This window comes from Mesoplodon mirus (assembly GCF_964341445.2).
Source record: "Mesoplodon mirus genome assembly, chromosome: 14".
NCBI lineage: Eukaryota > Metazoa > Chordata > Mammalia > Artiodactyla > Ziphiidae > Mesoplodon > Mesoplodon mirus.
In genome coordinates, this window is record NC_138990.1 from 31,435,696 (window position 1) to 31,563,808 (window position 128,113).

Below are 128,113 nucleotides of genomic sequence, written 5' to 3' on the forward strand. Positions count from 1 at the left end.
GTTCAATTACAGGTTAAGTAATAGTGGACCTTTTGTTTCAATCAAAATGCAATACTTATCCCATCTAACTCTAGAGGGTCCAATGAAGTGGAAATAATGTATTCGTAATGATTATATCAAAATCATCCATCTTTGAAGAACACTGTCTTAGGAAACACAATTTTATTAAGCTCCAATAAGAGCAGGTGCGGTATCAATTAAATAACAGCAACTAAACTAAAAACTATTGATCAAAATTGCTTTTAGGAGAGAAAACGGGTAAAGGTCTCTAGGCCCGCAGGGCTGCTGCTGTGAATGTGGCATCACCCCCGCAAGTGAGCCGGGTCCCTCAGTCCTGGAGGCTCAGCGGCCTCCTGCCCTGGGGACCTGCTGACCCACGGCCCCGGGCCTCTGCCTCCGCGACTGGTATCCGCGTCCCCCCCCCCCCCGCTTCTCACTAGCTGGGCTTCCCCTCAGTGGGAAGAGCTGGCGCCCACTCTTCTCCAGCTTCCTTCTCAGAAGAGGTGAGACGTTTCTGCTGGAGGGAAGGAGCTTGTTCTTTTCTGTCCCCTCTCCCGTCTCCTCCTGCAGGAGGTCACTCCAGTGACCATGAGGCTGATGTTTCCACGCACGCTGGGAGCTTCTTCTCTACCTCCGCGCGGTAAATCCCCCCCTCCGCGACCTTTCTGCGAAGTTCCAGCACTTGCTCTTGGTGCGGTGCAGGCAGGATGTGAGGTCTCAGTGGCAGCTCCGGCACCTCACCGCCCAGCTGTGGGATTTCAGGCTGCAGACGTGCTCACTCACGTTGGAGGCTTCTCATCTGAACTGTAAGTGCTTTGTTCATCTGCTTTTCTTCACAGAACGTCTCCTATGTTCCTTGTTTTCCTCCTTCAAGCCTTTGGAAGCAGGGGAGCGTCGTGGGCCCTCTGTGTGGAGGACAAAGTCATCACATCTCCTGACTTAAAGCCTCCTTCTGCAGCTGGATGCCCTCCTGCCCACCAGCGACACAGGGTCCTCCTCTCTCCTCCCTCCCTCCCTCCGTCCCCGAAGGGCCCTCCTTGTTCACGCTGCGCCTCCTGCCGCTGGGCAGAGGCAGAGGACCGCAAGGCCTCAGCCAAGGGGTTCACTCGTGACCCGCTTTTCACTCAGAAGAAATGCATCCAGACGGGCAGTGTGCCAACATCTCACGGACGGAGCCAACGTGTCCCATCCAGTCCAAGCGTGACTGACGGGGCTCCTGGGGGCTGGCCCATGGCCAGGCCCCTTCCCCCATGGGCCTGTGTCTTGAGCTCACAGCCCCACGGTTGCCCAGTCATCTCAGAACTGTGCCTCTGTGGGCGGCTCTGCCAGGCAGCGGGTCCTTCCTGGCACTGAATGGGCCACCCTTAGTGCTTTAGACAGCATCCCACTGTCCTGGTTCCTATCTGGCAGGCTCAGGCCCAGCATCCCCTCGTCCATCACCCAGACCTGCCATAAGCCACTGTCCACAGAGCCTTGACCTGTGGCTGGAGGTCCCGGTGGGCACTGCAGGCCATGATTCCCCGAGTGGACGGGGTGTTCACGGGTCAGACCAGGCCTGGAGGGCGAGGACGAGGGGGCCAACTGCCTGATGGAGAGCAGGGGCGGTGGCGGGGACGACGACCAGGGCTGCCTCTGTCCCTCGTGCCCTGCATGTTGCCCCCTCCCTGCTCCTGCAGGGGCGGTGCAGGCCCAGCCCTTCATGGGCCGCAGTACGTGGACAGTTTTATATCAGGCTTCTGCTGAGAATTTCATGTGAATGAATGTTGCCTCAGCTATAAAAATCAGTCACCTCTGAACGGTACACTTACACATGGTTAAAATGGTAAATCACGATTATATTTGACTACAATAAAAATAATTTTCTGATCAAGGGCTTGATCAGATCATCTCTGAGGCCCTTTTGGGCACCAGATTCTGTCCACTGTCATCTGAGATGTGACCAACGTGCTACAGTGAGAAGACGGACTCCACGCAGGGGTGGTCGGTGTGGCTCAGGGAGACGCGCTCACCAGGGAAAAGCACAGAGAAGGTCTGAGGTTTTTGCATGAGGAACAGGAGCCCCGAGGCTCTTGGGAACCGGGCACACCTGGGCAGGACCATGTGCCTCCACCGGCCTTAGAACTGGGAGAGCCCAGAGGAGGTGACCCGTGCATCCAGGGGCCAGGAGGCCCACCTGGCATCTGGCTCACCCCTAGGAAAAGGTGGGGTCACGTGCCCTTGGCTTCAGGAGGAGGGCAAAGCTTATGCTGCCTCCCCAGCCCCGCCCGACACTTGAACCTTGGCTCTGATACGCAAGCTGAGGAAGGGAGGGTCTGTCCCAAGAGGGGAAATCCTGCCCCACCCTGACACCCCCTGGATGGCTCTGTTGTCTCCAGAGGGGAGAAGAGGGGACCAGTGGGAAATAGGGGGTTTTCCCAGGCGCTTCTGTGCTGGGTCCTGCTTCTTCCTCAAAAATAAGCCACCAGATCAACACAGCTGCAGCCAGGCCCCTAATGACCTCCAGGCCGGGGCTGGCAGAGCCTCCCTGTCAACAGTAGCTGTTAGCGGCTGCGTCAAGACAGGGTACTCCCAGTTCACCCCTGCAACAGCCCTGAGGGGCAACCATTTATCATCATTTTACAAAAGAAGTGGCATAGGCACAGAGAGGGTTATCTAGCAGCCCAAGGTTACACAGCTGGGAATTGGCCGAGCCAGGACTCAAACTCTGAAAGTCTGGTCAAATCTGCTGCCCCAGATGTTGCCTTTTCCTCCCTCAGAGCCAGGAAGGCAGTGAGCGCTTGATAGTTTTACTTGGGCAAGTCACCTCTCAGCCTCATTCTCCTCACCTGAAAAGTCAGGTAAGAGGCCCAAGAGAGGGAGGGGGGAGCTGCCAATCCTTGTGAGTCTAGACCCCGAGCTGGTGCAGCGTCCCTTCTGCTGTACCCTGCTGGTCAGAGCAGTCACAGGCCAGTCCAGGCTCAAGATGAGGAGAAACAGATCCCGTCTCTCAAGGTAGGTATAACTGTCTCCATTTTACAGATTAATCGATTGAGGGTCAGAGAGGTCAAGCACCCAGGGTCACAGAACCTGTGACATGGAACCAAGATCCACACCCGGGACTATAGCCTGGTCTGTCTGATCTAAAGTCTGGACTCTTCTGCTGGCCTCAGTGTGTGCTGGGGCAGAGCTGATGGGTCAGGGCTGACGGCCAACTTCACCACCTGACCCGGCGGTTCCCCGCCCGAGCTGCAGCCTCACCTGGGTGACTTTAAGATCACGGATTCCCTGGCCCTGCTCCCAGGCTTCGGCTTTAATTGGTCTGAGGTGGAGCCTGGATGCTGGGAACTTTTTAAGCGCCCAGGTGGTTTTCATGGAAGCCAAGGGCTGGGGACACTGTTTCAACCAAACAGGTTCCCTCCCTGCCTGTAGCCTGTGTGTGAGACCTTCCCCTGGACCCTCCTTCCCTGACCCTGAGCATCTCATGCCAGTCCTGCCCCCGGCCCTCCCTCCAACGCCCCCTCCAAGTCAGAGGGACTGTCACCAGGTCAGCAGGTTTCCCGGATAGAGGAGAGATGTCCCGTCCCTATGCAGTTAGGGGCTGGAACGAGTCTAGGCCCAGCTCTGCTGGCGGGCCGGGGATTTAAATCCCAGCTCGGTCACTTACTAGTTGAGGCATCTTTGATGTACAGAATGTGATCTCTACTTCACAGAGGGTTTTCAAGGCTCTGAAGAGGGAATAACTGTAAAAAGGCTTTGTAAAGAAGTGCAAGGCTTTTACACAGAAAACTACAAAACGCCATTTGAAGAAATTAAAGCCCTAAATAAATGGAAAGATGTCCCTTGTTTGTGGATTAGAAGATTTAACATCATTAAGGTTTAAAACTGTCAATATTGCTAATACTATGTAAATTGACCTATAGATTCAGTGCAACATTAGGCTTAAAAACACTCTCACAGCCAGGGAATCAGAAGGCTGCTGGACATCCAATATAAGATGCACATTTTTTTTGTTGGTGGTGGTGGGAATGTAAGTTGATGCGGCCATTATGGAAAATAGTATGGACGTTCCTCAAGAAAACTAAAAATAGAGTTGCCATATGGTCCAGCAATCCCACTCCTGGGCATGTATCCGGAGAAAACTATAATTCAGAAAGATATGTGCGGGGCTTCCCTGGTGGCGCAGTGGTTAAGGATCTGCCTGCCAATGCAGGGGACATGGGTGTGATCCCTGGTCCAGGAAGATCCCACATGCCGCGGAGCAACTAAGCCCGTGAGCCACAACTACTGAGCCTGCGCTCTAGAGCCCAAGAGCCACAACTACTGAAGCCCTCATGCCACAAGTACTGAAGCCCGCACACCTACAGCCTGTGCTCCGCAGCAAGAGAAGCCACCGCAATGAGAAGCCCTCGCACCACAACAAAGAGTAGCCCCCACTCGCCGCAACTAGAGAAAGCCCACGCACATTAACAAAGACCCAACGCAGCCAATAAATAAATAAATAAGTAAAATCTATTTTTAAAAAAAAGATACATGCACCCAATGTTCATAGCAGCACTATTTACAATAGCCAAGACATGGAAGCCACCTAAATGTCCATCAACAGATGAATGGGTAAAGAAGATGTGGCACATATATACAATGGAACATTACTCAGGCATAAAAAAGAATGAAATAATGCCATTTGCAGCAATATGGATGGATTTAGAGATTATCATACTAAGTGAAGTATGTCAGAAAAAGACAAATACCATACGATATCACTTATATGTGAAATTTTAAATATGACACAAATGAATGTAGTTACGAAACAGAAACAGACTTACATAGAAAACAAACTTACGGTTACCAGAGAGGAAAGGGAGTGGGGGAGGGATAAATTAGGAGTTTGGGATTAGCAAATACAAACTGCTATATATAAAATAGATAAACAACATGGTCCTACTGTATAGCACAGGGAACTATATTCAGTATCCTGTAATAAACCATAATGGAAAAGAATATGAAAAAATATATATATATCAGTTATATACATATAACTGAATCACTTTGCTGTACACCAGAAACTCACACAACACTGTAAATCAATTATTCTTCAATAAAAAATTTTTTTAAATGCACATTTTATTGACATTTTAACATCCCTGAAATTAGAGTGTATCTTATAGAGGGTATCATAGTTTCATTGTCACAGAGCCTCTCCAGCTGGGGTGCCCCCGATTGGGTCAAGGAGACGCCCTACCAGAGTCACCCTCCTCCAATTCCAGGAACTCCGAGGGCTTGCTCCCGGGGTCTGTCCTCCTGGAGGCCACCGGAGGCAGCTGTTTGTGGGGGCAGCGGTGTGAGGATGGGCAGGCTGGGCCGATTGCATGCGTGTGCCTGCATGCATGTATCCTCGTGGTACAGTGCGGGGGGAGCAGAAGGGGGCAGGCAAAACTGGCTCCCCCACACCATCACGTTTTGGTGTCTAACTCCAAGGAGGCCCAAAATTCTAAATTTGAACCTGGCCTTGCAGGCCCTCGTGAAGGCATATTTGTCAAGGTAAGAGGCTGGAACATACTTTATTTAATAGTTTATGAGCTTGATTTATAGCTTTAAAATATTTAGCCATAGAGGATGTGGGCCTCCGATTGCCCCGGGGCTTGACGGTGTTAGGATGAGGTCTGCGAGGTCCTCTCCTCTGAAAACGCCAGCCCGGGAATCGGTACGGGTTGTCCCCTTTCCTGGAACGCCCGTCTGCCTGGCCAACTCCACTCTTCCCCTCAAGTCTCAGCTCGGATTCCTGACTCCCCCTGGGCAGACTTGGGCTCACAGGGGCCTGTGTGCCTCTGTCCCTCTCAGCACTCGCTGGCCAGCGCTGCCTGGGCTGTGTGGAGGCCAGTAGGCTCTGAACTTGGCCAACATCCCTGGAATTTCTGGGCCCTGGCAGGGGTGCTGCCCAGGGAAGGCTCAGTGGGCACCCTGCAATTCGTTTGCCCCCTTAGCCCCGTTGCTTAAGACACTCTTGCTCCTCAAGGTGTAATGTGCATGTGAGTCACCTGGGCTCTGGCTAAAATGCAGATTCTGTAGGTAGACCTACAGAAAACTCTGTAGACCTACAGAAAATTCTGATTCTGTAGGTCAGGAGCGGGGCCTGAGAGTCTGCACTTCCAACCACTCCCACGTGACGCCAATGCTGCTGGTTAGCATCAAACCACACTTTGAGTGGTGAGGCTTGAGAGCTTGCCCCCAGATAGACAAGTTCAATACATGTGTGGCTTGTAGCCAATGCTTTCATGCAAACTGGACGATGAAGCTCAGAAATAAGCCTGCAGCTGCCCACAGGGCCCGTGGGAGAATGCAGAGCAGCCCTCCCAGAGGAGAGCAGTTCCGGGCCTCGGGGAATCACACGAGGGCACTTGGAATCAGGGCACAGTCTCTGCAGCACCCAGGCCTGTACCCGGCTCTTGGTTCCAGGCTCAGCAGAGCCAGTGTCCTCGGGCAGGACACCTCTTTTGGGGTCTCTGCCCCATGGGCACTGTCTGGCATCAGAGCGAGAGAGGGGACACTTTTATTAGTTATTTTTAAAACTTCTGGCCACACCGCGCAGCATGTGGGATCTTAGTTCCCTGATCAGGGATCGAACCCGCACCCCCTGCATTGGAAGGTGGGGTCTTAACCACTGGACTGCCAGGGAAGTCCCGAGAGGGGACACTTTTAAAAGAAAGAAGGACTGGTGTAAACAGCACTTACCACGTGCCACATACCGTTCCATGTGCTTTTCCTGTGCCAGTGTCTTTAACCCCCATGGCCACCCTCGGAGGGGGGCACTTGCCTTATTACCATCTTACGGATGGGGAAACTGAAGTTCGGAGAGAGGGATTACCCAAGGTCACATGGTGCCGTGAGGCCCCAGACAGTCTGGCTCCGAAGCCCAGGTACTTAACTAACTGGCCCCGAGGCCTCTCTAGTGTGAGGCTGGGCTCAGACAGAGAGAAGGACTGGGATCCTCTCCACCCCTCACGCCACAGCCCCAAGGCTCCTCTGCAGACACGGTCACAAACCTCTTCCAGGCGTCCCTTCTGGCTCTGGGGCTCTGGCCGCAGACAGACCAGTACTGGAGAGTGCCCCTGGGGCCCTCCCACCCCTCCTGGGCAGCCTAGGGCCTCCGGAGTGGAGGCTGGCAAAATCTTCCCGGACCTGGTGGTGCCTCCTGCTGGGAAAGGCTGCTACTCCCAGATTTGAGGCTGTCCTGTTTAAAACCAGCCCTATTTTGTAACGCCCCAAACTTCGCCAGTGTAAGTCCCTTCCGCGTTGTATTATCATGGCCTGTTTTCTCCCCTGTCTTCCACCTTAATCCACGCGCTCTCAGAACTGGGGCCACTTCCCTTTTTCTCTACCAGCTCTGCACCTGGTTCACAGTAGGTGCTGAACGGATTTGCATCCTACGGAGGTGATGCACTTGCAGATCTTGCCACCAGAGGGCAGGCGCACACAGCAGCGGGAACACAGGCCTAGCCACCAGGAGAAGGTGGGGCTGTGTGGGTCCCTGAGCGCCCAGCGACTGGACCTCTGGACAGGAGAAGACCAGGCGAGCTGGCTTAGGGCTTAGGACATCTCTGCACTTCCCCTGCTAATTCCAGCCTCAGCTCCAGAGCCCCCCTTTTCTCTTCCTTCCCTTCCTCTTTCCCCTCCTTCTTTCCTCTCCTCCCTCCCCTTCCAGGTTCCTGGGTCAACCTTGACTCTGAGTGACTCTGGGCCAGGCACTTTTTTCCCTCTAAGCCTTGGTTTCCTCATCCCAGCTTTTGCACGTTTCTCCTACCTAGGGACTTGGGATCCTCGGTGTAAGGCTACACTTCCCTTAGCCTGGCCCTTCCCTGCTCTCGGGGCAGAGGTCCAGGCTGTGCTGAGGCAGAATCGTGTCCCCATTGCTGTAAGCTGTGTCCTCATCAGGCCTCCTGCTCCATCCCTGGTGGACGATATCTCAAGGTCTGAGTCTGTGGTGCTGCCTGGGGCTGGCTGAAGTGGCTGGACTGTCAGGACCACTGCTTTTCTAGCCGAGGAGCTGCCGCAGCCACATCTGTGCTAGGATGCTCGCCGGACATCAGCTGGGCCAGACGAGCAGGCGGGGATGGATGGATGGATGGATGGATGAGAGAAATTCAGAGCATTTGTAGCAAAGGGATTTTCATACCCACTGCCAGCAGAACCCTAAAGCCTTCTTAAGCCTCTTGGAGCCTGGCTCCAAATGAAGTCAGTTGAGAGCCTGTCCCCCTTTTAAAGCTCCCTGTCCTTTTGGGATTTCCCACTGGTGGTGGCCCTAGGGGACCAATGGCCCTGGTCTAGGCTGTCCTGGGGCTGGGGCCGGGTAGGGGGTAAGGATTCTACTAACTGTGAGGGTTTACTCCTTCGTCCTGGGCTGGCTGAAGCACCACTCAGCCAGCTTCAAAGGAAGTCACTGGCCAGAGGGTCAGCCAGGGGGACCCCGAGATGCTCCAGTCCAAATCCCAGGGAACTGAGGGCTCTGTGACAACCCACAGCCAGACTTCCAAGCTCCGGCCCTTCCCTTACACCACGCTTCCTCCAGAGAAAGGGTTTCTGGGCGGGCCCGGAAACGAGATGTGTCATCACAGTGGGATCTCGGTCCCCAGCTGAGCTCACGCTTTCTTAAGTCTCTCCTGGCACTGGGGCCACTTGTCGGGACTTGCCTGTTGCTGACCCAGATTTCCAGGCCACTCTGTCAACACCTCCAGGGCAGGGCAAAGCGCAGCTTCTCAGAGGCCCAAACAGAATCCATGACCAATATCGCAGAAGCTTGACCAGCCGTGGGAGGACACCTGCCTATCCACCCGTGGGCTTCCTGGTGCCCCTCCCCGCAAGGCTGTCCTCAGGGCAGGGCGTGAAGAACCGTGTTAGGTAGGGGGTAAGGGGTAGGAGGCACGCAATAGATGTGCCTGGAAGGAGGGGCTCTGCGTGTGTCCGGGGCCGGTTTCTTCTTTCTGACTCTTGCACAGTCCCTGCTGCCCTGGGGATCGCTCAGAGCCTCCCAACCTCTGCTGCAAGCCCCGCCCCCAACCTTGGCCCACCCAGTTCTCTCAGGATGGCTGATGTTGTTGCCACACAGCCTAGAAAATTCTGCCCCTGGCTTGGCTCCAGTTACTGAGCCAAGATGAGGCATGAGTCACAGGGTTGTGTCAGAGGAGCTGCACGCCCTGGAGCTGCCGGAGGCTGGCGGGAACCGCAGACCTCAGACCTGCAGAGCCGCAGGCCTGGCTCCTCTTTGGGGCTGCCTGCCTTTCCCTCCCTGCTGCCCGCCCTCCCCAGCCGGGGGCCATGACATCATCCAGCTTCTCTGGGTCCTTCTCTCACCAGCCTGCAGTAGTTCAAAGAGCCCCACATGATCTGGGCCCCAGACAGCGCATGGCTGTCCCCACTTATTAGAGGTTTGTCAGGATGAGCCAGAATATGCAAATCGTATTCCTTTTAGATTTTTCTTAGGTTACAAACACCCGATTAAACGTCTTCTTTGTAAAGAATTCCTAGGCTCCCAAGCAGACCCAGGGGACCCCAGTTTGAGGAACTCTCGGAGAGCAGAAGTGTGAAGGTCAGGAACCAGCCCAGTGTCTGGTTTGTCCAGTTGTCCAAGTACCACCTTTCTCGGAGCCTTATTTCCTAGCTGAAGGCTCCTGTAGCTTGGATATCCTTCTCTCCGTGATTCCTCAAAGACATCCCAGTCCCTGTGGCTGTTCAGACAACAGGCTTCAAGCTTGTGGCTGCACCCAGAGGTGGCAAGCTGGCCGTCAGCCGAGGCCCCTCCAGGCAGAGGCGGGAACGCACCCAGGGCCAGGGGGCGGCAGTCTCTACCCCACCTCCGCTTCAAGGTCATCTCTCACTCCCCAAGGCCATCTGCATGTTGGTAGCTCGCCGTTCAGAAGAGTTTGGCCCAGGCCTCCCATCAGTGACCGCATGGGGGTCCGGGCCGCACGGGATGCTGACCTTGCCGGGAGGCCTGGCCTGGGCCGGCGGGTGGAAGGTCCGTGTACTCAGGAGGGATGCCCACGGGTTCCTCTCGGGCCCTGCAGGGAAGTCCCAACAGATAATGATCCTGAGCAGGGCCCTGTGGGGCTCCTGGGCATGAAGTCTGTGTCCCCCATTTCTTTGATTACAGGAAACAGGCTTCATTCAGCCTCCAAAACCTTCCCTGAGTTCCAAGGGGCAGATTCAAGCAGTTGTTAATTAGGGGAGGGAGGGAATGCAAGACAAGGGAGAAACAAAGTCAAGAGAAACAATAGTGCAGCCTTGGGGCAAAGTGCTGGAGCCCCATCAATGGGTGCACACAACGGTATCTCTGAGCTGTTTTGCAGATGCTGAAACCCCCTCCAGGTGGGAGAAGTTAACGATTAATGAAGGTATGCTGCCCACAAGCATGCGGACCCCAGACCAGTTGGAACCAGAAGGTTGATGACGCCGACTCCCACTTACCTCCCCACCAACCAATCAGAAAATGTCCGTGAGCTGATCACGCCCTCTTTGAACTATTGCTATAAAACTCCTCACTACCCTCTGGAAGGGTTGGGGGCACAGTCTTCTGAGGCGCTTAGGCTGCAGTGTTCCCTCTTTGCCTGGCAGAGTAGAGTTACACTTTCTCTTTCCTCCTAAATTCTGTCTTCGTATTTCTATTCGGCACAAGTGTACAGAAGCCGAGATTTCGGCAAAAATAGCTTGGCGCGTTCCCCCGGCCAGCCCTCCTAGAACTATGGCCCCAGCTCCCTCCCCGATGCTGGGAGGCTGTTGCCTCAGTTTCGTAGGAGGAGGTGAGGACGAGGGGACGCAGGGGCTGTAGAAACTGCTCCACACACGCTACCCGTGCAGACATTCGGGCTGTAAGGTGTTTACAGCTCACCTGGCCCAAATGCTCCCCATGAAAGAGGGCTGGCCCAGGGCTCCCCGGTGGAGTCAGGGGCACCTGGGCCTCCAGGCTCCCGGCCAGACCTCTGAGCTTCAGAGTCCACATCTGTGAACCTTCTCTGAGAATTAGGCCGGGACATCAATGCACACAGATCACAGCAGAGGTGTGAAAGCCACTTAAAAGAGGCAGGGCTGGAAGGCCTGCTCTCTGCCCCCTTCCCTCTTCCCTGCCGCCCCCCCCCCCCGCCCCGTGCACACTGGAGTGACTCCTCCACGTGGGACACGGTCTGGAGGGCCCACCTCGGAGAGCCCTGTCCTCGGCTCCCCACCGTCTCCTGCCGCCCCCTCGCGGGCTGAGGGGTCAGGCTCTTGGCTCAACTAGACCAGCCAGCTGCTCCCTGCTGCGATTCGAATTCTGACGAGAGAGACACAGCACCTGGGCATGGTGAGCCAGTCCTCTCAAGAGGCTAAGGGGCAGCTGCTTGGCCCAACTGTGTGGGCTCTAAATCAGTTCTTTTAATTCCTGCTCTGAAGCCTCTAGAACTGCCATGGCTGTTGGCCATGCCCAGACCTGGTTTTCCACCCCCCTTTGAATTCAGTCTCTGTTATGGTTTGAATTGTGTTTCCTTAAAATTCATATGTTGGCGTCCTAATCCCCAGGACCTCGGAAAACAACCTTAGTTAGAAATGGGGTCCTGGCAGATGTAATTAGTTAAGATGAGGTCATATTGGAACAGGGTGAGCTCCTAATCCAATACAGTTGGTGTTCTTATAAAAAGGGTAAATTTGGATACAGGCCTGCATATAGTGAGAACACCATGTGAGCAAGAAGGTGGCATCTACCAGCCAAGGAGAAAGGCCTGGAACATGTCCTTCCTCACACCTCTCACAGGGAACCAACCCTCCTGACACCTTGATCTCAGACTTCTGGCCTCCAGAACTTAAAATGCAAGAAGAAGGAATTCTCCTCAAGACTTCAACAAGCGACTTCCCTGGTGGTGCAGTGGTTAAGAATCCGCCTGCCAATGCAGGGGACACGGGTTCGAGCCCTGGTCTAGAAAGATCCCACATGCCACAGAGCAAGCCCGTGCACCACAACTACTGAGCCTGTGCTCTAGAGCCCAAGAGCCACAACTACTGAAGCCCGCGTGCCTAGAGCCCGTGCTCCACAACAAGAGAAGCCACCGCAATGAGAAGCCCACGCACAACAACAAAGAGTAGCCTCCCTTCGCCGCAACTAGAGAAAAGCCCGCGTGCAGCAACGAAGACCCAACACAGCCAAAAAAAAAAAAAAAGCTGGTCCGTATGACATTCATTATTGATAAATCGACGTTTTATCCATCAGTCACGTGAGCTCGGTCAATGTGAGCCCTTCCCCCAGAGATGGATCCATCTTGCCGAGTTGGCAGATCCGGTTCCAAGCCTGCAAGGCTGACATCCAGAGGCCTGGTGGGTAAATATGTCCCTTAGGGTTCGGAGGCCTGGGCTCTGCAGCAACATTTCTGGGAGGGCGGGGCCTGCTGGGCACTGCCCCGCCCTGACCCGCCTGCGATGGCGTTGGCTGAACGCTCCTTCACCACAGGCTGCCTCTCCCCGCGTGGCGCCCTCAGAGATGAGGATTAAGGCCCTCTGACTCAGTCAGCCCTCCTCTGAGAGCCTCCCCCGAGTCCCCCTGTATCTGGGCTCCTCCAGGAATGTGTTTTTTATCCACTTGCCACTGGGCGGCTTCCTCCAGAGTGACACTCTCACCAGCCCTTGGAGAGTCTATCTCGTTTTCTCTCCATTCTGTGACTCTGGGCCCACTGGCCTCTCCACCCTAACCCAGGGCCCTTGCCTAGCCTCCCCCCCAGGCCACAGTGCTGCGGCCCATCCTGACTGGGGGCCATGGACAGACAGCTTCTCGTCCAAAGTGGGGCCCATCCTCAGCCCGGACCACAGGGGGAGGCGCCACTTGCCCGGCCCTGGTGTCTGGACACTGCCTGCCATGCCCACCAGCCTCACCAGCCCATCTCTCCGGTCTTCTCTGATGCCCTGCCTTCCGCTCCGGGACCCTTGGAGCTCTGCTGCTTACCATCTACCTCCGGGCCTCCTCACCTACGGTGACTCCTGACCCTACAGCCTGAGGCCTGGCCTCTGAGGCCAGCCCTGCCTGGTCACCCTGCTGTAGTCAAAGCCCCAGCTTACGTGTGCCCTGCCCTGGCCAGCCTGCACAGCCACTTTGCAAGCGGGCCTGGCAGTCCCCTGGAGCCTCCGCCCTCCACCCTGACTTCTTACTCAAGCCCTGTCTCTGCTTGAGTCAGAACCTTGGATCCAAGCCCCAACGCCAGTCTTGCCTCTGACCCCGGGGCTGGCATCTGTCCCAGGCAAGCTGATGGGTGAATAGTTAGAGCCTGGTTCCCGGTGCAACCGCAGATTGGCCCGTGTGTTTATCACAAGCCCCATAGAGTGAGGGGGGCTCAAAGACAAAGGGGCAACAGCAGTGAGAGTTCACAGACTGCCTGGAAGCGCACGGAGCCAAGGTAACGGAGGTAGCAGCGCTGAAGTTACACGTAAGGGCCTGCAGAGCGGGTCAGCGGCGGTCAGGGTCAAGTTTGCCTTGCAGAATCGCAGACCCTTGAAGCTCTTGAAGTCGACGGAACCACAGGAGGCCTGGCATTGGTAAGAGGGGAGTGATGGAAAGTCTTTACTCAGAGACCTGGACGCACAGTGGGTATCGCTCTCCATGCAGCCAGGAGACCATCCTCTCCCATCCCCGGGGGCCGCAGACAGAGTGACTGGAGGATCTGAGCCTGAGACGCCCAGCACTGGAGACGGGCTGGGAGGGAAAGAGGATGAAGGCGGAGTGGAAGCAAGTCGATGGACGCCCGCGGAGCAGTCCGCGCGGCCCTTGGGCCTCCCTCGCCTCCGCTCCCTGTGCTGGACACTGGCTCCACCCAGACACCCGGGTCCCTGGGACTCCTTCTGGGCACCCCTCTTGGGCGTCAGCTGCCGGTGCTCCCTGTGGCTTCGCCTGCAGCTCTCCTGGGAGCACCGACCTCGGGCTCTTGAAGCCACTTGGCCAGCACTTGCTCAGTCCCCTGGGGTGGCCCTCGGCCAGTGACTGATTGGTGGCTGTTCCAACAGAGTCTCCTATCTAGAACCTTCCCTTCGAGCCCTCCGAGCTGGACGTAGCACGGCCCTGTCACTGTGGCTTGGATCTCGAGGGGCTGGAGTGGCCGCCTGCTCCCTCCTGGCTCAGGAGCTGTGGCCGCCGAGGCCATTGTCCCTGACTCCGCGTCCTTATCTCTATACACACGTCACCTTCTCTTCTCAGAGGTTCGCGCTCTCTTTAAAACTTGGGTTGCTTCTGACGGCAGCTAGGAGCCCAGCAACAGGATGATGGGCACCAGCCCTGCTCCAGCGCTGCGGCCCTTCCCCACCCCTTTTGGTGCTGCAGCTCTTCTTTCTATGGCTTCTCTTCTCCACGAGACCGTCTCTTTGCTCTCCCCCCCGTGCGTGCAGCTTGGTGCCGCCTCCTGTAAAGCCCCAGTGGACGCCCTGCTCCATGCCCTTCACCCCAGCCCGGCTCCCCCGCGAGAGGCTCACAGAGCCCGGGGGCCACCGTGCTTGCGCACGCAGCTGTTCTAGGAGGAGCTGCTGAGCGGATGGGTCCACAGACGTTTGAAAACACATTTGGGGTCTCAGTTTCCCTGCTCCTCTGGGAGCCTTTGACCCCAGTGCCCCCCAGGCTCCGGGCATTGCCCAGACTGGCCCGAGGTACACTCACCTTACCCAGAGGGCACGCCTCCTCACCACCACCCTCCACCCCAGAGGCCTGCTGCCCGCGAGACTCTGTCGACCCCTCTCCCTCCTCATTCACAAAGGCTGGCGCAGCCCCCATCGGGGTTTTTGGTGGAAGGACAGGCCTGCTGAGCGGCAAGCCTGAGGGACAGGTAGGACCGTATCGGGGGGGCGGGAGGACCCACATCCGTCCCCGGCTGGGCGCCTGACGGCTGCCCCCTGCCGCACCCCATGTGCACCTGGTGTGGACAAAACCTCTTCCCTTGGTTCAGCCCAGAGTCTGGTATAAGAGCAGATACAAATAATCATGTTTGCAAAGGATGTTCCTAATCATGCAGCGAAAACGAGTGGGTGCAACTGAAAAGCTTTGGGGTCAGGACCAGATCCTCCCCACACCAATGGGTGGTCTCGGTCAGATCAATAACTTCTCTGCCGCCATCACATCCTCAACTGGGAAATGAGAAGGGCTGTCTGCAGGGTTGTTTGAAGATCGAACACAATCTCTATGTGCTAAGCGCTTGGGATCACCACTGTGCCGGGAGGGCCCTTGAAGGCGGCAGTGCGTAGTATTACTGCCGTATTCCTCTCGCCATAAAGAGTTGCTACCAGCCTGCAGGGGGCATCTTACTAGAATCTGTTCCCAGCAGATCAGCCTTGGCGCTGGTGTGCCAGGAGCGTCTCAATTTCAGACACTTACAAATGCCCTCGTCATCACCGCACGTTAAAGACTTGAACGTCAATCCTTTACTTGTGGGGGGACCTTGGGCATCTCTTGGAGCCCCTCTGGGCCTCAGTTTCCTCCCCTGGAACCTCAGACTCACAACAGAGATGAGGACTCAGAGAGATCCTGGACCAGGGATGCCGTTCCCACCCAGGACCAGCCTGGACATCTACGGCAGGTTCTGTTTGCACCGGTGCTGGTGGCGGCGTGGGTTGCTTCTCCAAGGATGCTGACAAGGTAACTCCACACAGAGGAAAGGTGCTCAAGTGGAGAAGTGTCAGACACCCAGACAAGGCAGCTGGGAGATGTGGGCACTGTGGCCGGTCCAGTTTCTCTCACTGACATGCAGCACTGGCTGGTTCCGTGAGAAACGTCTGCACTGTGTCCCGAGATCCTCTCCCGGGCCAGGACCAAGGGGCCGGAACCGCCGAGACGCCACAGCGTATGGCAGGCAGTCCTGCTCCACCGCTTCCTGGCTGGGAGACACCGGGCAAGTCACTTAACCTCTCTGGGGAGGGAAACAAGCAATCCCTGTAGAGAGGATTACAACAGTGTCTGCGGTGAAGCAGAGCGGCCCTCTGCGCCATGATACTCAGAGGTAGGAGCTGGTGTTCCCTCAGCCAACGGGGTGGCACAACTAAGAACCGAAAGCCTCCCAAGCAGACCTCAGACTCACCCTGCATGGGTGTCGCCTTAATTACCTCCTTCCTCTAGCAGATCCTCCTGAGAACCCTTGGGATCTGTGGGTGAAAACAAGGAGATGCTCACACAGCCCCAGACCAGGGCCACGGCCTCTGGGAGCAAACAGGGGAAGGGGGGCCCAGGACCAGGCTGCCCAATGCCTGGGCAGGGCAGGGGTGTCAGGGGTCCCAGCCTGGCGTCCGGGGCTGGCTTGGGCAGGTGCTCACGTCTGCAACGGGTGTCCTGGCTTCACCCACCCCTGGAGGTGAGGAGGTGGATTCAGGGCGGGGCCATGGATGCCAGGTGAGACCGAGCCGATGGGCAGCTCTGGGGCTGCCACCTGCCCACTTGCACGCACGTGCACACGCACATGCACACTCGGCCCGCCTGGCACACGGACGGGGCTGTTCTCCCAGCCCCCGAGGCTCCCCCTTGCTCCTTCCCGGGTACGAGGATGTCTCGTGTCGGGGGCCCCTGTGCTCCAGTGCACGAGCTCCTTGCAGGCAGAGGCGTGTGTCATCCAGTGATGCCCAGCAGAGGTCTGCTACGTGGAGGGAGGGTGGGTGAACGGGCGGGGCTGGGTGAAGCCGGGTGGGCACGCACTTAGCACGAGTACTTTCACTTAGAGCCGCTCACAGAAGCTGCTGGAAACAACTCTCTCCGTGCCAAGAGTCCACTAACTACCTTCTAAATAACCACTGAATAACCAGCAGAGCTGATGAAGAACACTGCCCCTTCTCACAGCAAACACTGAAGGGTGTTTCTAACACAAGTATTTGCGAGTGTAACATTTGAATGCGGTGGGGGTGGATTTTCTTTTCTATCTTAATGAAAAATTTATGGTTTTATGTAGCAAACTATGTTTATGTGCCAGAATTCATGGAACTGAACTTCACAACAGGTACAAAAATCCCTCCCTGCACATGTGGGCGTGTGGGGAAGGGCACACGCCTCTGCCTCCGCACCCTCCCCCCGCCACCCCCTCGTCACACGCTTACAGCAGAAGAGCCGATCTAGGAGCCAGAAGAACCGAAGTCCATTATGGTGTGATTTTAGCAGATCATGAACCTCTGGGAGCCTCAGTTTCCTCTTTGGTTAAATATATCTGCCTCTCTGGGTTTTTAAGGGAATTAAATGAATTTCTGCTGGTTGATACTTTTCCAGCTGGGATATAAATTCCCTTGAGGAAATTTAGAAATGTCCTGAAGGCTCGTGAAGCCATAGGATATATATGTTCCTCCTCACCAAAGTGTCAGAACTTTGAAAAAATAATATTTCCTATGAAAAGAAACATGAATTTAAAATAGAGAATAATGTATGAAATGCAAGAATTTTTAAGATGAAACTTGAGACTCTAAAGAAATTTCAAACCTGGAACTCAGGGCTTCAGGCTCTGCCCCTGATCTCAGTTTCTTTTCGATTGTGGGTTGAGTTGTCCCCCTTTCCCCCAAAGATATATTCTTGTCCAAAACCCCTCGTACCTGCAAATGTAACCTTATTTGGAAGAGGGCCTTTGCAGGTGAGGCCATGGGGGTGGGCCCTAATCCAGTATGGCTGATGTCCTTCTAGGAAGAGGAGATGCCACGTGAAGATGGAGACACAGAGGGAGAGGTGACGGAGGCAGAGACTGAGGTGACACAGGGCAAGCCAAGGAGCACCAAGCGTCAGCCACACCAGAAGCTGGAAAAGTCTCAGAGGAAGCACAGCCCTGGTACTCTCAATCTCGGACTTGCGGCCCCCAGAGCTCGGAGGGAATAAATTTCTGTTTTATTTCTGTTTCAAGCCCTCTATTACAGCAGCTCTAGGAAACTGACACCCTCCCTGACTTAGAAAAGTGTGGGAAGCCCTGAGGCTGGCCAGAGGGAGCATGCAGACCTGGGAGCACACCAGGCCCTGCCCCATCAGCTGGGCAGCCACGGGCAAGTCACTGCACCACTCGGAGCCTCAGTCTCCATCTCAGGTGGGTCCAGCCCGTTCCTGGCAGATGTCGCCTGTGTCATGATTAATGCCCGCTGCTACTGTCCTGCTGTTACGTGTGGGTGACTGTACCAGCACTCTCCACATCCTGGCCACCGTCTGAGGGGAGCTGGGCCTCCAGGTGGCAGGCCCGATTAGGCCCAGGAGGAGGGACGCAGCTCAGGCCATGCCGAGCGGCACCAGCCAGGGAGGCCACAGGGATCGCGCAGCCTGAGAGCTCAGAGAAGGTGCTGACCAGACTCACAGCTCCCTCCGCCCGCCTCGGACACAAAGACTGAAGCCAGTGAGGGGCGAGAGACCAGACCTCAGGGAAGTCTCTTGTGCCCCCCGGCCCTGGGAGGCGGCCATGAGATTCTACCCCAGCCGGACGTGCCTTCCAGCACTCAAAGCGACCGACCTCGCACGGGTGCACGGGCAGGTTTCCTGGAGGAAGTGGGCTCAGACCAAGCCAGGATGGGGCTGCGCTGCAGGACCTGCCCACCCGTCTGCACCCTGTCATCACGGGAGCCCTCGGGGCAGCACAGGGCCCAGCGCAGAGCGGGTGATGGTCAGTGTTTGTTGAGGTGAATCAAGCAGGAGGAAGGAAGGAAAGGCGATTTCCTTCCTGGCTAACCAGGGCCTCCCCTTTGCTCTGTGGAAAGTTCTGGGAACGGTCCAGCACATTTGGGGTTCAGGACAGGGGTATCTGAACTGCCTGCTAGAGCTCTGCCCTCATCTCCTCCTGGGACCAGGCGGCTGGCCGGAGAGGGCTGTATGGCTGGGCAGCATCCACAGGGAGGCCAGCCAAGTGTGGCTCTCCAGCTGCCCCGAGAATGCGTCCGGAGCCCCAGCCCTGCAGCCTGCCCGGCCCCGGGAACGTCTGGGCACCGTGGCCAAGGCACCATGCAGAAGGTGGGGCTGCGTGGTGCCCGCTGGGTGCTCCTCCTCGGAGGCCCGGCCGGCTCAGCCCGCCCAGCTCCCCCCGAGGTCAACCCGCCCGGGGACTTGACGCCCGAGAGCCCTGCAGCCCAGCCAGTGTCCGCCCTCCACCCCACGGTCTCTCCTCTTCCCTGTGGACTCAGAAGGCTCTGCACAGGAAGGGAGTGCAGTCCCCTTTTCCAGAAAGCTCTGGAAACAGCCCCGGCTCAAGGCTCCTCTCTCCTGGAGCCAGCGCAGACCCACGCGCTCGTCCCGCCAGGCCTCAGCTCACGCAGCCCGTGGGCACGCAGGGGCAGCTCCAGCTTCTCTAGCTCCCTTCCTGCGATGGAGTGGGTGCCCCGCTGCTCTAACTGGATGGGGCAGAGCTCTGGTCTCTTGGCTGGCACCTTGACCCTCAAGTCCTCCTGAGAGAAACTCAGGGAGTGCTTTCCCCCCAACTTCATTCACTGACCGTCTCTTAGAAGACTTGAGGGCAACCTTCTCGTCCATTTTACGCTGGTCTCACAGCCCCCATGTCAGGAGTCACATCTGACCCACGTGTCCATCTGAGCATGTACCAGGTGCCTGGCACTGTGGCAGCCGATCTTGCACCTGCCTGCCATGCACCATCTCCCAGCTGGTGGGCGTGCCAGCAAGTAACTGATGCCCAACAGGGGCTTGAGGGTAGCAATGAGGGCACCCAGGACCATTGAGGGGAGACGTCCCCCAGACAGGGCAGGGAGTGCGCTCCTGGAGAAGGTGCCTGGCCACCACTTAAGTTCACAAGCTGCCATTTTTAGCACCTATTAAGTGCCAAGAGTCTATGTCCATATCTCCAACTCTCAGGAACGTCCGTGGTGTAAATCATTACCCTCTTTACAAAGAGGAAATCTGAGGCCCCAAGAGATCAAGTGGTGTGCCTGTGACGGCAGGCTGCTCAACCCGGGCCTCTCTGCACGCCAAGCTCATCCGCAGCTCCTACACCGCACGGCACCCCAACAAGGCAGCATCCTGCTGCAGCCCCACTTGGCAGCCTCAGAGTTGGTGAGACCTGGGGGGCGGGGATGGAGGAACATAAGGACCCGTAGGAATGAGACCAGTGGGACCTTCCCCTTCCAAGCGCTAAAAGCAACTTCCCTGTCAGGAGGCCCGGGGAACCCCGGTGACCCGTCTTAGCGGGGCTGGGGTGTCAGAACAGGCAGGCTGGGAGCATGCCGTCTTCCCACCCACGGTCTTGGGCCCTCAAGCTCTGGGATCCACAGCAATTCTCCCATCCAGGGTCAGCTTTCAGTGCCATAAACGCTTGGGGCCACAAGGTGGCGCCTGCACCCCTCCCTCAGGGCCAAGTGCTCAGACAGCTTGAATTCAGCAAGGCAGCTGGGGCACTTGCTGCGGGCTAGGGCCGGGGGACCAGAGACAGCTTCTGCCAGAGGGGCATCCTGGAGCCTTTCAGAATGCGGGGCCTCGGTGATGCCAGGGATGGGGAAAGGACCCCCAAGACGGAGGGAGGACCTGGAGGTTTGAAAGTGTGTTTGAGACAGTTCCCACCTTGGCTGCGCCTGAACCCAGATGTACGAGCAAGGTCCTGGTTTTACATCACAGTCCCCAGTTGTCATGAATACTCTGTCCTTGTCACTTTGCACATTCCAATGTTTTTGTTCAGAGAAGACTCATAGGGTCTGTGGGCAAAGTTGGAGGGGCCTGGAGAGATGGGCCTTCAATGCCGGGGAAAGGGGTTTGTTTAGGACTCAGAAGGTGACAGGGAGCCTCTGGAAGGCTCTAGATCACTCTGGCTGCATGTGGGGGGAGTAGGCAGGGTCACTAGGGAATAAGCCACATCCTGCACTGGGGACCTGGGCAAGGAAGTGGAGCAGAGATGGACCGTTCCCAGAGATGGTACCCTTTGTCCTGACACTTCTGCCCCGTGTCTGCGCCCTCAGCTCCACATCCTTCTCTAGATGCTCACACGAGGGCACGTCCTCCCACCTCAATGCCCTCTGCCACCGTTGGTCCCAGGCTCAGTCTTCCTATCAAAGCATGACCTTCCTATGTCCCATTCTTTCCAAGCTCTGCTAAGAGGGAGCTGATAAGCTCACGACCACCCTGTGCCTCTGGACCAGCAGGTATGTATATGCACATAATCCTTCTGTTTCAATGTCTCAGCCCAAAGAGGGGACCCGTAGTGAAATTTCAGGCAGAATGGCAGGCCCGTATTTGGAGATGACCAAATATGGAAGGTAGGAGCCTTCGGAAGTGCCTCAAATCATATGAGAGAAATAGGTCCCCGTCATGACCAGTAAAATCAGCTCCCTTGGACCCTAGGACTCCTCTGATTCCCAAGGCCGTCTCCTGCTTAATTCACAGTGACAATACGTCAACCAGCTGGTCCACCGTTAGCGTCTGGCTCTGCCCCAGGCCCCCCTTACTGTAGCTAGAAGGTGGTTACAGTTTGAACTCAGAGCAAGGGACAATTTGTGGCCCAGCAAGATGAAGTAAGAGGAAGTCTTGGGACTTCCCTGGTGGTCCAGTGATTACGACTCCACTCTCCCAATGCAGGGGGCCCGGGGTTCAATCCCTGGTCAGGGAACTAGTCCCACATGCATGCCGCAACTAAAAGATTCCACACGCCACAACAAAGACCCCGCGGGCCGCAACTAAGACCCGGCGCAGCCAAATAAATAAGTTAAAAAAAATAAGAGGAAGTCTTATTTTAATTATTTGCCATAATAGTTTCAGAAAGAGGGGTAGATTAGCTCAGTCCAGTATGATTGGCATTTGGCAAAAATCTAGTAAAGCAAGTGTTCTGATTGCTTAGGATCTAACAGGGATGCTATTACTGTTTAGCCATTAACACTTCAAATATGATCCAGGGCTTTCCTGGTGGCTCAGGGGTTGAAAGTCTGCCTGCCGATGCAGGGGACATGGGTTCATGCCCCGGTCCGGGAAGATCCCACATGCCGCAGAGTAGCTGGGCCCGTGAGCCATGGCTGCTGAGCCTGTGCGTCCGGAGCCTGTACTCCGCAACAGGAGAGGCCACAACAGTGAGAGGCCCGCATGCCGCAAAAAAAAAAAAAAAAAAAAAATCCAGATGCAGTTTTAAAAGTGGACAGACAAATCCACCAGAAACTAACACAACATTGTAAATCAACTATACTTCAATTAAAAAATGGATAAATCTAAGTTTAATAAATGGATAAATCCAAGGAAAGTTTTTAAAAAAAAGAAAGAAAAGAAACTTTTACATGGCAAAAAGCACTATAAGCAAAGTCAAAATGACATACTGAAGGAAAGTATTTGTAATATATATATCAAAGATAAAACACTAATATGATTAATATTTAAAGAGCTCTTTAAAATGTGAGGGAAAAGACCAAAGTTCTAACAGAAAACTGGGCAAAAAACATGAATATACAATTCACAAAAAATGAAATAAACGGCCCTTAAACATAGTAAAAAAATGTTCAACTTCACTCATCATAAGAGAGATACAAATTGTAACTATACTGAAATACCATTTTCACCCATCAGGTTGGCAAAAATTCAAAAGCTTGACAACACATCACATGGAGAGGCTGTGGAGAAATTGGCGTTCTCAGGTATTGCTGGTGGAAATCAAAGGGGTAAAGCCCTACGGGGATGATTCGACAATACCGAATAAAAGTAGACATGGATTTAACCCTTGCCCCAGCAATCCCATTTCCAGGAATTTATCCTGAAGATTTATTTCCAACTTTATGAAAATACATATGTGCATGATTATTCATTGCAACATTATATGTAATAGCAAAATAGTGGAAACTGCCTCAGTACCCATAATCAGAGATTGCATGAATTAAATGTGGTACACCCACAAAACGGAGCACTAGGCAGCTGTAAAAAAAGAATGAGAAAGAGTTCTAAAAGTTCTTATGGAATGATTCCCAGAACATACCATTAAGTAGAAAAACAGAGTGATACATTGTATGTTATCTTTTGTGTAAAAAGAGAAATAAGAAAATACATACAAATCTGCTTATTTTTGCAAAATCACAAGAAGGGTAAACTAGAAACGAATGAAACCACATTTAATTACCCACAGGGGTGGGTAGGAATGGAGTGAAAGGGAAAGGAAAGAGAATGATATTTCTCTGAATATACTTTTTCTGCATAGTGTTGACAAACTTTTGGAACTTTGTTAATGCATCACATGTTGAGTAAATAAAATTCCATCAGTATGAATGGGGAGGTCACCACCCCTAAAACTGAATAAAACCGAAACAAATAAACTGAACTATATATCAAATCGATAACATAACCACATAAGAAAAAGGAGGGAAAAAAAGAACTAATCCAAGTAGCTTTGAATGCATACTTTGACTTTATACCCTTTGTATAAACACAAAAAGAACTGCAAAGAATCTTTAACTTTACTTACTAATTTTGTGGTTGGTAGAGATATGAGTGTAACAATTCTGAGACAATTGTTGTGTATCATAAGACTGAGAAAATGAGATATTGTTAGGAGCCAGAGTTTTCATTGACGGAGAAAGGAGGCATAAGTAAGGAACAGAGAAAGGTGAGTGTATTAGTTTCCTAAGGCTGCTGTAAAAAGTACCACAAACTGGGTGGCTTAAAACAACAGAACTGTTTTGTTTCCCAGTTCTGGAGGCTGGAAGTCCCAGATCCAAGGTGTCAGCAGGGTTGGTGCCCTCTGAGGCTGTGAGGGAGATGACTTCTCCCCCAGCTTTTGGTGGTTTGCTAGCAATTCTGGCATTCCTTGGCTTATAGAAGCATTGCCCTCATTTCTGTCTTTGTCTTCATGTGCTGTTCTCCTTGCATGTGTCTCAGTTCCCCCTTTTTAAAAGTGGATAAATCCAGGCTTCCCTGGTGGGGCAGTGGTTGAGAGTCCGCCTGCCGATGCAGGGGACACGGGTTCATGCCCCGGTCCGGGAAGATCCCACGTGCCGCAGAGCGGCTTGGCCTGTGAGCCATGGCCGCTGAGCCTGCGCGTCCGGAGCCTGTGCTCCACAACGGGAGAGGCCACTACAGTGAGAGGCCCGCGTACCGCAAAAAAAGAAAAAAAAAAGTGGATAAATCCACTTTTAAAGTACTTACTGCCGTAAGTATGCCAGTCACACTGGATGAGGGCCCACCCTAATGACTTCATCTTAACTTGATCATCTGCCAAGACCCTTTTCCCAAATAATGTCACATTCACAGGTACTGTGGTGTGGGGGGGTGGTTTAGGACTTCAACATCTTTTGTGGACACACAGTTCAATCCATAACAGTAATGAAAAACCCTGTAGTGTTGGATTGGGATGAGAGATTTCAGAATGAACTCATGCTTTCAAAAATCAATTTCCAAGTTCAGCCCCTATGTCACCTCAGCAGCAACAAGCACACTGATGTCCAGATCTTGGTTTCTAAATGCTATTCTCCACCAAAACGGACAGGACTCCTTGGATAAATGGGTGACTCTAGGGCTGGGAAGGGAAAAGCACAAGATGAGCCTGGAACTTTTTGTTATGCCTGAAAGTCAGGAAGGGCGTGATATAGGAATGGTGGGGACATGTCAAAAAGACGTTGAGCAAGTCCACTTGAAGAGGATGCCCCTGGCCAAATCTGGGACCATTTGAGCAGCAAAAAGAATGATGACAATAATGGATTATAACATATTGAATCAAAAAGAATGCATGAGTCCACAGTGATCCTAAAAATGAAACCAACATACAAATAAACTGGGGGAGATGGGAAAGCTCTTCTTCATAGTGGAAAGATGACAAATGTGGAAGGGATGAGTTAGAAAACAAACCTTCTGCAACCATCACTGAGTAATTGATTCAAACAAGAATATTCAAACCATTGAGTAAAAGATCGTTGGGTAAACAGATATTTACAGTCTCAAAGTATCTCCCCAGAGATGATTTAGTAATTACAAAGAGAAAAGATAGATATCTTTATGGTAGAGAAATACAGTGGAGAAGGTAGAGCGCACTGCCTCTGCCTTTACCAGTGGTTAAGTAAACATCAACAGTGATGACACACTCTGCCATCAGGCACCTCCTGGTGTAACCCGCTGAGAAGAACACAGTGGCACTTACGCGCCGGTCCTGCCAAAACTGAGACATCCACATCAAATCTTGAGGAAACAATCCAACAAATGCAAATTGAGGGAGGTTCTCAAAACAGTGGGTTTGTATTCTTGAAATGTATCAGTCATGAAAAAAGAAAGGCGGAGAAATTTCCAGATTAAAAGAATGGGATTTTTTTTTTTTACAGGAGCTTAGACATTTACCCTAAAATTTACATAGAAGTAAAAGAGATCCTTGACTAGGTATGTCATCTTTAAAAAAGGAAAGCAAAGAGGGAGGATTTACCCTACCAGAAGTTAAGACCTACGACAAAGCCATTGTAATAAAAATAGCCCTAAAAGAGACCAACGGACCAATGCAATACAGCAGTGCACTTAGACAGGCTCATGCACGTTTGCAAATTTAAGATAACTTGGCATCACTAATCAATAAGGGAAAGAGAGATCTTGTTTTAAAGGTAAATGGTATTGGGAAAACTGGCTCACTATAAGAAGAAAAATAAAACCGTTCCTTACCTAACACAACATAACCTAGCCCAAAGATCCGCTGGCATTTTACAAAAGAGATCTCTGAAAGGCAAGCAAGCATATGCTGTTAAACTCATCAATAATCACAGAAAAGGAAACCAGAATAACAGAAGGTTGGTTTCCCACAGCAAAGGGCTGAATGAGCCAAGAGCCAGGGAGGGGAGAGGCAGGAAGCAGGTAGAGGTCCCTCGAAGTGTGCAGTGGGAGTGGGAACTCGTCCAGCCGTTCCTCTGGATTGAGTTGGAAATTCTTACTTTGGTTCCTTAACCGGATTCTTAAATTAGGTTAATCTAATTTAATCTAATCTAATACATGACTCAGCAATTCCACCCCTGGACACCCACAGGGACTTTCTTTGTGGCCTTGTTTGTGGAGGCATCTCTGGGGAACACCATGATTGATTGATTCCAGGTCTAAATAGGTCAGACCAGACGCTCAAGGAACCAGATGAGGACACTAAAGTCATGTTAAAAGAACTCAGTGTCCAACCTGAAGACGCTCCCACTGGCCAAAGATGGATGCTTCGAGCATCAATAATGATAATAACCACAGTGGAAACCAATTGAACGTGTTTATATTCATGAGTTCATAATGATGCCAAAAAACAAGCAGACACAAAAGGATTGACTGCTTTTAGACAATACAAGGAAACTGCTTCATTATGTTGAAAGCAGATAAATAAAGGGAAAGAATCAAGTAATTATCGTGCTTTTCTGAAATGAACTGTACTTCAGAGTTAAACCAAATAGGTGATGAAGGAACATTTCTCTTTATATATATATTCCAACAAATACACAAAGAAAGAATGATAGAAATTAAAATATCACTGTTATGGACTGAATTTTGTCCTCCTGAAATTCATACATTGAAGCCCTAACTTCCAGTGTGACAGTATTTGGAGACGGGGCCTTTAAGGAGGTAATTAAGGTTAAATGAGGTCATAAGGGTGGGGCCCTAATTCAACAGACTGGTGTCCTTATATGAAGAGGAAGGGAAGCCAGAGATCTCTTTTTCGTCAGGCTCACAGAGGAAAGGCCATGTGAGGACACGGCAAAAAGACAGCCATGTGCAACCATGTAGAAAGGTCTCACCAGAAACCAACCCTGCTGGCACCTAGATCTTGGACTTCCAGACTCCAGGACTGTGAGGAAATAACTTTCTGTTGTATAAGGCCCCCAGTCTGTGGTGTTAATCTTTTACGGCAGCCCAGGCAGACTAATACAAGCACCAGTTTGCAACCCCTAATGACTTATGGATCTGGGCAATGATCTCCAATGGCTGACACCACCAAAGAGAGAGAACCAGACAAACACACCTCCTGATGGTACCACCTAGGAAGTTGTCCAGACAAAACAAACAAAAAAACCCCACAAAACAACTGGAGTCTGTTAGATCTAACTAGTAATTTACAGGAAAGACCAGGGATGGAGGAACATGTAAACCAACACCAGAAGGATGTAATCAGCAAAACCCACAGTGTAGGAAACTTGACAAGATTTTTTTCCTTGCAAAAAATTGCAAGGAAAATAAAATAGAGGACACCCCTCTAGATTAGAAGAGATTGAAGAATCATAGCAAACAATCACAATGTATGGACCTCACTGATCTCAATTCAAACAAACAAATTTTAACCCACCCCCAAAATTTTAAGACAAAAACTATGAATACTGACTAGGTTTTTAATAGTATTACAGAGTTGGGCTTCCCTGGTGGCGCAGTGGTTGAGAGTCCGCCTGCCGATGCAGGGGACACGGGTTCGTGCCCCGGTCTGAGAAGATCCCACATGCCGTGGAGCGGCTGGACCCGTGAGCCATGGCCGCTGAGCCTGCGTGTCCGGAGCCTGTGCTCCGCAACGGGAGAGGCCACAACAGTGAGAAGCCCACGTACCGCAAAAAAAAAAAAAAAAAATTACAGAGTTATTTTAAATTCTGTTCATGTGCGATAATAGTTTTATTTTTTCTAAAGAGCGTTTATCTTTTAAATATATAGACTAAAATATTTGCAGGTGAAATAGTATGTGCGGGATTTGATTTGAAATAATCCAAAGAGTTAAGAAATGGGAGGAGGTACAGATAAATAAGGCTGGCCACGCACTGGCAATAGCTGAAGCTGGGTGATGGATATACAAGGTGCTATATTATTCTCTCGACTGTTAAAAGCTGGAAATTTTCTGGAATAAAAAATTGTTTTCTTAGTATTGAGTTTTTTTTTTTTTTTTTTTTTTTTTTTGCGGTACTCGGGCCTCTCACTGTTGTGGCCTCTCCCGTTGCGGAGCACAGGCTCCAGACGCGCAGGCTCAGTGGCCATGGCTCACGGGCCCAGCCGCTCCGCGGCATGTGGGATCTTCCTGGACCGGGGCACGAACCCATGTCCCCTGCATCAGCAGGCGGACTCTCAACCACTGCGCCACCAGGGAAGCCCAGTATTGAGTATTTTTAAAAGTGATAAACAAAATGAGATTTTTCTCTTAGGTAAATTAAATATATAATACACAAAACAAAATACATTTTACAAGAGTACTAACAAAGCAATACACATCTAACACGTAGAGGAGTTGTTGTCTGGAGGGGAGGGAGGAGCGGGAGTAGGGTCTGGGGATAAAGGCAATTGGTTCATCATTTAAATAAACCTGGAGGGCTTTTCCGGTGGTGCAGTGGTTAGGAGTCTGACTGCCAGTGCAGGGGACATGGGTTCGAGCCCTGGCCTGGGAAGATCCCACATACCGCGGAGCAACTAAGCCCATGCGCCACAACTACCGAGCCCATGTGCCAAAACTACTGAGCCCTGCGAGCCACAATTACTGAGCCCACGTGCCACATCTACTGAGCCTGTGCTCTAGAGCCCGTGAGCCACAACGGCTGAGCCTGCGAGCCACAACTACTGAGCCCACGTGCCACAACTACTGAAGTCTGCGTGCCTAGAGCCTGTGCTCTAGGGCCTCTGTGCCACAACTACTGAGCCCAAGTGCTGCAACTACTGAAGCCCGCGTGCCTAGAGCCCATGCTCTGCAACAAGAGAAGCCACCACAATGAGAAGCCCGAGCACCGCAATGAAGAGTAGCCCCCCTTCGCCTGTGTGCAGCAACAAAGACCCAACGCAGCCAAAAATAAATAAAATTTTTTAAAAATTATAAATAAATAAATAAAGCTAGAGAGGGACTGAGGAGTACGTTTAGTGCCATCCTCTGCACCTGAGGTCCAAGGACAGAGAAAAATTGGAAGATGGAAAAGCACAAGGATACACAAAAAATGATTGTAGCCCTACTACCAGAAAGAAGCATTGCTCACATTTCCGTGTTTCCTTCTAGTGTTTTTTCTATACCTATAGAAAACTACCCTCTCCTTTCCACTCATTCTCAGGCTTTGGAGACACATAGAAATGGGTTAAAATTCTGGATTAACCATTTTATGAATGGTGTTATCTTGGACAAGTCGTTTTCTCGTCCAACTTTCGTTTTCTCATTCTGAAAAGTCGGAACCATCACAAGCACCTAAGGTTAGGTGATGATGGGACGAAAAAGCATCTAGAGGTTCCCTGGGGTGGGCCCACTGGTATTTTGCACAGCTCTGTGCAGAGGCAGTGAAAAATATTTGTCAAACTGAACGGGATGAAATTACGAGACAGCTGGTGTGTGTGTTTTCATGTGTGTGTTTTCATGTGTGTGTTTTCACGTGTGTGTTTTCATCTCAAAGCCTTGTGTTGAGGCACATCATGTTTTTTCCTGTGATTCACTCTCAGTTCCATGTGCAGGGAAAAGAAACTCCCCCTTTGGGGTCCCTCTTTGGGGTCACCCAGTTTACATGGTGAGAGACCCCAGAAATGTCTTCTCATCATTTGCAGTGTCTCCCAGGGAAGAGTGCAAAGATGTTGAAGTTGACAGAAATATTGCAAGAAGTATTGCAAGAGGCTTCCTGGCTGCTAGCAGTGAGGATGTCCAGTCTCTGGGGCCCAAAGGTTCCCAGGTGGTTTCTGGCCTTCAGAGTCTGGCTTACGTGAGCCACCCTGGAAGCCACCACACGTGGTAACATGTCCTTTTTCTGAAACATCACTGGGTGGCTGGGCACAGAGCTGGGGGTCTCCCAGGGGCTCCTGTGCAGCAGCATTGTGCTCACTAAAGGTCCAAGGGGTCCCGGGAATGTTGTCAGTTCTAGTGTTCAGCATTTGTTGTTAGGAGAAATCGTGCGCTCTACTGGCATTTGTGAATCTGGGACTTTTAGAAGTTTCTAGAATGCAGGCCTCCTGGGTCTCAAGGGCCTACTTGACTCCTAGCCCGTCTGGGTCCTTGTTCTTCCTTAATCCTTCCAATGATACTTCAGAAGCAGAGCAGGGATTTGGGGTTGTGTTGTTCACACGGGTTTTGGTCTTAGGGGGACACACCAGCGCACACAGGAGCACAGGGCCCTCAGCAGGCATCTAGTGCCTCTCCTCTGCCTTCACAGACCAGGAAGCCCCGTCCAGAGAGGTCAAGGGACCTGTCCAGGGTCACGCAGAGGACAGTCACTTCATGCCACGTGGTTCCGGCTTCGGGGTCAGGAGAGAAAAGGTGAGATCGTGAGAGCAAACCTAAGAGGAGCGGCTCCTCCAGAAGCCCAGACGAAAATCTCAGATGAAGGCACAGAATCAGAAACCTGGCTCCTGGACAGACCTTCCTGCTCCTCCAGGCGCTGGGGGGTGGGGGCAGGGTAGAGGGGTTGAGAGCTCAGACTCGACTTAGATGGACCCAGGTTCCAGCCCTTAGATGCATTTACTGGCTGCATGAATTTAGGGAAGTTACTCTACTGCTCCGTTTTGGTTTTCTCCTTAGTGAAACCTATACCCCTGCAGAGTTGTTGTAAAGATTGAATGACTAAAGGCAAAAAGTGCCTGCCCAATGTGACCGCATGATCACTATGGCCCACAGTACTGCGGGGAGAGGCGGGGTGCAGGCCCTGACTCCCCACAGGTGACTCTGTCTTTGGGGAAATCTCCCAACCTGTAGCCTCAGAGTAAGGAGATTCCTTGCACAACGAGGCAATGTGTGTGGAGGCGCTTTGCGGAGTGCCAAGCACAGGCCAGGGCCCCATACAACGACTGCTGTTACAAAAAATCTAGTCCAGCACCATCAATTCAAGGAGGAGGTCAGAACACACCACCCCAAAATATGCCACTCTGGCATATCGCCCATTTGGAGTTAAAGGCACTTAAAAAAAAACAGCAGATACAAGAACACCCTGACTGTCCTTTTTTTAAAAAAGCAAGAGATGAAACTCCCATGTGTAAGATGTCCTCCCTACACCAGAGAGACAGGAGCATGCTTATCATCAGGAATGGTCAGGTGAGACCACAGAATTCTGTGCCTTGTTAAAATAACTCTTATCTGCCTTTAGCCTACCCACTTATTTTAGTCTCTTTTCCGCCATTGCTTCTCTCTGTTTTACCTCGTATAAAAGCACAGAGATTTTGCCACTTCTTTGGGTCTTCATGTCCTTTTGAGGGCTCGTATGTCACACAAAACTTCTGTTAAATAAATCTGTATGCTTTTCTCCTGTTGATCTGTCTTATGTCAATTTAATTCTCAGGCCAGCTGAAAAACCCTAGGAAGGTAGAAGGAAGACCTTGCTCCCCTACAAAAGCAAAGCCTCAGAAGGTCCTGGGTCTACTTTCCATGGAGCCTCCATCTGGCTGGTATTTATCTGCCTCCCCCGTCTGTCTGATTTTAGTCTGAGAAGTCAATTCAAGCCCTAAGTCAGCCCATCCTTCTCACTGAGCTTCCATCAGAGTTTCAGCCCACCTGGGTCACGTGTGCCTGGGGACAAGGCAGAGGCCCTGGCTAGGATGTGACAGCACCAGGTCACACAGGCAGGGTCCCCATAGCAGGGCACAAGCTGGAGCACTGGGAAGCTAAGCTGATAGGGATGCTAACATCTGAGAACTCCGGAGCTGGAAGCAGGCTGGTCCAGATGCTCGCATTGTTGATAGAGGAACTGAGGCCCAGAGCAAAGAAAGAACTTACTCAGGGACACATGGCCCTGGTGGCAACACTGGGACTGGAATTCTGGTTTGCAGTTCTATACTCTCTCTCCCACACCTTGCCCTTGGAATGAATATTCTAGTAAGTGCAGGCTTTGATCTGGACATGTTCATTCTGAGCTCACAAATACAAATGCTTAATCCTCTGTAACATTCTTGGTTATGGTCTTCTTTTTTTTCTTCTTTCTTTTTTTTTTTTTTTTGCCACATTGCGGCATACAGGATCTTAGTTCCCTGACCAGGGATGGAACCCATGTCCCGTGCAGTGTGTGGAAGCACGGCGTCTTAACCACTGGACCGCCAGGGAAGTCCCTTGGTTAGGGGCTTGAATGCAGTTCAAGGAGTTAACTCCTGGGGGTAGATGTCATAAACCCAGAGCCATCTTCAGTGTAAGTATCGCTCTGGCCTGTAATTTCTTATTTTTAGTAACACTGAATAGCACCCCCAGGCTGTGCTGGAGCCCACTGATTACTGGATGGCTTATTAAGGCCACAGGTCCTGGGAACAGCAAAGGGAAATCAAAACGAAACTCACAGCCTCTCCGGAGCACAGGCCTTTATTAAATCCCAGTCTACTGGTAACATTTCAGGATACAAAGAGATTTTTGCTCTCTTTTGGAACTGTGGGAAGATTTAAATCAACAGCCTTTTGTTGAGTGTCGCCTATGGTGGATAGTTTGGGATGACTGAACTTCAGCCTCGTGGGAGAATCAGACAGCATCCATTTGAAAAGCACTTTACAGTTTACAGAGCCTATTCATGTTGTCTCAGTTAATCCTTACTACAGCCCTGGCAGGCAGCAGACACTCAGAGAGGTAAGGCAATTTGCCAAGTATAGGCCAGCAAGAGGAGAGGCCAGGATTAACCCCAGGTCTTCTGCCTACAGATTCAGGTCTCTTCATACTATATCATGCAACACACAGATACAGTGAAATTGTTAGGAGACACAGGCCGGAGAATCTAAAAAATTTATTATTATTATTTTGTGAAAAGCTCTTGGAGGGATTAGCATTTGATATAGGTCTTTGAATGGCTATGATTATTTTCCTTTTTTCCTATTTTAATAGGTCATTGTAGATGGTTTGGAAAGTGTAATAAAATGCAACAAACAAAAGACTGATAATCCTGATACAGAGGTACTGGCTCTATAAATCATTTACATTGCCCCTTCCAGTTTTTTCTTTGTGTTTTTTAAACTAGTTGAAATCATACTCTCTATATAGCTTTGAATTGTCTTTTTTTTCCCCTTTAATGTACATTTTATCACATTCACTTTGAATGGGTTAAACGCCAGTGGGTCTGTGATTAGGGAATTCTGGACTAAGAACATAGCTGGAGACACTTTCCTGGTGGCACAGTGGTTAACACTCCACGCTCCCAATGCTGGGGGCTTGGGTTCGATCCCTGGTCAGGGAACTGGATCCCACATGCATGCCACAACTAAGGAGCTGGCGAGCCGCAACTAAGGAGCCTGCCGGCCGCACCTAAGACCCAGCATAGCCAAATAAAAAAAGAAAAAAAAAGAAAGAACATAGCTGGAGAAAAGGTGTGGGGACAGGGAAATGAAGGGCGTGTTCAGGAAACGGTGAGTAATTCTTCGAGACTAAACTTGTAACTCTATGATGAGCTGAGATTTACCGAGGAATCTAGAAAGACCTTTAATATCAGATGGTGGAGAGCCTTGAATGACATGCTAAGGAATTTGTAGTTTATTCTATTCTCATTAAACAACAATACACTTTACACTGTACATATTTAGAAAAATACATATGAGAACATTCAGAAATAAGTCACAATCTGTGCAGATGTAATTGCTATTAATATTTTGAAACATGTATAACCTTCCAATTTTTTTCTGTACACATATTTCTTTTTTCCCCAAACAGGGACATAAAACACAGATTCTTTTCTAATCTGATTATAATTCCATTAACATCTTTCTTGGTCATTAAAAATTCTTTTGCAATAATGGTTTTTAAACATTGTATGCACTGGAACTCTGTTTTTAAACAAAATCCTACCAGGAACCTCAAAGGCCAAAAGGGATATAAGTAGAACTACTGTGATCAGAACATGAGTTATTATGAGACCTGATGCCCGCCTGACCCTGTAAGACACCCTGACCCCGTTCTGAAAAACACTGTTGCATAATGTCATTTTTATGGCTGCAAGGTAAGAGCACAGCATCACTTAATCAGCTTGCTCAGTTGTTTCCAATTTTTCCCTTTGTAAATTGATACTACATTCTTTGAGCACATCCCATAATTATTTCCCAATGAAGGTTTCTGAACATGGGGTGTGACATAATCAGAGCTATTAGTATGAATGTCAAATACAGTAAAATCTTACTTAACTGGAATTCAGCTAACCACAATCCTTAATTAACCAATTTTCTTTTGCTCAACTTTAGGAACATAAAGGAAACTCTCTACCTCCCTCCCTTTTCTTCTCTCTCTCTCAAACACATACACAAGCACACATGCACAGAACTATGAAATAGGGATACAGTTAACAAATATATGCAATCACTGTACTCTGAGAAACATTACAGAGAGAAATTAAAGATGAGTGCAAATGGTGAGATATACCATACTCATGGACTGGAAGATTCAGTATTGTTAAAATGCCAATTCTCCCCCAGATTAATCTATAGAGTCAACACAATGACATTCAAAATATTAGCAGGGTTATTTTGAAAAATTTAGTAAGCAAATTTTAAAATTTATGTGGAAATGCAAAGCATGTAGAATAGCCAAAATAACATGGAAAAAGAGCAAAGTTGGAGGCCTTACCCAATCCGGTTTCAAGACCTACTATAAAGCTGACAGAAATCAAGATAGAATGGTATTCAAGTAAAGGTTGACATATAGACCAATGGAACAAAATAGAAAGTCCAGAAATAGATCCACACATATATGTGGTCAATTGGTTTTCTAGCAAAGATGCCAAGACAATTAAATGGAAGAAAGGATAATCTTTTCAACGAAAGGTGCTAAAAAAATTGGTGGCTATATGTACAAAAATGAGCTAAAACTATACACCTTTAAAAAAATAGGAGAAAACCTTAGTGATCTTGGGTTAGGCAAAGATTTTAAAAATAGGACACATAAAATTTTAAAAATCAATAACTTGGACTTCATCAAAATTGAAAATATCTGCTCTTTGAAAGCACAATTAGGAAAAAGAAAAGGCGGGACTTCCTTGGTGGTGCAGTGGTTACGAATCCACCTGCCAATGCAGGGGACACGGGTTCGAGCCCTGGTCCAGGAAGATCCCACATGCCTCAGAGAAACTAAGCCCATGCGCCACAACTACTGAGCCCGTGTGCCACAGCTACTGAAGCCCACGCACCCTAGAGCTGATGCTCCACAACAAGAGAAGCCACCACAATGAGAAGCTCGTGCACCACAAGGAAGAGTAGCCCCCACTTGCTGCAACTAGAGAAAGCCCACGCGCAGCAACGAAGACCCAACACAGCAAAAATAAATAAATAAAATAAATTTAAAAAAAAAGAAAGAAAGAAAAGAAAAGGCAAGGCACAGACTGGGAGACTATATCTTCAAACATACACAAGATAAAGGACTTATGTCCACAATATGTAATGAATTCTCAAAATTAAGACAAGACAATTAAAATTAGGCAAAAGATCTGAACATTTTATCAGAAACACTGATGTCAAATAAGCGCATGAAAAGATGTTCAACATCATTAGTTGTTAGGGAAATGCAAACTTAAACCAAATGGAGATACCACGACATATCCACTGTAGTTGATAGAATTTAAAAGACTGACAGTGCCAAGTTTGGCTAGAAGGTGGAGCAATGGGTTAGCATTTATTTACAAAGTTAAACATTCACTTACCATATGACTCAGGAATTCCACTCTTGTGTATTTTTCAAGTGAAGTGAAAATATTTAATATATGCCTACACAAAGATCTGTACGTGAATATTTATAAGAGCCTTGTTCAGAGTAGCCAAAAACTGGAAACAGTCCAGATGTCCATTGATTGGTAAATGGATAAAGAAAAATCTATACCTAAATGGAATACTACTCAGCAATTAATGGGTATAAACTACTTATACATGCAACAACATGATGAATCACAAAAGCATTACTAAGTGAAAAAAGTCAGATACAAAAGACTACATACTATATGCATTTATATGAAGTTCTAGAAAAGGAGAATCTGAAGTGTTGATAGCAGATCAGCCGTTGCTAGGGGTTCGGGGATTGGGGATGGGGATTGACTTCAATGTTCTAAATCATATATATTTTTTAAAAATTATTTATTTATTTATTTATTTATTTATGGCTGTGTTGGGTCTTCGTTTCTGTGCGAGGGCTTTCTCCAGTTGTGGCAAGTGGGGGCCACTCTTCATCGCGGTGCGCGGGCCTCTCACTGTCGCGGTCTCTCTTGTTGTGGAGCACAGGCTCCAGACGCGCAGGCTCAGTAACTGTGGCTCACGGGCCTAGTTGCTCCGCGGCATGTGGGATCTTCCCAGACCAGGGCTCGAACCTGTGTCCCCTGCATTGGCAGGCAGATTCTCAACCACTGTGCCACCAGGGAAACCCTCTACATCATATTTTTGACAGCAGTTGCACTACTAAAGACATATGTCAAAATTCATCATGTAGACTTAAAACTGGTGAATTCTATTATAAATAAATTATACTTCTACTGGCATCTGGATTCATCTTAGTTCACTTTTTTGTCATTATTCTAGCCACTTAGTGGTTCACATTTAATGGTTCAGATGTGCAACGTCTGCTAAGCGTCTATAAGAATAGAGTTTGTGTTTCTTGTTATTTTCCTTGGTTTTTTTTTTGAGCAAAAAAAGAAATGGGAACACCTTTCCTTCACCATTTTAAACTTGGAAGTCTTACAGATGATATTAAAAACCATGGACTGGAGCTATCCCTATTTCTTGATGATTAATTTACATTTGGAGACACTACCACTGAGTCCCTACAATGATAAGTAAGGACTCAGATCTCCCTCACCCTCCCATTTCCACTTCCCTATCCCCACAACGTAGTTACAGTCAGGACATATTTAATTATGATTGTGCAAATGTCATTCACTAGAGCGTCACTCGAACTCTCTGCCCACCCTGTAACACCTTAGTTATTCAGTCCTTCACTTTTACTGGAGTTACTCATTTTCCCATGTGCCTGAGTTTCTACACATTTAATTTTTCCTAATATCCCAATAAAGCCTGCTTCCTTTCTATTAATAATGTTTTCTGTAATCTCAAATATATCATATTCATCTTATTCCTAGAGACCTTCTTCTCAGAGCCTTCCTTCCAAGTTCTCCAATTTCAACTGTATGCCGTACCAATGGCAACCAGAAATTTCCATTCACCATCATTGTGGGGATTCATGTTGCCTCTTGCGCTTTGGATCCCTTGCTTCCTGGATTCCATGTATTCCTTTCTTGGTTTACTCCCTCATTTTATTGGATCACTACCTCCAGTAGTTCACTAAAGGTACAAGGGAAGTAAATGATTTTCGTTCTTGCATGTCTGAAAATATCTTATTCTGTCTTCACTTGATGAACAGTTTGGCTGAATATAGAAGTCTAGGATATAAATTAGAATATTGAAGGCATTGGCCCATTGTCCACTAGATCCCAAAGTGTTGTTGAGAGGTCCGTTGATTCTGATCCTTTTCTTTTTCTCTCTAGAAGTTTATAATATCTTCTCTGTATCCCTGATAGTCAAAAACTTCACCGTGGTGTACCTGACCATGGGTCTTTTTCATTCTCTGTGCTAGACCCATCCCTTGAGCTAGCTCTTTTGAGTTGGAAACTCATGCTTTAGTTCTGAGAAGTTTCCTTCACAATTTTGTTCCCTTGGCTCTCTATCTGGCATTTCTAGTAGGTGGTTTTTAACCTCTCAGACTTATCCTCTTGCTTTATTTATTTATTTATTTATTTAGATTTAAAAATTTGTATTTATTTTTGTCTGCGTTGGGTCTTCATTGTTGCACGTGGGTTTTCTCTAGTTGCGGCGAGCAGGGGCTACTCTTTGTTGCGGTGCACAGGCTTCTCATTGCAGTGGCTTCTCTTGTTGCGGAGCAGGGGCTCCAGGCGCGCAGGCGCTCTAGGCACGCAGGCTTCAGTAGTTGTGGTACACAGGCTCAGTAGTTGTGGCTCACGGGCTTAGTTGCTCTGCGGCATGTGGGATCTTCCCAGACCAGGGATTGAACCCCTGTTCCCTGCATTGGCAGACGGATTCTTAACCACTGCGCCACCAGGGAAGCCCTACTTTTTATATTGAATTTTTATTTTGAGTCATATATGTAACTTTCTAGAGGTTTTCCTTATTTAGTGGATTATTATTATTTTTTTTTCCCAAAGCTTTCTGGTTCTTCTTTCATAGATCATCCCCACTCTTTTCAGGGAGACTGTCAGTTTGAGGTTGTCTCTGATCCTCCCAATTCTTTTTCCCATTTTTTTGGTTTGTTTTGTTTTCTGTCTTCAGGTTAGAAGCTTTCCCCTGTGTCTGGAGGTACTTAGCCATCGGCTCTCACTTGGGAGCCTAGAAATCTCTTTGCACATAAGCCAGACTTGGGTCCTAGGGCTTCAGTCTAATAGGACAGAACTTCAAACCAGCTCATTGTGAAGAATCCCAAATGGTAGAGTCTCTGGGATTTACTCCAGAGAAGATTCTTATCTCCTGCCTTGGGGGGGGATATAAAACTTGCTACTGGCATTCTAGGAAGGGGGAGGGGCAGTATTCAGATTTTCACTCAATTCCCCCATTTCTGGTCTTTGAGTCCTCCTACCCCACATGCCCACTTTCAAAGCCTCTTCAATTACCATTGCCTCTCCTCCCATTTCCTTGGTCCTTGTGGACTTAATACTTTTTTAAAAAAATTTATTGAAATATAGTTGATTTACAATGTTGTGTTAGTTTCAGGTGTACAGCAAAGTGATTTGGTTAAACACACATATATATAAATATATATTCTCTTTTTACATTCTCTTCCATTATAGGTTATTGCAAAATATTGAGTATAGTTCCCTGTGCTATACAGTAGTGGACTTAACCCTTTTATTTTACTGTTATTTTAGTGGGGATGGGGAGAAAAAAAAATAATGCATTATTCAATCTGGCCTGCGCTTTGTTTCAGTGAAAAGGAGACTAAATGAGATTCAGAGAGGATTTGCCTTCTCTGTGGTACCCCACGACTCCCCAAGTCACTGCTTCTGTCTGGGTCTCAATTTCCTGACCTATAAAATGGAAGACTAGTACTAGATGAATTTTATTTTTTTAAATTAGTTTTTGTTGGAGTATAGTTGATTTACAATGTTGTGTTCGTTTCAGGTGTACAGCAAAGTGAATCAGCTGTACATATACATATATCCACTCTTTTTTAGATTCTTTTCCTGTATACATCCTTACAGAGTATTGAGTAGAGTTCCCTGTGCCATACAGTAGGTCCTCACTAGTTATCTATTTTATATATAGTAGTGTGTATATGTCAATCCCCATCTCCCAGTTTATCCTCCTCCTTTCCCCCTTGGTAACCGTAAGTTCGTTTTCTACATCTGTGACTCGATTTCTGTTTTGTAAATAAGTTCATTTGTACTATTTTTTTAGATTCCACAAATAAGTGATATCATATGATATTTGTCTTTACTAGATGAATTTTAACACTCTTTCTAGTCTGAAATTGTGTCTTTCAAGAAACTAGAACCTGATCTCCATGGTGACTTTATTGATTTGTCCTATTTTTTGGTGCTCCCAAGATGTCCCACCAATCTCCTTTTAAGATCTTTTCTTCCCTTCTCTGGAATCAACAGCCACAGGCAGGGCTAGCTTCGTGGGTGTGCAGCCTGTACAGTCACATGGGACCCCATACTCAGAAGGGCCCCAGCCTCGGTTTACTGCTCTGAGGTCACTGCCTTGAAGTTCTTATTAATTTTCAATCCACAGGCATAACATTTCCATTTTGTGCTGGGCCCCATGAGTTAGGTAGCCAGTACTGGCCATGGGAGGGTCGCAAGCCAGGACTCATCTTTCAAGGACTTTAAGGCTCGTGGCCAGAGCTACAAACGCCTGTGTTCTGTTAACTCTGCTTCCTGGAAGGGGGAGGGAGGAGCAAGACATGTTTGCCCCAAGATTAGAAACGGAGAAACCAGCCCCCAACAGGTTCTGCAACTTGCCTGTGATCTTATCACTCTAGAGTTTGGGAAACTCCTGAGTTATTTAGGCCACACTCTGAGTACCTCACATGAAACTTACAAGGTTGTTTTGCTTCTGTTTAATTGGGGCTGTGCCTTCTGGCTGTTGATGTCCTTTGACAAGAGGCAATTTTGCATCCAGAGGACTTTATTCATTCATCCATCCACTCACTCATTCACTACGAAAACCTTTATGAAGCACCTACTCTGTTAGCAGAAAGAGTGGGCTTTGAAGCAGGGAGAAATGAGTTACAGTGTCCCCCTCTGGCTCTTGTTGGCCACGTGACCCAGTGTGACCTCCTGAGCCTCAATTTCCCTCCCGATTTGATGAGGAGAGAACGATTACCTCCCAGCTCAATGATGAGATAACCTGAGTAATGGGCCTTTTATAGCTCCAAACACTCTGTACCCAGCCAGTATTCATTTCTTTACCTTTCTCCCTAGCACTACGCAAAACACAGGGGGTTTCAGCTTCAGTTATGGATAGGCCAGGCCGCCGCTAGCAGGCCTTGGAGCACTCAGAGGGTCCATTTTTCGGGGACACACTTGATTCTCTCTTCCTCCAGCAGAAATGTTGATGGGCGCCCAGGGAGAAAGGAGGCTCATGCATGTGATAGGCGTCAAGAACCGTGTTTGCGCTCTGGACTATCCCAGTGCTTTGTTATTAGCATTTAATAGGTTCCCAGAAAGCTTTGAAGATAATAATACGTCTCCCCTCCCTTTCAGCTGGTGACCTTGACGTGATATATTTATGTCTGTAATGAAATTTGGAGGCTCTCACAAGGAGCCAAGACTTGCTCTTATCTTTAAAAAAACTTAAAAGTCTAGTTATGAAAACTAAACCCACAGAGAGGAGTGCCCAGGAATGTGTCCCAAGAAATGCTTCCTCTACAAGCTGTGCCTGTTTTGTGAGATGAATGGGGGAATGATATAGTGAATGAAGCCTCATGACAATTTATGGCATTTGTATCTCACGTCCCAGCTTACAGATCTTCGGCGGAGCCTTTGCACATCCACTATCCCGTTTCTACCTCACAATCTCAGAAGGCGTCTTGGTAAAGTTATCATCTCCACATTACAGATGAGAAACCTGAGACTCAGAGAAGTGATTTGTCCAGGTCGCACAGCTGGCAGGTAAGTTTCAGGGCCAAGATTCAAATCTACTCTCCTGATTGCAGAGTCTCTGCTCTGTCGCCTCCTAGAAATAGTATTTAGCTACTTCCACACTCAGCAGAACCTCTTAACGAAAATCCAGCTGAGTTGTCCTGGGCTCCAAGCCCTGGGATGTTGGCAACACCAGGGGAGGGGGGAAGGTCCTGAGGAGGCAGTGGAACCAGCTCCGATGCTCAGATGTGGCCACACCCGGCAGACGGGGGGCCCCCAGCCTGGCTGAGAGGTGGCCACATTCCAGGAATTTCCATGGCCTGGTCAGGTGAGAACAATGCAGCCCCTCAGGGTGGCCTCATCTGGGGTCAGATCTGTCCCTCTCATCCACTCAAGGACTTTGATCCCCACCCCAGTCAATGTTTCATTTCCAGTCACATAACAAACCCGCTGCAACAGTTCACATTCTTACCCTCTCTGTACCTCCCTGCTCTTCCTTACAGGCCTTTACTGATGGTCTACCCTCTTCCTCCGGCTCTGCCTTGAGCCCACTCCAATTCAACTGTCATCCTTAACACGTTACTAAAACTGTCTTGTCAGTGCCGTGCATCTTGCTAAGCTCTGTGCTAAGCTCAACTCTATGCTTAACTATTTTTGTGTTTTTCTTTTATGCTTAACTCTTAATAGCATTTGATGCTTCTTCTTTTTGACACTTACTTCACGTGGTTCTGGTCACCGTACTCCGCCCGTTTTCCTCATTCCCCTTAGCTGCTCCTTCTCTACTCCCTTTACTAGACTGTTCTGCCCTTCAGACTTCTAAACGTCACCGAGCCCGCATCTCAGCCTGGGGCTCTCGCCTCTCCTTCACTCGCTGCCCTCACTCCCCAGGTGTTCTCATTTAGTCCTAGGGCTTTAAATCTCATTTTGACACTAGGACGCCCAAATCCACGTCTCCAGCCAGACCATCTCTGAATTCCAGATTCATTTATCTGTAATGTCTCCTCTTGTATTCCTAACAGACATATCAAACCTGAGGTGTCCCAAATCTTGATTTTCACCCCAAACCTGCTCATAACCATGTCTGTTCCACCATTCACCTCACTACGTTATCCTAGAGCCCCAGGGTTTTTCTCACAACTACACCCAATCCACTGTTGGCTCCACCTCCAAAGTATATCTATATCCCATTGCCCACGATGGTGCTCTTATCCAAGTACACCCATGTCTGGGTTGGATTCCTGTAACAGCCTCCTATGGACAGAGAATGTCGCCTGCCATATCAGTAAACAAAGGATGTTGTGGTCATCGAGCCATCAGCAACCACAGGCACCCCACCCCACCATGGTGCACCCGGAGGGTGTCCAGGATGGAGAGAGCAGGATACTGGCCCCAGATGGCTAAGGTGCATATCGAAGAAATGATTTCAATGAGCATCCTGCATCTGCCCATATGTAGAAAGGTGCTAAATGCATTAACTTGAGATTCTGGTTTTTCTTTAATTAACAGTAATCTTTTGATGTTCCGACTACCTGGGGTTTTGTTTGTTTGTTTGTTGCAAAAAGTCCTATATATCCTGGCTCCTCCCTTACCTCTTTGGAGAAATCCCTCAGAGTTACGTGAGAGGCTGTCTCCGGGCTTAAGTCCTCAGCAACTTTTAGGTTTTTCAGTCGACACTCCCAATTAGCCATCTTCATTCCACCCTTGTGATCTGTGGCTGTTCCCCATACAGAGACCTGAATAACAACTAAAAGAATAAATTAGAGCATGTCATTCCTCTGTTCAAAATCCTTCAATGACTTCTCAACACATTTAGAATTAAATTGAAATACCTTCCGTGGCCTCAGAAGAAATATTCAACATACTCATATTTAACAACTGGTAGGGAAATATATATTATGTATAAGTTTCTACATAAATCACAATTTAAAAATACATTCCCTTCTATTTTCTAAATAAACCAAACTATATCTGTTTATATAATAAAACAGCTTACAGATGATGTAAGTTGAAACACAGAGCATTCATCAAATCAGTGTAATAATTTCTAAGTCATTTCTGGTTTTCGTGTGATCTTTGGTTTCATACATTCTCACTAATTAAATAATGTCCCTACTGGGGCTAGGATTTGACAGAGTGGAACACATCAAACTCCTCCAATAGCTTCCCCATTAAATCAGTAGCCACTAGGTCACTTGTGGTCTTGAAATACAGAATTTCTCTTAATAAAACAATATTGTTTGTGGTACTGAGTTGTCCCTCAGCTTCTGTTGAACGAAGAGTAATTATATTCAAACATTTTCTGAGCCTTACAATATCATCTAAGGTTCTCAACGTCGTCAACATCTTATTACTGGCTAAGCCACAGGGACCCACTGTGGAGTGACGTATTTTGCCGCATTTCACGAGGTTGACCTTCCGGAGAGGGCCATGTGGCCAAGGCTATGTTCTCCACTAGGCTCCTTGGTTTTGACTCCTGGCTCTGCCACTTACAGAAATTTAAAATCTCTTTGTTTTAGTTTTCTTGTCTGTAAAATGGGGCTGCTGCTGATGATAATATTCGAAGGAGTTAACAGGTTTAGACTGGTGTTTGGCCCAGAAAACGTTACATATGCATCGGCCCTCACTCACTAAGGAAACCAGCGCTGGCAGGCCCTCAACCGGAAGACCCGTGGAGGGTTTTAACAAATGCACGCCCTTAGACGGAAGTGAATTTCAGTAAGAATGGTGAGACGTGGGGGCTGCACCCTGGTGTCCTCAGGCCCTTCCTTCCTCCACTCCTGGGGTGGGAGTGTCTGCCCTCCCAGTGGAGCCCCAACACCTGGCTTATGTCTATGTGGGGCCCCATTTTTCTGCTCCCCCAGGCTCTCCCTGCTCTCTCTCTGAGTCAGAATCTTGTGAAGCCTCTTATCCCCACACACAGGTCCGGGTTAAGTGGGCAGGACAAGGCAGCCGTGGCTGATCCACCGGGAGTCCCTTCCCGCCTCCCTGGTAGGAGCCAGTGATGGTGGCCAGGAGGCAGGACCCACCAGGGACGCCTGGTATAACATGTAGAAGGGGCTATAAGGGTGTACTGGCCTCGTATTAGCCCCGTGGGTCCAGGAGACCTTCAGCAATCAGCAATCGGGCCTCGCCCAGCATCTGACCCCGAGGCCAATGACTCTACTGTTCACCTGTTACCCTCCAGACACACAGGCTTCCTTTTGGTCCTCAAACACACCAAGCCCGGTCCCGTCTCGGGACTTGTCGCTCTCCCTGGGACACAGTCCCCCACAGTCCTGCATGGTTCCCACTGCAGTCCCACCTTGGCTCACCTGGCCCATCTTCAGAGAGGTTTCCCTGATGACCCCGTAAAAATTCTGTGCACTTACCCCACCCAGTCATGGTATATACCTACCCAGCTGCGTTTTCTAAAGCATCTATCTACACCCTAAAGTTATATTTTATAGTTATCAGTTTTCTATTCTGTTGTAATAAATATGGCTGAAATAACAGACAACAAATAACATTGGAAGACGTAGAAAATGCTGAAAATTTAGAAGAAACAAGTATGAGAACATATTACACAGGTTTGCAATTTGAAGGTTTGCTATATAGTTGGATAAAATACAGATGTTTCTAATAAGTCCCTGTTCAAGGTAGTCACTAGATTGTTTCAAAAATGAAATAGGGAAAGAATTACTTTCGAGGAGCTGCTAATGGGAAGATGCACCAGGGAGCATATATTCTCAACAGTAAATAATTTCTTTTACAAAAGCAATATTTCGGGTAAAATTGTGTCCATATAACCAATGAAAGAGTGGCTGCTTTGACTAGAATAATAAAAGGACTCTGAGATATGGTTGCTTACAATGCCGTGGGTGAAATCCATCCATGGCCTCATGCACTAGCAGGAAGTGGCAGCAAAGGTTGAAGGCAGAATTGTGCACATCGCTGCAGGAGGCCACGGATCTGGCTAATTCTGTAAACACAAGACCTTGCAGGTGCCACAGGATTGTGACCGTAACCTGTAATGGGCTGAATATCCATGAAAGTCCTTTTCCACCTCGAAGGTTGTTGGTTGTCTCATGGCAAAATACTAAAAAGACCTGTCAGACTTGCAGATGAGTTGTCTTTTTTTTCTTTTTACACAAAATGCAAGTATCAGATTTGGACATGTGATAACAAGTGGCTGTCAGTGGCATACTGCCGGGCAGATATTTTTGGAATTGTGAATACACCTAATTTGTCCCTTTGGAGTAAATGGGATGTTTTAACCAAGCGAGCAGCTGAATGGCTGGATGTGTTGAGTGGCCTTATCTCTATATTTACGATCACAACTCCCCCATTTCCAAGAGCTATTACACCTCTGATCCCTCCTTAGACCTCGTACAAGCCCCCACCCCACTCAGCTGATGACTTGCTTCCCATCTCACCGGAACAGTCAGAAAAGCCTTTCCAGCCATTCCCACCAGTGCCTGAGCCTGCTCACACGCTCTCAGTTCACAGATGAATTGCCTACAAGGCCAACCCTTCTGCTTGGGCCGCATATCCCGCGCCCCTCTCGCAGCTCAGGGAAAGCCCCCTGAAATCGTGCCCTGTCTCTTCTGCATCAGCATTTTCCCCTCTCTGACAGTTCATTTCCATAAGCTTATTTTATTTTTTATTTTTTTGCGGTACGCAGTCCCCTCACTGCCGTGGCCTCTCCCATTGCGGAGCACAGGCTCCGGACGCGCAGGCTCAGCAACTATGGCTCACGGGCCCAGCCGCTCCGCGGCATGTGGGATCTTCCCGGACTGGGGCACAAACCCGTGTCCCCTGCATCGGCAGGCGGACTCTCAACCACTGCGCCACGAGGGAAGCCCTCCATCAGCTTATAAACGTCTTAAGCAAGCAAAGAAACAAAAGCAGACCAAAGTCTCTCTGGACTTTACATCGCCTACCAGCTGCGGCTCCCCTGCCTCTGTCTGCAACAGAATTCCTCACAAGTGAGGTCTACACTCTTGGAACACATGCTATTTGGCTTTCTTGTCAAGGTCGTTGATGGCACCACTGTCCAAACCTGCCGGTCAGCCCCCGGTCCCTGTCCCACTGTAGTTCTCCAGAGCACTAGACAGAGTTGAGGGCTTGTCCTTTTGGACACGCTCTCTTCACTTGGCATCCAGGACACCGCACGCTCCTGGCCACCCTTCTACGCCCCAGGCATTTGGCTCAGGGTCCTTTTCCGGGTCCTAGTTCTGGCCCCTCCTCGTGCATTTGCTGGACCGCCCAGTCTTAGTCCTCACACCTTTTTCTCTGTCTACTCTCAGACCTTTCCTTGATGACCTTAGCCAGGCTCTTCACTCCCCACATTATACCTCCGGTTTCTACGTTTCCCCTGAGCGTCAAACATCTATTCGACAGCACGTTCAGCACCTCCACTTGGACATCAAATAGGCATCACTAACTTAAACATCTTCTAAACTGAACTCTTGATTTTTTTCCCCAAACCCTACCATAAGCCCGCACCTAAGTCTTCCCTGTCTCAGTAAAACGGCAACTTCATTCTTATGTAGGTTCAGACCCCAGGCTTTGCTGTCATCCTTAACTCTTCTCTTTTCCTCACACCCCTTCCCGTAAGGGAAGACTTTTTGCTTACGCCTTTGAAATGTATGGAGAAGGTGACCACTTCTCATCAGCATCACCACCCTCACCCTACCAGCAGCCCGCACCTGGGTCATTTCCGTAGCCTCCAAGGTGATCTCCCTGCCCCTCCACCAGCCCCTTCCAATCTACTCTCCAGACCCCCAGGGCAACCCTTCTAAACGATGAGTCAGCAGCCGTCACTCTCCTGCTCTCCATCTCACCGAGAATAACCTCTAACGTCCTTACTATTATCCACAAGACCTTACTCATGTCTGGCCCGGCCCGGCCACCTCTCTGACCTCCTGCCCTCTGCCACCTCCTCCTGGCTTTTTAAGGACCACCTTACTGTCTCAAGGTCTTTGCGCCGGGAGTGCTAACCCCCAACAAATCTAAATGGCTAGGCCCCCCAGTTCCTTTTTTTTTTTTAATATTTATTTATTTTATTTATTTGGCTGGGCCAAGTCTTAGGTGTGGCGCAAGGGACCTTCGCTGCGGCATGCGGGATCTAGTTTCCTAACCAGGGATCGAACCGGGGCCCCCTGCATTGGGAGCGGAGTCTTAACTACCGCACCACTGGGAAGTCCCAGTCCCCCAGTTCTTTTATGTCTCCTCTCAACTTTCACCTTTGAGAGGCCCTCCTAGGCCATTTTGTCTAAAATAGCAACTCCCACCCACCCCCGATCTTCACGTTCTGCTTTCTTTTTCCTCATGGCAGTGTTTTGCTATCTGACATATTTTATATTTATTTATTTATTTATTATGTGTCTCCCTCAGCTAGAATGTAAGCTTCATGAGGTAGAGATGTTTTTGTTTACTGCTTTATCTCCTCCTTGTATCCAAAAGGTGTCTGGTGACTTCTCTGGTAGTACAGTGGTTAAGAATCTGCCTGCCAATGCAGGGGACACGGGTTCAATCTCTGGTCTGGGAAGATCCCACATGCCGCGGAGTAACTAAGCCCGTGCACCACAACTAGTGAGCTTGCACTCTAGAGCCAGTGAGCCACAACTACTGAGCCTGAAAGCCACAACTACTGAAGCCCACGCGCCTAGAGCCCGTGCTCCGCACCAAAGACAAGCCACCGCAATGGGAAGCCCATGCACTGCAATGAAGAATAGTCCTCGCTCGCCACAACTAGAGAAAGCCCGCGCAGAGCAATGAAGACCCAACGCAGCAAAAAATAAATAAATAAATAAATAAATAAATAAATAAATGTGTCTGGCACAAGCTAGGCACTCAATTGTTTAATGCATTAAAAAGTAACTGCTTTTTTCGAAGTAACATGCTATGGAGAGAGCATTTTGAGACTAGATGTTTGCAAATGTGTCCATTGTTATGAAAACACTTGGTTCTATGCATCTTTGTGAGGTATCTTTTTCTGTTATGACTGCCATTAAAAAGAAGTATTAAATTGAACTTAGAACAAAAACTACAAATCACTGTATTACAGTATTAAGCCAAGATTTAAAGAATAGTGAACTCTAATTACATAACTCTTACTAGTATTTTCACTGAAAGGAAAGTTATTTATTATGTTAATAAGTAACTTAAATTTTTATTTATTTTATCAATAAACATATAAACATTTATTTTATATATTTATGAGTGTTCTATAATATACATCACTAGAACAGTCCTGCATGTATACAATATATACAAAAATACATATCTGTATAATGGGTATGCGTGCTCAAAATTTTTCTCTGGTATTTTGCTGTCTAAGGGGTATGTGTTAGGACAGGATTAGATCTGGGCACATGTTTTAGGTTTTTTTGGTTTTTAAAAAATATTTATTTATTTATCTTTGGCTGCGTTGGGTCTTCGTTGCTGCGTGTGGGTTTTTCTCTAGTTGTGGTGAGTGAGGGCTATTCTTCGTTGCAGTGTATGGGCTTCTCATTGTGGTAGCTTCTCTTGTTGCGGAGCATGGGCTCTAGGCGCATGGGCCTCAGTAGCTGTGGCACGCAGGATCAGTAGTTGTGGCTCGTGGGCTCTAGAGCGCAGGCTCAGTAGTTGTGGTGTATGGGCTTAGTTGCTCCGCGGCATGTGGGATCAGGGCTCGAACCCATGTCCCCTGCATTGGCAGGTGGATTCTTAACCTCTGAGCCACCAGGGAAGTCCTAGGTTTTTGTTACATCACATTCTACTTCAAGAACCAATGTGAGAAATGGCAAAAAATTTAAGGCCATTTTAAATTCACCATAGGATTCTTCTGCATGTCATTGTGTTTCATTCATGTTGTTTTATGTAGCAGTTGTTCATTCTTCTTCATTGCTGTACTGGATTCCACTGGATGACTAAATCACATTTGCTTGTCCATTCTCCTGTTGATGGACATTTGGTTGTTTGTAATTTTTGGCTATTATAAAGAAAGGTTTATGAAAATAATTGTACATATCTTTTCGTGAACATATGCACAAATTTACCTTGGGTATATATCTAGGAGTGGAATTGCTCGGTCATTATTAGCACAGATTTAGTATGACTTCCAAGACTTTTCCAAAATATTCAATTTATACTCCCATCAGTAAAGTAGAAGAGACCCAATTCATCCATATTCTTGGCGAACCTTGACACTTTCAAATTTTTTAAAATATTTAGTTGTTCTGGTAGATGTGTGGTGGCATCTCACTGCTGTTTGTTTGTTTGTTTGTTTTGCAGTACGTGGGCCTCTCACTGTTGTGGCCTCTCCCGTTGTGGAGCACAGGCTCCGGACGCACAGGCTCAGCAGCCATGGCTCACGGGCCTAGCTGCTCCGTGGCATGTGGGATCTTCCTGGACCGGGGCACGAACCCATGTCCCCTGTCATTGTTGTTTTAATTTTCGTTTTTCTGATGACTCATGATGTTAAGCACCTTTCCATGTATTTATTGTTCTTTTAGCTGTCCTCTTTTGTGAAATAGTTGTTCAAGTCTAGCCTATTTTTAATTGTTTTTTAATTGATTTGTAAGAATTCTTTGTTATGGAGATAAGTCTTTTGTTGAATATATGAATTACGAATACCTTCTCTCTGTCTTTTGTTTGCCTTAACAATGTCTTTTGATGAACTAAAATTTTAAATTTTAATGAAGTCCAATATAACAATCTTTCCTTTCATGGATAGTGCTGTTTTGTGATCTTTTAAGGAAATCTATCCTATCCTAAGCCATAAAGATATTTACCTACTTTTTTTTTTTTCTTAGAAGCTTTATGGTTTTACCTATCACATGTAGGTCTGTGATTCATCTCAAATTAATTTTTGTGTGAGATAGGGGGTCAATAATTTTCATATGAATTCAATTCAAATGATCCAGAATCATTTATTGTAGAACAATCCTTTCCCCACTGAACTTTAGCAGCACCTTTGTTGAAAATCAGGTTATCTTATATGTATTTATGGGTCAGTTTCTGGACTTTGTATTCAGTTCCATTGATCTTTTGTCTATCCTTGCACCACACTATCTGGATTACTATTTAAATTGTTGTTGTTATTGTTTTTCAATGTTAAACCAACCTTGCATTCCTAGAATAAACCCAATGTCATTTTGATTTACTGTTCTATTTATATATTGCTGAATACAGCAAAGGACTTGCATTCAATTTGCTGATATTTCATTTGTTCTGAGGAGAGAATGGACTTTAATTTTTACTTTTCTTGAAATATCCTTGTCAGATTTGGGCGTCAAGTTTAAGGTAGCCTCACAAAATTTATTGGTAACTGCTCTCTCTTTTTTCGTTATTTGGAATAGTCTGTGTGAGATGGGTGTTATTTCTTTCTCAAAATTTTGGTAGAATTTACCAGCTGTGCCATTTGAGATTGAGGTTTTCTTTGTGAGAAATTTTTTTTTTTTTTACTTATAGAGTCAATTTCTTGAATAGATATAAGGTTGTTCACATCTTGTATTTCTTCTTGCATAGCTCTTGGTTATGTGCTTTTCTAGGAATCTGTCCATCCATCAACATTTTCAGATTTATTGTCTTAGAGCTGTATCCTCTTATGATCTTTTTAATGTTTATGGTATCTGTAGTGATGTCACTTTTATTGTTCTAATATTGGTTAATTTTGCTTTTCTTCTTGATTGGTCTTTCCAGGGTTTACTGAATTTATGATTCTTTTTAAAGAGTTAATATTAGTTTGTGGACCCCCCCCCCACTGAATGTTTGCCTTTTCTTTTATTAATCTCTCTTCTTTTTAATTTCCTTCCTTCTATTATTATTATTATTATTATCTGGTTTAACCTTCTTTTTCTAACTTCTCGAGATGTATGTCTCTATCACTGATTTTCAGCCTTTCTTTTTTCTAATCCATGAATTTCAGGCTATAAATTTCCCTCCAGATTTAAGTGCATTTCATAATTTTGCTATGATACATTTCCATTTTTATTCAGTTCAAAATGTTCTGTCAGTCCCTTGTGACTGCTCAGTTGATTGGGCTGTTTAGAAGTTTACTGCTTAATTTCCAAACAATTGGGAATTTTCTAGTTACTTAGCATATAGTTGATAACACTGGTAGCTGACTTCTCAACAGAAACAATGAAAGAAGAAATGGAACCATGTCTTCAGAGAGCTGAAAGAACAACTGCTAATCCAGTAATCTATACCCAGAGAAAATATCCTTTATATTCAGTGTCCTCTCTCCCTACAGGCAGAATTGAGTAATAGTTTGTGTTGGATTCTGTGTTTGTCACTTAAGAGGTATGGTACCCTGGGGACGTTAACTGCGTGGGCATAAGAGTGGTGTGGGGGTCCTTGCTATGGTTAGGTCCTCCTTTTGTTAGGATTGAAGGGCTAAATACATCTCTTGCTGATATCACATTCTTTCTTTAGATATATTAATACCTTCAATCAGGCTTTGGTGTTATATCAAATCTTGGCCCAGGGACTCGTCAATCCCTGTAAGGGTTTATTATCTCCATTCTAATTTTATTTCCCTGTTTCCTCTTCTTGGCATTGCCTCAATATTGCTCCACCATATCACCTGTTATGTAGCTGAATTATTTTCAAGAAATACGCCCACATTCACTCTCACCTGCAGTACAAGACAGAGTCCATCTCACTGAGCCCTTCTGCCACTGATTATTTCCATTAAGCAAAAATCATCTGTGCCAATCTGACAGGTCAGCAATGGCATGTGAACCAGTTTTAAGAAATGCATATTAAAGCTTCTCTGCTGAAATAGTCATCTAAGTCTTACAGTCTAAGAAGACATTTTCTTTCAAGGAGTCTGACTTTGCTCAAAACACTCAATTTTCTGCTAAGGAATGGCTGGGAAAATCTGTGACTCATTTCTGTGCAACCACATGTCCAAAGTCTCAAATCAAGACACGTCATCTATTTAAACTATTTTGCATATATGTAAAAATCTTACAAAGTCATCCATCCATTTAACAAATATTTATTGATCACATCTTATAAGCTAAGTACTGTTCTAGGCCCTGGGTATACAGCAATAAACAAAAAGACAAAACTTCCTGATGCCATGGTGCTCATATTTCAGTTCAACATACTAACTCCAATTTAGTTGGGCATTCAGCAGTGCCCCCTTCCCATTGTAAAATGTCAACATTTGAAATCAGGGTTTGTCTGGAAAATTAGAGGCTTATAATCAAGCTGTTCATATGACAATACTTAATGCTTTGAAGATGGGTAAGGTTTTTTGGAAAGAGTTTGAAGCTTCAGAGCCAAGCCTGGCAAATGACCTGGGTGACACAGCTGGAGAGGAGCATTTATCTAATGCCATGATTAAAATAATAAGACTGAATGCTCCACTGGACTGGGTGCCTCTTGAAGGCAAGGACCCTGTCCTGTTTATCTCTCATTTCCCAATTGCTGGCACAGTGCCTGCCATATAGTGGGTGTTGAATGACTTTGCAAAAGAAATGAATTGACAGGTGAATAAGGAGTGAGTGAATACAGAGCTACTCCTTTGGTGGTCTCCTCCACTCTCATGACTTTAAATGCCATCTAGACAGAGATAAATCCCAAATATATATCTCCAGTCCAGAACCTGCCTCAGAATGCTAGACTGCTATATCCAATTGCCTTCTCATCCTACCTAGAGGTCTTATAAGCACCTCTCACTTGACAGGTCCAAAGTCAAATTCCTGATTCCTCCTCTACCCCCCTCCCAAACTGGTCCACCCATAGTCTACTCTGTCAAATACAGCTTCACCCTTCCAGGTGCTCAGGACAAAAATCTTGAAGTCACCCTTGACTCCCTTCATCCTCCATAGCTGCTTTGATGGGCTTCTTATCCATCAAGATATCCTTATGGTTCTACCTTCAAAATATACATTTCCAGAATCTGTCTACTCCTCACTGTCTCCACTGCTTTTACCTGGTTCAAGCTACCAGGATTATTGTAACAGACTCCTGACTTGCCTCCCAACTTCTACGTTTGCCCCCTAGCAGTCTACTCTCCCCACAACAGCCAGAGTAATCTGTTAAACATGTAAGATTGTGTAACTCCCACAACGGCGTCTCTAATTGCTCCAAGTCTAAGTCCTTGGAGCTGTATTTTGCCCTTGCCTCATTTTCTACTCTCCCTTTAGCTCGCTGTTCCAGCCACTCGCTGACCTCCTTGCTGATCCTTAAATGGTCTGGCATGAGGTTCAGGACTAGGGCCTTGGTACTCACTGTTCCCTCTGCAGGGAATGAGGTTCCCAACATGGTTCTTGCTCCCTTGCCTCAAAGGTCACCATCTCAGGGAGACCTTTCTTGACCACTCCATTTAAAACTGAAACCACAATATGGCTCCCATTCTCCTTTCCTGTTTTATTTTTCTCCTTGGCACTCATGCCCGTTTAACATACCCTATGTTCTCCTTATGTATTTTTGTCTCTCCCCACCAGATTATAATCTCCATAAAGGCAGGAATTTTTGCTTACTTTGTTCACTGCTTAATCCCCAAGACCTAAAACAACGCCTGTTTAATGAAATGAAAGTGCCCAATGAAGGGACAACAATAAAGCTAAATTTAATGAGCATTTACCATGTGAGGCTCCATCGCGAGGGACCCACAGGTAACAGCTAATTTTTACAGAGGAGGAAATTGAGGAACAGAGAAGCAGAAAAGCCATGATTACAAACCCAGTTCTAACTCAACCACGTGTTCTTTTCTCCAGAACCCGGTGCCTCTCTTGTGCCAGAACCAGGTGGAGAGCCCCGAGCGCTCTGAGTCCACGCCACCGCTCCCCCCTCGCAGCCCGAAAGCAGGAGAGCTGCCGGGAAGGAACGGCTGTCGGAACAGAGACTGAATCCTCTCAGCAGTAGGCACCGCCCACTTTTTTACTGATTGGTTTTAGTTACCTTGACTAGGAAAGGGATGCTGTCTGGGGACGCAGGATTAGTGTCGCTTCATCCCGGAGCTAGCGGAAGCTTTCCCGCCGCCGCAAGAGACAAATCCAAAGTCAAGGGTCTCTGTTTCCGCCCGGAGGGCTCTTCCCGCCGCTCCCGGAAGCTGCTCTCGCTGCCGGGGTAACGGGCCGCGGCGGCGGCGGCGGCGGCGGCGGCGGCGCCGTTATGGACCTGGAGGAGGCGGTGAGGGGGCCGAGTGCCGCGCAGCCGGGCGGCGGGGCGGGAAGGGAGGGAGGCTGAGGAGTAGGGGTGGAGGACGCCGGTTGGCTGTGGGGGCGGCCACTGGCCGAAGGGGGACGGGGCGGAAGGCTGCGGCGTAGGGACAGGGATGGGGCTGGCGGGGCTGGCGGGCCGCGTGTGCCCGCGCTTTGGGGGAAGAGGCTGGAGTTTCTGGCTGGGTGAGGTTGTGGGTGAAGGGACGGTGAGGTGTTGGTTGATGTGGGTGTGTTTCGGGAGGAGGCTGAAGTTGTGGGTTTTGTGGGGTGGCCACCCACGTAGCTCATCTCCTCTAATCGGGACCACCCAGAAGTTCCCTTTGATGCTGGAGGTTGGGCGAGGGAGGCGGTGCTTGGAACCAGAATGCCCCCAAGTAACCCCTGCCGGTGTCTCTGCGAATCTTAGCCACGGCCTGTGCAGGAATTCCAAATTCGGGTTTGGGGACACTCCAAGATTACGATAGTTATCCACATGGGGTCACTGAAAACTTGACCAACTTGTTGAAACAGAGTTGGCATGCATTTTGACGCACTTCATAAAACGCCACTCTTTGATGGCGTTAGAGGAGCAGTCGGTAATTAGATCAACAATAATAAGATTTCACGCACCAGAGAGTTGCAAATGGATAATTTGGTGCCAGTCTATGTATGTACAGAAGCATTATGGTGATAGAAGGCCTTATTCTTTGTAGACGCTCAATAAATGTCTACTGAATGAGGGTTAACGTCTGTAGATGCTAGGTTAATGAAATTAGCAATTAGAACTCACCATTAGCGTGTATAGTTATGAGTAGGGGTCTTGTCTGTTTTGCTCACCCTCAAATCCCCAGCACCTAGTTAAGTGCCTAGTACATACATAGTTGGTACTCCTTGTATTGCTGAGTGAACAAATCGAAACTTGAAACAACCCTAGTAAAACTCTGGCTCCTTTGTGGTGGGTATGTGTTCTTAGTGTCCTGGAGGAAGTTCCAAATGGTATGCTACTTCTATTTTTTAAGTCTTCTCTATACTTGAATCTTATCATCTTTTTCCTCACAGCATGTTCAAGGAGTTTTATTTACTCATCTTTTTTTTTCCCACTTTACCCCTACCACCTTGTCTTCTTTGTCTTTTTTTTTCACCCTCACACACTGCATATTTTAGAAACATTTCTTTAATAGTTTAATTCAGTTTCAAATGGCTCAGACTGAACTGTTCTTCTTGTTTATAGATAATCCCTCTGGTATATTTTCTATTCTCAGTGATTCTTTATTTATAGAGTAAAATTGTAGGGAGCCCTCTAAGTAGAACTGCAGCGTTTAGGTACACTGTATTGAATGTGGTTTTCCTTTTCTCCTACAGAAAGAGTTCAAAGACCGCTGTTCTCAGTGTGCTGCTGTCTCTTGGGGTCTCACTGATGAAGGCAAATATTATTGCACTTCTTGTCACAATGTTACAGAAGTAAGTAACAGACCTCATTTATGAATTTGCTTGTGCTTTAAAAGTTGCAGTTTCAGCCTAATATGTGGCATAGGTCCCCCCAAAACTGATCTCTTTTTATTACTCAGGCAATGTCCAAATATGAAGAGTGTAAGCGGTCCTCAAATGCTTACACAAGTGTTGAAGACTTTGTAAGGTAGATTTAGGATGAGCTTTTGAAATTATGTTGGGCCACATATATAAATGTTTTCCTGATTCAGACTGTGTAGTATGTATATAAGGGGAAATAATTAAAATTGCACTTACAAGATGATGCATTTATTTTTATTAGTTACCACTTATTTAAGAGTTTTTAATGTATTGTGGTAGCTTAGAGGTTTGGAAGACGGAATGTTAGAAAGACTGTTGGGAGTACGAGAAATGTGCTTCATCGTCATTATATCTTTGTACAGTGCCTTACACATTACAGAGTGTTTTCTCATCCATTAATTCATCCCCTCCTCATAACAACCTGTGAGATGTGTATACTATTACACCTATCTGTAGATGGGGCAAGCAAGGCTCATCAGTTGAGTGAGTTTGCCATAGTCACATGGATAGAGTGCTGAGCCAGGACTTGAACCTCAGGCTTTCGACTCCAGTGGTCATTTTATTCCACCACACCTGTCTCTTAAGGGAGAGGTTGGCCTGCTGTCCTGTGGAACCTTGGTAAATGAGGCTCCCTTCACACTGGGAGTGCTAGGTCCTCTCCTGGTTACCACACCTTCAGGACAGTATAACCAAAATAATCAAGTGTGTGGATAGCTTGCTATGGGACAGGCTAAACATGCCAGGACTCTGCTCTCTGGAAAAGGATTTGCTCAAAGTCTACAGAGCCAGGAAGGAACAGATATACTACCTTTGCCGTATAGGCCTATATAAGAAAGGTAAATTTGGGACAAATATAAGTAACTGTGTGAACTTCTTCTGGCCAAGATGGAGTAACAGGAGCCCACCTTAAACAACTAAAAGCCTGGACAAAATGTATGAAGTAAAAACTAGTTTTCTTGAGAAAAGTGGTTAATTTAGCTTGCAACTCAATCACCCAAGAGCTTTTCCTTGAGACAGTCTTTGTTCTTCAGTCTGCTTCCCATTTGGTCACACAGAGTATTAAGAAGATATGTACTCACTCGATGAAATTGTTGATCTGATGGATATGTTCATTACCTTGTTTGTGGTGATGGTCTCGAGGATATACATACATACACACACATCAACTTGTACACTTTAAATATGTGCAGTTTGCTTTGATGTATATTGAGTTTTTGCTTTTGTACCAGCAGTACAAATGTAAACATGGTGAAGGAAGATGTGTCTAAATGGACTGTTTATCGTTAGCAGATGAAGTCAGCATATACTATTTTTGGAGAAATTAAACTACATTAACTAATTGCTTTCTTTTATTTCTGTCTTTGATAATGTTTCTGTTTGTTTCTGTCTGATAAAATCTGCTGCAGTCGTTTTTTAACTTGAAAGCCCCTAATACCACTGTTTCCACATTTGAAAGATATCAGCCTGTATGGATAACTTGTCAAGAATGTAGCATTCTTGAGGGTGGGCACCATCTTTAAACAGACGCAGAACCTGTCTCAGTGCCTCCCATGTGATAGGCAGAGCTCTGTGTTGCACAACTTCAGTGGTTTCTCTTGGCTTTATTGTCTTCATATAGAGTGTGACACGATCAATCCTTCCTGGAGAGCGGGGGTGTGGCGTGGCAGTGTGGAAATCCAGTGGGTGGGGAATGGCCAATGAGATGGTGGTTTGCACATGCAAAGAGTGGAAGCTGTGGCACAACTTGCCCTGTTTTTCTGCTCCTTTCATTGCCCTTCAACTTACTCTGTATATAATTCTCATGTTTTAGATACTCCACCATCTGGAAGAAGGCCCTCTGAATTGATAAAGGAATTAGAATGTTATCTTGATTGATTTTATACAGGAAAAAATTTTCAGGTCTTAAATCTAGCCAATTTATATTATAGACATTCTCGGAAGTATTTTGTGGGTATTTAATAAAGGTGTATGCTAGAATTGTGTGAGTTTAATAGATTTTTATGATCATAAGAGCAGATTCATTGTAGAAAATTTAGAAATTATGAAGATGAAAGCTAAAATTATCAGTGATCTCAACATACAACATTTCTTTCGACAGCTTCCATTTAGTCTTCTTTTTTTTTTTCTTTTTTTGTGTATGAGAAGGGGAAGGGAATGTGGTTGGGTACCACTGAATCTTCTGTCTTAATAAATATTGTCCTGTGTTATTCTAAACATTTGTGGACGTGTTAATTGACTGTATAAATATTCCACAATATAACTATTCAGTAATTTAATTAGTTACTGTTTCAGTTTGTATATGTAGCTTTTTCTAGCTTTTAGTTATTTCACATTTTGTCTAATCCAGATTTTAAGCCCTTTTTTTTTTTTTTTCTTGCCTACTCTTTATAGGTTTTACCTGTTTTTGCTGGGTAACTGCTTTGGTGTGTATTCTGACATGTCTTATTTTCTCAGTGTGGCCAACCCAGTCCACCAGAACTGCTTTGAATGTGGTTTCTTTAACAAGAGAGGATGTATTCCAAAAATCCTGTTAGAGACATTTCTTTTGTTCTTAATGAAAGTTGAAGATAAATTTCATTCCAAATCTCTAAATTTGGACAAATCTATAAATGTTCCCTGTTGGTTAAAAATCTTCACCTTTTCCCCATCATTTAGACCTAATTCTTTTATATTTTGGTTGTGAGAGAACCAGAATCTTAGGTACTAGCCCTTGAGAGAACTTGGAATTGAAGACGTTGGGATGAACTGTACTCAGCATTTAGTCATTCTAAAATCCTATAGGTTTGATTAAGAATAAAAGTAGCTCTTTTATAATTTCATAAATAAAGCTGTTTTAGAGTATTAAACACATAGAAAAGTAGGATGAAACTAATCTATGTAGCTTAGGCATTGCTGACTACAGTGAATACAGAAGTTATTTTAATTTCAAAGTATGTTTTGGATAGAGAAAAAAGTGAATAAATTTGACTTTACAATTGGTTTCAAACAATTAAAAATTGATTTCAAATAAAAGTTTATTCATTTGACATACATTTATTTAGTGTTTACTGTGTTCCTGGCACAGTTTTAGGTACTGAGAAATTTTGAATCAGGAAGCAATATAGGGCTTCCCTGGTGGCGCAGTGGTTGAGAGTCCACCTGCCGATGCAGGGGACACGGGTTTGTGCCCCGGTCCAGGAAGATCCCGCATGCCACGGAGCGGCTGGGCCCATGAGCCATGGCCGCTGAGCCTGTGCATCCGGAGCCTGTGCTCCGCAACAGGAGAGGCCACAACAGTGAGAGGCCACAACAGTGAGAGGCCCGCGTACTGCAAAAAAAAAAAAAAAAAGCAATATAAAGGCTAACCAGAATGTTACACTTTATCTAATTTTCCCAAAATATTACCATCATTGGTCCTGGCACTCACAATCTGGTTCATTATACATCCCAGAGCATGCTTGGCAGTATATTTAAGGAGATGTAAAACTATCTTTTTATGGTCTTTTTAATGGTCTGCTTCTATTTCCTGCAGAGATCTAGGGAAGTTATAAACACTGGGGCTATTCCTAATACTAAAATACAAGCCATCAACCGGGGACTTAAAAGAAAACGAAAACTTGGTAAGCTCTTTCTTCATATGTGCTTAGCATTTTTCAATCATGTTTTCACTTTCATGATTTGGGGATGAGGAATGGAATTTTAAATGGATTCTAAAGAAGTTGCCAGAATTTTAAGCAGGTAATCCAAAGTAGAATTAGAGTGGATAATTATTGATGGTAAAATTGGAAGCAGATGTCTTAAAACATGTCCATTTTTTATTCTGCTTATGGTTAATGACTTGATTTTCCAGTGGAGCAACTATTATGCAAAAAATAATAGCAAAGGTAGCATATTTCTTTTTGTGTGTTGGTATATGTTTTTCTGTTTTATATCTGTTATCTATTATATGATTTTCTGTGCTTTTAAAGAAAAATGCTTATTTTCTGAGATGAATCAGCTGTGGAGTTGTCAGGTTAGGCAAGTTAAACATGATATTCAGCTTTCAGAAATCCATTTCTCACACTGAATTTTGAACACACCCTTTTAAAATAAGGAAAATTATTTTCCCTTAAAATAAGCTCAGCATGGTTGTGCTTTGAAAGGTAATCTATTTCATTCATCCAGTGAGTACATAATAATTAACCATTATTGAGAAGAATCTGAGGTTAAATTTAGCTGATGCTTTTTATTTCTGTGACTAATTGCCTAGGGCCAGATTCTCAGGTTTGAAACTAGGCTAATGGTAATGGTGGACTCTTCTATCTGAGGTAGCTTTAAGGATACACACATGAAATATATATATAAATGTTAATGAAATATCTACATGAAATACATTGCTGTTCTTAGATGAATAACAGAGAGACTGCCTGAATGCCAACTCATGTTCCTGTTTAACCTTTAGTAGTGACTATTTTTATTAGGCTAAACCTGATTAATTTTAATTAAATTTTATTAGAGTAAAACCTGATTAATTTGGACTTGACCTATCTAATAGTTAAAATTGTATATTTTAAACTTAAATTGCTGAAGGAACGTCAAGTGCTTCAAATTAAATGTTGAGTCTTATATTCAACCTCTTTGTCCTTAGTTGTTTCTTCATCTGTAAAGTGAGAATGTAATACCATTTATTATATAGAATAGGAACCCAGACTGAGAATATAGAATACGACTTTATCGGTTTGTCAGAGCAGTGTTCAGGAAGGAGAGGGCACACATGGATAGAGCTTGGAGAGTTTAAACTCCCTCACCTTTGGGAAGCGTCAAAATTACAGGCTTCCTGTTTTACTCCTATACAAGCTAAGACCCTTTCCAGAAAGTGCGTTAGTCAGCAGGGGTGGGGAGGCCTTGTGACATTTGAGGTAAGGGAGGGGCAAGGGAGTCCTGTGACATTCTGAGGGGAGAGAACCTCTTGGAGTCATGGTAACAGACTTCAGAAGCTGTGCGCTCATAAGATATTTTTCAAAGAGTTACAGTATTTGTCCAGTAGGGAGGGGTAAAACATAAGGGTCTTAACAGATTTTAACATTCTCTTCAACTGGTAGTTTTATTTAAACATGTAGCTTTGTCCATTGTAGTGGCAGTTCTCGTCACAATCTCTTAAGGTTGTTTTGAGGTTGGAAGAAAATAACCTACTTAAAACACCTGGTAACTAGGCTGAGCTCAATAAATCTTAGTTTCCTTGCTTTCAGTTTCACCCCAGAACTTAGAACTATCTTGAGAAAAGGAGAATGCCGTTGAGCAGTTTGTTTTCTTTGTATATTCTTATTGCCCTTTCCTGCGATCTTGGAGCTTCACATCTTCACTTTTGTTCATTCATTCTCCAAATACTCATTGTTCCTTTCCATGTGAGTTGGACCAGAGGAGTCATAGAAGCAGTGGCTGAGTGTTGAGTATCCTTTCATTTAGGATTCTTCAGTGCAGCATACATTTATAAAACTTGTTTCATTTTTTTAATGTGACTGTTCATTTTTCTGTCTCTGACATTAACATTTCAGAAAAATTATAGATAATTTAAAATATTTAAAATCTGATAAATTATAAAAATGATGTTTAGCTTTAGCATTTATGTACAGATTTGCCAGATGGGAAACAAGAGAGTATAAGAAGGGAAACTCTACTCAGGGGTACGAAAAAATTCCAGTTGAAGTGTATAAAACGCAGTTGTAACTATGTTGCAGCATTACATTTAGTAAGTTAGGAATGCAAATATCTGAAACCTGTCATTTGTCATTTAGAGAAAGGCTGGGATTGGTATGTGTGCGAAGGTTTTCAGCACATACTTTATCAACAAGCAAAAGCCTTACAGACCCTTGGAGTAGGCCCAGAGTTAAAGGTAAGTCCATTTGTGCCTAGATGTTAGCTTTACATTTTGTTGTTTGAAGAACAGTAGATTTAGAGTGATACTAAGGAGGGCTATCAGTAATCACATTAGGCCTACGAGAAAGAATCATTTTTCTGATGATTTTGCTTTAATCCTTTTACTAGACCAGCAATTCCTAAAGTGTGTTCTACAGGATAGAAATAAGTAATACATCCAAAAGAAAATAAGGTTTTAGTCTTCAGGTATTTAGGGAACACTGGGTTAAAGTAAAACAAATAACTTTGCCCACTTATTGGTGCCTTTTATGTGTTAATGTGCTTTTTAATTTCCTAGGGGATGTAGTATGCAGTATTCACAATTTGAGAGCAAAATCCTTTGGCATGTATATGTGTGGGAAGCATCCATCAGGACTTGAGTTCCAGAGAATGCACTTTATGGAGCGATACATTAAACCAGTGGTTTTTAAACTTGAGTGTGTGTGTATCAGAATCACCTAAAAGGCTTGTTAAAACACAGATTGCTTGACCTCATTCCAGAGTTTCTGATTAAGTAGGTCTGGAGTAGGGCCCAAGAATTTGCAGTTCTAACAAGTTTCCAGATGACAGTGATGCTGCTGGATTCAGCTTAGCTGGAGAGAGGGTTTCATGCATATGTGCAGTGAGTAAACACAACAGTATATAGCAGTACGCTCATAAATGAAAATAAGAGCAAAAAGAAAAGGGAGAAAGATAAATGTCTCCTGAAGTCACCAAGAAGAGATTCGTAAAGTAACCTTTGCTGTTCAAACCAGTGTCTGCGGCAGGCTGGCAGAATGACCCGTAGGCCAGTGCATGGCCTAAGTGGACTCTGAGCCTTACCCATGACAGTCATTGCGTTAGGTAATATGACTGGTAGTCTGGGCTTTGTGAATCTCGTTTCTCCTTGCATAGTCATCCTGTGTATAAGTGTTGTTCAATAAGTGGTTTCTATTAGTTATACCAAATAGCTTCAGTAGGGTTTATACCTGTGTAGCCTTCTACCTGCTTCATCGGGATTAATCCTGAAAACAGTTTCTCTGAAATTAACCAATGAGTGTAACTGTTTAGACCTGACCAGTTAAATGGCACAGCCAGAACACAGGCTCTGGAATCAGGACCGACTCCAAATCCCATTCATGGCTTTTCTACTTATTGGCTAGGTCATTTTGGCAAAGTTACTCAGTTTCTTCAGTGGTAAAATAAGAGATAATAGCTATCTTGCAGGATTGTGTTAAAGCTTATGGATGCCTTGTACCTAGCAGGTAGGTGATGAATGAATGGAAAAATTGTTTTGTTTCTTTTGTTTTCCTTTCACTTGGATGAGGGTGGGGGCAGTAAGAGGGAGGGGTGTCAGTAGGCCGCTGGACCCAGTAGCAGCTTTGCCCCTAACTGGAAGTGTAGTCACATGTAAGTTACTTTCTTTCTCTGAATCTTAATTTGCTTAACTTGTCAAAGGAAGGGATTCAACTAGGTGACTTTAAGGAACTAAAATCTAAGATTAAGAAGAATTTATTCCATGCTTCCCGCATACCTGACATTGAAATGATCTTTCTTCTTAAGGAAATTTAGGTAAGAAAGGTAAGAATACATTTAGCTGGAAGCTGTATGTAAAGTACAAGAGAGTAGAGATTCTGTGGTGTAGATGGGCCAGTATACTTTTCATCATAACCTGAAGCACCACTCATTTCTCTTCTACCTTAGAATGAAGTTTTACATAATTTTTGGAAGCGCTACCTTCAGAAGAGCAAGCAGGCATATTGTAAAAACCCAGTTTATACCAGTAGAAGGAAAACTACGGTAAGTCACAAATCTGAAAAGTGGGACCAGAAAACATGTCTAGCGAAAGGTGGAGATGAAGATGAGGTTCAACCTTACCTGGGTTTCTGATGCTTGTCAGAGGGTTTTCAGTGAAGAGGTTTCCTTTATAGTCCAGAAGGACAGGGTCACTGATCTAGACACTGACCCCAAATAAGACACTGACGTCTTATTTGACCAGTTGAAAACAAAGAAATTTGTGGTTAAGTTTCTAAATAGAAGCTTAAGGAGTTTCTACCATTGTGCTATTAAAAGCTTTTTTGCATATATTATTCTTTCTGCTTGGAACACCTACTTCCTTTACTTGGTGTTTCAAGATTCAGCTCAGTTATCATCTGTGTGTTTCACCACCCACCCCCATCCGTCAAAGCAATTAGATTTTTAGCAGTTTGCTATTAGTGCTTTGTAAGTGTGCCATGGATCATTTTATTTGGGGTAGGGGAGGATTCCACTGCTGAGAAACGTGGGTTTGGTAAGCTTTGATGTGTTTTATGTGTGATACTTACTCTCCAGGGCTGGGAAGAGATCCTGAATCTATTTGACAGACTTTTGTTAACAGCTTAGAAACTTGGCCCAGTGTTTCCTTGTTTGGTTGGGGTCTCGTAGGTTCCACATGGAGAATTTAGTGACCCAGCAGTGAAAGAAATAGGTCCTAAGAACAAGAAGTTTAGAAATAGCAGGTGGGGGCTCCCCTGGTGGCGCAGTGGTTAAGAATCCGCCTGCCAATGCAGGGGTCATGGGTTCAACAAGCCCTGGTCCAGGAAGATCCCACATGCCGTGGAGCAACTAAGCCTGTGTGCCACAGCTGCTGAGCCTGTGCTCTAGAGCCCGCGAGCCACAACTACTGAGCCTGCGTGCCGCAACTGCTGAAGCCTCCCCGCCTAGGGCCCATGCTCTGCAACGAGAGAGGTCACCACAACGAGAGGCCCGCGCACTGCAACAAGGAGTGGCCCCCACTCGCCGCAACTAGAGAAAGCCTGTGCGCAGCAACAAAGGCCCAACGCAGCCAAAAATAAAATAAATAAATAAATAAATAAAAAAGCAAAGAAGTAGCAGGTGGAGCAGGAATAATGATAGTTCAGTTTTGGGCATAAGTTTGAGACAGCTTTTGGACATCCAAGAGGAAACGTCACATCCTCAGATATACAAATCTTCAGCTCAGAGGAGAGGTCTGGGCTGGAGATGTAAATTTAGAAGCTGGCAGCTAAGGGATGTGGGAACAGATGTATATGTATGACTGATTCACTTTGTTATAAAGCAGAAACTAATAAAAAAAAAAAAAGAAGCTGGCAGCTTACACTATAATCAAAACTAAAATGCCATTGTTTGTAAGATGCACCATTATTTTAAGTACTTCCAAGAAAAGATAATGCTGCAAATTAAATCATGACATGCCACTGATTGTAAGACACATCCTGATTTCAGGGATGTTAAAATGTGGAGACATGGGAGTGCATTTTAGAACTGAAAGCAATATATGTAGTAAATGGTTTTTAAAACCACAAGCCCAGATGACATCCCTGAGGAGTGAAGATAGAGAAGAGGACCAAGAACTGAGCTCTGGGCCACTCTAGGGTTAAGGTGTCTGGGATAAAAGAGGGAGGAATCAGCACAGAAGTCTGAGGAGCCACTGGTGAGGTGGGAGGAAAGCCTAGGGAGTGAAGGGGGCATTCTAGAAACCAAGGGACAGAGTGTTTCAAGAGGAGGGGCGTGATCCACTGGGAGAAATGCTGCCTCCAGCTCTGGAGGGAGAGGGCTGCCAGTCGAAGAGCGGAGCAGTGGGATCAAAACTCCGCCTGGAATGGGGGACGGAGAGGAGAGGAATTGGAGCCAGCAAGTCTGGACAGCTCTCTCTGGGCACTTTGCTGCGAAGAAGTACAGAGAGATCGCCTTGTAGCTGGAGTCAAGGGGAATTTTCTTCTTCAAGTGGAATTCATGATGGTGCGCTGATAGGAATGATACAGGAGAAAGAAGAAATTCTTGATGGAGAAGGAATAGAAGTGAGTGCTAATCTTTGAGTGGAAAGGGGGTGGGATCGAGTGCACAAAGGGAGACACTGGCTTTAGAGGGGAGCGTGGACAGCACACCAGAAGAATCCGACAGAGGGCAGAGCGCGTGGTGGAGCTGCCGGCAGACGGTTGCCTGCGGGAGCCTGTGGACGTTTCCTCAGGATTGCTTCGGTTTTCTCAGAGTCTCCGCTTATCATCCACCTTTATGGTTGCCTGGCCCCTCGTGGGCTCGCCTGTCAGAGGGGATGTGTTTGACAGAACACACAAGCATTATCCTGTCCCTGTTTTTTTTTTTGTCTCATTCTCGTGATTTTCTTTAATATGAGCTTTATCTCCTCATAATAAGATCAAGTTTCTTGGCCTGCGTGGTTGAGAGCATGGCTTTTTGACTGTGATCAGTTCCCCAAGGTAACGTCAGTGAGGCCTTTAGGTAGCCAGCCAGCTGACCTTTCTTAGGGACACTCTGACCACCACTCCAACAATACATGTGTGACAAATTAAGCAAGGGTAAGAGATAGTGTGTCCTTGTCAAGCCTTAGGGTGCCTGGAGTCATTGACGCTTGATGTTTTTATTGGTGTTGATACTGGAGCTGCAAGAGAGGTGTTAGTTACAGAGAGAAGGAGGCCTGACATGTCTGCCTGTTTCCTTGCTCACGCTTGTTTGAAGCCCTTCTCCAAGAAGCATTGCCGGGAGCTGCTGGGGAGCACATGCGGAAGTCAGGGTCTTTCGGTCGCAGGGACTGGGCAGACGGCTGCAGGTCTCTAGAGCGGTTCCTTTTCTGGTGTTTGTGATGTTCAGGAATTGTTTATGTTTGTGGAAATTAATTATGTTGTAAATTCCTATAAAATCATAATTTATACTATCTTACGAAATAGGTATTAGAAGATAATCCAAGTCATTCAGACTGGGGTAGTGAGCCTGAGCTGCTGAGTGACTTGAGCTGCGCTTCTTTTGTTGAAAGTGGAGCAGAATCTCAGCCTGACGTCCGCACTCAGAAGCCTTTCCCCATCATCAAAGCGTCACAGTCAGGTAAGATGAGAATCGGACTACCTAGAATTTTAAAGCTGGCAATGCATCTTAAAAATGGTCTAATCTCTTCATATTCCAAGGAGGGAAACTTGGCCTTGCAAGGAAGAATGACTTGTTGAATCATATGGCAAGGAGAACGGTAAACTAAATGAAATCTTAGTGCAATTTTTAAAAAGGTACATCGTCTCTACATGAGTTTTTTGGTGTGATTTTTAAAGGGAGCTAAACAGTAAGTAGATCCACAAAGGATGCTAGCTCCATAAAGACAGGCGTGGGCTCAGAATTTTCGGAGAAAAGTTGCAGCAGAGAAATGGCAGAACTTAGCCATAAGGTAAGATAGACAAGAGTCAAAGATAAGTCGCCCAATTTCTCAGCACAGCAGGCTGAATAAAACGTACCATATTATGTGTGTGTATACATGTGTCTTACCTTCTGATTTAATTCCATAATTTAAAGTAGACAAGGAATATATTTAAGGTTACAGATATAGACCTCCTGAAAGCATTTATTCATGATTTTAGTTTCCACACTCCTTTAAAAAAAAAAAAAAAGTGGTGGAAAACAGAGCTCAAAGAACAGACCAAGAATTTATTATGGATTGCTAGAATCTTGATGTGTGCTGACAGAGTTCTTTGAGAGATAGCTTCCAAAACCTCTGGTGTTAGGGATTGTTGAAATCTGCATTAAGCATGGTTATATAAAATTTTCAACAAAACACTTCAGAAGTATGAAGTGCTTATTTGCAAGCCCCTTGCCCTCCAAAGATTAAAAATTCCTATTATCAGCATATCCTCATTTCTTTTGTTTTGTTTTGTTTTGTTTTGTTTTGTTTTCTTCAGCATTTCTACATTTCTTGTTGGACTGCACAATGACACAGATATCAGTAAGTTACATTTTGTGTCCAAAGAAGTTAGAATCATAGGATAATTGGGCAGCATGGAATCTCTGGAGTTTCCTTCTCCATGCTTTCAGGCAAGCCTGGCTCACAAAGTCCCAGAGGACTATGACTCTAAACCATCCAAGCCTTTTATTTATTTTAAAAAATATATTTATTTATTTGGTTGGTTTGTTTGTTTATTTTGGCTGTGCTGGGTCTTAGTTGCAGCACGCAGAATCTTCGTTGCGGCATGCAGACTTTCAGTTGTGGCATGCATGCAGGATCTAGTTCCCTGACCGGGAATCAAACCCAGGCCCCCTGCATTGGGCGTGCAGAGTCTTACCCACTGGACCACTAGGGAAGTACCCCCATCCAAGCCTTTTAAATAAAGCATCGTGATTATTTACCTATGTTAGGGGTTTTTGTTTGCATGTTTGTTTTTTAGTAAATGATGATCCTTAGAGCCTTATTTTCATTTTTACATTAAGTGTAACTATTCAAACAACTCTTATTACAAAACTATAAAATGGAGGTATTCATGGGAATTCCCTGGCGGTCTAGTGGTTAGGACTTTCACTGCCGGGGCCTGGGTTCAATTCCTGGTCGGGGGACTAAGATCCCACAAGCTGTGCGGTGCGGCCAAAAAAATGCAGATATTCATAAAGAAAATAAAATCACCAGTTATTGTATCACCCCAGAATAACCACTGCCACTGTATTCTACTATACTCCAAAAGGTTTTTTTTTTAATTGGAGTATAATTGCTTTACAATGTTGTATTAGTTTCTGTTGTACAACAAAGCGAATCAGCTATAAGTATACATACATCCCCATATCTCCTCCCTCTTGCGTCTCCCTCCCACCGTCCCTATCCCACCCCTCTAGTTGGTCACAAAGCACCGAGCTGATCTCCCTGTGCTGTGTGGCAGCTTCCCACTAGCCATCCATTTTACATGTGGTAGTGTATATATGTCCATGCCACTCTCTCACTTCATCCCAGCTCAGGTTTTTTATTCATGTATATATAGAGAGAGGGAAAGAGTTTTATTATTTTGTTTTGCAAAAATGTGAGCTATGTCATCATTCTTTAAATTTTTTTAATCAGAATTCTGCATGCATGTTAATTCAAATAAATTTTTGACTTGTTATAGTAAAGTACAAAAATAACAAATAAAAATAAATTGCAGTCCATTGTCTCCCCGAGATGTCCTGGTTCCAACAGGCTTTCGTTTCCAACTCTTTTGCAACCTGCGTATCCCTGTCGCCTGCTTCTAGTGCTACATCTTGATTTCCGGTTTTGGACATCAGCGATTAAGCTCCCACTAGGGAAGATGAAGCCTTAGCTCTTTCACTCGTCCTTCACTGCCCCCCTGCCCATGTAGTTACCAACACACAATTATGAATTTCTCATTCTCTGTCTTTCCAATATAATTTTTTACTGGATCAATTTTTGGTGCTTAAATTGTAAGTGTATAAATGCTATTCAGAACTGAACCACATAGCTTACTATGATTACGTTTTCTGTATATCTTTTGGTTTTTCCAGAGTTGATAGTTGTCTTGTTATTTGTTTAGTTTTCTATTTATTTATTACTAATCTGTAATTTATTACTAATGTATCTCCACACTTCCCCTCAGTTCTGAAAATCTCTCAATTCCTTAGATATTCTGTCAATTTCATCTTCTGTAATAGACTTTCTGGAGCTTCTGAGCTGCTCTGGTCTAGAATGATGTATTTCTAGACCTGTGTCCCAGCTGTCTTTGGGATCTCTTTACCACTGTTCCAAGGATTCTGTCACCTCTCTTCTGTTAAATTTCTTATTTCCTTGATCTCACTTCATCTTCCCTCTTGGTTCACTCCCTCATTTTTGTGGAGCATCTTTTCTTATTTTGCTGAGGATATTAATATTATTTCCCAGTGATTTGAAAATTTGTTTTGGCCTTGCCTGTTTATATTAGAGGATTTCTTCAAGTGTTTAGCAAGCCTAAGAAGGCTAGTCCTGTTTAAGAATGGAGATTGAAAAGTTGATTGAAACTTTGTACCTGTGATTAATCTTGTCAGCTCTGCTCTGGTTTATTTTCTTAGTGAACCTTCAGCATTGTCATCTTTAATTTTTTTCCCCCTTAGCTGATCAGATTTTCCATTTGGAGGTTGTAACCCTGACTGTTCTGGGAACTGGGTGGGAAAAAGGCCTGGGGGAGGAGGGAGTTGTCTCAGTACTCAATATGTAAACGTTCACTTAATCCTCCTGTTTTCAGTAAGATACCCCTGCTCCAACTGTGTATGTGACTGGCGCCCTATCCCAGAGAGCCCTTTGTTTTACTGTCTCTAGAGGAGAAACTTCCAATGCTCTGGCAAGATTGGGGAGCAGCCATTTGGCCGCATGGAGTCTGGGGGGAAGTCTGGGTGCCTAACTTCCTCTTAATAGGACTGTCAAGCTATCCTCCCAGTATCAGTCCCACGTCACTCAGTTTCCGGGGGTACCTGGTTTAATGGATTCCTGAGCTCGCTTTAGAGGTCCCCAGGGGAAATTAGATTGATTTCTGGCTCCCCCACTGCTGGCTGTGAATCCAGCTTTCTCGGCGCGGCTAAGGCAACAATCATGCATCCATTTGCTTTCCAACTTTTAAAAGTTTACTGCTGTTGTCTCCTTTTCCATGTTATTTGTTCTTGTATTTATATCTTTTGAACATTTCTTTATAATCGAAGTGCGACAGAACAGAGCCTAATGTATGTTTTCAATCTGCCATCTTAACTGGAAGTCCCTACATGTTGTTATATGTATAATATATAGAGAAGGTTTTAACATACTACTTTATGGAAATCTGTGTCCTTGTGTATTCCTTTAAAACAGTAGTCTTCAAACTTTAGCATCCACCAGAATCACCTGGAGGGCTTGTTAAACCACAGACTGGTAGGTTCCATCATTTGCGGCTCTAGTAAGTTCTCAGGTGATGCTAATATACCTGCTCCAGGGTCTGTACCTTGAGAACCACTGATCTAAAGCATTGTGTAAATTGTTATGGACTGCCCCCTTGCATGGAGTTACTTAATTACGTTTCTATTCCAGTCACTTGGTTGTTTGAAATTTTTGTCTTATTATAAACAGGGTTGCCACAACATGCCTTGACCCTGAATCTTTGCGTGTTTTTAAAATCACTTCACTAGGATGAAATCTGAGAAGTAGAACTGCTAGACCGTTTGTCACCGAATATTTATTGGGTTCCTTTTCCATGCTAGAGACTGTTCTGAGCTCTGTGGACGCAGTGGTGAGCAAGACTGTCCTCAGGCTGCTTGAGTGTACCGGGAGGTGCTGACAGTAAATGCAACCACGAGAAAGGAAAGTTCAGTTCCTGATAAATGCGATGAAGAAAGGATTTACAGGATTTGGAAAAGGGGATTTTGAGGGATAATTTGGAGAGGTTTTGCCCAAGAAAGCCTGGAGTTTCTCAGGGTCATTCCTCATCCTGCTTTTTTAATCTACCCTCACTCCTTACTTTAAACACCAGTTATATCCTGACAACCCTAAAATTCCTATCTCTTGCCCATCCTCTCAACTATAGGATTTTTTATATTCAGCTACCTACTCAACACTTCTGTTTGTATGCTTCATAAAATCTTACACTTGTGCAATTCTGATATCTTGATTTCTCTTGTCAAACCTGATCTTTTGCCATCTTCCTCGTCTCAGTAACTGGCATCTCCATTCTTCTTGTTGCTCAGTCCAAAACCCTTAGAATCCTACTTGTCTTCTCTTTTTTTTCTCATACTTCACATCCAGTCCATCAGTAAATCCTCTTGACTCTGCTTTCAAAATATGTCCAGAATCCAGCCGCTTCTCACCATCTGTAGGGTCGCCACTCCAGTACAAGTGCCCGTCGTTGTCGACCTGGAATCGTGGTCTCCCATGTGCCCTCCCCAGCTCCACTCTTCATAGCAGCCAGAGGAACCTTTTAAAACCATAAATGAGATCATGTAGCTCTTCTATTTAAAACTCTCCAGAAACTTCTTATGTACTTAGAAGAAAATCTAAAGTACAAATCATGACCAGCAAAGCCCTTTGAACCAATATGGTTCTTACTCTCTCCTGTCATGTCTTAACACTTTCTCCTCACCCGTGGTGCTCTCGCCACACTGGCTTCCTTGATGTTCCTTCAGGTTGACTCTGCTAATGTACTTGGTGTTCCTATCCAGATCCTTAAGACTCATTCTCTGATTTCATTCAGGTCTCTGCTCAGATGTCACTTTCCCAAAGAGGCTTCTCTGACCACCTGTGTAAAATAGCACGTCTCTTCCCTTCCCATCATTTTGTATGCCGCTCCAGTGCTAGTCGTCTGTGTTGTGCTTAACCACTGTCTGCAAATTTTTGGGGGAGGGGGGGCGTTTATTTACTGTCTCTCACTACTAGTATGTAGGTTTTAGGAGAGATGAGAGACTGTACACTGTCATTTCCCCAGAGCTAGAGGAGTGGCACAAAGAATGCGGTGGATAAGTATTTGTGGAATGAGTGAGTTGAGGATGGAATAATGCCCCGTGGGGGAGGATGCCTGGAGGATGGGAGTGGGAGGGGGCGCTGCCTTAGCCAGTGTTTAGAGAGCCTCTCAGAGAAGGGGACATGTGAGTTGAGGTGTGACTCAAAGGAATTACACATTTTTGGCTTTGTAATTGTTTGTCCTTTTATTTATTTGAAAATTGTTCCTGTTAACTATACAAAACTTCAAACAAGACAAATCCCTCCTTGGAATCTCAGCTCATCCGACTCCCACAAAGAACCAAATTTTCTTCTGAATCGTTATTGCTCTTTATTACCAAATTGTTCTTTGTAAAGATTATATCAGTAATCTAAAGATATTTAAAATACCTCTTTGGATTTTGCTGTTTTTCTTCTTTGTTGTCCAAAATAGTTGCTTGTACTTTTAAAAATCTCCCTTTGTCCTTTTAGAAACGGCATCTGTCTGTTCTGGATCTCTTGACGGAGTTGAGTATTCACTGCGAAAGGAGAAGGGAATTGTGAAGATGACTGTGCCGCGGACGCTAGCTTTCTGCTACCTGTCACTGCTTTGGCAGAGGGAGACAATCACTCTTGCGGACCTTCTGAGGTGAGCTGGGCCTCTCGTATAACGGTGCTTCTGCTGACTACCTGTGTGCACTAGGAGACAACCTTGGTTATTTTGGATTTTACAAGGAGGCTTAAATTAAGGAAGGGAAAGGTTGGGCAGTCTGAATTCTAACTCTGAAATTTAATTCTCCTTGGGCTAATAATTCATCTCCTTGGTTTCCTTATTTATGTAGTGGAAATAATACTATTAATCTTACAATGGGGTATTAGAAAATTAATTATCTAATGTGAGTAAAGTGCTTTGAAGATGAAAAGGACATTTAATTACCTGAGTAGTATTATTAAGTGTTTTTCATTTTTGAGAGAGAAGATGAACAGATGACCTTTACATTGGCAAATGTTATTAGTAGTTACACAAAAGCATACATTGGTATTGTTAAGAGCTAAAATATAGGTTGTGTTTATAAGTCAAAATTAAAAACAAAGCTATTAAAAGAACCTGTTATGTAGATAGTCAGCATTTACATTTTTCAAGGTAATCTGCCGCGTTTTATAGTTAATGAATAAATTATGGCGTTCTGTGTAAGAATTTCTCATTAAATAGAAGATGTGCCAAAATCATTAATGTGTTAATTTTCCCTTGCTTAATGTGTGTTCTAAATAATAACATTTGAGGGTTTTTTTAGTGTGTAGAGTGATTTTAAGAGCACAGATTTAGAACCAGAGTCCTGAGTTCAAATCCTGGCTCTGCCACTTATGTGTTATAGGACCCTGAGTAATTTATTTAATTTCTCTCTGCCTCTGTTTCCTCATTGGTAAAAGGAGGCTAATAAGAATATCTACCTCAGAGGGTTTAAGACTACTTTCAATAATTAGTACTATATGAAAAGCACATAGTGCCTGGCACATAATAAGAACTCACTGCTGGTTATTCTTGTTTGTGTTTCCTTCATCATCATCCTCATTATAGGTGCTAGGCCCTTTGATTGAATAAAATGCCTCTGGTAAATGAGGATAGTGCCTTTGAATTTGGCCACATCAACCAAATAACAAGGCTTTTCTCAGATGTGATTAACAGTACATGCAAGTTGAAAACTTCCCTAATACGGAAAAGGAAATAGTCAGTCAAGTCCAGGAAGCGCAGAGAGTCCCATACAGGATAAATCCAAGGAGAAACACGCCAAGACACATTACTCAAACTGTCAAAAATTAAATACAGAGAAAAAATACTAAAAGCAGCAAGGGAAAGCAACAAATTACATACAGGGGAATCCCCATATGGTTAAGAGCTGATCTTTCAGCAGAAACTCTGCAAGCCAGAAGGGAGTGGCAGGACATATTTAAAGTGATGAAAGGGAAAAACCTGTAACCAAGATTACTCTACCCAGCAAGGATCTCATTCAGATTCGACAGAGAAATTAAAACCTTTACAGACAAACAGAAGTTAAGAGAATTCAGCACCACCAAACCAGCTTTACAACAAATGGTAATGGAACGTCTCTAGGCAGGAAACACAAGGGAAAGACTTACAATAACAAACCCAAAACAATTAAGAAAATGCTAATAGGAACATACATATCGATAACTACCTTAAATGTAAATATGCTCCAACCAAAAGACATAGACTGGCTGAATGGATACAAAAACAAGACCCGTATATATGCTGTCTGCAAGAGACCCACTTCAGACCTAGGGACACATACAGACTGAAAGTGAGGGGATGGAAAAAGATATTCCATGCAAATGGAAATCAAAAGAAAGCTGGAGTAGCAATTCTCATATCAGACAAAATAGACTTTAAAATAAAGACTATTACAAGACACAAAGAAGGACACTACATAATGATAAAGGGATCAATCCAAGAAGAAGTATAACAATTGTAAATACTTACGCACCCAACATAGGAGCACCTCAATGCATAAGGCAAATGCTAACAGCCATAAAAGGGGAAATTCACAGTTACACAGTCATAGTAGGGGACTTTAACCAATGGACAGATCATCCACAATGAAAATAAATAAGGAAACACAAGCTTTAAATGATACATGAAACAAGATGGACTTAATTGATATTTACAGGACATTCCGTCCAAAAACAACAGAATACACTTTCTTCTCAAATGCTCATGGAACATTCTCCAGGATAGATCATGTCTTGGGTCGCACATCAAGCCTTGGTAAATTTAAGAAAACTGAAGTTGTATCTTTTCGACCACAGCGCTATGAGACTAGATATCAATTACATGAAAAAAACTGTAAAAAATACAAACACATGGAGGCCAAACAATACACTACTAAATAACCAAGAGATCAGTGATGAAATCAAAGAGGAAATCAAAAAATACCTAGAAACAAATGACAATGAAAATGCAACGACCCAAAACCTATGAGATGCAGCAAAAGCAGTTCTAAGAGGGAAGTTTATAGCAGTACAATCCTACCTCAAGAAACAAGAAAAATCTCAAACAACCTAACCTTACACCTAAAGCAATTAGAGAAAGAAGAACAAACAAAACCCAAAGTTAGCAGAAGGAAAGAAACCATAAAGCTCAGATCAGAAATAACTGAAAAAGAAATGAAGGAAATGATAGCAAAGGTCAATAAAACTAAAAGCTGGTTCTTTGAGAAGATAAACAAAATTGATAAACCATTAGCCAGACTCAAGAAAAAGGGAGAAGACTCAAATCAACAGAATTAGAAATGAAAAAGGAGAAGTAACAACTGACACTGCAGAAATACAAAGGACCGTGAGAGATTACTACAGGCAACTGTATGCCAATGAAATGGACAACCTGGAAGAAATGGACACATTCTTAGAAAAGCACAACCTTCTGAGACTGAACCAGGAAGAAATAGAAAATATAAACAGACCAATCACAAACAATGAAATTGAAACCAGAATTCAACACCCATTTATGATAAAAACACTCCAGAAAGTAGGCATAGAGGGAACTTATCTCAACATAATAGAGGCCATATATGACAAACCCACAGCCAACAGTGTTCTCAGTGGTGAAAAACTGAAACCATTTCCACTAAGATCAGGAACAAGACAAGGTTGACCACTCTCACCACTATTATTCAACATAGTTTTGGAAGTTTTAGCCACAGCAATAAGAGAAGAAAAAGAAATAAAAGGAATCCAAATCGGAAAAAAAGAAGTAAAACTCACTGTTTGCAGATGACATGATACTATACTTAGAGAATCCTAAAGATGCTACCAGAAAACTACTGGAGCTAATCAATGAATTTGGTAAAGTAGCAGGATACAAAATTAATGCACAGAAATCTCTTGCATTCCTATACACTAATGATGAAAAGTCTGAAAGAGAAATTAAGGAAACACTCCCATTTAGCATTGCAACAAAAAGAATAAAATACCTAGGAATAAACCTACCTAAGGAGACAAAAGACCTGTATGCAGAAAACTATAAGACACTGATGAAAGAAATTAAAGATGATACAAACAGATGGAGAGATATACCATGTTCTTGGATTGGAAGAATCAACATTGTGGAAATGATTATACTACCCAAAGCAATCTACAGATTCAGTGCAATCCCTATCAAACTACCAATGGCATTTTTCCCAGAACTAGAACAAAAAAATTCACAATTTCCATGGAAACACAAAAGACCCCAAATAGCCAAAGCAGTCTTGAGAAAGAAAAATGGAGCTGAAGGAATCAGGCTCCCAGACTTCAGACTATACTACAAAGCTACAGTAATCAAGACAGTATGGTACTGGCACAAAAACAGAAAGATAGATTAATGGAACAGGATAGAAAGCCCAGAGATAAGCCCACACACATATGGTCACCTTATCTTTGATAAAGGAGGCAAGAATATACAATGGAGGGCTTCCCTGGTGGCACAGTGGTTGAGAGTCCGCCTGCCGATGGAGCGGACACGGGTTTGTGCCCCGGTCCGGGAGGATCCCACATGCCGCGGAGCAGCTGGGCCCGTGAGTCATGGCCGCGGGGCCTGTGCATCCGGAGCCTGTGCTCTGCAACGGGAGAGGCCACAACAGTGAGAGGCCTGCATACTGCAAAAAAAAAAAAAAAAAAAAAAAAAGAATATACAATGGGGAAAAGACAGCCTCTTCAATAAGTGGTGCTGGGAAAACTGGACAGCTACATGTAAAAGAATGAAATTAGAACACTCCCTAACACCGTATACAAAAATAAACTCAAAATGGATTAAAGACCTAAATATAAGGCCAGACACTATAAAACCCTTAGAGGAAAACATAGGCAGAACACTCTTTGACATACATCACAGCAAGATCCTTTTTGACCCACCCCCTAGAGAAATGGAAATAAAAACAAAAATAAACAAATGGGACCTAATGAAACTCAAAAGATTTTGCACAGCAAAGGAAACCATAAACAAGATGAAAAGACAACCCTCAGAATGAGAGAAAATACTTGCCAATGAAGCAACTGACAAAGGATTAATCTCCAAAATATACAAGCAGCTTATGCAGCTCAATATCAAAAAAACAAACAACCCAATCCAAAAATGGGCAGAAGACCTAAATAGACATTTCTCCAAAGAAGATATACAGATAGCCAACAAACACATGAAAGGATGCTCAACATCACTAATCATTAGAGAAATACAAATCAAAACTACAATGAGATATCACCTCACAGCAGTCAGAATAGCCATCATCAAAAAATCTACAAACAGTAAATGCTGGATAGGGTGTGGAGAAATGGGAACTCTCCTGCGCTGTTGGTGGGAAAGTAAATTGGTACAGCCACTATGGATAACAGTATGGAGGTTCCTTAAAAAACTAAAAACAGAGCTACCATATGACGCAGCAGTCCCACTACTGGTCTTACACCCTGAGAAAACCATAATTCAAAAAGAGTCACGTGGGGCTTCCCTGGTGGTGCAGTGGTTGAGAATCTGCCTGCCAATGCAGGGGACACGGGTTCGGGCCCTGGTCTGGGAAGATCCCACATGCCATGGAGCAACTAGGCCCATGAGCCACAACTACTGAGCCTGCGTGTCTGGAGCCTGTGCTCCCAACAAGAGAGGCCGCGATAGTGAGAGGCCCGCTCACCACGATGAAGCGTGGACCCCACTTGCCGCAACTAGAGAAAGCCCTTGCACAGAAACGAAGACCCAACACAGCCAAAAAATAAATAAAATAAATAAATAAATAAATAAATAAAATTTTAAAAAAAAAGAAAAAAGAAGTAGAAATGAAGAATAATGAACAGATGACTAGATCTTTAAAAAAACAAACAAAAAGAGTCATGTACCACAATGTTCATTGCTGTGCTGTTTACAATACCCAGGACATGGAAGCAACCTTAGTGTCCATCGACAGATGAATGGATAAGGAAGATGTGGCACATATATACAATGGACTATTATTCAGTCATAAAAACAAACGAAATTGAGTTATTTGTAGTGAGGTGGATGGACCTAGAGTCTGTCATACAGAGTGAAGTAAGTCAGAAAGAGAAAAACAAATACTGTATGCTAACACATATATATGGAATATAAAAAAAAAAAAGGTTCTGAAGAACCTAGGGGCTGGAGAGGAATAAAGATGCAGACCTAGAGAATGGACTTGAAGACCCGGGGAGGGGGAAGGGTAAGCTGGGACGAAGTGAGAGAGTGGCATGGACATATATACACTACCAAATGTAAAATAGATAGCTAGTGGGAAGCAGCCGCATAGCACAGGGAGATCAGCTCGTGCTTTGTGACCGCCTGGAGGGGTGAGATAGGGAGGGTGGGAGGGAGACGCAAGAGGGAGGGGGTATGGGGATATAAGTGTTAGTATAGCTGATTCACTTTGTTACACAGCAGAAACTAACACACCATTGTAAAGCAATTATACTCCAATAAAGATGTTTAAAAGAAAACACAAAAGGCAGTACATGCAGAGAGTCCATGATTCAGTGAATTTTACTGTTAAGCTAAAAACCTTGGGGCTTCCCTGGTGCACAGTGGTTAAGAATCTGCCTGCCAGTGCAAGGGACACGGGTTCGAGCCCTGGCCCAGGAAGATCCCCCATGCCACGGAGCAACTAAGCCCACATGCCACAACTACTGAGCCTGAGCTCTAAAGCCCGCAAGCCACAACTACTGAGCCCACATGCCACAGCTCCTGAAGCCTGCGTGCCTAGAGCCCGTGCTCTGCAACAAGAGAAGCCGTGACAATGAGAAACCTGCACACTGCAACGAAGAGTAGCCGCCACTCACCACAACTAGAGAAAGCCCATGCACAGCAGTGAAGACCCAACACAGCCAAAAATAAAATAAATAAATAAATAAATAGAAACCTCATCTTGTTCTGTATGCCCTCATTGGGTGATCTCATCCTTTCCCAAGGCTTTAATTACCATCTATATGATGATGATTCCCAAATCTGGATTTCCAGCCCAGACTTGTCTACTGAGGGCCAGACCCATATATTCATATATTCACCTGCCTTCTGGACACTCCTTCATCATCTTTCTCCTCAGTCCAGCTCCTCCTCTAGTGTTTCTTTTCTTCGTAAATACCTGCACCAGGTTGCATCCCATAAGCCACCTGAGGCTCATCCTTGACTCTTTCCTCTGTCTACGTATAGTTAATCATTATGTCCTCTCAATTATACTTCCAAAATAACTCTCCAACGATTTTTCCCCGATTCCCTCTATCTTCACCTGGGTTACTTAGCAGCCTTCCAAGTGAGTCTTGTGCCACCCCTGTCCATTTCCTCCTGAAAACCAGAGGGATCGTAATAGAAACAGCAGTCTAATCATGTCACTGGAGCTGGATAACAGGGTTAGCCATCCTGCGCAGGGCCGTCTGTAAGGGGGTAACGCAACTCTCCTAGAAGTCTCACAAGATGGAGAAAGTAATATTTGCCCGAAAATTCCTCTCAGGGATAATATTGTGTGTGGTTGGAAGGATGGGGTAAGATCCTGCACCTTTGTCTGTCTGTCTGTCTCTCTCTCCCCCCTCTCCTTCTGCCTCTCTCCCCACCCCTCTGTCTCCCTCTATCCTTTCCTCCCTCTTTCCTCCCTTCCCCCTCCGAGGGGAATTCCCTTCGAGGAGATTAGATCTAGTTAGCTGGAGGGCTTTTATTTTGCTCTGTGGGACATACGAATTTGGGACCCAGTTTAACTGCTTGGAGCAATAGGAGAAGAGACTTCACCACTGATCCCCTTTCTCTGCTTTTCTTAGAAAAGAGCTCTAAGTCACAGGTTCTTCTCAAAGTGTAGTCCCCCGAACAACAGCGTCAGCATCACCCGGTGATTTGTTAGAAATGTAAATTCTTGGACCCATTCTAACCTTCTGAATCAGAAACTCTGGGGACAGGGCCTGGTAGTCTCTGTTTTAATAAGCCCTCCAGGGGATTCTAATGGATGCTAAAGTTTGAGAACTACTATTGAAAAACTACTTAAAGAACATTGATTTGAAGGGAATACATTATTAGCCTGGCCCCAATACCCATACATTTTATACTGATCCTGCATGTCACTTCCCTGTTTAAATCCTTTAGCAGCATCCGTAGTCCTTAGGATAAATTCATAACCCTTAGATAGCCTTTAAAGAACCCTACCTACCTAACAATAACAATAATAATAAATAAAAATAGCCAACATGTATTTGTTCCACAAATATTCATTGAATACCTACTACACACAGGTGGTGTTCTAGAGTCTAGACGCCTGAAATACAGTTGTGAACCATATACAGATCAAGTCCCTGCTCTCGTGAAGTTTTAGAGGAGGAAACAGATGCGCAAATACAAATAAAAAACGATCGGACAGTGAAGTGCTGTTCAGAAGATTGAAGTAGGATGATGTGATAGAGAATGACCAGATGGCTACTTTAGATGGGTTAGTAGGGAAGGCCTCCCTGAGAAGGCGGAGTTTAAGCTGCACTCTGACTGAAAATAGAACCAGCAGCTGAATATCTGAAGTACACGCATTCCAGGTAGAGGGAGGCTGCTAGTGCCAGGCTCTAAAGCAGTTTCAGGCTCTGTGTGATCAAGGAGCCGAGGAAGCTAAAGTGATGGGAGTAAGAACGTGAAGGAGGAGCAGGAAGATGAGGACAGGGAGATAATAAACAGGGCCCGGATGGAGGTCTCTGTAAGCCAAGTTAGGAGTTTGGATTTTTTTTTTTTTTGGAGGTATAGTCCATATACAATACAACTCACCCTTTTAAAGTGTACAAGTCAGTGGTTTTCAGTATATTCACAAGGTTGTGCAACCATCACCTCTATTTCCAGGATATATTCATCACTCCAAAAGGAAATCCCATTCCCACTGGGAGTCTGGCTTTAAGTGTGATAGTAAAGCCCCTGGAAGATTTTAGCAGGAGACACATAATCTGATTAATGTTTTCAAGATCACTCAGGCACCTGTGAGGAAAGTGGATTCTAGGCAGGCACAGGTGGAAGCAGGGAGACCAGGTGATCTTTTCTATACTTAAAGCAAGAGGGTAGTGGCTTGGGTGAGGGTGGTGGTAATAGAAATGGAACGAGGTGAAGGGGTTCAGGATATGTTTTACAGGCAGACACAACTTTCCTCTAAAGCAGTGCTTCTTAAATTACCTGTAATGAAGAGCCAATTTGTTAAATTTCCAGTCTGTCACAGATTGAAACTTTTGAAAAGTATAATATTATAAGTAGAGACTGTTTCCAGGGGATGTGCCTGGAGTAGTGGTTTGTTGGCTAGGAGGGGTATATGGGATGCTGTTAGTCTGTGCCCATCCCTCTTTCTCTATTCTTCTCTACTTTATTTTTCTTACTGGTTTTTCCTATCTGACATACTATAAATTTCACTTATTTGTTTTGTCATCTTTCTCTTTTCACTAGAATGTAAACTCCATGGGAACAAGAATATTTTACTGATTTGTTCACTACTGTATCCCCCAGCCTAGAATAGTGTTGGGTATATAGTACTCAATAAATTTCTGTTGAACGAATGAATGAATTGTAAATAAGTATGTATGTTTATTTATATATATGTGCTAATTTCTTCAAACTCAATAATTTACTCAAAATATTTGATCAGCTACTATGTACCAGACATTGAGATGGAGTGGTGAACAAATGTTCCTTTGTTTAATGGTTCTTCCAGTGACAGGCACCTACCGTGCACTGTCATAGGTACTGGAGACCGAATGGTGGGCAAGGAGGTATTCAAACAAGGAAAACAGGGATCAAAGAAGATCTCGCTGAATAAGTGATTTAAGAGATGAGTAGGAGCTAATCATGTGAGAGGAGCTAGGGATAGGAGGAAGGAATGCCATGTCTGCAAGCCTGGTGGTAAATTGACAAATAAGATAAACACACTTTTTAGAAATATTTTGTCTATTGGGGCAGAAACGTATGAGATTATTAATCAACTAAATGTTTTCTCCACACAAGGGTACAGAGAATAATAGATATTTTCAGATTAATTATCCTTACATATATGTAGGATATACAGTATACTCAACTGATTCTTACCTTGTCTTTGAAATACATTTTTTACCTCTTTTGTTTACTTTGCCAAATCAGTACATATCTTTTATTGAAACTCTTTTTAAAAATATAGATTCGTTGAAGAGGAACATATTCCTTATATAAATGCTTTTCAGCATTTTCCAGAAGAGATGAAATTATATGGGCGTGACAAAGGAATCTTTGCTATAGAGGTATGTTATTTTCTTTTTTACTTTGTAGTCACTTATAAGACACAAGAGTAATTTGGTGATTTATATTCCTCTCCTGACTTATTTGGTGTTGGAGTTTTAAAAATGTCATCTAGTTTTTGTTCTATTGAAATATGGACATTAGTCATAATTTAATGAAGAGTAGAATTATTATTTTTTGTTTTCCTTATGTGGCTACATCTAATCCTTTAGGTTACGCAATCCTCAAAATACAGCTATAATGTTAGGTGTGTGCGTTGCAAATAGGTGTATTGTTGAGACTAAAAGTTTTATATAGAGACCTTTAGGTAATTTCAAATTTAAAAAACAGTATTTTTTGTTGTTATTTGCACACTATGTTGCTTTGGAGAGAAGAGATGAAAGTTATTATGTTGTTTCAAGAGGCATATATTTTATTTATTTATTTATTTATTTATTTATTTATTTATTTATTTATTTATTTATTTATTTTAAACTTTTTGGCTGCGTCAGGTCTTAGTTGTGGCACGTAGGATCTTCATTGAGGCATGTGGGATATTTCGTTGCGGCGCACAGGCTTCTCTCTAATTGTGGCGTGTGGGTTTTCTCTCTCTAGTTGTGGCACAGGCTCCAGGGTGTGTGGGCTCTGTAGTTTGCGGCACGTGGGCTCTCTAGTTGAGGTGCATGAGCTCAGTAGCTGCAGCACATGGGTTTAGTTGCCCCGCAGCATGTGGGATCTTAGTTCACTGAACAGGGATCAGACCCGCATCCCCTGCATTGGAAGGTGGATTCTTTACCACTGGTCCACCAGGGAAGTCCCTCAAGAGGCACTATCTTAAGTCCTTTGCTTGTGTTAGTCTTCTTTTAGATCTCTTTTCAGATGTCTCCAATGGCAGCGCTTCTGTCCTTTTAATTATGAGTCTTTATCACTATTTATAGTACTCAAAGGTTATTTTCCCTGTGCTCTTCATCAGAAGGTTTTCAGTGTACTAAATATATATTAAATATTATCCTCCATTTACCCACTTAAGGAATTATTTTCATAGGCTTTCCTAACCTTCACCACCTTCACATTGTTTTCAGTTTAATTCAGGAGACATTTATGATCCTTACTAAACCCCTGCATGAGTATGGTCCACCATCTTCCCAATTTTACATGTGAGTAAACACCTCAGACAGGTAGAATGATTTGCCAAGGTCATGCAGATGGTAGTCTCAGACTTGGAACTACAGTGCTTTAGGCCTTTTACTCATTGTATGGTCTTTTGTTCTGTTTTTCTACCATCTTACTATTATTTGTCCCATCTAGTCTTAATTTCTTGTTTCTTCTTTTCCTGCCTTTTTTGAATTAAGATTTTTTTATGATTCCATTTTATCTCTACTATTGATTTATTAACCATACCTCTATTTTTTAAGAGGTTGTTCTAGAGTTTATAAAATTCATCTTTAACGTACCACAGTCTGCCTCAATAATATACCAGTACATGTATAGTGTAAGACCCTTACAAGAATATATATATTTCCACTTCCCTCCTCCTGTCCCTTAGTGTTAAACATTTTATCTTTACCTGTTAGATATTCCACAATGCGTCGGAATTATTTTTGCTTTAAAAAGTTGTTTATCTTTTTAAGAAATTAAAATGAGAAGAACTACTTCATATTTACCCACATTTTGCCATTTCTGGCACTCTTCCTGTCTAAAAATGTCCTGTAACATTTCTTATAGTACAGATATGTTGGCAGTGAATTCTTCTGGCACTTTTTGGTCTAAAAATGTCTTTGTTTTGCCTTCATTTTTGAAAAAACATTTTCACTAGTATAGAATTCTGGGTTTGTACTTTTCCTTCAGCACTTTAAAAATGTTTCTTTCTACAGGACTGTCTGATTTCTCTTCTCTTCCTTTCTCTTCCCTTCCCTTCCTTTCTCTTCCTTCCTTCTCTCCTTCCTTCCTTCCAACTACATGTTAGACCACAGCTCACTAAGGCTTCTGTTCTTTTTCTTTTCCTCAGTGTGTTTTGTTTTGGATAGTTTCTACGATGGTATCTTCAGATTCACTGATCTTTACTTCTTGAATGTCTGATTTGCTGTTAAACCCATCTAGTAATTTTTTCATTTCAGATTCTGTATTTTTCATTTCTAGAAGTTCCATTTTAGTCTTATCTTTTTCGTTTCCTTCGTTATGTTTATGTTTTCTTTTACATCCTCCAGTTTATTGACAATATTTACAGTAGTTGCTTTAAGGTTATCATCTACTAATTCTGTTATCTCTGTTATTTCTGGGTCTGTTTCTGTTGATTGATTTATCTCCTGATTATGTGCCATATTTTCCTGCTTTGCATTCCTGGTAATTTTGATTAGATGCAGACAGTGTGAATTTTGTGTTGCTGAATACTGGATTTTTGTTCTGGTGTATGATTAGGTAACTTAGATATCAGTTTGATCATTTAGAAGCTTGTTTTTTTAATGGCTGTTCCAGAGCCTATATTGTGAGACTAAGGAAGCCCCGCTACTAAGGCATGTCCCTTTGGAAGACTCTACCCAGAGCCCCCAGTATTATGAAGTCTCTCCACTCCAGCTGGTGCCTTATGCAAACTCTGAGAATTGTTTGGATTCACTGGAAAAATCCAATGATTTTTTTTTCTCCCCTGGCCTCAGGTTTTTTCTCACACATGCACAGATTGGCACTCAGCCAAAGACTTGAGAGGACCCCTTTGCAGACCTCCAGAGTTCTCTCTCTGCAGTTTTATCCTCATTGGTACTCTGCCTGCAAATTATAGCCACCTCAGCTTCCAGGAACTCTAATCGCTCTCTGCTAACTCAGCAAGACCACTGGGCCCTGTTTCACTCCCTGCTCCCTGCAGTACAGCTTGGAGACTGCCTCCAGGCAGTAATCTGGGGCCATTTGTTTCTCTTCTCTCAGCGATTATATAGTCCTGTGCTTCCTGTTATCCAATGCCTAAAACTGTTGTTTCATATATTTTTTCCAGTTCTGTGTTTACCATGGGAAGTCAATTCCTGTAGTAGTTTCCCATAGTAGTTAATCCTTTAAGGGCAGAAACAGAATTGTTCTAAATACTCATTTTTAGACATTTAGAAATAGAGTCAATATTCAGATGCTTTTTAGCTGAGTGTTATGAAATACTTGCCTAGTAATAATCTCTTGTTGACTATTTTTAAATTAATCTTGAGTTGAGGGGACAGGGGTATGTAAAATAGGGGAGCGATTTCTTGTAGAGATTTTGATAGAAAGTATAAGCATAAAAATATATGAGATTATGTCTTGGTAACAGTAACTATTGCACTTTACCTTTTTCACTTGTATCTTAGCTTTTTTTTCAATTAACTTTTTATTTTGGAATAATTTTAGATTTATAGAAAAGCTGCAAAAATAAAAATATATCCTTTACCCAGATTCAACTCTTGTTAATATTTTATTTTATCCTTTGTGCTGTTCTTCCCTATCTATGTATCTATCTATGTAATTCTATTTCTGAATCATTGAGGGTAAGTTACATTTATCATGGCCCATCATCCCTAAATATTTTAGTGTATATTTTCTAAGAGTAGGGATATTCTCTTATATAACTGCAATTTACTTATTAACTTTTTATTTTTCTAGAAGCTGCACAGTATAGATATGCCACAATTTACCTGACTAGTTTTCTATTGATGGAGTTTTGTGTTTGGGGATTCAAGGCTAAAGAAGGCAGCTAGGTAATGAAAAAACAAAACAACAAAACTGAAAGCAATCTGAATGTCTATCAAGGAAAATGGATAAAATGTGACATAGTCAGACATGGTATATTAAACAACTATGAAAATGAATCAACTACAGCCACAAGCAACAGGAATGACTCTAAGAAACATTCTGTTGAGTGTAAAAGGCAAGACTTAGGAAGCTACATACAGTATGATATCATTTTTGTTAAGCTCACAAAAGAAGTTAAGCTAAATATATTTATATAAATATATTTATGTGCATGATAAAACTTTAAAAAAAATAAGTTTATGGTAAGCAAAATTCAGGATACTAGTTACCTCTGGAGGGGAAGGCACAGAGGGAGGACTAGAGAAGGAGCACACTGGCAGGTGTGACAGTCGGGTTTGTTTGTATATTTCTTGCATCCCTAACTAGTCTTTGAGAGTAGGAATCATGTGTAATGCTTCTATTTTATCATACATAAGACCTAATATATAATAATCATGTATACATGGTAAGAGCTCTGTGTTTATTGGTTAAATGATTTGAAATAGCTGAAAAACAGAATTAGTTTAAATACTTTATTTAGAGAAGATTTCAAATAGATTTGTTGGGGATTTTTTTCCACCTAAGTAATAAACATCCAGGCTGCTTCTTTTGTATTTATTATATAATATACCCAGAGGCTATTAAATAGTGGCATTTGATTGAAAAAATTAAAAAGCATTCCACTGATATTTTAGTGGTAAATGTGTAAGGGATATAACTTCTGCTTATAAGCAAGGACATTTAAAAAACTGAGTTATGGGTGTGTCAGTATCACTCATGAAAACCAGTGTGTGAGATAAATAATCTTACCAGTTATTTGTACTGTTCACCAATATACTGAAACCAATAGTAAATTACTCTAGTCAGAAAATGTATGTTTGAGGCTACATTGATGATACTTGTTTTAGGAGAATCATGCCTCATGTTTTCTAAGTGAAACCAGTGATTTTATGTGAATTATCTGTGATTTAGTTTGATCCCTTGCCAATACCCACCCCTAGTACCCAGCATGCCCAGCCCAGTTCTCCCCCTACCTCTGCTTCCCAAGAGGAGGAATGAGAACCAAGTTTTATACTCATCTAAGGAAAACTGAATAATGACAAAGGTTAGCCTGCTACAAAAATAATCACGTAACCCTGCCAAAATCAAATCAAAATTATTTGGGGATTGTCTACTCTTTTGGATAACAGCTTTTAATCTGCTTTAGTACAGATATGTGAAACTTGAACATAAGTATTCCACAGTCAGCAGAATATTTGGAGGACAGGCACATCTTAAGAAGGAGGACTCAGGTTTTTCCCAGCTCTGATCCTGGGGCCAAAACAAATAACTGCCTCCTGTTCAGTTGGTCATCAGTTCATAAATTCGTATTTATTCATAAGGTTTATCTTGGTCTGTGCAAGTCGACAGCATGTTTCTGAAATGACCTCATCCCCAGGACCAAGACTGTATTTCACATAAAATAATGTATTCACCACAAACTTCCAGAAGATTAGACTTTGAATATAAAAAAGTATTTTTTGCTACTGCTGATAGATTTACAGCCATTAAGATAATTCTAGCAGACTAAAAATGCGAATTGAACTGTTTTGTGAATCATAATGCATGTGGAATTCATTTTATCCTTCCTCCGTGAATAATATATTACAGTGCTTTGTCATTTCTTCTGACATTTTTATTCCTTGTTAATTTTCCTTTGCAATAGGAAGTCTTGTTTTAAGTTTGGGTTAACAGGTGCATGTAGCATTAGCTTTTTCTCAGCTGAATCTTTGCTTCAAAACAACACTAAGAATAAGGGTGAGGCACTGTACTTTTTTTTTTTTTTAACAGCAAAGCAGGAAGTTCACCTCTGACAGGGTATTGTAATCAGGTTTATCACAAGAGCCTGCTGTTGTGTAACAGAAACTCTAGCTTGTCCTTACCTGTCTTAAGGCATTGCTTCATGAGGGAAAATAAACTCACTGGAATATTTGTGAAATTCAATAAAATGCTTTCCCAAGCACTCCATTTTTAATGCATGCTAGAACAATTTATTATAGCCTTGTGGTCTTTTAAAAAACATATTAGCCTTGTGATTTCTTAGTATTATAATTAAATAAATCTATAGCACTCTAGAAGCCCTATGTGTCATATTTACTATACCTTGTAGACACATCCTCAGCCATGTCTAGTAGTAGTCCATATTCCCTTCTTCCCCTCCCCCACTTTTTCAAGAAAAATGGAGAAGTTTTGGGATGTCTTCAAATGACTGTTTACTTAATTGACAGGCAGCTTTTCTTCATTGTATGCTTTGCCTTTGCTTACAAAAGCGCATTCACTATTCCATAGTATGTTGAAACTTTTAAGTGGAAACAGCTTTTCATTAACAAAGGCAGCATTTTCTTTCCTCCTTCCATGTCTTAGCTTTCTCTACTAAGTCTTGGCTTCTTCAGCAGCTGTACCTCCACCAGAAATGAAAAAGGGTGCAATTGTTCTAGGAGATGGTGATGAAGATAATGCCAGTGGGGTTTTGTGTGTGTGGGCTGCTGGGGACTGTTTTTCTTCTGTGTTTGGTTTGGTTTTGGTTTTGTTATTCCAGAAAGTTGAGCACACCTTAAAAACAAATCAAAGGGAAGGGGGAAAAAAGGTTTAAAGACCCTTAAACCTTGATCCTGTGTGAACTGTTTCTTTCCATTAAATTGTTCTGTTAATTAAGTGGGCCCCTCTGTCCCACTAACAACAAATCTGACAAAACTCACTTTAAAACATAGGGTAATGGAATACAGAGTACAGAGTATTGATGTGGTTTGTTTCTTCTGACAAGCGGGCCATAAGAGTTTGAGTCTTCCTGCCATCACCCTGACTTAAGAGCAAAGTTCAGGAGAGGAGACAGGTGTGCAAATTAAGTTTTAGTATTTCCAACCATCTCCTTTTTCTGAGTTGTGATTCCCAACTGCTGGTAGGTAGCTGTTTCATTTTCCATATTTATTTAATTTATTTTTAAAAATAAATTTATTTATTTATTTAATTCATTTATTTAGCTGCGTTGGGTCTTGGTTGCTGCATGCGGGCTTTCTCTAGTTGCCGAGAGCGGGGGCTACTCTTCGTTGCAGTGAGCGGGCTCAGTAGTTGTGGCTCCTGGGCTCTAGAGCACAGGCTCAGTAGTTGTGGCACATGGGTTTAGTTGCTCCGTGACATGTGGGACCTTCCCGGACCAGGGCTCGAACCCATGTCCCCTGCATTGACAGGAGGATTCTGAGCCGCTGCACCACGAGGGAGGTCCGTGTTTCAATTTAAAGGTAACCTCCTCCTCCTTTTTCTGGCTCCGCCTCTTCTGCTGCTTTATTTTTGAGTCAAGTTTCTGAAGTGTGGTGCTGATTTGAAGCATCAGTTACTTCTAGCAAAAATCTTTCAGGTCATCTGGTAGAATACACTAAAAATCTATTCTTTTTCAGGGATACCATCTCCATATGGAGTACCAAATAGTCAAATTGCTGCTTGAACCAAGGTTGGACCTAGACACACTTATCTCTATTACAATAGAATTTATTCTGCCGATGGCTTAACACACAGTAGGGATACTTCTATCTTTTCAGCCTTGAATTTCTTTATTTTTATGTATTTTAAAACCCACAGACCAATTTCTTAACAGTTAATATGTAACATACATGTTATTCCACCATGGTCCTTGACAGTAATTCTACATCCTCTTAAGAATTAGTCATTTCATCATCCCTCACTAGACTCAGCAAGAAGTAATAAAGAGGAAACTGGAAATTCACTCCAAAGTACATCTCCAGTGTTTTGAATGTTGATCAACAGCATCCTCTCTGAATGAGTAAAAAGAAAAGATGTAATGCTGGTTCAGCCAGACCCACTGCGTGGCACTTTGCCATGATGATTCAGTTTGACTTGGAGCAATCTTACACCCTTTGTGAAACTAGGGCCCGTTGGTTGAAGGAAGAAAAAGACTCCTCCAGAGCTGTCAGTCCCTCTTTCAGCCTCTCCAAATGACTGTCTTGTTGGATCAAGTTTTGATAACACTCTGAGTCTTCAAACTCTAGGTTGTTTCACCATCTTACTCTGTAGGCCGTGGGTAGCTCTTGGGATTGTTTGTGCAAAGCTTTGTTAGAGTAATAATCTAACAGGTTTGAAATCGACCTGAGGGAAATTAAGGCGAGTGTAATGATAACAGGTGTTCTCAGTTTCCCTCACTCCCACTCCCTCCCAGAATTACTACTGCCAGGCAGCATGAATAGAAAGCAGCTGATGTGTTCTTCTGTTCCTGGCTTCCCACAACGTCTTAACCATCACTGGAATTCGTGGGTGTGCTTCTCTTATCAAGCTTGTGACGTAAAACCATCTGAGGGTCCCTTCCAGGCTACAAGAAAAATGAGGTTGAGAGCCACTTCATTTTATTTTATTTTTCGCACAAGAATATTGTGGAGAGCTTGTTTAAACTACAGACTCTTAGTCCTAGTGTTAGGGATGGATTTATTAAGTCTGGTGTGGGATCCAGGAATATTTTATGCAAGCATCTTGCAAGTGGTACTGATAGTAATGGTGCTTTGAGCAGTACAGACTAGTTTTCTCATCTCTGCCTCTGTCATTCTTTTGTTATTACATCTTATTCTACAAAAAATTTGAGGTAAAAAGTAGACTAATTAGGGCTTCCTTGGTGGCGCAGTGGTTGAGAGTCCGCCTGCCGATGCAGGGGACACGGGTTCGTGCCCCGGTCCGGGAAGATCCCACATGCCGCGGAGCGGCTGGGCCCGTGAGCCGTGGCTGCTGAGCCTGCGCGTCCAGAGCCTGTGCTCCACAATGGGAGAGGCCACAACAGTGAGAGGCCCGCGTACCGCAAAAAAAAAAAAAAAAAGACTAATTAACAGATTACCAAAGACCAGTATAAAACAAAGTGCTATTATACCTTAACTAAACATGCAAAGTTTTAAACAGGATTCTGGTAGTCCTCTTATTCTACTTAATAAATCAGAGATTCCCCATGCCAAATGAAAATACAAAGACCCAGCAGCTTCTATGAGACCCTTTCCTTGGGTGTGTTCTGTACATGCATGCATTTTCTAAAAGTCAAAGTAAGACTATTCTAACGCAGTCATTAAATGTTCACTGTAATTATTATATATCCATGTTTTGCAATCTTGTCAAAATTAGAGCCTGCTTCACCTCTCCAGGCTAAGGACAATGGGACAGAAAGAAAAATGTGACACTGTGATCACATTCTCTAAAACAATGCTGTGTAACAGTACTCCCAGCCTTCTGCCCAAGGTTGGATACTTTGCTGAGCTAGTGGTTCAAGAGGGGCCTGCCTTGGTTGGAATAGGAGCAGATGTCTAGGGAGGTTAGTCCATAGCCAGCCCTGCAGGGACAATTGGGCCACCACTTCAAGTGGTGTCGGAGGCGGAAGGGAGCGGATGTTACTGTGGATGTTTTATACATATATTAAGTATTTTTAGCTTACCAGATTCCTTTTCATTAATGACCTTGCAATTACTTGTCATGAATTTATCATCCGTTAAATTGGTTTTTTGAGATGGTTGTTTTTCAAAGGGGAACATTCACTGCTCTAGTGTTTGTTTTGTTTGCAGATAAAAGTACTTAATTTCATCTCCTACCTTCATTATTTGAAAGGATTAGGGTTGCCATAAATCTTGTCAGTAATGTTAATTGTTTTAACTTGAAAAGATGCTTCAGATTTTGTGCAAAATGCAGCAGATGTCTAAATAAGTTAATTTTATAAAGAAAAAAGCTTTTGCCAAAAGTCACTGAGAATATATGTTTTCCTTTTTTCTCTTTTAATTTCACAGATTAGAATACAATTAATAGTATTTTAGTGTACAAGTAGAATTACTGTATCTCAACATTTAAAAAAAAGACTTGAAAGGCCACATTGCTATTTTGGATTGACAGAAATTTACTTTGTATTCTTCAGCTACAGATTAATCATATGTTAATAATATAGCTAATTGAAAGCCTTTTTTTTCCTCATAAAACTTGAGTTTAGACATTGAAATAGTGGTATCAAAATAAATACAATACAAAAAAGGTTGTAACCTCAGGCAAAGTAAAATCAGGCATAGTTAACGCTTTGATTGCTTTCTATAAGCATACTCTTTTTAAAAAATATTTATTTATTTATTGGCTGCATCGGGTCTTAGTTGCGGCGTGCGGGCTCTCTAGTTGTGGCACGTGGACGTAGTTGCTCCGCGGCGTGCTGGATCTTAGTTCCCAGACCAGGGATCGAACCAGCTTCCCCTGCATTGCAAGATGGATTCTTAACCACTGAACCACCAGGGAAGTCCCTATAAGCATACTCTTGTACCATTATAAAGCATTTCCTTGTGCTTTATAATTGCATATGAGCTGAATGTACCAAAGAAACATTTAACAGAGAAATACTCATTCCTTCAGTTGGCTTCCAAACACCTTCACACATTTAGAAAATGGGCAAGACATGACATAATGGTATTATTGGCACAAATTGTTGGGAAACAGATTTTTGCTTAGAATAAGGAAGAACTTTTTAATGATTAAACCCGTTAAAAATGGAATAGACTACCTTCAGGGAAGGTATTGAGTTCCCATCACTGGAGATTTATAAGAAGGGCTAGACATATACCTGCTGGGGATTTTGTAAAGTTAGACCATATACTTAGACCAAAGACTCAAAGGTCTTTCCAACTCTGAATTTGCCAGTTAGATTATTTCTCCTACAAGGCGATGTATGAAGTGATTCTGTTACACAAAATAGTTTATTGAACCGATATTATCTTTCTCTCTTACCACTTTTTTTTTTTTAACTAGGCATACCTACAGAAAAGTGAACATATCACACATGTACCCAACCTGATGAATTTTCATAACCTGAACCAGCCCCGAGATCAGGAAACAACCTTAGCACCCTAGGAGCTCCACCCTTATGCTCACTTGCAGTCATTACCTCCATGACTCCAAGAGTAATCAATCACTCTCCTGACTTCTAACCGTATGGACTAGAAGTTCGGTGCTGAGTTGCTAAGTTTTGTACTTTACATACATGGAGTCATTCTCTTTTGCATCTGGCTTCTTTTAACATTATGTTTTGAAGATTCATTCATACTGTTGCATGTAGAGCATTCATTTGTTTGCCGTATAATGTTCCACTGTGAGACTGTATCAAAATTTACTAGATAGTTATTCCTGTACTTACTCTATTGCTGATGGCATTTGGGTAGTTTCTAGCTTGGGACTTTCACAAATAGTGTTATGAATATTCTAGTGCCTGTCTTTTCATGGACTGCATGCACATTTCTGTTGGGTATATGTAGCTAGAGCTGCTTTGCTGTAGAATATGTCCACACTCAACTTTAACAGATACTGCTGAACAGGTTTCAGAATGTTTGTATTTAGGCCTAGTTTTAATGGGGTCCTGCCATATCAGAAATGTTAGTTTTTCTGAAATCCCATAAGCCTTAAAAAAAAAATCTTGCTTGTAGTACTCGATAACTTTCTATCTTATTCTATAGTTATTTTTGTACCCTGATCCCTTTTCTAGAGTATAAACTCCTTGAAGAGATCACTTTATTCATCTTTATATTTCCCAAAGTATCTTGCATAGAATAGACTCTAAATTTAATATTTTTATGTGAGTGGATGAGTAAATGAGGAAAAATTATATGTAGTATTAATAAGAAGAATGTTTGGAAATTGCAGAAATATAAGTAGCATACCCAATAAACTACAAGGGTGATCTTAAAGTGAAGAGAATTAATTTATTAATATTAGCTCATAGATTTTCCTGAATTCTATAAGACACTCTTATAGGCTCTTAATGTGGGAAAATAGAAGATTGAATTGCACATTTTTTTTTTGAGTTTTTCTTTTTTTTTAATTTATTTATTTATTTTTGGCTGTGTTGGGTCTTCGTTTCTGTGCGAGGGCTTTCTCCAGTTGCAGCGAGCGGAGGCCACTCTTCATCGCGGTGCGCGGGCCTCTTACTGTCACGGCCTCTCCCGTTGTGGAGCACAGGCTCCAGACGCGCAGACTCAGTAGTTGTGGCTCACGGGCTTAGTTGCTCCGCGGCATGTGGGATCTTCCCAGACCAGGGCTCGAACCTGTGTCCCCTGCATTGGCAGGCAGATTCTTAACCACTGCGCCACCAGGGAAGCCCATGAATTGCACATTTTTATCTATTAGACTTAAACCCTGGTGTCATCTCTCACATAGAAGCATGTGAATATTATGTAACACTGAGCTAAATCTGTTAGCTGTGAATTTGAAGATTGGTGAGAGGGTGCCGGTGAAGGAGGGTGAGAGGGAAGTCGTGCTTTGGAGTGATTATGACGACATTGTAACTCCAGTTGGGTTGTAGCTGTATACCAGATTCTTCCATGATTGGCAAGAAGTAATGATTTCACTATACCATGGGTAAGGCCAGTAAGAGTTTTATGAGCCAGATAGATTTTAATTTACCACTATTACTGTTTAAAACTGCTTGGTGAGGAAATTTGGGATTTATGGGCGTTTCCCCTTAGTGCTTTTCTCTACATTCCAAATTTTATTCAATGAATGCATATTACTTTTATTTTTTTGTTGTTTTTTACTTTAAAAACTTTTTTTTTAATTTATTTTATTTTTTGGCTGCGTTGGGTCATTGTTGCTGCGCATGGGCTTTCTCTAGTTGTGGTGAGCGAGGGCTACTCTTCGTTGCGGTACATGGGCTTCTTATTACGGTGGCTTCTCTTGTTGCAGAGCATGGGCTCCAGGCACACGGACTCAGTAGCTGTGGCACTCGGGCTCAGTAGTTGTGGCTTACGGGCTCTAGAGCTCAGACTCAGTCGTTGTGGCTCGCAGGCTCTAGAGCGCAGGCTCAGTCGTTGTGGCGCACAGGCTTAGTTGCTCCGCGGCATGTGGGATCTTCCCAGACCAGGGCTCGAACCCATGTCCCCTTCATTGGCAGGCAGCTTCTTAACTACTGTGCCACCAGGGAAGTCCCCATATTACTTTTAAAATCAGAAAGTAGTTTTTAAAATAATTTGTGTTGCAAAAATTGCTACCTTGACTATCTTTTTCATTCCAGTCTTGGCCTAACTATGAAGATATCTATAAAAAAATAATTGAAGTTGCCATATTTTTAGATTTGCCACGTTTTCCAGACATAACTGAAGACTGCTATCTTCATCCAAACATCTTGTGTATGAAATACTTGATGGAAGTCAATCTCCCTGGTAAGTGAGTGATGTATATAATGAGCAAGCTTTGACTTACTAAATTATTATGAACAATATATTGCATCTTCTCAAATCAGAGACTATTAGAGTCACCTGACGGGGTCCATAGTAACATGAAGCTTAATTTTAAAATCCTTTCTTAAAATATTTTGGACCATTTAAAATGGGTAAAAGGACACTTCAGAAATAATGAGTTCTATTTTGGTGTGAGGGATAAGTTTGAGAGAATATGTTCGGTTTTTACAGTAAGTTTGCTGAATACAAGTAAAGTAACACATGTTTCAGTATGAGTTATTAATTACCTAGGCACCCACTCCCCCCAGAAAAGCAGCACTTCTTCATTTGCATGAAGCATAATTATTACATAAAGAATTCTAATTTTAAAAATCCCAGGGGCTTCCCTGGTGGCGCAGTGGTTGAGAATCTGCCTGCCAATGCAGGGGACACGGGTTCGAGCCCTGGTCTGGGAAAATCCCACATGCTGCGGAGCAACTAGGCCCGTGAGCCCCAACTGCTGAGCCTGCGCGTCTGGAGCCTGTGCTCCGCAACAAGAGAGGCCGCGATAGTGAGAGGCCCGCGCACCGCGGTGAAGAGTGGCCCCCACTTGCCACAACTAGAGAAAGCCCTCGCACAGAAACGAAGACCCAACACAGCGAAAATAAATAAATAAATAAATTAATTAATTAAAAAAAAAATCCAGAAGTTAATCTATGGTAACATTTTTGTTGTTTGCTAATATATTGCTATTTCCAGTCCCTAAAAGAAATTGAGTTCCAAGTCTGGTAGGATGAAACACAGAATGTGAAGACAGCCTTACTAGCTGTTGTTCACATTATACCAAGACACAGGTAACCCGAATGGAATCTGCCGATGGAATCCATTCCTGAATTTCTTGCTAAACTAGAAATGTGAGAAATTCAGGATTTCTATTCTTAACAGAAAATACAAACATGGTGTGACTATATTATTGCTTAAGCAATATAAAAAATGTGATTGAATGTATTTTTAATAGGGGAGGAAAATACATATGTTATATGAAAAAAGCAATATGTAAAACTGTATGTATGGTATAATTTTAACTATAAACATAAACATAAATTGGCGTAACATATATATGCAAATGTAAATATTAAGTCTGTACTTTTAAAATTTTTTTTGAAAAGGAAAAAAGTAATTTAAACTTTTCAAATACGTCTTTTTTTTTTTTTTTTTTTTTTTTTCCCCAGTACGCGGGCCTCTCACTGCTGTGGCCTCTCCCGTTGCGGAGCACAGGCTCCGGACGCGTAGGCTCAGTGGCCATGGCTCACGGGCCCAGCCGCTCCACAGCATGTTGGATCTTCCCGGACCGGGGCACGAACCCGTGCCCCCTGCATCGGCAGGTGGACTCTCAACCACTGCGCCACCAGGGAAGCCCCAAATACATCATTTATTAAGCTAAGGAATGTACGTCTCTGGTTAAGATTTCAGAAGTCACCAGCTATTTGATTAAGATTCCAGAATTTGGGGACTTCCCTGGTGGTGCAGTGGTTAAGAATCCACTTGCCAATGCAGGGGACACAGGTTCTATCCCTGGTCCGGGAAGATCCCACATGCCGTGGAGCAACTGGGCCCTTGCTCCACAACTACTGAGCCTGTGCTCTAGAGCCCGTGCGCCACAACTACTGAGCCTGCATGCCACAGCTACTGAGCCCGCGTGCCTAGAGCCCGTGCTCCACAACAGAGAAGCCACTGCAATGAGGAGCCTGCGCACCGCAACAAAGAGTAACCCCCGCTCACCGCAACTAGAGAAATGCCGTGCGCAGCAAGGAAGACCCAACGTAGCAGCCAAAACTAAATAAGTTAATTAATTTTTTTAAAAAAGATTCCAGAATTTGTAAAGTCTGATTTCTGCGCTTTGGCATGTTACATAGATCAGATTATTGTTTTGGATTTTGGTTTTTTCATTTACTTTTTTGATGGTTCTTTCAAAATATGGAAAGCTCCTGTGTTCTCTCATACACTCCAAAATCCTGAGCTTATAATGGGAATGCTGAGATATGGAAGGAATACAAGGAATTACCAACACGTAACTGACACGGGCTGGGTTATGGAAAGTGTGTAGCTCACGTAGTTGCTGTTGGACAGAGATGAGGGTGGCAGTATTTTCTGACCAGTGTGTGTGATTTAATACTATTTCTTACCTAACTCTTCCTGAGAGTGACAAGTGGAATTAAAACCATCATAATAGGCAGAGGGACACTAGTAGCATCTGGTATGTTTAAGTGCCTCTTTGGAGGCTGCGTTAAAAAGAACCAGGATAGAGAAAGTTTACTTCTCACAAACTGGTCAATAGAAATAATTTGCAATACAGGAAAAAAATTATACACAAATGTTATTGACCTGCTTATTTATACTGAAAAATTAGAAATAAATATCCAGCAGAAAGGTACTGTTTAAGTAAACAATGTTATGTATATTCAGTGGAACATTATGCAGCTTTTAAAATCATGTTTGTGAAGAGTATATAAAACGTGGCAAATGTTTGTTATAATAAAAAATGAAATGGGCCAAATTATAAAATTCTATATAAGCATAGCTACATAAAATTAAAATATTCATTAACATATTAGAAATAAATATACCAAAATATTGAAGTGCTATTTCTAAGCTATGGCAATGCCTTTTTTCCTTTCTTCTACCTTTATGTATCTTGTAAATGTCCTGTACTGAGTTTGTATTACTTAATTGTGGGGGGGAAACAACACACAAAATAGATCAACAGACTAACATGTAATAGTTCCTGCACCTTAGGATTTTGTTTTTTTCATTAATTAGTTAATTTATTTTGGCTGCATTGGGTCTTTGTTGCTGCTCGCGGGCTTTCTCTAGTTGCGGCGAGTAGGGGCTATTCTTCATTGCCGTGTGCGGGCTTCTCATTGCAGTGGCTTCTCTTGTTGTGGAGCACAGGCTCTAGGCACACGGGCTTCAGTAGTTGTGGCTCGTGGTCTCAGTAGTTGTGGCTCACGGACTCTAGAGCGCAGGCTCAGTAGTTGTGGCGCACAGGCTTAGTTGCTCCACGGCATGTGGGATCTTCCCAGACCAGGGCTCGAACCCATGCCCCCTGCATTGGCAGGCGGATTCTTAACCACTGCACCACCAGGGAAGTCCTTACACCTTAGGATTTATATTGTAAAATGTGTCATTGATTGACAAAGCACCCGTAAGATTATAAGAAGACCTCTAGAATATTGCCATTTTCAAAATCGAAAGTTTGCTGTCTACAGTACTATCAGTTCTATGGTGCTGTTGATCAAAAAGAAGAAACCTGTGTATTTGGCCCTTTCCCGGAAAGCTAAAAGTGGTTTTAAGCACACTGGGGCAACAAATGCCCCTCCTCAGTGCCTTTACGTATGACAGTGTCGTCTCTGAACTCGGTAGAAAGGTTTTAGCAAGCATGTCACACACACTCTTACTGAGTAACCACTGCCTCTTTGATGGCTTTGAGTGAACTCCAAACACATTTCTTAGTATTGTCCCTTATACTGGGACTGAGGAGCCTGCCAGAGAGAACTTCTGGCAGCTTTCACAATCAGTATATAATTTGTGGGGAACTTTATTACAGAGTTTCCAAAGTGCCTCCATCTATGTTACCTCATTTGTGAGGGTGGGAAGCGGGGGCAGGTGGGTATTCTCATTTACAGATGAAACATGGGCAAGCTGAGCGACGCCTGGCTGGTAGATGGCTGAGTGCGTACTTCAACCCAGCCGTCCCATTCCAGAGCTGATGTTCTTTCCACGTAATGCTCAGTTCAGCATCCTGTACTGCTTACTTTTTCTCTGCTGTCCTGGCGTCCTTCCTCATAATGTCTTCCACTTGCTTTTTTATTACTCTGTACTTTTGGCATAAGAGAAACAGTTTCAAGATAATTAATTTTAAATAAATAGGGGAGACATTTTTCAAGAAATGCCATTCTTTATAGTAATAATTCTATATATAATAATATATACTATATATAATACTATATACTATATATGGTAATATATATGCTGTGTGTAATATTATATATACTATTATAAAATTAAAGTATTGTATACTACATTAAGAGAATAGAATCAATAGGATATAATGACTGAATGCATGTAGGAGATTCAGTACAATACAATTTATTATGCTTTATAAATAATAGCCATTCTACTTGAATTTAATTAAAATAGAATATGGTACATCCTAGGTACTTAAATTAGTGAGTAAAGAAATTTGCTTAGTAATTTAGAGCTTTCAAAGTATGTTCACTTGTGCTATCTTATTGAATGTTTATCCTCACCATAACCCATTTTACAAATTAAGAAACTGAGGTTAGGTGACTCTAATTTGGAGTCACAAAGCTAATGATTAGAAAACCTAAATACATAGGCTGTAGATTTTCTGGCTCCAAGTCCCACATTATTCAGCCTTGAATAATAGATGCAGTCTGTGCTGAGCATATAGTTTCTTTGGGAAAGCAGTGCAGCTAGTGAGATGCACATCAGGCTTCCAGTGTGCTAGCCAGGCTTCCTGCTGGTGAGTGAGTGTGCGTTTTTAGAGAAGCTCTTGGTCTTACAGGAGAGTCAGTTTCAGGTAAATGCAAATTGCTGTAGAAACACAGACAAGAAACATGGATGAAACAATAGAAAAACGATGTGTGGCTGTGCATTAGGTGGCAAGATGTATCCTATAAATAACAGATGTTTGGGGAAGTGAAAATAGGAGAAGATACTCCTTGCTAGCATTCAACCGTTCATTTTTCTATACAAATATCATTTCTTGGTTTATTTTATTTACAAAATGTATGTCTCAGAGTTCTAGCATAGTATCATATTTTAAGATAAGCTTATCTCATAGATATACACATTAGTATAGTCTAGTTAGCCAGAGAATTTAATTCACATTTTACTGTTTTATTCTTCAACAGATGAAATGCATGATTTAACCTGCCACGTGGTAAAAGTGACTGGAATGGGAGAAGTGGATTTTCTAACATTTGATCCTATAGCTAAAAAGGCAAAAACTGTTAAATATGATGTACAAGCTGTAGCTGTCATTGTAGTGGTATTGAAACTGCTCTTTTTACTGGATGACAATTTAGAATGGTAAGTGTATGTCGATTTTATGAGGAAACAATTGTATTGTTTTTACCTAATTCTTCAGGGTAAAGGAATCCATATGCTACATCTCAGTAGAAAATAGAGACTCTCAGGTGTTAATAGAACATTGACTAGTAGCAACAGTTACTTCTTATGTAACATTTTGACTCAGCTAGTTGTGAGAGATCTCATTTTCCCTTAGTAGGTTGTTTGGATCATGTTTTCTTCCTATTCTTAGGTGGACACACGTTTCTCATGGCTCTACTGATGCCTGAGTTTTAAATCATCATACACAAATCCTAAAGGGTCAGTTAGCACTTCATCTGTATACCTTTAGGCTTCTGGCACTACGTGTCTTCAAAGATTATTTTGGAAAGTAAAAGAGTCTTAAAATGCCAACAAAGAGTGGCAGTATTTATAGTGTCTCCTTCCCTGTTTCAGTGATAGCTTCTCCATTAAAAGTTGGCATCAGTTTCAAGTACTGTTCTATACGTTTCCTTCAGAAGAATTCAAAATTTAACTGTCTTCCAATAAATGATTTCTAAATAAATTGATTTGTTTATTTGTATCTCCAGGTCTTTGTCTAATATTGCTGAGAAATATAATGAAAAGAATGAAGAAGGTACTTACTTTTTTTATGAATCAAATTCAAAGTGATTGTAAATGGTGGATTAAAAGATACAATAAATACAGCGAAGGAACTTTGAGAAATATACACATGCACATATACATATACATTTATACAAATTGTACCTTGTACCAGAATGTTTTATATGTATAGTTATTTAATTATATCTCAAGGCTACTAAAAAACCTCAGTGGCTTCCTACTGTGTGTAAAGGCCAGCCTGCTCTTTAGTTCCCAGCTCCTACTCACTAGCCATACTAGACCGTGAACTTCCTGGCAGCGCTGTGACTGGACCGTCTATTCCAGTGCCTCAACCGTTGCTCACGTTGGTCCTTCTACCTGAAGTGTTCCTTCCTTCTCACCCCCAACTCCTTCTATCCCTGGCAAGTCCATCTTCATGCTTCAAGATGCAACATAAATGCCCTCTTCAGCCTCTCTTCACACCCACTCCCCAGCCCACCTCTTCCCAAACCAGAACCGATGACCCTGCCACAGCCACTCCTGTCCAGACTTCTCTTAGTTGTTTAAAACACTGAATCGTAACTAGCGGACTAAGCATGTCTATCCCTGTTAGGCCGCCAGTATTTGTAAAGTGCCTGGAGTATCTGCCGCATAGTGACTGCTGTGTAAATGACAAACAGGCAGACAAGTAGGTAGATTGCAAGCTTCTAGAGGGAGGGGCCATATCTTTTTTACTTTTTTTTTTTAATGTATCTTTAATATCTAGCAGAGTGACTGGACTAATATCCACTTAATAAAGTGTGGTAAATGCATGAATTCTTACATTCAATTCCAGTTTCTTAATGTTCTCACTAGGATTTATGTTCATTGTTTTATTTTTAATTTCAGCTTTTTTGAGGTATAATTGACATATAAACTTGTAAGATATTTAAAGTGTACATTGTAGCAATATGATGTGTTTGCATTGTGAAAGGATTCCCATGAAGTCAATTAACACATCCATCACCTCTCATATTTACCTTTTTGTATGTGTGAGAATATTTACATTCTCTCTTAGTGCATTTCAGGTATACAATACAGTATTACCAACTATAGTCACCATGTTTTACATTAGAGCTTGTTCATCTTATAGCTGAAAGTTTGTCTCCTTGTACCAATCTCGCCCTCTTTCCCGCACCCCTCAGCCCCTGGCAGCCACTTTTTTACTCTATTTCTATGAGTTTGACTTGTTTTTTAAGATTCCACATATATGTTCATTGGTTTCAGGAGCTTAGATTTAATGGTGGCAGTTAGTTTGTGTGTTCTTTCCAGAATATGTGCAGCATGCTTCTTTCTGCACATTGCTTCATGTTGGCTCCTACATAGAGTAAAAGGTTGGACAAGATGTTTTCTGACGTTAAAGGGCCTTCATAGACTGTGTAGACATTTAGAGTAAAGGATGCTTTGACATATTATCTTCCTGTGACCCTCAAAATAAACCTACAGTGTCAGCAGGGCAGGGATTGTGGTCCCCATTCTCTCTGCTCCCTAACTGTCCACTGTCCCCTGCCTTCCCACATCACTGATGAGGAGTTTAAGAAGTTATGACTCACTTAAGGTCAAAGAACCTTGTGTTCTATTCATTGTTATAGTTTTCCTTCTTCCTTGTAGCTCTTCTGGTAGTTGCCTGTCCTCTGTGGCTCTGTTGCTCTGTGGCCTACAAGGCCATAAGTAATGATTATATTGGCCAGTTGAAAGATTTTTAACTAGACATTGAAGGTAGACTATCTTCATTAGAGAATATATAAAAAATTCAGCCTTTCACTCAGCCATCTTCCTTCTGTCAGCCTTCCTTTCTTCAAACTTCCTCACTCTAAGCCTCTTTCCTGCTTTACCTTTAATTTCATTTTTTTCCTCCCTACTCTTCCCATCTCCCCACATGGATTGAATAAAAGAGTGAGGAGTGTAGTTTTAGGCTCGACTATGTATTCAATTCTGTTGTCTATCTCACCTTGACATCTTGAACACACACTCACTCCACCTGTCCAATGCAATCTACTTTCTTACTTATCTCTAGAGTCTTTGGATTTGGATTAGGCTTAGGAAGAACAGAAATAGGAGCTGATGAAACTAGAAGCCTGGTGCCATTGCACACATACAGCCACCGTTTGTTCCTTAATTCATGTATTCCTAGACATATTGGAGCACCGCCCTGTGCCAGGCACTGTGCTGGGATTTGGGTCAGGAGGAAGAGGCCTGATTGTGTAGTCTTCTACATAAACAAAATATGTCTTCTATTCTCAGGGGGATAATAGTCAAATCTAGGAGAAGCAGACATTTTTGGTTTTGGTATAATTTAGTTAGGGCCACAGTACAGGTAGGGACTCAGAGAAGGGAGTGAGGGCAGGTCGCTCAGCAGTTGTGTTAGAGCTTGGATACAGCAGCACCTCCCTCCGTAATCTCCAAGGGCTGGTATATAAATGCTGAGTCACGTCAGTGAGTGGAGACTCAGAGGAACAGTGTGTGTTATAATAATGTGACATATTTGGTTAATAATCATGGATTTCGTTTCTTTCAGATAAGCCATGGTTTGATTTCAGAAAATGGTACCAAGTTATGAAGAAAGCTATTGATGAAAAAAAACAAAAATGGGAGGAAGCCAGGGCAAAGTATGTTATCTCTTCTAGTTTTAGATTTACCTACTTTATTTTCAAGTCTGTTACTTTACATTTGAAAGCTGAAGTCTCATCAGTTTAGACTCACCAGTACTGTGACATTTTTTCTAGAACTATTGACCCATCTATCCAAATTAACTTTTTTCTTCTTTCTATTACTATTAACTAAACTAATAATGTCCTTTTTTATTAATGTCCTCCTTCTGATCCAGGATCCAATCCAGGTACCATATTGTACTTAGTCATCAACTTTTTATGGTTCGTATGACTCTCCTGCATTTCTGATATTCCTCCCTCTTTCCTTTCTCAGAGCAGATCATTTCCCACCTGTGCTTCCCAATATTACAAAGATTACAGATGTCAACCTGTGACATATGTAATTGGAATGTTCCCCCCAAATAAAGTTCCCTATAAAAATCAAAACAAAGGAAAGCAGAAAGACAGTAGTATACTTAATTCAGTCAGTCTCACTGTTTGACTTTGAGCTCTCATTCTGATGTGGGTCCATTGTGGTAGAGTGGAAAGAGCCTAGCGTTAGAGACAGACAGTGCGGGGCTTGAATCCTGATTGTGTTACAGCCAGCTGTTTGACTGTGGGCAAATGACTTAAGTTCTTAGCCTCAGTGCACTAAAACATAGTTAGCTCATAAATTTTCAGAGACACTATCTTATGTAATATAGGGTACATTGCTATAGATCTCTGATTTGAACGGTTTTATATCTATTCTTAGAACTTGGAGTCTCTGTGAGACTGAAGAAAAAGTTAACATCTCTCTATTTTATGTAAATTTACAGTAGTACTCATTTGATCAAGTAATTTTATATCTCTTGAGAAAAGTCAGTGTTCCTCAAATTAGTTAAAATGATAATTCATTCAGCTCCAGTTTCCTCATCAACAAAATAGGGCTAGTAATGCCTGCTTTATACTCTTAACTAAGAACTAAATTTCAGTTTCTGCCGGTAGAATTAGATTATTTTTCCTCTAAATTTAGGAGAGCTTTTAAACAGAGAAACAGACTTACAGGGATGAATAAAGTGCTGTGGGAGAGAGGATCCTTGCCAAAAAGGGGAGAAGGTGAGCAGTTTCTTCCTGTTCAGGTTGGATAATGATGGAGAGGAGGTGGGAGGTGAACTTCTAATGAAAGCCGCCGGCACCTGGGGAACTGGGTGGGCCCTTCCTCGTCCTTGTTGGAGAAGTCATTGGATCTCAGCAGGTATAAGAGTAGCAGGAAGAACAGAAGGCTATCCTGTGTTTTTAGGTTGTTCTGGAGAATCAGCCATTGGACCTTCATTTTGGGGGGCCAGCTGGGGTTGTCTTGACCGATACTGCGAGGCTAGGTATTCAGGGGCCATGCCACTTGGGCGTCTCAGTAGCGAATAGGCATTCACGAACTCAAACTGGGCAACAGCTTACACTTCAGACATAGCTATTAGAGCCCAAACTCATGTTGCAGTGCTACAGTCACTTGCACATCTAAGACTTCCTGGCTTTTAGCTACTTTAAGGGAGAATTTAGTGACCAAAGAAAGTACGTCTAGTTTCAAAATGGCATTTTCCAGACAGACACCAGGCCCCAGGGAGGAGCTTGTCCAGGGGATCCATTACCAAGATGCTTCATAGAGTATGTGCTTTGGGCTGAGCGAGGTAACTTATGTAAGTCACTGCTGACTGACGTGTGGGCACGTCAGTGCGCGCTGATTACCTGGTTTACCCAACCCCACCTCCATTGTTGACATAAGTTTCTAATTTTCCTCTCTATTCTTCTGGACATCATCTTCCATATTGTCAGATAGAAGTTACTAAGCATGGGTCCCTATGCATGGGATTATGAAAAACACTAATAAACAGTAGTTGAAAGCCTAAAAACCCCTTTAGAGACTGCTTGGATGACTTCCAGTTCTATGGAGATGTTGAGAAGAACATGGAGGAAAATTTCAAAGCACTTGCCGAAAATCTTTGCAGCCTTTTAGGTCAGGCAAAAATTTTCTTAGATATGATACCAAAAGCATGATTCATAAAAGAAAAAAAAAGATAAATTAGACTTCATCAGAAGAAAGAATTTCTGTTCTTCAAAAGACCCTGTTAAGAGAAGCTACAGGCTGGGAGAAAATATGTGTAAATCACATATCTGATAAAAGATTTGCATCTAGAATATATGAAGAATTCTCATACAGTAAGAAAACAATTCAGGTTTTTAAATGGGCAAAAGATTAAGTTCACACAAAAATCTATATATGAATATATGTAGATATATATACTTCATTCGCAGTGGCCAAAAACTGGCAACAACCCAGATGCCCTTCAGCTGGTAAACAGATAAACAGTAGCATATCTGTGAAATGGAATACTATTCAGCAATAAAAAGGAACAAACTTCTGATACATCCAGAAATATGAATGAATCCTAAATACAGTATGCTAATGAAAGACTCAAAAGGTTACATATGGTCTAATTTCATTTATATGACATTCTGGAAAAGGCTAAACTATAGGGACAAAAAACAGATCAGTGGTTGTCTGAGATCAACTTCAGTTGTGGGTATGGAGGGGGTTGACTCTCAAGAGGCATGAGAGATTTTTGGAGTGTGGAACTGTTCTGTAGATTAATCGTGGTGGTTACACAACTGTACGTGTTTATCCAAACTAGTGGAACTGTACACTGAACAGGGTCAGTTTTACTACATGTAAATTATACCTTAATTTCTAACAGTGGGGAAACAAATCACGTGGGGAGACTGGACAAACAAAGCATACAGGGCTTTGTGGCATTCTGGAGAAAATGTTAGGACTTTGTAGTGGACCTGTGTTTTTTGTAGCTTTTGTAGTTTTGGGAAGAGGTAAACAAAGTAAAGTAAATTTTTAAAGAAGGACTATCTAAACAGTATTATCATTTTAGATTGCCCACTTATCCCATCTTCTGGGCATATGACCCCAAGGAAGTAAGAGTGCCTCCTTGACTATAGCATAATTGCCACCTGTTTGGGCGTTTATTATAAATACATAAGAAAATCTATCTAGATTAGGTATTCACAAGGAATTTTTAACAGTGGGTTTATCTAGGGCATGGGATTAGACTGTTTAGGGAACTTCTTTATTATTAAGAGATTTTTTATCTTGAGTATGTTGTCACTTATTATTTGATAAAATAAATAACAAAAAGATATTTGAAAGAATCACAAATGAGAAGCTCTCTGAATATTTTAAATGTGATATGGTTCATTAAAATTTAGTTCACCCATAATTTTCAGGAAGACCATCACCTGTTAACCATGATTACACCTCTACCTCAGAAGGTGGGCACTTACAGTTAACTTTGTACAGGTTATCAGAATCAGAAGTACCACTAACTTCATCCTCAGCAGAGTGGCATTTGACCAAAGACAGGGAGGAACAGTTATTTCTTAGGTGGCTCCACTTTATGAGAACAGACAGCAAGGGAATTCTGTGGTAAGGGAGGCTGTTTCTGCATTTTGATGTAATTAATCATTTCTTTGGGATCTTATGGCATCTGGGAGACTCTGGGGAGGAGCCTATCTTTCTGTGGCCTTGCTGCCTCCTTCAGTGCTACTTGCCTACTCCTAGGTCATGAGCTCTATATAGACATGTGTCAGTAGGTCATTCTAAGTCAGAGCTATTACACGGGGTATCACGAATTTCAGACACTGCTTTAGAGAAACTTCTTTGAAATGTGTTGAGGTCCATTTATTCTCCATCCTGCTCCAAATGTTTTTCTACCTTGCACAGGTATCTATGGAAAAGTGAAAAGCCACTCTACCACTCAGCGATTGACAGATCAGTGGTATATAAAAGAAGGGGTGAGCTGCATTTCCTCTTGTTAACGCCCAGTAACAACACAGTTGTAGAAAAGCTAAGTATCTTAACTTGAAAAGTAAATGCATATGTACTTTCTTCACTTCTTTAGGAAGTGTTCCAATGCACATCCAAAGAGACATCATCCTCTGCAAGAAATGTCCATAGGAATCTTATCTATTTATTTCAGGGACATTCATTATTCAAAACAGAGCTTAAGTTTCCACCAAAATCTGAAATGCCATATATCTATAATTTTCAGAACTCTTTATCTGGAGAACTGCCTTTAGGTTTTTTTGTTCATTCTTTTTTTCTTTTTAATTGTGGTAAAATATACATAACATAAAATTCACCTTTTTAAAGCCTTTTTAAGTAGTTCCTTGACATCCCTCATCCACTGTCAGTTTCCCCTACTGTTATGCTCTTATATCGCCATGGTGCATTTGTCAAAACTAAGAAACTAACATTGGTACATTACTATCAAGTAAACTACAGACTTTATTCGTGATTTAACATTCATTTTTATTTTATTCCTTTTCTTTTTTCCTTCATTTCCAGAAATGGTCGTGAGTCTACAAAAACAATTTAGCACACTGGTTGATTCAACACCAACTGTTGAAAAAAAAAGCCCTTCAAGTTTTCAGTTCAGCTGGACCGAAGAGGGCAGTGATAGAACTTGTTTCCATGGGCATAGCCTCCAGGGAGTCCTAAAGCAGAAAGGCCAGTCACTGATGACCAAGAATTCCCTCTATTGGCTGAGTACTCAGAAATTCTGTAAAAGGTATGTGATGCTCTTAGAAATGACAGGATAAAAAACATGATGAAACTTCTAGTTTGGCCTGAAGTAGTATTCTTTTCTAACTAAAGAAAGGCCATGTATAATTTAAAGAAGTTTGTTGTAGTAAGAGCCAGATAAGTTATTTGTTGGAATTAGAATCAGGACACTCAGAATTACACACTGAGTATTGTTTAAGGGATGGGGGTGTTGACTAACCTCACGGTGATAATCATTTCACAATACACACGTGTCAAACCATCATGTCGGACTCCTTAAACTCACATACATTGTATGTCAGTAATATCTCAATAAAGCTGGAAGAAGTTTTAGATTATAAAGACTTTTCTGATTGTAACCTTATATTTTTATACTAATCTCATTCCCACATTGACATAGGAATTGTCTGTAAGGCACATTCCCATAGTTAAGAGGACGTGCTCGTGAATCCAGCTGTTCATATCCCAGCCCTGCCGCTCGCTCATGTGGGCAGGTTATTTACCATCTCTACGGCTCTGTTTGCCCTGATTGTAAAAGCAGGGTATGGTACTGACCCCCCTCCCCTTCTCAAAACCTCTAGCAGCTCCCATCTCATTCAGAGTAAAGTCAGGAAACCCCGTGGGGCCTGCCAGCCCCGCTCTTCTCTGCCCTCCCCACTCCTCCGCTTGCCGTGCTCGCCACCCAGGTTCACACCGGCCTCCTGGCCGTTCCTGGAGCTTGCCAGCCACACTCCCCGCGCAGGCCTTGGCACGTGTTGTACCTTCAGCCTGGAATGCTCTTCCGCCATGTGTCTACAGGGGCTCACTTCTTTCAGGTTTTTGTTCAAATTTCACTTCCTCGGAGAGGCCTTTCTTAGCCATCCTGTCTAAAATATCCCAGCTCCGCCCTCACACCCACACACACCTCATCACTCTCTAACCCCCCTGCCTATCTTTTTTTCTTATAGCTTTTGTCACTATTGAATGTATTATATTATTATATATATATAACATATTATTATATATTTATTACATTATTATATATTTATTTATATTATTATACACACACTAGAATGTCACGTCCTTGAGTTCAGGGACTCTGTCTTATTTAATGAAAACTCTCAGAGACTGGGACAGTGCGTAGCACATAGTAGGTGCTCACCAAGTATTTGTTGAATGAATGAATCGAAAATAGAAGCTGCCTCATAGGGTTTTCATGAGAATTAAATGAAATGTATGGTGTCTGTCACATAGTAAATACTCGATAAATGATAACTATGATCATTTTTTTAAACAAAACTAGTTTTCTGTTGAAGAGTTTAACTTCCTGAGTTGAGTATCAATCAAGATAAATAAAATGTAGAAAATACTGTAGAAGATAATAAAAGGAAGTTATCTGTATTAAAATTTACTGCTCAAAAAAACTTCAGCTGAGTCTAGACCGGTTAAGGAGTATAACTGTCTTAACAGCAACCACGAAGGGCCAGAATCCCAACCTCCGGTCAGCTCTGCATCTGGGGTGATACAGGCCTTTGAGCAGTCAGTGCAATGGCTTTTTAAGATTTAAGGTTTCGGGCTTCCCCGGTGGCGCAGTGGTTGAGAGTCTGCCTGCCGATGCAGAGGACACGGGTTCGTGCCCCGGTCCCGGAGGATCCCGCATGCCGCGGAGCGGCTGGGCCCGTGAGCCATGGCCGCTGAGCCTGCGCGTCCGGAGCCTGTGCTCCGCAACGGGAGAGGCCACAGCGGTGAGAGGCCCGTGTACTGCCAAAAAAAAAAAAAAGATTTAAGGTTTCGTCGAGAGGTGGAGAAAAGCCTGTAGTCCTGTCCCGCTACAGGGGCCCCCGCACAGGCCCGGGAAGTCAGGACGTGGCGTGCTGTTCTGTCTGAAGAGTCAGCCTGGGGAAGTTAGAGGGGAGCCTGTACCCTACACTTTTCACATCGCACGATCAGTGGACTTTTGGACGTTCCTCATGGGTTTAATACTGTAATTAAAGATAGTTAGTTACAAATAGACCTTGGTATAGTCGGAGATGAAACAACCAAGATATTTTTCTCTGCAGGAATTACAAGGCTAAACACCAAACCATGTAGACAAATAATTTTATGATCCCATGATTTTATGCACCAAAATCATCCGTTGAATCACCTTGCCTATTTAGACCATAGCCTAGAACCACAGAGTAAGCAAAAAAGGGTTCAGCTAACCTACAAAAAGGTCACTAAGTCCATGACTAAAGCTTATACACTTTTCTCAGAAAGCTCACTCGGACGGAGCCTGCTCACTCTGCCTGGAGGTGTGTTCTGTCAGGCTGAGTTGTCTGATTTCCAAATTCCTCATCATCAAAAGAAACAGAGTAGGCAGGAGACTGAGAGGTGTCTGCTGATAAGCGTGTTGACAGCAAATATAAATGATATTCATTTGACAAACAATAGAGGAACCAGCATCAGAAGCAGAAGCAGACAAAAGAACTCAAATTACAGTGGTCTGAAGTTCATTCATGACACACAATAGCTCCACAGAACTAAATAAACCAGACCATGTCTCAGCTTTAACACAGAGCGTGTGCCCAAATTGTGTGCATCCTCTGTAGATTTGTTTTTCTTACCTGTCTTTTCTAATATTTCCACAATAAAAGTGGACAGGTTGTCACAATATGATTGTAAAGGCTTTAACAAACATGCTGAATATACCTTGCTTAATAATAACCAAATAATGTATAACTCAGTTTTAAAAGATTTCCATCCAAAATGGTCACAATGAAATGTTTTGATGCTTAAGAGAGCAGATCTTCAGCTACATGGAGAATTTTGTTACACAGAAGGACTCATTTTTGCGGGTTCAGAAGAGACAAACATTGTACTATAAAATAATTTTGAGAACACTCAGGCCTCGAGAACTAAGCAGAGAGAGGCTGCAAGAGCACTTCAGATACTCGAAGGTGTTTATCCTTCTTCTCTGAGGCGGAGCCAACAATCTTGATGAATTTAAATGATTATATATTATATTTGGTTTTATCACTTAAAACTTTAGGAAAATTTAAACTTTCTGAGTTTATGATAAGGAATGTAATCCTTGAAAGATATTGTTATTGATTCAACTTAGAAATAAAAAGTCTTACTGCAGCAGATACTTCGTATACCTCTTTTTAGCTTTCTGTTGTAAAAATAGAGTTTTCCTTATGGTCCCTAGGCAAGAGAACAATATTTTTGTTGGTAATATTTTGTCTGAAAGAATCTCTCTTAATATAGCTAAAATTAAAAATTAGAAAAAAAGAAAAGCAAGAGGGCACCATAAATGACTTATATTTGATTTCCATTAAACCAGTCAATGCACAAACAGTTGAGGCTTTTAAATTTCCTACTAGTGAACATAGTAGGGTATTAGCTTTTTTGTGTATTACTAAAATAGGCTTAAGATTTTAAGTGAAAATTTAAAAATCAATTTTAAAGGAATGTAGGGAAAGTGAACATTTTTGAGCCCTTACTATGTGCCAACCATTGGTTAAGTGCTTCATATATATTCTCATGCAATCCTCTTTTCCATCCTATGAGGTGGTACTGTTATTTTTTCCTATTTTACAGATGAAAGAACCAAGAGTAGTTACCCATAGTCACAACTGATGGGTGGCAAACTTTGTGGTGCAAATAGAAACATTCCTTCAGGAATTTAGGGCCATATATGTTATATAAATCATAGTATCTATACGTTTATATCCTCTCTGTACTGTTCACTTGTTTTTGACAACTTTTTCTCATGGAAAATTTCAGTTGCACTCAGAAGTAGAGAGCACGGTATCCTGAACGCCCCTGTACCCGTAGCCACCCCACGTCAGCAGTTGTCTACATGGCTAGACTTGCTTCCCCCATGCCCCAACTCCTTCACCGCTCTGCTCCCAGATTATTTGGAAGAAAATCCCATACATTGTAATTTTCTAAAATAAAACCATGATGCCATTAATCAGACATAAAAAACTAATAGTAATTCCTTAATCTCATCAAACATGCAGCCAACGTCTAGATTTTCCCGATTGTCACGTAATTTTTTTTTTTTTTTTTTTTTTTTGTGGTACGCGGGCCTCTCACTGTTGTGGCCTCTCCCGTTGTGGAGCACAGGCTCCGGACGCGCAGGCTCAGCAGCCATGGCTCACGGGCCCAGCCGCTCCGTGGCATGTGGGATCTTCCTGGACCGGGGCACGAACCCGTATCCCCTGCATCGGCAGGCGGACTCCCAACCACCGCGCCACCAGGGAAGCCCTGTCACGTAATTTTTAAAATAACTCAGAATCCAAATAAAGTCCATACATTGCAGGTGGTAGAGATATCCCTTAAGTGCTTTAATTCATAAATTCCCCCTTTATCTCTTCTTTTTTCCCCCTTGCAGTTTACTTATTGAGTAATCCAGGTCATGTGTCCTGTACAGTTTCCCATAGTCTAGATTTTACTGATTACAGCCCATGATACCACTTAAGGTGTTCTCCTGTCCCCCTGCTTATACCTTGATAGAGTTAGAGATTGATAGAGTTAGTTAGCAGTTTTAATTAGTGTTTTAGAGATTTGATGGTAGTGAGAGATTTGATCAGATTCAGGTTCTACTACTTTAAAATAAGCAAAATTGCTTTGTAAACTCTTCTTTCTATAATTCATACAGAATTGCAACATACATTATTAAGCCTGGTGTCTTCTTTTGGATGGGAGTTGGGGATTACTTTTTTTCTTCCGTTTGTTTTAAAATATGTCCAGAATCTCTCCCTGTCTGCTTTTGTTTGCCTTGACCATGGTAAGAAGAGGGGGGCCCACCTGGAGTGGAAGAAGTCATGAGACCTGGCTCTGTACCACCTGTGTCCCATTTCATGGTGGCCAGGGACAGTGCTGAAATCTTTTTTCTTTATAAAATTTAGGATTCCTTCCAAATTGTTCTGTTTTCTTCCAGCTCAGAGTACTATTTTAAGCCTAACCATACATCTTTTTAAAGTTATTTGGGGGACGTTCAAGGGATGGATGCATACGTTTCTGAAAGACCTTTAAATGTAGTGTCTTCCTTTTTCTTCCCCTTCTAGCTATTGTAAGCATGTGACAACCTATGAAGAATCAAATTTTTCTCTGAGTTATCAGTTTATACTAAATCTCTTCTCCTTCTTGCTAAGAATAAAGACCTCCCTTCTCCATGAAGAAGTGAGCTTAATAGAAAAGAGACTTTTTAAAGCAAAATACAGTACAACAAAAAAGAAATCTTCAAGATCCAGGAAAGCAAGAAAATGTTGAGAAAAATGAAATGGAAACTTGCTGGGGAAAATATTTTAATAGTGACAGTAATGTCAAATTGTAATATAACATTACAGAGACTGGTGAAAAATAGAATTTTGTTGCAAGCATGTACATTCATAGAAATATATATATCAAACCACTTATTAAAATGTATATTAGAGGGGCTTCCCTGGTGGCGCAGTGGTTGACAGTCCGCCTGCCGATGCAGGGGACGCGGGTTCGTGCCCCGGTTCTGGGAAGATCCCACATGCCGCAGAGCGGCTGGGCCCGTGAGCCATGGATGCTGAGCCTGCGCGTCCGGAGCCCGTGCTCCGCAACGGGAGAGACCACAACAGTGAGAGGCCCGCGTACCGCAAATAAATAAATAAATAAATAAATAAATAAATTTTAAAAATGTATATTAGAAAACAGATGAAATTTGTTTGAATTTATTTTTTAAATTATGAATGTTCTCATTGTTAAAATAATAATGTGTAAACGGTATCCAGGAATTTGTATTCATTGTATTTTAAAGCTAAATTTTCTTTTTAAACTAGATCACTTCCTTAACTCTTTATATCCCAGAATAAATCCCAGATGGATCAAAGATCTAAACATCATAATCTTTTATATATACATATGTAAAGTATTAGAAGAAAACAAGTGTGAATGCTGTGATGATCTTGGATCGGGGAAGGACTTTCTAAGATGTCTCAAAACCAGAAACCAAAAGGAAAAGATTGATAATGTGACTACAAAGTCAAAGGCAAATGACAAACTGGGAAAATATATTTGTAGTATATGATGGACAAAGGAATAATTCCTTTAATGTATCAATGCCACTTGCAAAGCAGTAGGAAAAAGATAAGCCAAACAAGGGATATGAAAAGATAGCTTTCTGAAAAAAAAAAAAACAACAACAAAGACCAAGCTAAAAAACATGATAGGATACTCAACCTCACTCATATTAATACAAATTATGGAGATATTATTTCCCACATATTAGATTGGCAAAGATTATAAAGGTTTATAATACCTGGTGAGGATATTGGAAAATGAGGCATTCTGATTCATAGTTCATTTATTCATGCAATAAACACTTACTGAGCAACTTCTGTATGTTCCAGGTACATGCTAGACCCTGGAGGTACAGGACTGAACAAGGCCTTTAAAGATCATCTATTCTAATTGGGCAGGGACAAATAGTCCACAATTAAATAATATTTGGGGTAATGAAGTGCAATGAAGAAAAAGTAAAGGGTAAGTGATCAGGTGGGCCATTTTGTAAAAAGTAATTGATGGAGGACCCTCTGGGGAGGTGACATTTGAGCTGAGACCAACCTGTATGAAGTACAATCAAGGGAGCAAGCCATGTAGCCATCCAGAGGAAGATCATTCCAGGCAGAGGAAACACGCCAAGGCTCTGAGGCAGGAGTATGCTTGATGGATTCAGGGAATAGCAAATCGTTTGGGTCAGCTGGAGTTTTGGGGTTGAAGGGGAGAGAGGTAACAGATGGCTTGGAAGAGGTTGCCTTCAAGGCCATGATAAGGGCTTTGGCTTTTGTCCCAAGTGTGTCACAGGAAGCCATTGGACATTTTTGAGCAAAAGAAAGATGTGATCCAACCTATGTCAAAAGGATCAGCTTCAGTTCTTCAATATAGGAATCATCAGCATATAAGTAATATTTTAAAACAGTGAGACTAGATGGGGTCTCCTAGGCAGTTAGTATAGAGAGAAAAGCTTTTCATAGATGCTCTTCAGGAAGTTGGGCAAGTTCCCATCTACCTTAGTTTGCTGAGAGGTTTTGGTCAGGAATTGATGTTGATTTTTTTTTCAAATGCTTTTCTTGCATCTATGAGATGCAGGTTTTTCTTTTTTAGCCAGTTAATATGGTAGTTTACACTGAGTTACAAATGTTAAACCAACCTTAGACTCCTAGGATAAACCCCACTTAGTCATGATCTATTATCCTTTGAAAGTACTGTTGAATTTAATTTGCTGAAATTTTGTTAAGAAATTTCACATCCATGTTCATAAGGAACGTTGTTCTGTAGCTTTCTTTTCTTGTGATTTCTTTATCCAGTTTTGGTATCAGAGTAATGCTATAATCACAGAATGGGTTCTGAAGCATCCCCTTCTCTTGTTTGTTTTCCAGAAGCGTCTGTGCTGGGTTCTTCCTTTTATATAGGAGGTGCTCAATGCATGCTATTACTGTTGCGGTAATCCCCCTCTTCCCTTCCAGGCAGTAGGTGGATAAGCTTTTCCTGTGGTTGAGTAGCTTTCAGATGTGAGCGCACTCACTCAGAGAAGTAACACTTCTTTATTAGGCTTAAATGTAACTCATAAGGTTGAAATGCATGCAAAACCTTATTTTTTTTCAGTTTGTGGGTGCTGAAAACTTTTTATAGCTTTGAGCAATCTGTCTCAATATTTTTAAGTGTATGGAACTTGTTAACAGATAGTGAAGTGAAGCTTATCTGGGTCTGGATTGGGAAAGTTTTCTTTGTGGGAAGGTTTTCAACTATAAATTCAGTTTGTTTAATATCTATAGGGTTATTCAGGTTATCTATCTCTTTTTGAGAAAGCTTTGCTCTTCAAAGGACACTTATGAAAATGAAAATTTAAACCACTGGCTGGGGGAAAATATTTGGAAAAAATCGTTTGCCAAAAACAAGCCCTGACAAAGGGCTTGTACCTGTATAAATAATTCTTACAATTCAATAATAAGAAAGCAAACAACCCAATTAAAAATGGGCAGAAGATTTGAGCCGACACTTCACCAAAGAAAATACACGGAGAACAAATAAGCCCTTGAAAGATGCTCAACATCATTAGTTATTAGGAAAAAGTAAGTTAAAACCAGAAGAAGATACCACTACACACACAGTGGAATGGCTTAAATTTTAGAAGACTGCCCATAGTAAGTGTTGGCAAGGATTTGGAGCAACTGGTGCTCCCAACTGCTGATGGGAATGTAAAATGGTACAACCATTTTAGAAAACAGGTTGGTAGTTTCTGAAAAGTGAAAAATATATCTACTATATGATCCAGCCATTCCACTACTAGGTGTCTACCCAGGAAAAATAAAAGCATTTTCCACACAAAGACTTGTACACAGATATTCTTAGCAACTTTATTTGAGATCACCAAAAAAAGTAAACAACCCAAATGGCCATCAACAGGTGAATGGATGTGGTGTATATCCATACAAGGGAATACTACTTAGCTATAAAAAGAGACGAACTATTGAAACAAGTGACAACACTGCTCAGGGGTGGGACTGGGGGGAGTATATAAGAAGCATGTCTTTCTATAACTTAAAACATTACTCTCCAAAGATCTGAACTGGAAAATTATTTGAATATGAATTTTATGGAATCATGATTTGAAGTGCTATGGTACTTCAGTTGAGTAAAGAGTTGAATTTGCTAACAAGCGCTCCAGGTGATTCTGATACACCTGGAGGGCTAAGCTCATGGCCATGCAAAGATAGCATGCATGTGCTGAAATTGAGTTAAATTTCGTATTATAGTGTGAGAACCACTGGCCTCAGGGCTGTCCACACGGCAGGGGCACTCAGCTCCAACAGCCGCCTTCCATATCCTCGCTGGGAGCTACTTCTGGGTCCTTTCAACCCTCAGGGCACCTTAGTAGGCTGGGCAGCCATTCCTTCTGTGCTGCCATCACCCCACCTGCGTTGGCACAGGGCACCCTGTAGGTGGTCTCCTCAAGCCTTTTCTGCCTAAATACTTGCCTCAGCTATTTCTAAACTGCAAAGGAACATGATTATGAAATAAGGCAGAAGCAGGCAAAGTGCCATAATGGATGTACAAATAGAGCCTAAAAGGAGCATTGACGGGGAAGAGACCTACACCCCTGGAAGGCTCGGGCGTGGAGGAACTGGATTCCTGGGCAGGCTGCCCCTGCAAGAAGCAGAAATCAAATCTTTTCAAATTGATTCCCCTTTCAGGGGAACTAATAAATTATTTTGCCACTAGAGTGACTTGTGATACTTGTTGATTTGGATGGAATCTCTTTTATGCATAAATCTCATTTAGTTTTGTTTGTTTTTAATTAAATTGCTTACCACTGCAGTGAAACATAATTTTACAATTTAGGGGACCACCCTAAAGGGAAGTAGAACCAAGTAGGATTTCACATGGTCTCAGATCCAGTAACCATTGTAATAGTGTGAAATCAGATACTTCTAGGGGGTGAAAATAGAATACAGCAGATACTTCTGGGAAAAAACATCTTCAAATTGTTTTATGTCTCTCAATGATCAGTCTAAGCTCATGGCCATGCAAAGATAGCATGCATGTGCTGAAATTGAGTTAAATTTCGTATTTTTAGTTGTCTTAGATCATCAAAACATCTCGGAAAGCGAAGCTGTGAAACACACTCATTAAGCACCTATCTACTTATTGAACATTTTACACGGTTTCTCATTTGATGTATTTATTGTTTTTGTTTTTGTTTTTGTTTTTGTTTTTTTGCGGTATGTGGGCCTCTCACTGTTGTGGCCTCTCCCGTTGCGGAGCACAGGCTCCGGACGCACAGACTCAGTGGCCACGGCTCACGGGCTCAGCCGCTCCGCGGCATGTGGGATCTTCCCGGACTGGGGCACGAACCCGTGTCCCCTGCCTCGGCAGGCGGACTCTCAACCACTGCGCCACCAGGGAAGTCCTCATTCGATGTATTTAGATAAATCTATCCATCTACAACTACAGCAATTAAAGGTTTCATCACAGTAGATTAAAGCAAAAACTTTAAACGTGTTAAAATTTTTCTTTAAAAATTTAAATCCGGTGAAAATACAATGAGCGTCTTTTCCCACGAGAATACAGAACAGTGTCCCAAACAGTTCATTAGTCTACAGGAATAGCTCATACATGTTGAACATAGTTCTGTTGGTTTGGGGTTTTTTGTTTTTTAATCCTTCAAAACATGCAGGTTTCTTTAGGCAGTGTGAGATTCTGTGTTAGACTTAAAAGGAATGGGAGTGTCTCCTACCTGCCAGCTTTGGCTTCTCTTGCCTGGGATCAATCAACATTGTTATGGGAACATAATGATTGTTCCCAGGGCAGGAGCCTTATCTCACCTGAAGGGTAGCATTTCCCTCTGGCCGGGAAGCAGCAGACCTGTCACTGCCACTCAGAACTGGCACTTCTATAGCCCAAAGGAAGGAGGCCAAACACTGACCTGCAGAGTGTCTATGGTCCTTTGTTATCTCTTTGGGACTTTTCCCCCCTCCATTGGCACAAAGCCACCTAGGGGGAAAAAAAGAAGTACTAATTCCACCCTGTGTTGACACAGAGAGCTATACTGCTTAGAAGGAAAGAAGAAGCATTACTTCCGAGTCTCAAGGAAAACCTTGAATAGAATTTCCCAAGTATGGTGGCTATAAAATTCTGTTGAGTTATTAAATATTGCAGATAGCTAAAAGTGTTTAAAAGTGTGTATTTTTATCTTGAGTATTTAGCCGGTGACTTTTTAAAATTTAAAATGCCTTTGCATCCTTGAAAGCCGAGTAAATTCACACAGTATTGTCTCACAAAATGTTTTCAAGAAGCCCTTAGGGCTTCCCTGATTGCGCAGTGGTTGAGAGTCCGCCTGCCGATGCAGGGGACACGGGTTCGTGCCCCGGTCCGGGAAGATCCCACATGCCGCAGAGCGGTTGGGCCCGTGAGCCATGGCCGCTGAGCCTGCGCGTCCAGAGCCTGTGCTCCGCAACGGGAGAGGCCACAACAGTGAGAGGCCCGCATACCGCAAAAGAAAAAAAAAGAAGCCCTTAGTGTATGTTCCCTTGTGAAGTATTTAAGCATAACGTGACTTCAGTGCCAGACTTACCTGATAATACACTATGACTTGAGAAGAACTTACAAAAGAGTCCTTTATTGACTATAAATTAAGAACCTGCTATTTTAGCTGACTTGGCCTTTTGCCCTCTGCAGCAATGATTTCCTTCTGGAACAATTATCGAATATCAAATATCCATAAAACATGTAAGGTACATGTTTTATGGATATTTGAGTTGAACAGGGTGACTCACAGATATTCCCAAAGGAATTTTTAAGTTAGAATACCACTTAAATGTAGTTATCTTTTGTCACCACTGTTGTCCACGTTAATTCAGATTAAGTGATTAAGTTAAACATTACCTAAAATGAAAAAGATGGTCTCTGGATTTTAAAACTCCCAAAGTTAAAGTAGGAAAAATGTGTGCTTTACCATGTTAGAGGATAAGAAAATGTTATAAAACATGTTTACTGACTTTCACCTTTCTCTTCTTAGAAATTCACACCAGAAATAAAAGTCTCCCTGTCAAGGTCTCTGCTTCGGGTCCCTGGCACCCTAAGCAGTCAGCCTGCTGGGGCCCTCAGGCAGGGGCCAGCCCCTCGCCACGCCCATCTAGCCACAACGTCTTTCTCAAAGTGCAGCCCAGGGATCTGCGTCTGATCAAGACGGGGCTCCCCTGCCTGCCCCCTCCTCACCACTGCCTGAGGATCAGAGTGGGTGGGTTGGACTCAGAGTCTGCATTTTATCCCCTGGCACCCCACCGCCCATCCCCAGGCGCAGAGGGTAGGGACTACCCCCCCCCACCTGCCTCCACCTCCCCGACCCCAGCCTACTTCAGTCGCCCCTCTGTCTGAAAAGACATCAAGGGGAGCTCCGTTCTTTCAGTTCCTCTGCACCCACAGCGCCTCCTGTTTTTGGCATTTAGTATAGCCTGATTCAGCGTGTGTCCTGGTGTCCTAACTAGGCAGGAAGTTGGAGACTGGGGGCCATTTCTCATGGCTCCATATAGAACCCTACATCCAGTGTTTGTTTAATAAATGTCTTTGATGAAAGTAATGATGATAAAAAAAGGAAAATTACAAAAAGCTTCCTACTTTCTTATCAGTTACCACAGTGCAATGATCACTACTTAATGAATGAACTTAGTTGTCTGCCTTCCAAATGTTGGTTTGGAATCAAACTGAAGTACTTTTAAGACAGAAGCGGGAAAGAAATGGACATGACTTTTGCCCACAGTCTGCCTGTGGCCTCATCCACTCTCTATACAGTACTCAGAATGTGCCAGGCACTGTCCTAAGCACTTGACCCAAATCGCCTCTTTTAATCCTTTCATCATCTCGGATGAGGTGGTACTGTATTATTTTACAAATAAGGACATTGAGACATTCCGATCCCAGGTAGCCTAGCTCCAGAATCCGTGGGCTTTACCAACTTACAGAGCTATCTCTGGAAGACCTCAACCCCTGGTGATGTCAGTTTGGCATCTAAGGAACCGCAATGCTACTCCAAACAAGGAAACATTAGCATATGTGAGAAGAGTGTCTCCTCACCAACCCCCTCCTCCCAGCCTCCTCCCCAAGCCTGTTTGTCCTTTGTGCTCCGGTCTCAGTCACAGCTCCACTGGCTAACCACCCAAGATATACGTCGCCAGCCCTCGCTACCTGTCACCGCCAACGTCTCATCCGTCACTCAGCCCTGGTAGGTCCACCACCGAGTTTCTCTCTGGCTAGTGTCCAGTCTTCCGTCGACACAGTTACCGCCCACCTCGGGCCCTCATCTCCTTCCTCCTGGTAGGTTGCAAAACCTCTCACCTTTCCAAACATTTCTCATTCCTCTGCCAGTGATTTTCCAAACATAGATCTAATACCACTTTGAGGCTCAAAACCCTTTGATGGCTCCCTGCTGCCTGCAACCCAATGGGGTGGCCTGGGGTCCATTACAGTGTGGCTCCCACACAACTTTCCCTGTCTCATGTCTTGCCCCTTCTCCCTCCATCTCGGGCAAGGGGCTCCTGAACCCTCACGCTCGGCACCTTTCTCGTGCTGTATTCTGTGTCAGGCGTGTCTGCCCTTGTCTCAGGAGAACCTTTATTCCTCCTGGATGACCCTGCTCAAATGCCATCTCCTCCACTTTCCCCACCTCGGCTCCCAGGCAGAATCCATCCTTCCCAATGCATAGAGCACACGTCTCATTAGGGCATTTACAACATTCGTGCTAACATGGCTTGGTCTCCAGATGGAGCAATTTGACTGCCAGACAGTGAGTGGACTATGTACCTATACACCTGGGGCTGGGTGGGAGATTTTGAGGTTAAGACACTTGAGACCTTATATGAAAAATAGAGTTCACAAAGATAAAATGATACAGGTAACATGCCATAGAAGAAGCATATTTAGGAGATTTTACACATCTAATTGGTGATAATGAGGTTTATACAATTAATTTCCACTTACCACCATAGCTCATTAGAAACTTCGCAGGATTTCTCTTCTACACATTTTCAGTGAGATGCCTGTACATCGGTTTTGCTTTACTAAGGATCATATGTATACTAAAAAGCATTTTTTGTGCTTTGCCTGGTCCTCCATCTACTTGTTAGAGCCTCTGATTTCTTTTCTCAGAGCTGGTGTCCTCATCTGCTGATCCCCACAGTGACCCCAGAGTAGAGTCTCATGGAGTTTTGTGACACTTTGAGGAACTTTTATTTAAAGGATTGAAGGATACCTAAGTAAGTAATGCTCAATTGTCTCCCAATTCCCAAGTAATACAACCATAGTGATGCCCACGATCATTTCAGACCAAACACACACCAGTCCCTTTCCCCTCATGGAAAACAATTCTGATTTCTACTTCTCCTTCTTTCTTGATGCTTGTCGCAAAGTTCTCCTGATTTTTCCCTTCTCCTTTTCTCAATCTCTGAATCTTCCTTTCTCTAATTACCACCAACAGATGTACATCAAAATTCCAGATACTGGAATTGATAGTCTCATGGTGTAGAAAAGATACACAAAAGTGAGTGTGTCTACACATAAAAACCGAGTTCATGAAACGTCAACTTTGGGCAAGTGACTATCCCTTTCCCTGTTTCCTACCTATGAGATTAATATCTCTTGTATTAAAATTTGATGAGATGCTACAGCTTTACATGGATATTATTTTATAGTTGAAGACGTTTTACCACTAGACACCTTTTCTTCGAAGAGTAAAATATGCAAATGCGAGTCAGCAAGCAGAGCCAGGGCCTCCCAGCCCTGCTGCCTGTGGCGTTTTCTTGAACTGGCAGGAAGCATCATGGCTCCACCTCATTCCGCGTTAGTCACAGGCAAGAGAGGTTTCCTGTTGCAACTGTTGAGCCTTCACTGGAATGACTGATCTACAGTGAAGCCATAAGAAAGAATGTGAGATATCTGGGTTCTAGTTGTCAGAAGGAGGGTGACACCCAACCTGACATGGCTCCTTCTGCCTCCATTCAGAGACAGGGAGAGAGTCCGGATGGAGGGCCAGGTATTGGACGAGACCTACCTGAGACCACAGTCATCCTGGCCCAACAGGTGGCCAAGGGGGTTAGGGGCAGAGTCTCCAAGAGCAAAAGCACGTTTGCAGCAAAGCCACTGAAGACACTGGAAAAGAGAGTGTGTGGAGACCACAACGTGGAGAGTCAGTGCTTGGGAATCAACCGAGAGAACAATCGAACACCATCTCCAAGCGAGAAGTTGTCACAAGGAGCCCCAGCCATGGCCCTGCCACCTTTGAAGTGTCCAGGCTGTTTTATGACGGGGCCACAGGCGAAACCCCAGAATATCGGGCAGAAATACTCACATAGCAGCAGCACCACAACCTAGAGGGAAAGTGTGGGATTTGGAAACGGGATGCCTGGGTTCATGTCCCGAATTTACTGGCTATGAGACTTTGAAAATATTGTTTGATCTCTCTGGACCTCGTTTCTCCATCTACAAGATGGGCGTAACCCTCTCTACCTCGTAGGGTTGCTTTAAGAATCAGGTGACTCAGGTACGTGATCGCTTTGAGCACCAGCTACCTGCAGGAGGTTGTGTCATTACCATCCTGAAAAACAACAATCGTTGGTCCTCTGTAATGGGCTCATCCCCACGCTAGATGATGAGGGATTTTAAAAAATATGACATATAGTTTCTGTTCCTTAAGCAGCTTATACTACAGTGAGGGAAATGGGGAGATGGAACATTTAATGTTTATTGAGTTCTAATAGGTCTGGCATTGTTTGAAACACTTTTCATGAAACAAAACAAACCTATCAGCCGTTGGTGATAGGGATCTCTCATAGTCTCCAGTTGAGTAAACTGAGGCTCAGAGGTTCCAGAATCTCCTAAATCACAGAGCTGGGAGGCAAGGGTGGAGATTCCACACCCTCCCTTCCACACCCCATTTGTCCGGCGTGGATGACTTTCATCTCACAGGAGGCACTGGCAAACGGGGTGAGACACAATGGCTCTGGTGAACTGGCTGGTACAGATTCTTGGATGTCAGGCATGGAGGCTGTGCCCTTCAATATGGGCTGTTTCAGGGTGAGGTCCCTGCCTGTGACAAGCCCTGCACATGGCTGGTCAGGCTACAGTTAGGTCGCATGGCCAAAAAACAAGTGCTTGGATGGATGGGACAGGGTTCCTGCCCTGCTGGTCTCTAAAGAAGATGGAAGCCAACCATTCAGGGCCTTTGAGCCAGGCATTGCATGAGATTCTGTAACTGCATTATCCTTTGTAACTCTGCAAAACTTGATACTGTTTTCCTCATTTTACAGTTGAGAAAACTGGGGACTGGCAGTGAAGTAGACTGCTTAAAGTAAAAACAGGAGGCAGATCTGAGATTTGAATCCAGATCTTATGCACTTAAAGTCATCCCCTCAAACTCATGCAAAACTGAATTAACTAAAAGGCACAGATGCTCGTGATGAGTGGTTATTCAGGGGTAGCTGAGGAGCTGGGGGATGGGAAGGGTTCCTGGAGGAGATGGCATTGGAAGTTGGCCTTGAAAGACGATGCAGGACAGGGGTGGTGAGGTGGAGAGAAGGGACAGCACAGGAAACCCGGGGCCTGAAATTGCAGGATGTATTCAGGGAACTCTGTGATGGGGTCCAGGGCATTGGGGGCTTTTAACTGGGACATAAATCTGGAACTGTAGGTTGGGGCCAAATTGGGAAGGAACTTGAATGCCAGGCTTAGGAGCTTGGACTGCAGTCTGTAAACTGTGGGTAGCTAAGATCAGAACTATTCTTAGCAACCATTCTTAGAGTTGGGGGACACTGGAGCTGGAAGGGACCAGATGACCTGTCCAACCTCATCCTTTTCCGGAGGCCCAAAGAGAAGTGACTCTACTGAGGTCACCAGCAGGTCAGTAGAACTTGGACTAGAACACAGGTCTGTGACTCTCCCAATCCACCTCCCAGTCCACCTCTTTACTTCCACAAGTCTGTTAAAACCAGGTGGTCTCCTACGGGAGAGGGGCCCAAAATTCGTTTCCTATTCTGAAGCCCATGACTTGGGAAGTTACCTCAAAGATCCTCCTTCTCTTAAGAAAAAAAGGACCCAGGGGCTTCCCTGGTGGCACAGTGGTTAAGAATTCACCTGCCAATGCAGGGGACACGGGCTCAATCCCTGGTCCGAGAAGATCCCACGTGCCGCGGAGCAACCAAGCCCATGCGCCACAACTACTGAACCTGTGCACTAAAGCCTGCGAGCCACAACTACTGAGCCTGTGTGCCACAACAACTGAAGCCCGCGCACCTAGACCCCGTGCTCTGCAGCAAGAGAAGCCACCACAATGAGAAGCCCACGTACCGCGACAAAGAGTAGCCCCTGCTCGCGGCAACTAGAGAAAGTCTGCATGCAGCAACGAAGACCCAACGCAGCCAAAAATAAATAAAATTTAAAAAAGAATTGTTAATTAAAAAAAAACATGGATTGCTTACTTATAGGGTCTAGTTATCATACATCCTTATGAAGAAATAATATGCAGCCATTTTTAAGGTGCAGTAAATGTATAGGTGCTGACATGGAAAATGTGCAAGACCCTATAGTAAGTGAAAGCAAGCAAGCTGAGGAGGACTGGGCACAGTATGCATCCCACTGTATAAGAAAATAAAACATGTATGTTTGTGGATGCATATGAAATATCTGGAAAGTTCTATGAAAACTGGTAACAGTGGTTATCTCTGGGGAGAGGGACAGGAGGGAAGAGGGAGCAACTCCATGCTCTAAACCCTCTGTATTGCTTACATTTCCTTCTCCTTTTTTTACTATAAGCATGTATTATTTTTATAATTTTAAGAGTAGTAAAAATATTTAAAATAAGGAAGGTATTGCCAACAGCTCATAGATATGTATTTTAACTTCTATTTTAGAGAGCTCTTGGAGACAAACTAAATAAGCCAATACTCAGATTTACAAAATAGACCCAATGTTTTTTATTAGTACATCTAAGTTCTAATAACCTCGGGCCTTTACTGTTCTTGTTTTTGGATTTATGGTTTGATATTTATTCATTCATCCCATATTTATTTTGTGCCTATCGCGTATCAGGCAGTGGGACTGAAGCACGAGGTCGTGCGTCTTCTGCAATAGGAAAGTCATTTAAGCCAATCCCCGATGTGGTCCAGATGGGAAGAGGCTGAGGGCCAGAAGAGATGCCTGCAGAGGAATGTACCCATCCAGTGAACACTTCCTGGACAGCTTCTATGTGAATACCAGGAGGCTGGGGACAGTAAAATGAAAGCGGTACAGTCCCTGCCCTCTCTTGAAAAGCTCCCGCTTATGGTGGAGACAGAAACAAACAGAAAATCGAGTATTACAAACAGAATGTGGTAAGTGTGGTGATGGGGTGATGCACAAGTACCGTGGGTGCACGCGGGCCACTTAACCCAGCCTAGAAGGCCGGGGAGGACAGCTGGAGGAAGAGGAGGGGGTCCTAGCCCAGCCTGGACGCTTGAGTGGAGTTTGCCAAGCAGGAAGAGGGGGAGCAGGGGCTGGGGGGCAGGGAGTGTCCTTAGCAGAGCAGAGCAGGGGCAGGAGCAGAATTGCAAAAGCGTGGGCGGAGCTGTTCAGTCACACTCGCGCTAAGGCGTCTGGACTTTATCCTGAGCGTAAAAGGTGACACGATCTAAAATTTGTGCTTGATAAAGGTCACTCTGGCCACATCTGGAGACAGATTAGAGGAAGAAGAGGGAAGGATGAGGTAAAGAGACATTGTTTCCCAACTTGAGTCACGTCTGCGGCACAACTCTGCGGATTTGCACCATATCTGGGGACCACCTGTACTATTATTTACTTAATTTTTTTAAGTTAGCCCACTTTAAATATATAATTTATTTAAACAAGATAGTGAAGAATAAAAAAGAACAGACTCCCTGGCTCCAGCGTGGTACCCAGGGCTAGAGGACAGAAACTGGAAACGGCAGAAGGGCCTGATGGTGAGAAGCGTCTGTGGTTGCCGGGTTAGGTCCCAAGAGGCCTAGAGAACAGGCAGCAGGAAGTTGGTGGGAGTGGATGAGGGACCAGCTGGTGCTGAAAAAAGGCCCTAATGGCCTCCATGCTGCTAAATGCTCATCTTCCTTAGCCTCCTGGCAGCACGGGACCTGGCTGACCACCCTTCCTCCTGGCTTCCTTTTCCTCCAGTGTTGGTCCCATTCTTTCCTCTCTCTCTGCCACAGAGATGCATCCCATCTCCAGGCTCTCAATACCATCTCTGTGCTGATGATTCCTGGAGGTCATTTCAAACCAGACTTCTCCCAGGACTCCAGGCTCATATCAAACCATCTGCTGATACATCTACTTGGATCTCTAATAAAAACCTTGAAATGAACATGACCAAAATGAAACCCCGACCTCCTCCAGACCTTCTCTGCCTGCAGTCTTCCCCATCTCAATGATGGCCAAGCATTCTTTTCAGTTTTCAGCTGAAAACCTTGTAGTCCTTGACTCTCTGTTTTTTCTCTCACACCCTATATCCGATTTTCAGGAAATCCTGTTGGTTTTACCTCCAGAATAGATCCAGAATTTGACCACCTCTCACCACTCCACCCTACCACCCTAAGCCAAGCGACTAGTATCTTTGGCCTGGTCTCCCTGCTCCCACATTTGTCCCCTACCACCCAACAGCCAGCTTATTTACTTTCAAACAGGAGTGAGGTCATGTCACTGCCCTACTCCAAAACTTCCAATGCTTCATCTCACTCGGTAGATGCCAAAGACTGTACAAGGGCACCTAAGTCCCACAGGGAGTGTCCCCTGCCCCCATTACCTCCCTTGTCCTTCTGTTCTCCAGCCCTTCTGGGCTCCTGCTGTCCACCGGGCGTCCCCACCTTCCCCAGGGCTGAGCCTCTGCCTGGACCACCCCTCCCCCACCTCCTGAAGGCCTCACCTCCTTCAAGTCTTCAAATCCGAGGCCACCGCCTGCTCCCCAGCTGCCTGCTCTGCTTTATTTCTCTCCTGCAGTGGCCACTTTCTAACATATCATACAATTTATTTTGTCTACGGTCTGTTACAGCAAGAAGGATGCTGGAAGAAGGCAGGAAATTTCGTCCCCTCTTTTCACTGCAGTATCCCCAGCATCTAGAACAGTGCCTGGCATAGAATATTTGTTGAATGAAGAGCAGACCCTGGAGAAGGGAGCTTCGGCTCAGGGAGGACAACTGCGGCCAGGAATAAGTAAGGGCGGAAATGCATGGAAGTTGGCTGGTGAGAGGAGTGAGACGGCTTTAGGGGTGCCGGGAGGGGCGGCAGTCGGGGAGGAGAGCGCAGGGTGGCGGGTGAAGTCGGGATGTGGTTCCCAGAAGGCTAAGACGTAGGCAGAGATGGAAGTTCGGGACCGGTGGGGTCGTCCAGAGAGGTGGGGCCCAGGAGAGGGGAGGGGCAGGCACTTGGGACGGAGGCGGCTCCCGCGAGGCTGGGGCGACCACGCCACGAGCACCCACGCTGGCCGCACCGGGGGCGGGGGAGACAACGGGTTAGGAGACTGTGGCAGTCTTCCAGTGACATAGGGGACAATCTGAAGTGGATGAACAGGGGGTTCTAAAGCCAGACAGTGTCGGTGGGCAAGACGAGCAGGGAGACATCTGAGCTTCCTCGGGTAAAAGCCAGAGCCTTGTAAGTAAGTGCACGCGGACTGAGAGGTGAGCGGGGGCACGAGGAGGGCGGGGCGCTCCACAGCGCCCAGGCGGGAAGGTGCCCGAGGCAGCCGAGCGGCGGACCGCGGGCACCGGTGGGGGGGCACAGCCGCCGGGTGGGGAAGCTCCATCACTGGAGCAGCGGGTGGTTTGGGTGGGCGGGCGGGCGGGGAAGGAAGAGCGCCCAGCGCCCGGGAAGGCGGCGCCAGGGCACGGCCCGTCCTGCGGGTGGGCGGCCGAGGGCCGTGACCGTGGCGCAGAGCGGGGACGCAGCGCCTGGCCGCCCTGCCGTGGGAGCGCGGAAGACCGCCGAGGGGCTG

The 128,113-nt window shown here is 43.9% G+C and overlaps 1 protein-coding gene and 1 long non-coding RNA gene across 3 annotated transcripts; one reads left to right on the forward strand and one right to left on the reverse strand.

Annotated features, from left to right (window-relative positions):
• Positions 1-235: 235 nt before the first annotated feature.
• LOC309815585 lies at positions 236-53,786 on the reverse strand. The gene is made up of 3 exons (XR_014295899.1): positions 53,707-53,786; positions 42,414-42,568; positions 236-905 (listed from the first exon to the last, which is right to left on the reverse strand). It is a non-coding gene; the product is annotated as an uncharacterized lncRNA (long non-coding RNA).
• A 54-nt stretch (positions 53,787-53,840) lies between these two features.
• Positions 53,841-113,384, forward strand: TAF1B (TATA-box binding protein associated factor, RNA polymerase I subunit B). 2 transcript variants are annotated; one of them, XM_082642478.1, is made up of 15 exons: positions 53,841-53,937; positions 55,311-55,409; positions 58,990-59,077; positions 61,232-61,329; positions 63,036-63,131; positions 66,035-66,188; positions 72,007-72,163; positions 81,678-81,777; positions 94,557-94,704; positions 99,639-99,816; positions 100,386-100,432; positions 102,956-103,046; positions 106,795-106,865; positions 107,419-107,641; positions 112,671-113,384. In XM_082642478.1, the coding sequence occupies exons 1-15, from the start codon at positions 53,920-53,922 to the stop codon at positions 112,873-112,875; spliced, it is 1,773 nt and encodes a 590-aa protein (XP_082498604.1). In that variant the 5' UTR covers positions 53,841-53,919; the 3' UTR covers positions 112,876-113,384. The 2 variants fall into 2 exon arrangements, with proteins under 2 accessions (XP_082498604.1, XP_082498605.1); XM_082642479.1 differs by lacking the exons at positions 53,841-53,937; positions 55,311-55,409; positions 58,990-59,077; ... (1 more) ...; positions 63,036-63,131; positions 66,035-66,188 and adding an exon at positions 67,028-67,071.
• Positions 113,385-128,113: the final 14,729 nt, after the last annotated feature.

What these genes read in the sequence shown, in the direction of transcription:
- TAF1B (XM_082642478.1), top strand. An exon ending in ACTCTTGCGGACCTTCTGAG is followed by an intron (nt 72,164 to 81,677) that starts GTGAGCTGGGCC and finishes TTAAAAATATAG; the next exon opens with ATTCGTTGAAGAGGAACATA. An exon ending in TGGGAGGAAGCCAGGGCAAA is followed by an intron (nt 103,047 to 106,794) that starts GTATGTTATCTC and finishes TACCTTGCACAG; the next exon opens with GTATCTATGGAAAAGTGAAA.